This window comes from Somniosus microcephalus, chromosome 3 (assembly GCF_052327205.1).
Source record: "Somniosus microcephalus isolate GS21.2 chromosome 3, FLI_Smic_1.0, whole genome shotgun sequence".
In the NCBI taxonomy this organism is placed as follows: domain Eukaryota; kingdom Metazoa; phylum Chordata; class Chondrichthyes; order Squaliformes; family Somniosidae; genus Somniosus; species Somniosus microcephalus.
The window spans coordinates 303,066,054-303,210,232 of NC_140989.1; the positions used below are offsets into that span (position 1 = coordinate 303,066,054).

General features: G+C 43.6%; 1 protein-coding gene across 3 annotated transcripts; it reads right to left on the reverse strand.

Moving 5' to 3' along the window:
• Window positions 1-22,254: 22,254 nt before the first annotated feature.
• Window positions 22,255-121,021, reverse strand: tm2d1 (TM2 domain containing 1). Of its 3 annotated transcripts, XM_085982865.1 has the most exons (8): window positions 120,862-121,021; window positions 120,046-120,116; window positions 117,934-118,042; window positions 103,960-104,051; window positions 64,321-64,437; window positions 52,704-52,777; window positions 35,761-35,892; window positions 22,255-25,437 (listed from the first exon to the last, which is right to left on the reverse strand). In XM_085982865.1, the coding sequence occupies exons 1-7, from the start codon at window positions 120,978-120,980 to the stop codon at window positions 35,782-35,784; spliced, it is 693 nt and encodes a 230-aa protein (XP_085838991.1). In that variant the 5' UTR covers window positions 120,981-121,021; the 3' UTR covers window positions 22,255-25,437; window positions 35,761-35,781. The 3 variants fall into 3 exon arrangements, with proteins under 3 accessions (XP_085838991.1, XP_085838993.1, XP_085838994.1); XM_085982867.1 differs by lacking the exon at window positions 64,321-64,437 and having other exon boundaries at window positions 120,862-121,013; XM_085982868.1 differs by lacking the exons at window positions 120,046-120,116; window positions 120,862-121,021 and adding an exon at window positions 120,621-120,840.
• Window positions 121,022-144,179: the final 23,158 nt, after the last annotated feature.

The window sequence follows — 144,179 nt, forward strand, 5'->3', positions numbered from 1 at the left end:
GGCAAGGCCAGCATTTATTGCCCATCCCTAATTGCCCTTGAGAAGGTGGTGGTGAGCCACCTTCCTCAACCGCTGCAGTCCGTGTGGTGAAGGTACTCCCACAGTGTTGTTAGGTAGGGAGTTCCTGGATTTGACCCAGCGACAATGAAGGATCGGCGATATACTTCTAAGTCAGGATGGTGTGTGACTTGGAGGGGAACTTGGAGGTGGTGGTGTTCCCATGCACCTGCTGCCCTTGTCCTTCTAAGTGGAAGAGGTCATGTGTTTCGGAGGTGCTGCCGAAGAGGTCTTGGTGAGTTGCTGCAGTGTATCTTGTAGATGGTACACACTGCAGCCACAGTGCGCTGGTGGTGGTGGGAGTGAATGTTTAAGATGGTGGATGGGGGTGCCAATCAAGTGGGCTGCTTTGTCCTGGATGGTGTCGAGCTTTTTGAGTGTTGTTGGAGTTGCACTCACCCAGGCAAGTGGAGAGTATTCCATCACACTCCTTACTTGTGCCTTGTAGATGGTGGAAAGGCTTTGGGGAGTCAGGAGCTGAGACACTCGCCACAGAATACCTAGCCTCTGACCTGCTCTTGTTGTCACAGTATTTATGTGGCTGGTCCAATTAAGTTCCTGGTCAATGGTGACCCTCCAGGATGTTGATAGTGGGGGATTCGGCGATGGTAATGCTGTTGAATGTCAAGGAGTGGTGGCTAGACTCTCATTTGTTGGAGATAGTCATTGCCTGGCACTTCCGTGGTGCGAATGTTACCTGCCACTTATCAGCCCAAGCCTGAACCTCATCCAGGTCTTGTTGCATGTGGGCATGGACTACTTCATTATCTGAGGAGTTGTGAATGGCACTGAACACTGTGCAGTCATCAGCGAACATCCCCATTTCTGACCTTATGTTAGAGGGAAGGTCATTGTCGAAGCAGCTGAAGATGGTTGGGCCTAGAACACTGCCCTTAGGAACTCCTACAGCAATGTCCTGGGGCTGTGATGATTGACCTTCAACCACCACAATCATCTTCCTTTGTGCTAGGTCTGACTCCAGCCAGTGGTGACAGAGTTTGCCCCCCGATTCCCATTGACTTCAGTTTTACTAGGGTTCCTTGGTGCCACACTCGGTCAAATGCTGCCTTGATGTCAAGGGCAGTCACTCTCACCTCACCTCCGAAATTCATCTCCTTTGTCCATGTTTGGACCAAGGCTGTAATGAGGTCGGGAGCCAAGTGGTCTTGGCAGAACCCAAGCTGGACATCAGTGAACACGTTATTGGTGAGTGTGTGCCGCTTGATAGCACTGTTGATGACACCTTCCATCACTTTACTCATGATTGAGAGTAGATTAATGGGGTGGTAATTGGCCGGATTGGATTTGTCTTGCTTTTTGTGGACAGGACATATCTGGGCAGTTTTCCACATTGTCAGAAAACTGCCGAGGTATATCCAGTGTTGCAGCTGTACTGGAACAGCTTGGCTAGAGGCGCGGCTAGTTCTGGAGCAGAAGTCTTCAGCACGATAGCCAGGATGTTGTCAGGGCCCATAGCCTTTGCTGTATCCAGTGCATTCAGCCATTTCTTGATATCACGTGGAGTGAATCGAATTGATTGAAGACTGGCTTCTGTGGTGGTGGTGACCTCAGGTGTATGGATCATCCACTCGGCACTTCTGGCTGAGGATGGTTGCAAATGCTTCAGCCTTGTCTTTTGTACTCATGTGCTGGGCTCCACCATCATTGAGGATGGGGATATTCATGGAGCCTCCTCCTCCCATTAGTTGTTTAATGGTCAACCACCATTCACGGCTGGATGTGCCAGGACTGCAGAGCTTTGATCTGATCCATTGATTGTGGGATTGTGGCATAGTGGCATTGTGGCATAGTGGTTAGCACCGTTGCCTCACAGCGCCAGGGACCCGGGTTCAAATCCGGCCTCAGGCGACTGTCTGTGTGGAGTTTGCACATTCTCCCCGTGTTTGCGTGGGTTTCCTCCGGGTGCTCCGGTTTCCTCCCACAGTCCAAAGATGTGCGGGTTAGGTTGATTTGGCTATGATAAATTGACCCTTAGTGTTAGGGGGATTAAATACGTGGGGATAGGGTGGGATATGTGTTGGTGTAGGGGTTACGGGGATTGGGTGGGATATGTGTCAGTGCAGGCTCGATGGGCCGAAATGGCCTCTATCTGCACTGTGGGGTTTCTGTGATTTCTGTGATAGCATGCTGCTTCCACTTTTTAGCATGCATGTAGTCCTGTGATGCAGCTTCCCCAGGGTAGCACCTCATTTTTAGGTACGCCTGGTTCTGCTCCTGGCATGCTCTTTTACACTCCTTATTGAACCAGGGTTGGTCCCCTGGCTTGATGGTAATGGTAGAGTGAGGGATATGCCGGACCATGAGGTTACAGATTGTGATAGAAGACAATTCTGCTGCTGCTGATTAGCACGGTGGTAGTGCCAAACAACACGATGGAGGGTGTCCTGAGTGTGAAGACGAGACTTTGTCTTCACAATGACTGTGCGATGGTCACTGCTACCAATACTGTCATGGACAGATGCATCTGTGACAGGTAGATTGGTGAGGACGAGGTCAAGTAGGTTTTTCCCTCGTGTTGGTTCTCTCACCACCTGTCGGAGGCCCAGAAAGGCAGCTATGTCCTTCAAGACTCGGCCAGCTCGGTCAGTAGTGGTGCTATTGAGCCACACTTGGTGATGGACATTCTGTGCTCTTGCTGCTCTCAGAGCTTCTTCCAAGTGGTGTTCAACATGGAGGAGTGCTGATTCATCAGCTGAGAGAGGGCGGTAGGTGGTAATCAGCAGGAGGTTTCCTTGCCCATGCTTGACCTGAAGCCATGAGGCTTCATGGGGTCCGGAGTCAATGTTGAGGACTCCCACGGCCACTCTGTCCCGACTGTATACCACTGTGTCACCACTCCTGGTGGGTCTGTCCTGCCAGTAGGACAGGGCATACACAGGGATGGTGATGGAGGAGTTTGGGACATTGGCTGAAAGGTATGATTCTGTGAGAATATAACAACATAAGAAATAGGAGCAGGAATAGGCCATTTGGCCCCTCGAGCCTGTTCTGCCATTCAGTAAGATCATGAATGATCTGATCTTGGCCTCAACTCCACTTTCCTGCCCACTCCCCATAACCCTTGACTCCCCCATAGTTCAAAAATCTGTCTATCTCCACCTTAAATATATTCAATGACGCCGCCTCCACAGCTCTCTGGGTAGAGAATTCCAAAGATTCACGACCCTCTGAACGGAGAAATTCCTCCTCATCCCCGTTTTAAATGGGCGACCCCTTATTCTGAAACTATGCCCCCTTGTTCTAGATTCCCCTATGAGTGGAAACATCCTCTCTTCATCTACCCTGTCAAGCCCCCTCAGAATCTTATATGTTTCAATAAGATCACCTCTCGTTTTTCTAAACTCCAATGAGTATAGGTCCAACCTACTCAACCTTTCTTCATAAGACAACCCACTCATCTCAGGAATCAACCTAGTGAACCTTCTCTGAATTGCCTCCAATGCAAGTATATCCCTCCTTAAATAAGGAGACCAAAGCTGTACGCAGTACTCCAGGTGTGGTCTCACCAGCGCCCTGTACAGTTATAGCAAGACTTCCCTACATTTATACTCCATCCCCCTTGCAATAAAGGCCAACATTCCATTTGCCTTCCTAATTACAGTACTTGCTGTGCCTGCATGCTAACTTTTTGTGTTTCATGTACAAGGACCCCCAGATCCCTCTGTACTGCAGCATTTTGCAGTCTCTCTCCATTTAAATAATAATTTACTTTTTTATTCTTCCTACCAAAGTGGATAACCTCACATTTTCTCACATTATACTCCATCTGCCAAATTTTTGCCCACTCACTTAACCTATCTATATTCTTTTGCAGATTCATTGTGTCCTCCTCACAACTTGCTTCCCCACCTATCTTTGTATCATCAGCAAATTTGGCTACATTACACTCGGCCCCTTGAACCAAGTCATTAATATAGATTGTAAATAGTTGAGGCCCCAGCACTGATCCCTGGGGCACCCCACTAGTTACAGTTTGCCAACCTGTAAATGATCCATTTATCCCGACTCTGTTTTCTGTTCATTAGCCAATCCTCTATCCATGCTAATATATTACCCCCAACCCTGTGAGCTCTTATCTTGTGTAGTAACCTTTTATGTGGCACCTTATCGAATGCCTTCTGGAAATCCAGATACACTACATCTACTGGTTCCCCTTTATACACCCTGATCATTACATCCTCAAAGAAACTCTAGCAAATTTGTCAAATATGATTTCCCTTTCATAAAACCATGCTGACTCTACTTGATTGTATTATGATTTTCTAAGTGTCATGCTACTACTTCCTTAGTAATGGAATCCAGCATTTTCCCAATGACAGATGTTAGGCTAACTGCTCTATCGTTTTCTGCTTTCTGTCTCCCTCCTTTCTTGAATAGGGGCATTACATTTGCAATTTTCCAATTCGCTGGGACCTCTCCAGAATCCAGGGAATTTTGGTAGATTACAACCAATGCATCCATTATCTCTGTAGCCACTTCTTTTAAGACCCTAGGATGCAGGCCATCAGGTCCCTTTAGTTTGCCTAGTATTTTTTCTCTAGTGATTGTGATTGTTTTACATAGAAAACATAGAAACATAGAAGATAGGAGCAGGAGTAGGCCATTCGGCCCCTCGAGCCTGCTCCACCATTCAATGCAATCATGGCTGATCATCCAAGTTCAGTACCTGGTCCCTGCTTTCTCCCCATACACCTTGATCCCTATAGCCTTAAGAAATATATCCAACTCCTTCTTGAATATATTTAATGAATTGGCCTCTACTGCCTGCTGTGGTAAAGAATTCCATAGGTTCACCACTCTCTGGGTGAAGAAATTCCTCCTCATTTCTGTCCTAAAAGGCTTACTCCTTATCCTTAGACTGTGACCCCTGGTTCTGGATTCCCCAACCATCGGGAACATCCTCCCTGCATCTAGTCTGTCCAGTCCTGCCAGAATTTTATAAGTTTCAATGAGATCCCCTCTCATTCTTCTAAACTCCAGCGAGTACAAGCCCAATCGACCCAATCTCTCCTCATACGTCATTCCTGCCATCCCAGGTATCAGCCTGGTGAATCTTCGCTGAACTCCTTGCATGGCAAGAATATCCTTCCTCAGATAAGGCGACCAAAACTGCACACAGTACTCAAGATGTGGTCTCACCAAGGCCCTGTACAACTGCAGCAAGACATCCTTGTTCCTGTACTCAAACCTTCTCGCTATGAAGGCCAACATACCATTTGCCTTCTTAACCACCTGCTGCACCTGCATGCTTACCTTCAGTAACTGGTGCACAAGGACACCCGGTCTCGTTGCACTTCCCCTTCTCCCAATCTATTGCCATTCAGATAATAATCTGCCTTCCTGTTTTTGACACCAAAGTGGATAACCTCACATTTATCCATGTTATATTGCATCTGACATGCTTCTGCCCAATCACCCAACCTGTCCAAATCATCCTGTAGTTTCTTGGCATCCTCCTCACAGCACACACGCCCACCCAGCTTTGTGTTGTCTGCAAATTTGGAGATATTACATCTAGTCCCCTTGTCTAGATCATTAATATATATTGTGAATAGCTGGGGTCCAAGAATTGATCCCTGCGGTACCCCACTAGTCACTGCCTGCCACTCGGAAAAAGACCCGTTTATTCCAACTCTTTGCTTTCTATCTGCCAACCAGTTCTCTATCCAAGTCAATACCTTGCCCCCAATCCCATATGCCTTAACTTTACACTCTAATCTCTTATGTGGGACCTTATCGAAAGCCTTCTGAAAGTCCAAATACACCACATCCACTGGTTCTCCCTTATCTATTTTACTAGTTACATCCTCAAAAAATTCCAGTAGATTAGTCAAGCACGATTTACCTTTTGTAAATCCATGTTGACTTTGTCCGATCCTGTCACTGTTTTCCAAGTGATCTGCTATTACATCTTTTATAATGGACTCCAGCATTTTCCCCACTACCGATGTCAGGCTTAACGGTCTGTAATTCCCTGTTTTCTCTCTACCACCTTTTTTGAATAGTGGGGTAACATTAGCTACCCTCCAATCCATGGATACTGTTCCAGATTCCATCGAATGTTGGAAGATGATCAGCAATGCATCTACTATTTCTAGGGCCACTTCCTTAAGTACCCTAGGATGTAGATTATCAGGCCCTGGGGATTTATTGGCCTTCAATCCCATCAATTTCCCTAACACCATTTCCCTACAAATACTGATTTCTTTCAATTCCTCCCTTTCTTCAGACCCTATGTTCCCTGATATTTCTGGGAGGTTATTTGTGTCCTCCTTTGTGAAGACAGAACCAAAATATGTATTTAATTGGTCTGCCATTTCTTTGTTCCCCATTATAAATTCCCCTGATTCTGACTGCAAGGGACCTATGCTTGACTTCACCAATCTTTTTCTCTTCACATATCTATAAAAGCTTTTACAGTCAGTTTTTATGTTCCCTGCAAGCTTACTCTCATATTCTATTTTCCCTTTCTTAATTAATCCCTTTGTCCTCCTTTCTTGAATCCTAAACTGCTCCCAATCCTCTGGATTACTGCTTTTTCTGGCCAATGTCCTCTCCTTGGATTTTATGCCACGGTTGAGTCACCTTTTTTGTTTTATTTTTATGCCAAACTAGGATGAACAAATTCTGTAGTTCATCCATGCGGTCTTTGAATGTTTGCCATTGCCTATCCTCCATTAACCCTTTGAGTGACATTCCCCAATCAATCCTACCTAATTCGCGCCTCAGACCATCGTAGTTTCCTTTATTTAAATTCAGGACCCTAGTCTCTGAGTCAACTACTTCATTCTCCATCTTAATAAAGAATTCGATCATATTATAATCGCTCCGACCCAAGGGGTCTCATACAACAAGATTGCTAATTAATCCTTTCTCATTACATAATACCCAGTCTAAGATGGCCTGTTCTCTGGTTGGTTCCTTCACATATTGGTCCAGGAAACCATCCCGTAAACACTCCAGGAATTCCACCTCCACAGTATTGTTACTAATTTGGTTAGCCCAATCTATATGTAGATTAAAGTCACCCATGATGACTGCTGTGCCCTTTTTGCACGCTTCTCTAATTTCCCTTTTAATGCCATCCCCAACCTCCGCATTACTGTTTGGAGGTCTATATACCACTCCCACTAACATTTTCTGCCCCTTGGTATTTCTCAGTTCTACCCATACAGATTCCACATCATCAGAGCTAATATCCTTCCTTACAATTGTGTTAATCCCTTCTTTAACCAGTAATGCTACCCCTCCTCCCTTTTCTTTTTGCCTATCTTTCCTGAATATTGAATACCCCTGGATGTTGAGTTCCCAGCCTTGGCCACTCTGGAGCCATGTTTCCGTAATCCCAATCAAATCATATTCGTTTACCTCTATTTGCGCAGCTAATTCATCCACCTTATTACGAATGCTCCTCGCATTAAGACACAAATCCTTCAGGCTTGTTTTTTTAACGCTCTTATACCTATTAGAATTATTATTTACTGTCTCCATGTTTGATTTAAACCGTTGACTTCTCTGACTGCCACTTTTGTTTTTCTCCTTCCTATCTTTTGCTTTTATCCTCGTTTCCCTTTCCTCTGTCCCCCTGCTCAGGTTCCCAAACCCCTGCCATTTTAGTTTAAACCCTCCCCCAGAGCACTAGCAAACACTCCCCCTAGGACATCGGTCCCGGCCCTGCCCAGGTGAAAACCGTCCGGTTTGAACTGGTCCCACCTTCCCATAGAACCGGTTCCAATGTCCCAGGAATTTGAATCCCTCCCCCTGGCACCATTCCTCTAGCCACGTATTCATCTGAAATATTCTTCTATTTCTACTCTGACTAGCACGTGGCACTGGTAGCAATCCTGAGATTACTACCTTTGAGATCCTGTTTTTTCATTTACCTCCTAACTCCCTATACTCAGCTTTTAGGACCTCATCCCATTTTTTACCTATATCGTTGGTACCTATATGCACCACGTCAACTGGCTGTTCACCCTCCCCTTCCAAGATGTTCTGCAGCTGCTCTGAGACATCCTTGACCGTTGCACCAGGGAGGCAACACACCATCCTGGAGTCTCGTTTGCGGCCGCAGAAACGCCTATCTATTCCCCTTACAATAGAATCCCCTATTACTATAGCTCTACCCCTCTTTTTCCTCCTGCCCTGTGCAGCAGAGCCACCCCTGGTGCCAGGAAGTTGGCTGCTGCTGCCTTCCCCTGGTAAGCCATCCCCCCCAAAGCGGTATATCTGTTTGAGAGGGGGATGGCCACAGGGGACCCCTGCACTACCTGCCTGCGCCTACTACTCTGCCTGTTGGTCACCCGTTCCCTTTCTGCCTGTGCCACCTTTACCTGCAGTGTGACCAACTGATTAAATGTGCTATTCACGACGTCCTCAGCATCACAAATGGTCCAGTATGTATCCAATCGCTGCTCCAGCACCGCAATACGGTCTGCCAGTAACTGCAACTGGACACACTTCCTGCACACATGGTTGTCAGGGACACAGGAAGTGTTCCTGAGTTCCCACATAGCGCAGGAGGAGCATACCACGGCACCGGGCTGTCCTGCCATGACTTACCCTTTAATTAATTGCAATTAAATTAAATCAAATCAATCCCACCACTTACACCACAGTTAAATGGTATATTTAAGGGCCCTGGTTTACAAACAGTCCCCGTTATACCACAGAGACTTTAGAAACTATAAACCACAGAGTTAAAGTTTAAAAAAGAGAGAAATGCTCACCAACCAATCACTTACCTGCTTTCTGGTGATGTCAGACTTCGATTACTTTTTACTTCTCTCCTTCCCTCTGAGTTCAGAGATTGGAGATTGGTAAGCCTACCTGGTCTCTTGGAGCCTCTTTTATACTCACTCCGCCGCTCCGAGATTCCCGCTGCCGCTCGCGCCGCTCTGAGGCCTACCTGGTCTCTTGGAGCCTCTTTTATTCTCACTCCGCCGCTCCGAGATTCCCACCGCCGCTCGCGCCGCTCTGAGGCCTACCTGGTCTCTTGGAGCCTCTTTTGTACTCACTCCGCCGCTCCGAGATTCCCGCCACTGCTCGCGCCGCTCTGATGCCTACCTGGTCTCTTGGAGCCTCTTTTATATTTACTCCGCCGCTCTGAGATTCCCGCCGCCGCTCGCGCCGCTCTGAGGCCTACCTGGTCTCTTGGAGCCTCTTTTATACTCACTCCGCCGCTCCGAGATTCCCGCCGCCGCTCACGCCGCTCTGAGGCCTACCTGGTCTCTTGGAGCCTCTTTTATATTCACTCCACCACTCCGAGATTCCCGCCGCCGCTCGCGCCGCTCTGAGGCCTACCTGGTCTCTTGGAGCCTCTTTTACACTCACTCCACTGCTCCGAGATTCCCACCACCGCTCACGCCGCTCTGAGGCCTACCTGGTCTCTTGGAGCCTCTTTCATACTCACTCCGCCGCTCCGAGATTCCCGCCGCCGCTCGCGCCGCTCTCGTTCGTCCCTATAGCCCCTTGATTATCTATTATTATTGGGATGCTTTTAGTGTCTTCCTACCGTGAAGATCGATACAAAATATTTGTTCACAGTCTCTGCCATTTCCCTGTTTCCCATTATTAATTCCCCAGTCTCATCCTCTAAGGGACCAAAGTTTACTTTAGCTTGACTATGACTATGTCAAGCTGTTGCTTGACTAATCTGTGGGACAGCTCCCAATTTTGGCACAAGTCCCCAGATGCTGGTGAGGAAGATTTTGCAGGGTCGACTGGGCGTGCCATTGCCGTGTCCGTAGCCAGTGCCGAGGTCGATGCCGGGTGGTCTGTCTGGTTTCATTCTTATTATTGTGTTTCGTAGCGGTTTGTTACAACTGAGTGGCTTGCTAGGTCATTTCAGAGGGCAGTTAAGAGTCAACCACATTGCTGTGGGTCTGGAGTCACATATAGGCCAGCCCAGGTAAGGATGGCAGATTTCCTTCCCTAAAGGACATTAGTGAACCAGATGGGTTTTTATGACAAAATCTCTTGACAGATGAAATTTCAGTCTGTGACGTCACCTGTTGCCGGGTGGCCCTTAATTGGCCTGCTGAGCCCGCTGGGCGGGCTCAACAAGGTCAATCAAGTTAAAATCGCATGGATTGGCCACATCTCGATGGAGGCGGGACTACAACCCCGAAAGTTGTAGTCCCGCCTCCTACCCGACTCCTGACTGAAAATCCAGCCCATGACTCTATGACTCTATCTATGACTCTATGCTGCAGTCGAAGACAAATTTCACCTCCTATGAGTACAAATTTTTGCCTTGACTGACACTTAAATTCAGTTATCCTACGTGGGCAATTTTTGGGAGGTTTTAGATGAGTGCTTCATAACGGTAGGGCTCTCCAACTCAAAGGAGTGGCTGCCGAGAGATTGGGCAGGATTCCTAACCTGCCTGATGTAGACGCAAACCTTGTTGACAAATGATAGAACAGTCCAGATGGCAGCCATCCCTGGTCTATCCACTCTGCCCTATTTAAAGAATAGCACAGTGTTGTGGACAACTGAAAGTGGGAATGTAAGTCACATGAATAATGAAACAGATTGTGAAAATACAGATTCACAGTTTGCATTTAAGGAAGTTACATTTGAAAACATAGACCATTTCACTATGCATTTTATCATCATTTTTATTACGATTTAAAGGAAAGAATTCACTCTATTCTAATTTGGAATTGATTTAAAAATATTTAAAACATGTACATTACCAACAGGGAATCTCGGGTAGAACCAGAACCAATAAATCAATAGGCATGTCATCAAAAGTAACAAGATAAAAAAATGGTCATGAATGACTTCATGCCCTCAGGCCTCTTCAAGAATTTGGTGAAAGCATATTACAGCCCACATTATTGCACTGAAATATTATAGATTAAACATAAACAGTCATGTATAATAATAATGTTGTTAAAAATAAGTAGAGAATCCTGGTGATATCAAGTTAGTGCCTCTATCAAACCAATGCGCCTGCTTTTTTGGAACTGGATATTATAGCAGTCTGAGCATGTTCATCAATCACAAAGCAGTTTTGGAATGTAGAAGAAAAATAAGTCAATGCGTGTAATTTTACATTGCCACAGTTGGTGCATGTCTGACAATTCAAGTTTCTACAAAGTGGAGATGGTGCAATGATGTCACAAATGTTTAGTTTTTATAGCAATATGGTTGAATGAATACAAAAAGCAAACTGACAATATCAACAAGGTAAGATTTCACTTCTGGTGGTATGCTCTGCATTTTCTGGAAGATTGTAGGAGTAATATGCTAGCTATACCTAATGAAAATTCTCTGGAATTTCAAGTTATCTTCATATTCCAAGCTGTTGAAGTATTATTTCAGGATGGTCTCGGTTGCGATCTTGAATCTTCACCAGCTGTCGGAAAAAGTTTAAAAGTTCCTCATTGTGTCACCAAAGTACAGAAACAGAAATTTCAAATGATCAAACTTTTAAGTTATTTCCCCTTGCTCCTTTTGGAAAATTGCGAACAGCACACATCAGGAGGATGGACTATGCTAATCTTAGATAACTGAGACAGCAAGCAGATCTTAGGCCTTTCTCAATGCTGCCTATTACTGAGAGCTAAGAGTGTATGACTACTACCAATGTACTTCTTTTTCTGATTGAGAAATCTCTCATTGGGAGCTAATCACTGGAGAAAATCACAGGCACAAATCCTGTTTATTTACAGACTATGTGTCCCATACCATTTTTAAAAATGTATAATAAAATCCACAACTAAAAGGCACTCAAGAAAAATAACAAAAATGATAAATTCACATATTTAAGAGGTCATTCAGAACAAGTTAGTTCACAGAGTATATGGGCTCGATTTTACTAATGGAATCGGGTTGAGGGCGGGCTTCCTGGTGGGCGGGTTTCAGACCCTGTTTCATCCACTCCCGGTGTCCCATTTTGCATTAATTGTTTCAATTAGTCCCGTCCTGCGCGCTGCCTGCTGCATTGCCTGGGAGCGGGTCTGTTGGTCTGCACTGATGAGGTCATTGCTGCACTTGTTTTTAAGGGCTCCATGTAGCCTCAGCCTCCGATTTCTCGTTACTGCTGCAGCTTGAATGGGCCAAGGTGACCATGAATGCTGCAAAATATAAGGCTGCTCCCCGATTCACTGAGGAGTCCCTGCAAACTCTTGTGCAGGGAGTAAGATGCAGGGAGATTCTGTTCCCTCCCGATGGCTGGAGGAAGCCTCCTCAGCATACAAAGGCAGCCTGGCTGCAGATTGCTGAGGAGGTCAGTGCAAGGTCGCTATATACACGCACCTGGGTCCAGTGCCGAAAACGCTTCAATGATCTTGTGCGAACATCAAAAGTGAGTAACACATCACACTTACCTTCAAACTGCTTCCCTTCTCTTCTCATCACCAGCACTCTACATTGTCAGCCTGTGCCCCCACATCCCACCTTACCCTTACTTCCCTTGCACCCTTACCTCTCTATCTCTCTCTCTCTACTGAATCACTTCACTATTCTGCTATGCAGCCCTCACACTCGCTCTCACTGTTATGCAATGACAACAACTAACAACGCACAGTGAAGCAGCTTTCTCTTGCCACCTCACTCCATCTTGGTTTCCCTCTAAGCCTCTAGATTTTAGATTCTTCACACTCACTCCATCACTCTCGCTGAAACTCCACTTGTGTTCCTCCTTGCAGGAAAAGCTAGCCCACAATAAGGAGAGAGCAAAGACAGGAGGAGGCACACCATCCCTGGCCACATTAACAAATGCTGAGGAGGCTGCACACAACATTGTGGGAGGTGGCGAGGAGCTGGGAGTGGGGGACGGAGAGATGGGCGCAGTTGAGGAAGCTGGTGACAGAACGCATTTTGATCCCTCGCATTTACAATTTATGATTGACTGCAATGGCATATGATGCTCATAGAGATTGACTTCTGGTCATCTGCACAAAAGGATGTGTCTGCTACCTGAAAATCTGATGTCTAACTCATGCCTTTACTCTCTCACAGGATCATCGAGAGCCCCTCCTCCTCACTGTCCAGGAGGAAGAGCCGGACGACGCCTCAGAGGGAGCAGTGTCACCAGGACTCAGTGCACCCAGCAGCAACGCACACCTCGGTGGGGCCTTCACGACATAGAGTAATGTTGTCACCTGGTGTATCACAGCTCACAAGTGAGCATCAGCAGATGGTGGAGGCAGCGATAGCAGTGGAGAGTCCTCGTCGGAGGTTGTAGGACTCTCCTAGCTCTGCTCAGCTGCATGTGGACGCTGTGCCTCTGGGGCCATCCAGAAAGGGAGCGGTGCTGGAACTCCAGGAACAAGGGCAGGAGTCTCTGACAGGGTTTGTATCCAGGGTAACTGCGAGTGTGCAGACAATGGAGTCCATCTCTAACATGAGCACTGCCTTTGTGGAGGCAATGGCACATGGCCGTTCCACCATGAAGGACATAAATCGCCAGACTAACGAAAACATGGTGACTCTTCAAAATAGATTGTCTGCAATGGAGGAGAGATGGGCATCTATTGCGGAGAGACACCAGAACTTCATGGACGTCCTTATTATGAGGACTGCCAGTACAGAGATGGGTCCTCATGGTCTTCCTGATGTGCAGCAAGGTGCTCTCCAGCCACTTGCTAGCACTGAAATACAGCTGACCCATGAGAGGCATGTTGGTGGCAGGCAACAAGGAAGGGTGGGCTCCTCTCCAAGCGCTCACATGACCATGCCACTGCAGAGCCCTCGGTCAGAGCCCCAGATTCCTCACCCAACTGAGATGGCCATCTCAGCCCCTACACAGCCGCAGGAAGAGAAGACTGTGGAGGAGCCCTCCCAGGCACCCAAACCCAGAGGATGCCCGCCAAAGGTATCTAGGCAGGCGCAGCATCAAAGTGAGCAAGGTGCCTCTACATCTGCTGAAGCCACAGAGGAAGCACCACGTAGAAGCACGCATAAGAGGAGGTTTAAACACAAATAGTCACAAGGGTAGTCACATAGGTGTTTTATTGTGCTGTAAATTATCGAGTGTCCTCCTTTTGTGATGTCATTAAACAAAAGTGATGGCAAGCAGTTGAGGTTCTGGTGTGTTCTGGGACATGGAAGTTGCACAGTGAGGGCTCGGCTAATTCTATTTATAATGACGGTTGTGACAGTGATTGGAAAGCACCGTTTATTGGACAGATGATGTATGGTGTGTTAAGAATCTTGACCTTATCTTCATCTCCATCTGCCAGCCACCTGTGTTTGAAGTGTAAGCTCATGTGAATCTGGCATGGGTGAGTGCATCCCTTGCCTGATGGCCAGCAATGTGGTCGCTTGCTGCTGGATTGGCCACATCTGGCCCCGCAAGGCATCACTCCCCGACCTCCTCCTCATCCTCTTCCTCGTCCTCTTTATCTTCCTTCAAGGAGGCTGTGTGCTGAGCCACTTGTTCATCCAGCAGCACTAAGCCACACTGCTCTTCCTCCGAATCTGACAACCAGGATGAGAGGATGTAAATGGTTCCCATCCCGTTGGTATAGATTTCAGTTGAGGCAAGAAGCTTGCAAGCGCACACTCAAATTGGCCTGAAATTATTCCCAATCAATTCAAATATCAGATGTGTGTCAGCTTGACCAGTCACAAGATCAGTAGATTTGCAAAATCTTATCCCAAACCTCCAACAACAAAGTTGTTGCATTTGAATGTTACAGGAGCGCTTTTAAAGTTTTGCACCAATAATGACTACAGGTCATGTCCTCCACCAACTCGTCTCCTTGCTGCAGGACTCTTTCTGACAAGACGGGAAACAGGAGCCAGAGGCACGAAAATGGGAAACCTCTATCAAAATAGGATTATCAAGGCAGTTAACAGGCTCTTACCTGCCTTAACTACCTGTCCCACCCGATGGAGTCGGGTCAGTTTGGGAGCAGCTGAACAGACACTCACGAAAATCGCGTGGGGGCGGGATTGAGGCGGGTTGGGTGTCTGAAGACATTTTTTCCGATGTTAGCAGCTGACACGCCTCCAAGCCCGCCTCCTCAGGGCTGTTAAAATCGAGCCCTATGAGTATGCAACCAATTGCTTCCTTGATATCTGAAGCTTTGGTTGCCAGTGTCTCTGTATTCCCACCATCATTGCACAGGAGTTGCTATTTTACCTTTTGTGAATGGGGATGTTTGAAGTCTACTGAATGTGACCCTTTTAATGAAAGTCTTTCTGGTGGTCCAGAGGTCACTAAAAAAGCTTTGGCTTTGCGGCAAGGCTGTGAGTAGCCATTATGGCTACTTTATATTCATCCTAATTCTGCAGCTGAGTGTGGAACATGAAGGCAAGGCCTTAGACATGAAGTCAGTGTGCATCAATTTAGAAGCAACAGAACAATATGAACTTGTGATGGAATGATAATGAAGGCTTTGATAGATTTTGGTAGCACACAGGCTAATCTTAGATAACTAAAGCCAGCACAATTTAATTGGCTAGGGCACATTTCTCAGGTAAAATGGTAACGGTAACTCAATTTATTTCACTTCTGAGTTGATTTTGCTTCTAAAATTGTGGGAGGACAAAGACCGATGATGTGAATTGACTTTTCAATTTTTAGTCATATCCACCCAATGCTATAATGGAAGAAAATCACTGTTGGATACTTTTTCATTTTCTTTTCTTTGGAAGTTTGAATAAGTTTCACATGAGGTGAAGATATAAGAATGCATTAAATTAGTATTGGGAAAGGATATTGTGCAGTCATTTCAGGGCTAATTCCAGTCCAAAATTATTAAAGCTGAAAAACAACTATTTCAGAGTTCCAAGATCAAAATATTTGAATGAGAAAGCTTTACTTTAGATGGCAGGTTTCTGTTGTTACAACTCAAAAGCCCCGATATTTATAGGACTGCTTGTTCTGAGCAGGGGGATGTGGGGGGGGGGGGAAGAGCTATGGACAGGAAACCCAGAAGCACGAGTTTCCTGAGTGTTCTGCAGTTTTTAAACTGGTGGGGGCGCTGGGAGAGATCGTTGTCAGGGGGTGGAGATGGTGGTCGGGGGGGGTCCGATTGCGGGGGGCTCGGACAGATCGCAGGGGATCACAGGGTAAGCTTGTTGGGCCTAGAGGAAGCACTCCATAAAAAGTTTGTTAAAATGGAAGCATGCAGCCTCTTTAAAAGGTTTCATCAACTCTCTTAGTGTCTCTTCTTTCATCCCCTCCCCCATTTCCCAGCCCCCAAACTGCCTTTTCTCTCAGTTCTGTGGAAGGGTTTCGACCCGAAACGTTGACTCTGTTTCTCTCTCCACGGATGTTGCCTGGCCTGCTGAGTTTTTCCAGCGTTTTCTGTTGTTATTTCGGATTTCCAGCATCCGCAGTATTTTGCTATCGTATATTAAAGTGTATTGGACTAAATCTTTGAAAACTGTGGTGGTGGTTGGAGTCATTCCCAGTAGCAAAACACCATATTCAGTATTTGCGTAATTCTCTGTGCAATTAAGCTTGCTAAGTCTTCATTAAATAAACCATTAATTTGTATAAGCACATCCAGCTCACCCAGATACTTAGGTCCATATTCAAGACTTGCATCTTTAATCACCTTAGTGGCAAGCCAGTGACCCTCTTATTTACAGTATTAGATAGCAGTCTACTTGATAAGTTAACAAACCTGGGTAATTACACATTAAATTATTTTAATCTTACTGTTCCTTTAGCTCATCATGTTGATCAATTCTCTTCTGATTCTACAGAAATAATTTCTCCATACCCATCCTATTCATTCACTTGTGATGTTGAAAACCTGTTTTATGTTCACTTCTTCCCTACTGTTAGTCTTCTTAATTCGATCAGAACATATTTAGTTCCCTTAACCTCTCCTTATGCCTTATGGATTCAAGATGTGATAACATGCTACTTGCTCTTCTTTGAACTTTTTCCAATGTCTCTGTCTTTTTTTTATTAAATACAGTACTTAAGCATATATGCCACAGCACCTTGCAATGTCAGTATCCTTTCCTTGGGCCTCTACTCTGTGGATCTACTTATAAAGGAAAATTTTACAATTATGCTATACAATGATAATATTTAAACTGAATTCTGAACAAAAAGTAAAAAAAATAGCTTTCTGATGCTAGTTTTCCAGCTGGAACTTATTGTCTGAGTACGCTTTCCAATTTCTAAGTAAAAGCAATAGAGCACCTGACAGTCACTCAGCTCCACAATGCTTAAAGATGTTTTATATACACCTGAAAGATGATGTTTCTCATGTCAAACAGCAGTCATAGGCTCAAGGAGAGATGACATTCGGCTCTGTAGTACAGGGGTACTAAAAAGAGACAGACCAAACAGTCCACATTCTTTTCATGAATATGGCATCCTGTTTCCTCTTCCATTACCAAGCTGCAAGCTTTTGCCATTATAAAAGGTTTGAATCTACTTGATACTATAATGGTGTTGTAAATCAGAACCCTAACAACACACAAGGCAAGAATATATGGTACTGTTTACATGTAACCACACAGTAACTTTAGAATGGGACTCTCTTGATGTAGAAGCATTTTAAATGTAACTCCGTACACAAAAAAAATCCTCATTCTTAGTTAGGCAATCTGTCTCAAAACGTCAAATCTTCGCAAAATGTTTAATGTGTATAATTACAATTTACAAAATTCTCTCTTTAAAATACGTCTTGAGATAGTAATGTTAGATTATGCTGCACTGGTGCCTGGGATAAGAGAGTCAGGACCATAGCAGTCTGATGCCTTTTCTAATATTGCCCATTGTTGAATTATAGATTGGCCTTAAAGAGGATATATGAAAAAAATCTGGGGAAAAAAACTAATACCGATGTAGGTTTGGATCTAGATATAACTGTGTTTATCCTGGTAAATCTCTTTCCTAATGAACCCTTTTTTGTAGTGAAAGTTGCTATGGGAAAATAATCTCTTGGCATTTGTGCTTAACCATAAAGTTAATCAGTACAGACATTGAGAGCTGATTGACTCATTGAAGATTATTTTACTTGGCCTTTCTTTGAACCATTCACAGAATTGCCACGATACATAGTAATGGTGTGATAGAAGGCACCAAACATCATGACATGTGTTATACAGAAACGTTCCTTGCAGTTGAAAAAGCTACAACTTCTTTAAGCAAGTCAAATAATTTTGATAGCGACCCTTCTCAAAAACTTGAACAAGCTACAAAAAAAGTGAAAACATTTCTCTTAAGTTTTCTTGAGTTATAGATGAAGACATTCAGAGAAAAAAAGCATGGCCTCAATAGTGCTCCCTTCTCCTTGCCTGGTACAAACAGAACACAGAGGTATGCCTGAATTTGTTGGACCAGGTCATTAACATAATAGTGCATTAACATTACCCAGTCACATCTGTGGCGCAGGCCCACTCCCTGGCAGCAGCCAGAAAGCCTCCAGGGCCAAAATTCCAATGAATCACTGTACAACTAGTCCGGTTGCCTTTTCAGCCTTTTTCATTTTGGGCCTGGTTCCCTCAGATGTTCCATAGAAAATAGGTGCCCCTGGATGCAAGGACAGGAAATTAAGGTGAGACGCTGGCATCATGGGTCTCTGTCCTCTCTTACTCTATAAAGTGCCTGGGAATGAGCATTCCTAAGGAGAACAAGGTTGGGCCTATGGAAGTAGGCGCACTAGGGCACCAGATAACGATGGGAAGCTCAAATTAATGGCCCAATTATACTAAAAATTTGCAATCATGCAACATAGTTTTCATGCTCCATTGATGCAAAAAAACTGCTTATAACTGGGGATTAAAAGCAATTAAATGATGGCGCATCACATTTCAGTAAGTGGTTTTAATAATTTGCTATATAACGCCTCAAATATAAAACAATGTCACAAGGTGCTTCACAGACACATCATCAGACAAAAATGGATGCTGAGACAAAGAAGATGATATTAGGAGGGTTGATCAAAAGCTTGGACAAAGAGGTGGGTTTTCAGGAAGGTCTTAAAGGAGAGGGCGGTGGAGAGTCAGAGTGGTTTAGGGAGGGAATTCAAGAGCGTGAGGCCTAGATGGCTGAAGACTCAGGCTGGACTTTCCCGGGTCCCACCTGGTCTGGCCTATGTGACTCCAGACCAACAGCAATGTGGTTGACTCTTAACTGCCCCCTATGGTTCAAGAAAGCAGCTCACCACCATCTTCTGAAGGGCAATTCACGATGGGTTCAAGCTTCTGGTTCAAGGTTAAATAGATAACATGACCTATCAGACAAAATAAATGATGGCCTTGCCAGTGACACCCACATCCTATGAATGAATTAAATAAAAGCAACAGGTAAGTTTTGGGCCCAGGACGGGGATATGGGGGGGCGGTGAGTCCATGAGTCTGAGACCCCCTGGGGTGGGGGTCCAATCCCTGACCCCAGGGCGGTCGCGATCCCTGGAGGGGTTGGGGGTCCAAACCCTGACCCCGGCGGAGGAGCTTCGGGGGCCAGGAGGAAGCACTCCTGCTCCTCCCGGCCCACAAGCATTGCTCCCCAAGGCTGAGGCCGCCTCGTCTTTGCAGCCACCGGGAATCCCGAGCCCCAGCCACCTGCAGTAAAACCTGCAAAGCCAGTTAAAGTAGAGGCTTCAGGCCTTACTATAATACGTAAATTGCCAACCCGCCTCCTGGCAGAGGGTTGGCAGCCCACACACCCACCCCCCGTCCCTCCTGAGTTAAAGGTGAAAGTGGGCGTGTCGGGGTCGGGGTTCACATTTTTTCAATTTTCACTTCCCCTCACGCCTCCAACCCACCTGTTCTTACCTCTGAAAATTCCGGCTATAGTCTCTAATGGTGGGGCGAGGAGCAGGGATGCACAAAAGGCCAGAGTCAAACGAACAGAGTGCGTAGAGGATGGCAGATCGCCCAGGAGAGCTTTGGAATAGTCGAGTCTCGAGGTGACAAAGACATGATTAGGGTTTCAGGGACAGGGGCAGAGGTGGGGCAGGCAATATTACAGAGGGAGATGTAGATGGTCTTTGTGATACAATTGTCTTCAATTTTAAAGTTGTCAATACCTCTGATCAGCATCAAGGACTTAAGCTGAAAGAGTCAGTTGCTCACATTAGCTAAACTGCTCTTCACTGATCCTGAGACCCAAACTGATAGATCTAAAGGAAGCTTCTGGTTCAAGGTTAAATAGATAATGTGACCTAACAGGCAAAATAAACTTTACGAATGACATTTTGCCAACATGTAAAACAGAGTAGGAGAGGGAATGCGTTTCTTCTTTAACTATTGCTCCTTGGGTTACAAGAATTGATTTGAAACATAATACAGCTCAATCATCACGACAAAAACTTTTGTTCGACAGTTCATTATTATTGCCCTCAATTGTTATCAATATTTGTGTAATATTTAACATTACTTTTCCATGACCTACACAGGTAATGAAATGATTCACAACATTGAAATATAAAACCAATATAATGTTCCTCAGTACCTTATCCTCTGCTGCTCCCTCTAAAATTAGAAGTTATTAACTGCAATGCTTCAAATTGTTTCCCTCTGGGGCATGGGTGGAACCAGAAACCAAATAGTGATAAATTGTTTGAATGTCAGCTAATAAATCACATTGTAACCACTGTGAATAAGGATCACCATCTTGGAATCATTAATATTTGTTTGATTTCTAAGGCAAATTCAATTTTTCTCAGAACATGTAGTGTGCACAATGAAATACAATTATTCCCTGGTTTTTACTTTGTTTTTCCTAAAACCACTGTACTGAAAAAAAGGTTATAATAATCTAAATTGTTTTTTGGGAACTAATAGCTAATTCTCATTGAGTTCCACAGGAAGTCAAAAATATGGAAGATATTAATATATATTACTGATACCATACATCAAAATATAATTATTTTTGGATAATAATCAACTTTCATATACTGCGAGGCATTTGTGGACAGTTCACTTCATGATCCTTCTTTGATATTTTAATTACGTTCTAAGAATCTGAAACTCAACTGGGAATCAGTGCCTCCAGTGAGTCAGTTAGATCACTGAATTTTGATTAACTATCTATTACTTTCAATGAATTTCAAACCACAAGTGAAACTTGAACATTTACACAGCCGCCTGAACCTTAAGACTGTATTAGTCTTCAGGGAGGAGCCCAATGTTAAAATTGTAATAAAATAACCAGCAAACTATTTAAAATGTCCTGTTCCAAAACATGCAATGTGAAAATTCCAGTGTTAAAAAAAGTCTTTCTCTGATCATCTACATTCTACAATTGAAACATTTATTTGTTCACGGGTGAGTTGGCAAATTAAAATTCACATAGGAACCTATTGGCAGCTCACCAATCACTGCAATGCCCTGTTATATTTGCAAATTTTAGAAAATAAGATACCATGTCAGGGGTAAGAAAATGTCATTGGGGGAGAAATTCAGTTGGTTAGCGGCTCCTGTTCGTGCCTGGCAGGGGCGCTGATGCAGTAGCACAAGGGCAAGGCGAATCCAGCCCCCCCCCCACCCCCCATAGCACTGCCGTTAACAGTTACCGCCAGGGACCTCAGCGCCAGATCGTGACGCCAGCGAGCGTCGCCGGATCTGCCAAATTCATTTTTGCCCCCTGCCTTAGTGCTTCGCCCTAACAGCGACAGGGAGAGGAGGCGTCAAGCAGGCGGATGCCGGCTCCAGGGGCGCTACTTAAAGGGATCATGAGTAATGAGTCACAGCTGTCATGTTAGTGCGGTTTCACTGCTTCCTTGTCAGTTTGAGATTGAATTAAGCTGTTGCACAGTCATTTAAAGGTTCTTTAGTTTCAGGAGTGTTGTGACTACTAAAAATTAGTTACATTTATTCGGACAACATATCAAAGTGCTACACATCATTACATTAATGGGGGCTGTACTGGCAGTCGACCTCGCCCTCCAGGATCTACTGCGGAGGGAGCGGCGGTAACGAGAAAGACTAGAACATGTGGCCAGAGGGAGGAGGGGGGCCATCAGTGCTTTCAACAGGAACCCTTACCCTCCGAGGGTATTCCGACAGCACTTCTCCTATCTTCAATGAAGCGAGGAGCAGAGTATTAGAGGGCTCTGCATCACCAAGGTGGTGGTCACAGAACTCTGCCACCTCCTTCAAACAGACCTCCAGCCCCACAACAGGATGCCTTAAACCCCAGATCCCTTTTGCTCACATGCCCATCATGCCATCCCTCTGTCATGCCATATCACAGCGTCCTCCTGGATGCAAAGTTGAAATGAGAGACCACAAAATATTGCAAACTCTATGAATAAATTTATGCATAAACATATAACACAAATCACAATCACAATTCCAACAACTAATGACCCTTGCACCTGCCATAGCTGAATAGCTGCCATTGTGTGCAAGGCGTGAGATGTGGGTGTGAGTGTTGGCAGGTAGAGATTGTTGGTGTGAGTGCTGGGGGTGTGGTGCTTTGGGCAGCGTGTGAAGCTTGTGGTACAGATGGTGGTATGTAGCATTTGGTGAAGCATTCAATCACCCTGACCACCTGACTGAGGTGGATCTGCCATGAGCACACCTGCTTCAGTCCTCCGGCTCCTTCTCCTTGTTGTGCTTCTCCTTGCTGAGGCAGCTACACAGCCAGCATTGCTGAGAATGAGGTGCTGCAGTATCAATGAACCTCCCCTTTAAGTACTGGGAAAAGCCTATGGCAATGAGGACTTGAGATTAGACTGCACCCGATATTGGTCAGCGCTTTGAGTTTAAAGCCACTGAGCTTAGGCCATTAGTGCTCCAATCCTTTCTTTCAGCAATGAGACTGAATTTTGCGTGCAGTCTGAATTAGCGCCTGGCACTAAATCTCAAGCTTTCTGGGCTATAATGAATTTCTCCCCCATTGAATCTTATACCTCTGCTACCCAAACTCCTCAGAATTTCCAACTATACTTGCCTCTATCACCCTTCCAATTTTTAACTGGAGGAAATTCTAGCTCATCCACAACTGGATGTCAACACAGAGGTAGTTGTGGAGTTGAGTCAACTGGTGGAAAGGTGGAGCTGGCTGTCATCAGAAAACATTGAAACTGACTCCACGCCTACAGCTGATGCTCCCGAGAGGCAAAATGTAAATGAGAAAAAAAAGAGGGGGCTGAGGATGGAACTTTGTAGCACACTGTAGATGTGCATATTGAGCTGGGAGAAAAAAACCATTGCTGAAGAGGTTCTGGTGCTTTGGGACAGGTAGGACTGATGCCATGCAAGGCCACTCTTGTGGTGGCAGACCAGAGGAGAGGTAATGCAGAAGCATGGTGCTGTCAATCATGTGAAAAGAAGAAATAATACACCATGGTTGCAGTCACAGGGGATGCAATTGGTGACTTTTACCAGATGGTTTCTGTGCTGTAAGTATGGTATCTATTATTGTTCTCATATACCTTTCAAAATTTCCTGGTTACTTCAACTGTATTCATTGTATATTTTTGATCTATGAACAAGACTATGGTTTTCCAGTGACTGAATGAGCCAAAGTCTATGTTTATTACATAGAGGTTTGAGGTTTTTACTGGTATTTTGGGGATCATTTCTACAATTTTATCTGCTTATAAATTAGGCCCATAGGTTTCTGGTGATTCGATAAGTCAAATTTTGGTTTTACTACATAGAATTATAGGATTTTTATCAGTGCTTTGGGTATTGCATTCACGGATTCTGTCCATTTTTCTGTGAAAGCTACAATTCAGACCTTGCTTCTGGGGCATACTTTACATTTAGAAGTGTTAAATTTTATGTAGCTATGAGTTGCAAAAATTATCTAAATCATTTTGCAAATATTCAGCTATATTCTGTCTCTATTACTTTCCCTGCAAATCTGACAAGATTATAGTTAGTGTCAATATCCAGTTCATTGATTCCAGGGATCCAAGCATTGACCCCTGCTGGAATCGACATTATGCCTCTCAAGTATTCTTTGTTGCCTAATCAGCATCTTTATCTAATGCAATGTTCTGCCCTGGCTTTTAGTTTAATTAGTAGACTTTCATGTGCAATTTTCTGAAAGTCTAAATAAACAGCATTATACAGAGTACCACTATTTTGAGGAAGCCTTTGCTATCACTACAAATCTTATGCTACTCTACAAAGAAAGACCAGTCCCTCTGGACTGAAAGTCAGTGACCTGTTGAGAATTTCATAGCAAGTAGGTACCGAATCATTTTGGGAGAACCTGTACAAATGAAAAATGTCTAAATGTTCGCTTCAAACGTTTCACAGGGCTGCTAGAATGAAGGAAACTTGCAAAGTTTTGAAAAAGCCCTTGCATAGCTTTTCTTCTTTCAAAAGTGTTGACTAGACATAAAACCATGATACAAAGAGAAACTAAAGCAACACACAATAAACAATGATACATTTTACCAAAAAAGTACTGACAGCTTACTCCTTTTTGAGCCAAATGCCATTAAAAAGACCTTTAGAGATACCAGTACAATCTATCAGCTTTCTATAATTTTGAAGTACGCACAAACATTAATAAGAACAAACTTGCATTTATATATTGCCTTTCACAATGTCCCAAAGCACTTTACAGCCAATGAAATACTTTTGAAATGTAGTCACTGTTATAATGTAGGGAAATATGGCAGCCATTTTGCACACAGCAAGGTCTCAAAAACAGCAATGAGATAATGACCAGATAATCTGCTTTAGTGATGTTGGTTGAGGGATAAATGTTGGCCAGGACACTGGGGAGAACTCCCCTTCTCTTTTTCGAATAGTGGCATGGGATCTTTTATGTCCACCTGAGAGGGCAGACAGTGCCTTGGTTTAATATCGCATCCAAAAGACGGCATTTCCGACAGTGCAGCATTCTCTCAGTACTGCACTGAAGTTTAGATAATGATAGGTCAACCTTCTGGCTCAGTGACGAGAGTGCTACCACTGAGCCAAAGGTGATATCTGTAATCTTAACAATCTAATTCATTTCAGAACATTAATGAGCTACAACACAGAACAATACTGCACGGAGAAGTCATTTCAAGAATGTGTTAAAACTTTGCAGAAATCATAGTGATGATTGGTAGTTATTTGGATGCCTTAAATGTGGCAAAGCAATGAAGTACATCAGTTCACATGTGCAAATAGTGTATAGCCATCATGAGCAGAATCATTTCAAACACATATTTAGTTTTTTTTTAATTACCAAAATTTTAGAAAGATATATGCATGCACATGCATATTGATTTAGTCACAGTGTCGCCAGCTTGATCCAGCTATTTACATGCAGCCATACTGATGGTTGCCAGGTGTTCATCACTGCAGAAAGACAGCTGTTTAATTCCTACATAAAATGCTTCAGAGTCTGTTGTTCGCCATAGCCACAACAGTCATTGTTCTTAAATCTCCACTCGATCAGGTTGTCCAAAGCTGCTGCCAGTTCCATCCTTGCATCGTTCATGTCGTGCCTTTGTTTCCTTGATGGGCTTCCTGTGTGTATAAAAAGATGGACAATGTTTCTCTCTATGCCAGTTTAAAATCAAAGATATCAGATCCAATCCAGTCAACAAAAGTCAAATAGCCAGCAAAATAGAGCTGTGGAACCAGACTCGAACTGGGTAAATAAATATACTAAGTCAATGAGCACCACAATTAAACTCAACAGCTGCACTCCCGTTTGAAAAAAAACAAGAAAGATCAGAGGCAGAGAGGGGGAAATATGAATACACTATGTATGCTTCATTGTCCATTATGAAGTTTTTGGAAATTAACATATCTAAATACACACGTTGGCTGCTTTCCACTCAGTGAATCTAATGAGATACCCAGTGTCATGCACATTAGGGAGAAGAGAAGGTTTAGCACAACGCAGTGTGAGCATTGTAAATACTATGCATCGATTTCCTACACAACCGGTTACAGTAAAGCACTAGTTAGTAAGAGGCTTCGCTCCCCACTGCAGCCCGTTTCCATCTCTAGTGTTGGGCCAGAAATTGCCAGGAAGTCACGTCATTACAATGATGCATTAACTGCGCTTGCCATTATTAATTCGTAAAACAATTGAGGAATTTGCAGAGTAAGAGATATGCCACGAGTTCCAATTCTCATCAAATTGTTAGACAAAATGCACCACTCCGCTGCTAACATCGCCAAAGACGATAAAAGTACCTTCTCACTGAGCGACTCCCCATTTGATTTAATTGTGATCGTGGAATTGCTGGATTTACGACGTTACTATGAATTATTCCTGCCACAGCCATTTAGGGCTGGTAATTAATGTCATAGAGGACCTTGTTAATGACGTGATTTATGGTCCTGACATGACACTCAACTTCGGAGGCCCATAAAGGTACCAATGAAGCTGTGGAGTCTCACTCCAGCAGTTAGTGAATTGTTCCTAGAGGTTTAGAATATTTTTAACTGTCTTGGCAGTATTTTTGTACCAGTCTAGCCATCCACATAACTGTTGGAATGCAATAATTTTCAGGATGTAAAGCTATTTTGACACTCAGCAGAGGGTCACTCATTCAAATGCAAATTAGATAGATTTCTTTCCAAAAATAAAATTTTGGATACAGTATATGAGTAATTTGAGACATGATGTGTGGTAAGTGTCAAATGCTTGAGAGGAAAAAGGTGACTTTGGACCTATAGTTCCCAAAGCTTTCCACTACTGGGGTTTTCCTCATATGTGGGCCTGTTCTAGGCTAATTGATGGAAACTGATTGCCATGATTAGTCAACAATTCCATTATCATTGTATCATGTGATTGCCAGCTTGACAGAAGGCGAACTAGATGGACCTTGGACCTAGCAATTCCTATGTTCATATGAAAGCAGTGCAATGGTGTACCCACTGGGTGTTCCATTGTTCCTGATCATGATGGATGGTTCTTTACTTCATGGGTCAAGAATGTTAACACATTTTGCACACCTACCCTGTCATTCACTCAACTTCTCAAGGACCAATACAGCAATTCCCAAACACAACTCCTCTTCCACTTGTTCGTTTTAATACTTTTCTTAATTTGCCTTTGTCTCATTTTTCTCTCTCTCTCTTTAGCCACTTCTCTTTCTTTCCCTCTTTATTCCTCTTTCTGTCTCTAATTCACCTAGTTACTTCTCCGTCTTGCACTCTGTTTCTTTCTCTATCCTTTTCTTTCATTGGTTAAGGAGATAAACCAATGAGCACAATGTTCACGAAGTCCCAGGTGTGACACTGACATCACTGTACTGTAATCGGATGAACGTTCCAGCAATTTGTGGCGCAAATATAGTCCAATATCAATGGTCAGCACAAAACTTTTGCCACCACACCCGCCATTATGAGTGGGCAATTATGAGCCTCATATATAGAATAAGAATCATAGAATCTTACAGCACAGAAGGAGGCCAATCCACCTGTGCTGGCTCTTTGAAAGAGCTGTTCAATTTAGTTCCACATCCCAGCTTTCTCCCCATAACCCTGCAAATTAGTCTTCTTCAAGTACATATCCAATTGCCTTTTGAAAGTTACTATGGAATCTGATTCCATCCATACTTTCAGGTAGTGCGGTCCAGATCTTAACAACCCTTTGTGTTAAGAAATTTCTCATTTCCCCTCTAGTTCTTCTGCTAATTATTTTAAATCTATGACTTCTGGTTATTGTATACATATTATATATATATATGTAAATTAATATGTGCTTATTAGGAACATTGCTTGAGATTAACCGTGTTCAACTAACATAGGAACCAGCAGTAAAGGGTACTTACATCTAGGTGGTGACAGCAAGCTAACATTTTAAATTATCAAATTCTCCCAAATTTAACTAAATAAAATTTTAAAAAACTAAGAAAACACAAAGTTGTTAAAACATGGGGATCTGCTGCTAGGAAATTCTAAGGCTAAGCATTTCAGTAGCATTCTTATTTTTCTTTAAACTTTAGTAAAACCAAATCAAAGCATATCCTGACTAGTCATTGAAGAGGAACACTAGTTTGGATTTTGAGGTCAGCGGCGAAGGGACAGTGCTCTTCGCTGACCTTGAATAAAGCTGCCCACAAAGATTTAGCGGGCTCTACAGCGTCAAGTAATTACAGGCCAGTCAGCCTAACCTCGGTGGTGGGCAAATTATTGGAAAAAATTCTGAGGGACAGTATTAATCATCATTTAGAAAGGCACGGATTAATCAAGGAAAGTCAGCATGGATTTGTTAAGGGATCTTGTCTGACTAACTTGATTGAATTTTTTGAGGAGGCAACAAGGAGGGTTGATGAGGGAAGCGCGTTTGATGTAGTCTACATGGATTTTAGCAAGACATTTGACAAGGTTCCGCATGGCAGACTGGTCAGAAAAGTAAAAACCCATGAGATCCAAGGAAAGTGTCAATTTGGATCCAAAATTGGCTCAGTGGCAGGAAGCAAAGGGTAATGGTCGACAGGTTTTTTTGTGACTTGAAGGCTGTTTCCACTGGGGTTCTGCAGGGCTCAGTACTAGGTCCCATGGCTTTTTGTGGTATATATCAATGATTTAGACTTCAATGTAGTGGCACGATTAAGAAGTTTGCAGATGATACAAAAATTGGCCATGTGGTTGATAGTAAGAAAGAAAGCTGTAGACTGCAGGAAGATATCAATGGACTGGTCAGGTGGGCAGAAAAGTGGTAAGTGGAATTTGATTTGGAGAAATGTCAGGTAATGCATTGGGAGAGGACTAACAAGGTAAGGGAATACACAATAAATTTGTAGGATTCTATGATTTCCCTTATTCCAACATCAGTTTCAATCTGGCACCATCTACAGGGGATCTGTGGTGTCCAGCAGCAGTGACATCATCAAGCAGGCTCAGTAGCCAATCAGATTGAAGAATTCCCACAGACAGCAAATGAGGAAGTAAAAAGCACGGATTATAATTCAATGTTTAATCATTTTACAGAAAGCGAAATAAAGATTGGGACATACACATGGGATTAAGGTGGAAGCTGAAACATCAAGCTTAAATTTTTTTTATTTTTTTAATTATTTTAAAAATCATGGAATTTATATCATGGAATGGAAGGAATGACACTCAACACTTACAAAATTAGTTTTTCAGGGCCAGAGAGGTTGTTCAGCAGTAATTATGACTTATTACACCATTAAAAACTCAGTTACACCTCATTCAACAAAGGCCCAACATTTTCAATGGTTTTTACAGCAAGAATAGTGCATAAAAAGTTGAAGTTCACATCAAATCACTGATTCTGTTTTGATTGCATCTGTGAAGACTGCAACAGCACACCCTGTGGAGGAGCAGGGTATCAATGACAGCAACTTCCGGATTTCCATGTTTAACTGTGCATGTGCAGACGCCAAAGTTGCTGTCAAGTTTTACACTGTAATGATGGTGAGCACTGACAGTTTCGCCGTCATTACAACTGCAAATTCTGGGCCACTATTGTTTTGACGGGTGGGGGACAGATTTAAAGTACATTTACTACAAAAACCCTGTACCAAAAGAGCATTTTGAAAGAAAAAACGTAAATATATCCCCTTCAAGAGGGAAGATGGGTCCAACTCTGGCTGCAATTGGCTTAATCAAGGATTAGCATCTTTCCTAGTCCTAGACACCAAGGCTGGCACTTGAACAGTCTCAGTACCAATGAGGGTATGAGTCCTGACTGATACTTAGCATGGGTATAAATAAAAACATGAGGCGCGAATGTTACTTGCCAATTATCAGCCCATGCCTGAATGTTATCCAGGTCTTCCTGCATGCGGGCATGGACTGCTTCAATATCTGAGGAATTGCGACTGGAACTAAACACTCTGCAATCACCAGCGAACATCCCCACTTCTGATCTTATGATGGAGGGAAGGTCATTGATGAAGCAGCTGAAGGTGGTTGAGCCGAGGACACTGCCCTGAGGAACTCCTGCAGCGATTTCCTGGGGTTGTGATGATTGGCCTCCAACAACCACAACCATCTTCCTTTGTGCTACATATGACTCCAGCCAGTGGAGAGTTTTCCCCCCCGATTCCCATTGACTTTAATTTTACTAGGGCTTCTTGATGCTGCCTTGTTGGCAAGGGCAGCCACTCTCACCTCCCCTCTGGAATTCAGCTCTTTCATCCATGTTTGGACCAAGGCTGGAGCCGAGTGGTCCTGGCAGAACCCAAACTGACCATCGATAAGCAGGTTATTGGTGAGTATGTGCCGCTTGATAGCACTGTCGACGACACCTTCATCACTTTGCTGATGATTGAGAGCAGACTGATGGGGTGCTAATTGGCCGGATTGTATTTGTCCTGCTTTTTGTGGACAGGACATACCTGGGCAGTTTTCCACATTGTCAGGTAGATGACAGTGTTGTGGCGTAGTGGAACAGCTTGGCTACAGGCACGGCTAGTTCTGGAGCACAAGTTTTCAGCACGTCAGTCGGGATGTTGCCGGGGCCCATAGCTTTTGCTGTATCCAGTGCGCTCAGCCGTTTCTTAATATCACGTGGAGTGAATTGAATTGGCTGAAGACTGGCATCTGTGATGACGAGGACCTCAGGAGGAGGCCAAGATGGATCATCTACTCGGCACTTCTGGCTGAGGATGGTTGCAAATGCTTCAGCCTTGTCTTTTGCACTCATGTGCTGAGCTCCGCCATCATTGAGGATGGGGATGTTCATGGAGCCTTCTCCTCCCGTTAGTTTTTTAAATTGTCCACCACCATTCATGACTGGATGTGGCAGGACTGCAAAGCTCTGATCTGATCCGTTGGTTGTGGGATCGCTTAGCTCTGTCTATAGCATGTTACTTCTGCTAAGAAACCGTGAGATGTCGTACTTTGCAAATCAACTATTATCACATTACTTCACAAGCTGAACATTTTATTAACAATACACAAATATAAAGTTTCAGCATACAGGATGAATCATTCAGTAAAACTGTACTGCAGGAAAACTAGCTGCTCCATTGGTGGTAGCATTATATGGATGAACTGCAGCCAAATTGCAAATGCAGGACTGTATGTATCAGTTACTTTCACTGATGAGTATAGGAGCATTGAAGCCTAAATTTTTCAATGGGTATTGTTTAAAGCTGGTGTTAACCCATTTAAAATAAAAAGGTTAATGGTAGTGTTAAAATAATGTCCATCAGATTATATCTACTGGTGGATGTTAAGATCTGGTTTAAGTCTTGGATAGTTGGAGCACTAAAAGGAAATGTTAGATAAGCAAACTATTAGCTGCTCTGATTTGCATGGATCTTATGTGCAAGGTCGTCGTCGTACGTGTCTTCATACTGTTCCCTTTGGGGAACTGTATGAAGTGGTGGAAGGATTTCTGGCCGCGATTAACGCTCCTTCCGTGACCATAACCATCTTCGTACCAGCCATTAGGGTGGTTAGTCCTATGGCGGGAGGGTTTTACGGGCTCCCACAACCCATACGAGGGGGGGGGGGGCCACCCACACCCACGGACGCAAGTATCCCGCTGGATGTCAACCCAGAATTTAGAGCCGGAGCTCCGACTCCACTTGCCGGGACTGTCTGGAGCGGGGTTTGAAACCCTACGCCTTCTGGCCCAGCGGCGGGGATGCTACCGCTACGCCAAAGGCCCACTCCCATGTGCAAGGTTAAATGTTGTTAATACTCTTTGTACCAAATCACTACAAGTAAATAGTATTCTAGACATCTTCATTTAAATTTTACATTGACAAATTTTCCATAGTTTAATAAAACCATACAGTACAAAAAAAAGAAATGTGTCAGAAATCCAAACATTAGGATTATTAAAACACTCATTTTAATCTGCTGAAATAAGCATTACTAGGTTGGTAATGGCCTCACAATGGGATCAGTAGCTTACCGCCCCGTTAGCCCAGACGATTGGTCTGCTGCGATGTCTACAGGGCCCCACCGCTAAGCAGCCAGAGAGCCTGCCTGTTTCAGGCGGTAGGCTCCTTTAAATATGCAAATTGGAGTCCTATGAGATACATAGGACCCCGATTGCCATTTTAGGATGGAACTGTTTGGAGAGTGTACGGTGCAGACTCCAACCAGTTCCACTCGTCATAGAGCCGAATAAACCCTGGAAAGGAAAGTTTCAAATTATTTTTATGCGGCCAAGTCTCCTCCAAGCCACATAAAAATATTGCGGGCTTCTGCTGGTCTGGTTTTGCCCTTTCGGACTTGCCCTCCCACCTCGGGGCCTATCTGCAGCTGCCACTGTGTTCCATCCAGCTGACATTCCTGTGGCTCAAAACCAGCAAGCTGCTTCAGGACCATCCATTTGGCAGCTCTCAAGACCGATTCAAATCAGGGCTTGGGCCTCAAAAACAGCCATGACCTCTATCTTTGGCTATAAATTTCAGTTCTGATAAAGGTTTAATCTCATCTGTGATCAGAAAGGATGACTTTGTGAAAATTCTCAGCCGAGTACTTGGTTAAGAACCCCACTAGTGTAAAACTAGTCACTGGCATTGTAAGCTAACATTGAGGAAGGAATCTTCACCCTTACAATAAGTCTGGTGAACAGTTTGTGAGTGCCCTCTGCTGCTTCATCTAAGATCTGCTCAGCTGTTGCCTGTGGGAAACCTGGATAGAAAGGTTTTGTAATTTGGGCTGTGGCACATTTCAATATAATGGTACAGGTAGACTATCCTTTATCCGAAAACCTCGGGACCAGCCGAGTTTCGGATAAAGGAGAATTTCGGATTTCGGAAGGTGGGTCGGCGGGGGGGTCGTGCGCACGACTTACGCTGACGCTCAGCGTAAGTCAGTCGGGGTCGGCGGGGGTCGGGGCCGGCGGGGTACGCGGGGGGGGGTCGGCGGTTGTCGGGGTCGGCGGTTGTCGGGGTCCGCGGCGGGGTCGGCGGTTGTCGGGGCCGGCGGGGGGGTCGGCGGTTGTCGGGGCTGGCGGGGTCGGCGGTTGGCGGGGTCGGCGGTTGTCGGGGCTGGCGGGGTCGGCGGTTGTCGGGGCTGGTGGGGTCGGCTGGGGGTCGTGCGCACGACTTACCCTTTATCCGAACTTCCGCAACCGGAACCCTCTAAAAACCGAAGGTTTTTTCGTTCAGCGTAAGTCGTACGCACGACTTACGCTGAACGAAAAAACCTTCGGTTTTTAGAGGGTTTCGGTTTTCGGAAGTCCGGATAAAGGGTAGTCTACCTGTATTAAAAATAATGCATCATAAAAGATCTCTTTGTCTGTAACCGGTTCTGTAAAACTGAGCTAATAATAGCCAGTTTTGTTTTAATTTATAATTCCTCTCTATTAACAAGAACATAAAGAAAAAAAGAAAGACTTGCATTTATATAGTGCATTTCATGACCTTGGGACATCCCAAAGCGCTTTACAACCAACGAAGTACTTTTGAAGTGCAGTCACTGTTGTAAAGCAGGAAACGCAGCAACCAATTTTTGCACAGCAAGGTCCCACAAACAGCAATGTGATAATGACCAGATAAGCTGTTTTGTGATGTTGATTGAGGGATAAATATTGGCTCCCCTGCTCTTCTTCAAAATAGTGCTTCCCACCTGAGAGAGCAGACAGGGCCTTGGTTTAACGTCTCATCCGAAAGATGGCAACTCCAATAGTACAACACTCCTTCAGTACGAAAGTACAGGAAACTTTCTTTTATCCGGCACAGATGGGACCGACGTGGTGCCGGTTCATCAAAAATTCCAGATAACCAAACGCTATAGTAAAAGATACAGAGCTGAGAGCTCCATATAAAGCAACAAACCCTGTTGCCAGCTTCAGAACAATGGGCACAAGTTGCAAGCGTCTCTGTAGCTTAGCAACAGCTGCAGCCACACCCTTGCACAGCAACAAATGGAGTAAAAAAAGTAATAAATGTTACCTGAACCTACTCCTGAATTTTGCCGGTTAACCGAGATTTCCGGTTATTTAGGTGCCGGTAAATCGAAAGTTTCCTGTACTTCAGTACTCTACTGCACCAGAGTGTCAGCCTAGATTTTTTGTGCTCAAGTCTCTGGAGTGGGACTGGAGTAATGAACCCACAACTTTCTGACTCAGAGGCGAGATTGCTATCAACTGAGCCACAGCTGACACTACAAGCTGATGATCTGCTCCTAGCCTCTGTCATTGCTGTTCTGTAACCAGTTTCTAGGAGGTGGACAAACCAAGGGGAGGCAACTCTTCCAACCTTAAGAACCCAGCTCTCAGCCACTAATAGCTCAACTGAGATCAGGAACTTAGCATGTGGAAAAGAGGCATATGCTCACATCCCACTACTTCATGTACTAAATTGCAATGTCATAAATATAGTGTGCTACTAGGCCACTGCTTATATGATTAATTTTAGTATTATGACTTTAGTATAGACTATAGACACAATACATACAATATATATCACAGAAATATATCTGCATAGTATTGCAGACAAAACTGGAATCTCAGAAATCCTACCACATATTGGTTAATTTAAATATAGTATAAAGTTTGAATATCCGTATTAAGGAACAGATAATGGTAAAGTCATATTATAAAAAGGATGCTTTGGTTGAACTTGTGAGCGACAAAGATTGCTAAATACAGTATGTGAATGGTGCATACGAGGTGGGGGGGGGGAACTGATCAGTTTTAATGTGCTATGGACTCTTACTTCCCTTTCATTTTTAAACACAATCCTTCCATTTCAAGGTGCAAACATAATTTACCAATTGCAGGAAAAAATTATATTGAAAAGGTATTAAGGATTTAACCTTCTGTTTCAGAGCTGAACACTGATAACAAACTCTGAACACCACTGAAAGGTTCAATTGTATCTAAGCAAAATTGAATCATTTGTATATGTCTTTTTATGGTGTTATTTTTTCCATTTTCCTAACATTATTAGTTGCTTGCACTGGCAGTTTAACCTTTTAAGCATGCAGGTAGAAGAGAAGGAACTGGATGGCAATTAAGTTAGAACAAAGTTTTTTTTTAATCTCTGGGTAAAGTGCCTGAATCTAGGCCAGATGGATTGGATCAAAGTCTCTCCTCTCTGCTGGCTGCAAGGGTTCCATGTAAAATGAGTTTGAGCAGTCACAACTAATTCCACATTGGGCCACAGCAAAATACTGCCATTAAGTCAGCATAAAGTAGAAATCTCAAAGAGATTACAATGATGGAAAGGAATTCACACTAGTGCAGTAGGGGCTGCCCTTCTGAGGTTGGGTTATGGTAGAGGCAGATGGACGCCTGTTTTATACCTGTGCTTTGTGCTGACACAGAGTGCCATGGTGAAAAAAATATTGAATATCTTAATTCTAATGTGCTTCACTTTGCCTTTTAAAAATATTTATACAGTAACTTGTATTCATGTTAAGTGTATTAGGCTTTCTCAAGCTTCTCTAACCTCAGAGACTCTGTCTCTATGGTTAGGTTATTATTCCCCTTTGGCAACACAAGATGGCACTGGAAATTTCACTGTTGGAATAACCTGTTAATTTCTTCACAGAATTCTACTATATAAAAGTATATATATATATATATTTTTTTTTTTTTTTTAAAGTATTTTATGCAAAACGCAGCAGAGCTTTAATCAGATTTTTGCCAATATTTACCTTTGTTAAAGATGTTTAGTTTACATCTTTTACAAAAAAGGCTTCGCATGAACGCCCCCAAATTCGCCAAGGACATTAACTATGGGCCATTTTCAACACCTTACATAGAACATTTTTCCTTATGTTAGATATCTGAAATAAGGCATAGGACTTAATCATAAGCCAAAATGATCATATCCTACTGTTGTTAAAAGTCTTGCATAGTCTTCAACGAGAAATCAAAAGAGTTTCAACTGGACGTTACCATGTAAAATTACACGTGTAAAGATTACTCCAGTAGTGGAAACCTACCAGAATTTGAAATGTCAGGGCTCACAGATCCATTTGTGTTTTTCTATATGTATCATTGTCTATTGTTAATCTTGTAAGTCTTGCTCCATAGTAATCTATAATGTAACTCGAGCCATCTGCAGGTCCAACAATCTAGAGGGAGTTAAAAAAATAGGAAGACAGTCAATTCCAATAACTTCATACCACTTACAAAAAATGATCACATATATAGAACGCTTAGCCGTTGGCCTCAAACAGCTGTTTTTAATCAAATAGCTAAATTTAATAGCAGGGCATCCATTTTGTGGTGGGTTATTTTGTATGCTTCTTTTTCCAAATATGCATTTGTTTGTACTGGGGATAGCCTTGCTTTATATGGTTCAAATCACCAAATCAGTTATAAGGCGAGACAGAGGGGGGTGTAAAAGGGGAGGGGGTGTTGCAATATTAATTAAGGAGTCAATTACTGCTGTAAGGAGGGATGATATATTAGCGGGTTCCTCTAATGAGGCCATATGGGTAGAACTTAAAAACAAAAAGGGGGCAAGCACTTTGCTGGGAGTGTACTATAGGCCCCCAAACAGTCAGGGGGAGATAGAGGAACAGATATGTAGGCAAATCTCAGAAAAGTGCGAAAATAATAGGGTAATAATAGTGGGGGATTTCAACTTCCCCAATATAAATTGGGATAGTCAGAGTGTGAAAGGCTTAGAGGGTGCAGAATTCTTAAAGTGCATCCAGGAGAGCTTTTTGAGCCAACATGTAGAAAGTCCTACAAGAGAGGGGGCGGTACTGGACCTAATTCTGGGGAATGTAGCCGGGCAAGTGGTGGAAGTGTCAGTAGGAGAGCATTTTGGCGACAGTGACCATAATTCGGTGAGATTTAAGGTGGTCATGGAAAAAGACAAAGACGGCCCGGAAATAAGGGTTCTAAATTGGGGGAGGGCCGATTTTAATATGATAAGGCAGGATCTGGCCAAAGTGGACTGGGAGCAGCTACTTATAGGAAAATCCACATCAAAACAGTGGGAGACTTTCAGAAGGGAAATAGAGAGAGTACAACGCCAACATGTTCCTGTAAAGGTCAAGGGTGGGACCAACAAGCAAAGGGAACCTTGGATGACAAGGGATATACAAAAATGCATTAGAAATAAAAAGGGGGGCTTTTGGCAGTTACAAAAGACTAAAGACGGAAGAAGCCCTAGAGGAGTATAAAAAGTGCAGGGGCATACTTAAAAAAGAAATTAGGAGGGCGAGGAGGGGCCATGAAATAACACTGGTGAGCAAAATAAAGGAAAATCCTAAGATGTTTTATAAGTATATTAAGGGCAAGAGGATAACCAGGGAAAGGGTAGGGCCCATTAGGGACCAAAGTGGCAATCTGTGTGTAGAGCCAGATGATGTAGGCGGGGTTTTAAATGAATTTTTTGCATCTGTGTTTACTATGGAGAAAGACGATGCAGACATAGAAATCGGGCAAGGGGACTGTGACATACTTGAACATATTAGCATCGAGAGGGAGGAGGTGCTAACGGTTTTAGCAGGCCAAAAAGTGGATAAATCCCCAGGCCCGGACGAGATGTATCCCAGGCTGCTGTGGGAGGCAAAGGAGGAGATTGCAGGGGCTCTGACACAAATTTTCAGAACCTCTCTGGCCACAGGGGATGTGCCAGAGGACTGGAGAACAGCTAATGTAGTACCATTATACGAGAAGGGTAGCAGGGATAAACCAGGGAATTACAGGCCAGTGAGCCTAACATCTGTGGTAGGGAAATTATTGGAAAAAATTCTGAGGGACAAAATTAGTCTCCACTTGGAGAGGCAAGGATTAATCGGGGATAGTCAGCATGGCTTTGTCAAGGGTAAATCATGTCTGACAAATCTGATTGAATTTTTCGAGGGGGTGACTAGGGGGGTGGATGAGGGAAATGCTGTGGATGTGGTTTACATGGACTTCAGTAAAGCTTTTGACAAAGTCCCGCATAGGAGACTGGTCAAGAAGGTAAGAGCCCATGGGATCCAGGGTGCCTTGGCGCGTTGGATCCTAAACTGGCTGAGTGGCAGGAGGCAGAGGGTGATGGTCGAAGGTTGCTTTTGTGACTGGAAGCCTGTGTCCAGTGGGGCACCTCAGGGATCGGTGCTGGGTCCCTTGTTGTTTGTGATCTACATAAATGATTTGGATGAGAATGTAAAAGGTATGATCAGTAAGTTCGCAGATGACACAAAAATTGGTGGGGTGGTAAATTGCGAGGAGGAAAGCCTCAGGCTACAGGACGATATAAACGGGTTGGTCAGATGGGCGGAAAAGTGGCAAATGGAATTTAACCCTGAAAAGTGCGAGGTGATGCATTTTGGACGGACAAATAAGGCAAGGGAATACACAATGAGTGGTAGGACCCTAGGAAGTACAGAGGGACCTTGGTGTACATGTACATAGATCCCTGAAGGCAGCGGAACAGGTAGATAAGGTGGTTAAAAAGGCATATGGGATACTTGCCTTCATTAGCCGAGGCATAGAATATAAGAGCAGGGAGGTTATGATGGAGCTGTACAAAACGCTGGTGAGGCCACAGCTGGAGTACTGTGTGCAGTTCTGGTCACCTCACTATAGGAAGGATGTGATTGCTTTGGAGAGGGTGCAGAGAAGATTCACCAGGATGTTACCTGGGATGGAGCGCCTCAGCTATGAAGAAAGACTAAACAGGCTGGGGTTGTTTTCCATGGAGCAAAGAAGGCTGAGGGGGGACCTGATTGAGGTGTACAAAATGATGAGGGGCATAGATAGGGTAGACAAAGAGGAACCTTTCCCCTTAGTAGGGGGGTCAATAACAAGGGGGCATAGATTCAGGGTAAGGGGCAGGAGATCTAGAGGGGATTTGAGGAGGAACTTTTTCACCCAGAGGGTGGTTGGAATGTGGAACTCAATGCCTAAAAGGGTGGTAGAGGCAGGAACCCTCACAACATTCAAGAAGCATTTGGATGAGCACTTGAAATGCCATTGCATACAAGGCTATGGACCAAATGCTGGAAAATGGGATTAGACTGGACAGGGATGGATGGGCGGCGCAGACACGATGGGCCGAAGGGCCTCTTTCTGTGCTGTAAAACTCTATGACTATGAAGGGAGTCATTGGAATCATAAAAATTTACAGCACCAAAGGAAGTTATTTGACCATCGCACCTACGTAGTGCAAGTACTTAACTGGAGTTATCTACTACAAACCCATCTCCCAGGTCAATGGTGATTCATTAAATGGTGAGAAACTATTAAATGTTGGTGATCAGAGAGATTTAGGTGTCCTCGTACAGGAAACACAGAGTTAGCATGCAGGTACAGCAAGCAATGAGGAAGGCAAATAGTATGTTGGCCTTTATTGCAAGGGGGTTGGAGTACAAGAGTAAGAAAGTCTTACTACAATTGTATAGGGCTTTGGTGAGACCACACCTAGAGTACTGTGCACAGTTGAAGTCTCCTTATCTGAGGAAAGACATACAGTAAACTCTTGTTTAAACGGCACCTAATCAACCGGAATTCTTTAATAACCGGCAAAATAGATAGCCAGTAATCTTGCCGAATCCAACCATTTTTTGTTTTTCCGAGTCCGAGTTTGTCACTGGTTTTTATTTTTTGTGTGTTAAAAATTGCCTACCTCTCTGTTATCCGGAATTTTTAATCACCCGGCACCATCCCAGTCCCGTCGGTGCCGGATACGAAAGAGTTTACTGTACTTGCCTTAGAGGTGGGCAAATGAAGGTTCACTAGATTGATCCCTGGGATGAGAGGGTTGTCCTACGAGGAGAGATTGAGCCTATACTCTTTGGAGTTTAGAAGAATGAGAGGTGATCTCATTGAAACATATGATACTGAGGGGGATTGACAGGGGCGACGCGGAAGAGTCTAGAACTAGGAGGTATAGTCTCAGGATAAGGGGCTGGCCATTTAAGGCTGAGATGAGCATGAATTTCTTCACTGAGGGTTGCAAATCTTTGGAATTCTCTACCCCAAAGGACTGTGGATGCTGTGGAGTTTTTGGGGGAGAAATTCGGTATCGCCCCATTAGGGGCGCAATTATCGGCCGGGCGTAAAGTTTAGCGCCTGGCGCTAATTATCGCCTCCGACTGCAAACTTGGCTTCTATTGGAGGTGATTGGAGCGCTAAATCAAGCGCTAACACTGAGGAGCGAGGCACGAACTCAGAGCGCTGGCGAAGCTCATGTGATGTCACTCAGCGATGGAACACAGACACACTGGCGCCGGCCAGTTCTTAAAGGGGAGGGTCGATCTTGCTCTCCATCCACACCCTGCTCATTGCAGCCTTGAATCTCAGCCTGGAGAGACCTGTACATCAATTCTGCTGGAAAGAACAATCGAGAGGCCCAGGGAAAGAGCTTAGAGTGCAGCCCCCATAGTCTCTTCTAAATCGATGCAAGGAAGGACAAATCAAAATGAACCTGCAAAATGCAGCTCAGTACCCAAAACTCCTTCACACAGCGTTGAATCTCTCCAGAAGTCTCTCTCTCTCTCTCAGAATATGTGGTGCAAAAATGTCGCCGACAAAAAAAGTCAGGAAGCGGTTGCCTTTAAATAGCGCTCCCCCAGTCCCTTCCCGACTGCAAAACATTCCCCTCAACCTGTCGTTGCTAGCGGCAGGCGGTAAGGTAGGGGGCGCCACTCAATACCCGGTCCGGGGCGCTATCGGGGCGTTGCACACTCGACTGACGTCATGATCTGCGGGCGCAGGAGATCGTGGCGGTAGTGTTTAGTGCCGCCGCAAAATGTCTGGTCTATTTCGCAAGCGGCGCAAACATCACTGCGCCCGCGCACTAGTTGCTTTGCGACCCATTAGCGCGCTAACAGGAGGTGCAAAGCAACCACATTTTTACCCCTGAGTATATTCAAGGCTGAGACAGATAGACTTTTGGACTCATGGGAAATCAAGGGATATGGAGATCGGGCGGGAAAGTGGAGTTGAGGTCGAAGATCAGCCATGATCTTATTGAATGGCGGAGCAAGCTCGAAGGGCCATATGGCCTACTCCTGCTCCTAATTCTTATGTCAACCATCACTTGAGTTGGATGAAATTCTGTAGTTGGCTTCACTGTTTACTGCCCGGCACCCCCCCAAATTAAGTCAGTGCCTTTTTCGTATTCCAAGTGTCCTTTTAGTAGATATGCACCATCCCAATATCCTTTTACATTCTTTTACAAATATTTATCAAATTCTCTTTTAAATGGCATTCTAGTCTCTAAACTTGTGTAAATGACTCAATGTCCTAATAACCCTTTGTATGACATAATGCAACTAATTTCACATTAAAACAATTTGAATCTCATGGCTTAAAAATAATAAAAGTTGGTATTAAAATACTATATTTGTATAATTCCAACTTTCTATCTAGTAAAGCTTCTTTATTTTTAAAATGTGTTTTGTTGCTTGATAGTCTAAGGAATAAACATCCATATAATAAATGCACCGGTCAATATTAATTCAAAAAACAGTACAGCACAACAAACTGGATCGTGATGTAGATTAGAATACTGTTATTTTCACTCAATGAAGGTGAGATTTGGTTCTAATCATTAAGGTGATTTAATTCTATAGTAAGGTACACATACAAAGTAACAATCATGATCAGATTCCCTCAGTTCAATCAGTAACACTTTCTATAATGGGTGCCCAAAACTGCACACAGTAGTTCGATTGTGGCTTAAGCAGTGTTTTGTACAGATTTATCATCTGTCCTTATATGAAAAACCCAGAATCCCATTTGACCTTTTTATGGGTTTTTCCACCTTTAATTTGACTTTAAAAGATCTATTTCCCTGCACCATTAATAATGTGTTCTTCCACTCCATTGAGAATTTTGCCATTTAGGATATATTTCCATTCTCTTCTCCCCCAAAATGCACCAATTCAAATTTATCTTTGTTGATCTGCGTTTTCAGCAAATTGTGATATTCTCTCTATGCCCATGTCTAAATCATTTAAGTGTATGCAATTCCATGTACCTAAAAAGCCAAATGTGAACTTCTGTAGTGGTTTAATTTCTAAATTTGACAGTATGAATTAACAACAGTGCAGATTTTTACAAACAAATTTCAGAACTCTAAAATCGGCCAGAAATGTGGTCAGCAAAGTAAAATTGCAGTGGCTCACCCAAATTCCTGGTGGTGAACCACAGAACCAGACCCTATTTTTCATGGTTAGTAATAAAAATTACATTAAAGTTGTGTACGGAGGAGAAAAGGACACATTTTGCACAGCTACTTTGGAAGTTGAGTAGTGAATTGCACTGAGATAAAAATTACAAATACTAGAAGTATGAAATAAAAAACAGAAAATGTTGATCAAGGCCTCATCCAAAATGTTTCTCTTTCAGGTGCTGACTGATCTGCTGTGCACTACCAGCATTTTCTATTTTAAAAACATCTCCTTTACTTGAGCTAGTTTTGTTTAATATAAAAACTTGATTTGTAATTTTTTAAAAATTAGAATTCACTGAATGATGCTACTATAGTTGCTGGACAGTAGCTGTTAACTAGACAATGTACTATAATTGTTTCTCATTACATTTAATGTCAGAACTCTGATTCAGAATGGCGATCAGTTTTACACATACAATTCAGTGAAGTAGATTTATTAGCTTTACAAATTACAAATCACAATTTTAGTAAAACTTTACTATGATTGTTTTCTTTTCCTTTACCTTTCCCACACCTCAAAAAAGACCGCTGGGATCAAGAAATAAACAATGCAGTATGTTCCATACACTGACGGGTATCTACAATTTTTACAAATAAACTGGGCCAAGTAATTGGGGTTTTTTCTGATGGGGAATGGAGTGGGGAAGAAAGAGGAGACATTTGTTGCCGAATGCACATTTTGTTTCCAAAAACAGACTAATTGGGCAAAATCTGGGAGTTGTACCCAACCTGTTGTCTAGCCTAACCGCACAAAAATCATCCCTTTAAATGGTCTATTAATGTAAACGCAGGAATGGTCATTGTTCTAGACCTAACTGTCTCGTTCTTAAAAGGAATCAGTGTGTCTTTTCTTGGGGAAATTGTTGTAATCAGTTGAAACTAACCCCAATCCTGCTCCAACCACCACCACCACCCCCCAACCGCAAAATTGCTTGTGACCATTTAAGTACTCTGCAGAGCAATACGTCTTATGACTAGTTCCTGTTCGAAAGGGATGCGGAAAATTTAAATTCATCAAAATGACCACCATCCAGGTGGCTCTTAAAGATCACTATAACATAATTTGGTAAAAAATAGACTAAGATGTAAACTGTGACACCATTTATTTTTACACACAATATGGTGCATGGTGGCAGCAGGTACTTCCAACTCATTGGATGTTTAATATGTTACCTATTACCCACCAGGTTATCTTACTAGATTAGGGACTTCACATCACTGCTTGCTAGAAGAGGAAGCAACTTTTTAAAAATAATATCTACATATATATGTGCACTCTTAAATCATAGTCTGATAATTTAATTTTTAACACCAAATTCCCACTTTAGTCTGTTAGTTACATTGCATAATTTAATTTTTTTAGCGCATGAAACGATTTTGAAGTAGACTCTATAATTGCCATCTGTGTTAGCAGTTGACAACTATTGTGGCAAAATCCCAGCATGCCAGAATTTACAATGCGCAACTTATCGCATTATTGCGTACCTTTCTTATCACAAACGGCCCATATACTACACTGATACTTTAGAATAACATTTACAAAGATAAACAACTTGAAAAACAGTTTATTTTAACTATTGACAAACCAAAGTTTGCAGTTGCTCTGACAGGCTTATGTCGGGTTTTTCTTTTTATTATGAAATATCCGGACACATTATTGCAGTGTGGGAAACTTTCCACAGCAGGTTCACATCGAAAAGCAGTGTTCTTGAGCCATACTGCTCACTTTTATCCATGCAAAAAAAAACTTTAAATGTTGGCTATAACTTTGCTCCACCCAAGCCTTCATGCATTAGTAATTGAGAAGGCAAAGCTAAAAATCCATACCTTTCATCAGATCGGTAGATAAATGTTTGCACAGCTGTGCTTTTCATTCTTCACTTTCTAACTTTACATAAGGAAGGGGTGCATTATTGTACACTGTGCAATAATTCTAACAGTATTTTGCAGATCAGTGAGCCAAGAGGTGGAATTTAAAAAAATACATGTGACCAATCTGAATATTTTTCTTCTGAAGCTCAGGAAAGGACCATTTCAACAACAACAACTTGTATTTATATAGCGCCTTTAATTCACTAAAACGACCCAAGGCGCTTAATGGGAGCATTATCAAAAAAACTCTGACACCTAGTCACATAAGGAAATATTAGGGCAGATGATCTAAAGCTTGGTCAAAGAGATAGGTTTTAAGGAGCGTCTTAAAGGAGGAAAGAGGGGCAGAGAGGTTTAGGGAGGGAATTCCAGAGCTTAGGGCTTCAGCAGCTGACGGCACAGCCACCAATGTAGGAACGATTAAAATTGGGGATGCGCAAGAGGTCAGAATTGGAGGAGCGCAGATATCTCTGAGAGTTGTAGGGCTGGTGGAGGTTACAGAGGTAAGGAGAGGCGAGATCATGGAGGGATTTGAAAACAAGGATGAGAATTTTAAAATAGAGGCTGTAGAAGGGTTTCGACCCGAAACATTGACTCTTATTTCTCTCTCCACGGATGTTGCCTGGCCTGCTGAGTTTTTCCAGCATTTTCTGTTGTTATTTTAAAATAGAGGCGTTGCTTAACCGGGAGCCAATGTAGGTCGACCAGCACAGAGAGTTAGGGCCCAGGCAGAAGAGTTTTGGATGACTTCAAGTTTACGGAGGGTGGAAGTTGGGAGGCTGTCCAGGAGTGTGTTGGAATAGTCAAGTCTAGAGGTAACGAAGGCATGGATGAGGATTTCAGCAGCAGATAGCTGAGGCAGAGTCGGGCAATGTTATGGAGGTGGAAATAGGCAGTCTTAGTGATGGTGTGGCTATGTGGTCGGAAGCTCAACTCAGGGCCAAATACGACACCAAGGTTGCGAACAGTCTGGTTCAGACTCAGACAGTTGCCGGAGAGAGGGATGGAGTCGGTGGCAAGGGAACGGAGTTTGTGGCAGGGACTGAAGACAATGGCTTTGGTCTTCCCAATATTTAGTTGGAGGAAATTTTTGCTCATCCAGTACTGGATGTTGGACAAGAAGTCAGACAATGGAGAGGTTGAGAGAGGTAGTGGTGATCAATGATGCCCGTAACATTTTTTTGGGCTGCACAGCTCCATCAAAAGTCAAATTTAAAAGCTGGCTTACTAGCTGCACGGGACCCCTGGAGCGCTGTGCGGCCATGCAGCTTAAAGGGAACATTGGTGGTGAGGTAGAGCTAGATGTCATCAGCATACATGTGGAAACTGATGCTGTTTTTTCCAATAATGTCACCGAGGGGCAGCGTGTAGATGAGAAATAGGAGGGGGCCAAGGATAGATCCTTGGGGGACACCAGAGTTAACGGTGTGGGAGCAGGAAGAGAAGCTGTTGCAGGTGATTCCTGGCTATAACTGGATAGATAAGAAAGGAGCCAGGCGCGTGTAGTGCAATGTTCCCTTTAATTTTTTTTTTGGGTGCGCAGCCCATTCAAAAGACCGCGCATGGGTGGTTTTTCATATTTAAAAGCCGGTGAGCCGGCTGCGTGGGAGCTGCAGTTCATCCAGCTGGATGACAGAGGAGAGGCATTGGAGGAGGATGGTGTGGTCAACCGTGTCAAAGGCTGCAGACAGGTCGAGAGGGACGAGGCGGGATAGTTTACTACTGTCACAGTCACATATGATGTAATTTGTGACTTTGAGAAGAGCTGTTTCGGCACTGTGCTGGGGCGGAAACCTGATTTCTGTAAACTGGAGTTAATGCAACAACTACTCCACTGATATAACAACAGAAAATGCTGGAAAAACTCAGCAGGTCAGGCAACATCCGTGGAGAGAAATTTGAGTTGACGTTTCGGGTCGAACCCTTCTTCAAAACTGAGTTTTGAAGAAGGGTTCGACCCGAAACGTCAACTCAAATTTCTCTCCACGGATGTTGCCTGACCTGCCGAGTTTTTCCAGCATTTTCTGTTGTTATTTCGGATTTCCAACATCTGCAGTATTTTGCTATCGTACTCCACTGATAGATCAGTTAGCTCAGACAATAAAAAATGTGCATCCAGACCAACACTTTGAGTAAATCCCGATGCTGCACTGGACTTGACTTCTCAATTAGTATGTTATAAAAAAAATTGTGCAAATGCTAATTACAAATAAAATGTATATAAACATCTGCAACATAAAAAATAGCAAGCAGATAAACTGCCTCAAATAACAGACAACCACTATTCTGTTTATTATGTTAGAAAATAATGTTTATAGTATCTGAAAGGCCTGCAATTGCTACATTGCTAACCCAAAACTTATTGTGAATTGGGGAAACAACTACTGCAACTACTAAAAAAAGTGCTGCAAATTATGGCATAAAATCTGCATTTTTTTTTTTACATGTACAAGATATGACACGCTTCACGTGACTTTCTATATATAAGGAATAATTTGTGTGGAAACTTCCCATTCTACCAATTAACGGATATATTGTGATCCATTTTACTGGTTTGCATCTATGAAAAAAAGAGTTTGAAGGCATTAAGTGAAGCAGCTTAATGGCCAGAGTTGACTAACTTTCAGATTGATAAAAATTTATTTTGGATTTTAAAAATGTTTTTAATAACCAGATTGAATTTAAAATGTAACCTATTAATAAAACTAAAAGCAAAAAAATATTCCTGTACAGTGATGTCAATAGTTACTAGTTACCATGTAGCTGGTTTTTAATTTTTTTACACACAGCTTCACCACTACTGTCAGCTGGATGGACTTGATTACTGACTAATTTGTGGCAGATTTCTTCAGTTTAAAAACAGTGAGGTTTTTCCTAACTTTAACATTTTATTCATCTTTTTCCATAAATGCTGTTGAACAGTTCACATTTTACTTAGATTTAATTTGTATTTAGTTATTTTTCAGTCCAAATTTAGCCCTATTCCAATCAGCACTATGGCTTCATACATCCAATGCCAGAGTTTCATTCAAATTTCTACTAAATTGGACATTTTATTCAGCATGCATTTGCATGTTTGTAATATTTTTCAGCCAAAGTTCAGTTCCCCAGACCAGTCCTGCAGCCTTGTGAACCACAGATCCGAATCCAGAAACAAACATAGAAGATAGGAGCAGGAGTAGGCCATTCGGCCCCTCGAGCCTGCTCCGCCATTCAATGCGATCATGGCTGATCATCCAAATTCAGTACCCTGTCCCTGCTTTCTCCTCATATCCCTTGATCCCTTTAGCCTTAAGAAATATATCCAACGCCTTCTTGAATATATTTAATGAATTGGCCTCTACTGCCTTCTGTGGTAGAGAATTCCACAGGTTCACCACTCTCTGGGTGAAGAAATTCCTCCTCATCTCTGTCCTAAATGGCTTACCCCTTATCCTTAGACTGTGACCCCTGGTTCTGGACTCCCCGACCATCGGGAACATCCTTCCTGCATCTAGTCTGTCTAGTCCTGTCAGAATTTTATAAGTTTCAATGAGATCCCCTTTCATTCTTCTAAACTCCAGCGAGTATAAGCCCATTTGACCCAATCTCTCCTCATACGTCATTCCTGCCATCCCAGGTATCAGCCTGGTGAATCTTCACTGAACTCCCTCCATGGCAAGAACATCCTTCCTCAGATAAGGCGACCAAAACTGCACACAATACTCATAATGTGGTCTTACCAAGGCCCTGTACAACTGCAGCAAGACATCCTTGCTCCTGTACTCAAACCCTCTCGCTACGAAGGCCAACATACCATTTGCCTTCTTAACCGCCTGCTGCACCTGCATGCTTACCTTCAGCGACTGGTGCACAAGGACACCCAGGTCTCGTTGCACTTCCTCTTCTCCCAATCTATTGCCATTCAGATAATAACCTGCCTTCCTGTTTTTGATACCAAAGTGGATAACCTCACATTTATCCACGTTATATTACATCTGCCATGCTTCTGCCCAATCACCCAACCTGTCCAAATCATCCTGGAGTTTCTCGGCATCCTCCTCACAGCACACACACCCACCCAGCTTTATGTCATCTGCAAACTTGGAGATATTACATCTAGTTCCCTCGTCTAGATCATTAATATATATTGTGAATAGCTGGGGTCCAAGGACCGATCCCTGCGGTGCCCCACTAGTCACTGCCTGCCACTCGGAAAAAGACCTGTTTATTCCAACTCTTTGCTTTCTGTATGTAACAAAATGTATTTTTAATTTATTGTGCCTGCTTCATCTCCTGACTCCATGCTGTAATGCCCACCTGAATGCGATACTCTCCCACCCAATCTACACTCCACACCTGACTGTTCTGCTCCCTGGTGTCAATATGCCACCCCTAACATTTCCAAATATGGATGTATTAAAAATAGCAGGTGCCCGTGCCTCACAAATAACTGCAGGAATCTTCAAAAATTTGTGGAAGCATTCTAATTGTTCAAACTGTGAGTATAGCTTTATATTTCCGAAGTGTTATACTTCAAAACAAAGTACATTTGCACAGGGCTAAAAAGCCATATACTACAACCACTGAGACAGATGAGGGATTTGATGTGGTGATTAGCCAACTATCTTTGTCCTCTTAACTGGGGACATTGAGCAATTTGTTCTCTCATCTCAGATGGCCTAACAAAACAATCACATCTATTATGATGAGGATAATTCTGTTCATGTGAACCCAGCAGGAGGTGTCTTTGGGAATACACACTTGGGAGAGGAGGTAGTTAGTTAGGGTAATAACAACAGAAAATGCTGGAAAAACTCAGCAGGCCATGCAACATCCATGGAGAGAGAAATAGAGTCAACGTTTCAGTTCTGAAGAAGGGTTTCGACCTGAAACACTGACTCTATTTCTCTCTCCACGGATGTTGCCTGGCCTGCTGAGTTTTTCCAGCATTTTCTGTTGTTATTTCGGATTTCAAGCATCCGCAGTATTTTGCTATCATACTAGTTAGTTTGGGTGACTGACCTATGGTGATTCCCTGAATGGGGAAGTAGTTGAAGACACAGCGGTTCCACTTGCCGAGAGAGAGAAAAGGGGAAAAAAATAAACACTTGGGTAATCACTCAGGTTCTAAACAGGAGACTGAGAGGTACAAGCCTAGACCTGAAGCTAAAAGGCAAGATGGAGAAGGCCACATTTTGCAGTTAGAAGTTGTCTAGAAAGAAAGGTAATGCCAAAAAAGTCAGCCCACAAAAGGGCCAGAGCGCACGGTTTATTATTTTTCAAGGAAAGAAGTGTGATTAAGTGCACACTGAACTTGTTTGCTTTCACTGAAAATATTAACCACTTAACACTAACACTTCCCTCCACACATAAATGATCCACTTGCAAGACCTGCTGGGATGGATGCAGGGGAGGTGGGAATAATGGAGTGCGGAAAATAATTTTTTTTTTTTTTTAAATGTAGGTAACTCTGACTTTCTTCTTCATTCTGCATCCCACATACACTGAGGGAGCATACCAAAGTAGTTCAAATTTGGAAGGGAGAGGGCACTTGTGTAGGTGCTATATCACCACCTGTTAGAACTAAGGGGAGGGGGTGTGTTCAGGGGAGGCGGCACGTGAAGGGGAGGGGGAGGGAGAGTGGACTATTAGAAGCAAGCAGGAAGCAGACTGCATTGTGAACATTTGCAGATTTGTTAACCATTCATTGCCAGTGTGTTAATATCCACAATTCACAGAGCAAATCGGAGATCAGCTTTTTCTCATTGTTCTGCTCCATGAATCAAACATATTAAAATAGTCCCATTTTAATGCTGCTGAGGTAAAAACAGAAAAGTAAGAAAGAAAAAAGGGCAGTAGAAAGAGGGAAGAGAATAGTAATGGACAGGGAAATAATAAGTGAAGAAAAGAACATGGAGAGAAAAGAGAGTAACAGTAGTGATGTAGGAACCAGACCAAAACTCAGAAACAGACAGAGGTGGGCAGTAAAAAGCAGAGAAGGTGATCAAGAATCATGGTATTGTAAGACCTGTAGACTTTTTTTTAAAGAACTGATTTACTGGAACCCAAATAATGAGGTACAAAATGTTATGAACATTTTTCAGTGGGACTCAGTTTGAGGATACTCCATGAAACTCAATATTCCTCCTGTGCCACCAAGACCAAGGAATATATCATCTGAGAAAGAAACGGACCAGTGGAATTTTTGGGGTGCATAGCCATTATGGAATTTCACTTATCATTCAGAGTCAGGGAGAAAATATACAGAACATGAGTGGACAGATTGTTTGTGATTTGTGGAAACAACCCTGCTGGTCCAAATGGTCTTTTCAAGGCTCATGTCTTCTTAATCTATGCCATTTTAGTGAGGTACATAAGGAATTACCTATAGTTTCTGTTTTTGTATCTGTACAAGCAAACAGGATAAACACACATGCAATCATACCCAAGGTAATTCTAGCATTTGGTATAAAACAAAGCATTCAACGTATAATCCAATTAAGAAAATCTCAGCGTAGCAAAACAAAGATTATTTTGCTTAGCCACAGCTGCCACTAACAATAAAGCATGCTTAATAATTAACAAGGTATTATATTATACTGGATCCAGTCCAATCAAAATGAATCAGGTAAAAATAGATACTATACAAGCAAACTGTAAGCAGGTAATGATTCTTTGTGTGTTCTCATATATGGTGCACAACTTTACCTTTTGTACTGGACCATTGACATCACTGCATTAGGAAAGCAGTATGACAATTCAAACATCCAATGACATTTTAAAACATTTTTAAAACTTACAAGTGACTGACTAAATGGTATATTTTCTATGTAATTTAGCAAATATTCTGGCTTCACAGTCTGAAAAATTTAATTTATTTCTTGGCTCCATTGACTCAACACCTAAAAAAGCTGTGGTTTTCTGCATTCTTGAAATCACATCACATTCCTAATTTTAAACATTTATATTGTGTATGCAAATGATCCATAACTGATGTGCTATTCAAATCAAGGAATACATGGCATGTTCCAACAGAATTTATGGTTTGCTGCACATCTTCATTACACCTGGAAGAGGGCTGGGTGGAAATATTATATCTTTAAACCACATTCATTTTAATCGCTTGACAGCAGCTCTTCATCTGAAGCCATGAAATATAAATTGAAAGCAACTGAACACATGCTTATGTGTGTTGGTAGAAGTCTTCATATGTGATCCATATTTTAATACACTTGCATAAAGGTAGACAAATAGGCCAGCAACTGCACTGACAGTACATGTAAGGAAAGAGCATCCAGGTGCACAAAGCCTAAAGCTAAATTAACGCTTACAAGAAGTCAAGCCACATTTTTAAAAAAAATTGATGTTGCAAAGTCAGAAATACAATAGCAGGCATGCTTTAATAGAATAAGCGCATTTAAAAATAAGTTTTACAGCACCTTTATCCAAAAAGGTCGAGGGATCTTTCATTTAGTTATTAGCAACTGAAGACAAATTGTCTTGTCCCTCATTACCATATACTGTCCCACAGAAATGTATTAAGTTTAGATGAGGATGATCTGAATGGAATACAACTGCTTAGTTGATAGTTAGGATTGCTTGTATTCAGTTTATGCACAGAGGAAGAAATTACAATGAACTTGCACCAACTATTTATAATAGTTTGATGTGGGATCTATACCTTTGTTGCACAGGTTGATATTAAAGTCAAATGGTCAGTCCTTACTCCAAGTTATAACTAGATTAAAGAATTTCAACCTATTCATGCCTATTCAATTGTTGCACTTCAGCTGAATTTGTTTTGTAAAATTCCTATGTACCCATTCATAATGGAACCTGCCTATGTACAGGAAACTTTGGTTTATCCGGAGGTTATATGTCCGGAATACTCGATCTAACTGCAAAAATCAGGAGCCGTTTTCTATAAGTTTTTTTAGTTCTCGTTGCTTTTTTTTTCCCCAGTCAGGCACTGCAAGGTCTGTAGCTATAGCAACAGCTTCAGCTAGAGACGCTTGCAGCTGCAGCCGACTGTTTTGAAGCTGGGTTTGTTGATTCAAACGGAGCTTTTCAGTTCCGTATGTTTCAACATTAACGCTGGTAATATCCAGCACTTTTGATGGTACGGCACCAGCTCGGTCCCGTCAGTGCCGGATATCAGAAAGTTTCCTGTACAACTTTTCTTGCTGCAATTACACCCTCTGCCAGTAGTGGCACCACAGAACAATTAATGTGCGTCTCAGCTCCTCAGCTTGTACTGCAGAGAGACTTCTATGCGTCAACCAACTCTACTTCTCGGCTTCCCAAATTACTGTATATTTTTCTATTTATATTATATTTTGCTATTTATAAAACCAAAGTATTACATAAAAATAACAACTTTAAAATGGCAACTGAATTATATCTGCATATCATGACCCAATTATCCTCTTGCCAACTAACCCCGCTTTATCTGAAGACTACACGTGACCTTGATTCTTCATATGCACCTAATGAACTAATATATATCTTTAGCTTTGAGTGCTATACTGCTGCAAAGATGAACACAAATAAGTATAACCGTCCCTGAATTGGCTTTTTGCTCACATATACAAGGTGGGGCCTAGGATGCATGTCATATACCTTTATACCACAGTATGACTATAATATTGACAATTTTAGCATGGAGAGGAGCACAATTCACCATGGTCCCATTTCAGTTTAAGCTGAAATTTTACAGAATTTCCAGTTTAACCATGTATCTATTTAATCATGCTTAAATAACACAACTTAATGCAAACCTGCACAGATTTCTATTGCATTTAGCTATGGCATTTCCACTTAGTCTATAGAAACATAATCCACACATCACTCAACATAAAAGGTTGCAAGCAGGTTGGCAGATCTATTGAGCTGATGGTATCAACTCACCTGCACAGAGATAAGAACAAAGTCAATAAGGCTGCCAATTCCACAAAATCCAACTGTGCAGAACTTCAACAAACCTGGATTAAAAAATGAAAAAAATTAATTAAATCCTTGTTCATTATTCTGTACACAAATCACACATCTGGGGTATTCAGTTGGCTGAACATTTTAGCAAATATTTCACCACATCTCAAAGAGCAGTGATATAACTACCTCAACTTTCAGTTAAAAAAAAATATGCAATCAAAAGGTATAATTAAGTCAATCAGAACATCAGATAAACACAAATTTTATGGCATAGTAACTTTATTTAGCATCTCAAACACAGAAATCACAACTGTCAATCTTCAGATTCGTCATCATGTGCGTTAGTGTAGTGGTTATGATATTGGACCAGCAACCCAAAGGTTCAAATTGTACCATGGTAATTTATTAAACTGAATTAAGTAGATGTAGTAATTTGTGAGCTGGCAGCAGAAAAAATGACCATGAAAGCTGCCAGATAGTCATAAAAACCCAAACGGTCCCTAATGACATTCTGATCTGGCCTACATGTAACCAGTCCTACACTATGTGGTACGATAGCAAAATACTGCAGGTGCTGGAAATCCGAAAATAACAACAGAAAATGCTGGAAAAACTCAGCAGGCCAGGCAACATCCGTGGAGAGAAATTAGAGTCGACGTTTTGGGTGAACCGTTTTGAAAAAGGGTTCACCCAAAACGTCGACTCTAATTTCTCTCCACGGATGTTGCCTGGCCTGCTGAGTTTTTCCAGCATTTTCTGTTGTTACTACACTATGTGGTGATGCTTATGCAGGGTGCAAGAATATTGGGCATAGAAGTAAAATGGACATCTCTTGCTTGGCCATATTAACCATCCTGCATTGCAAATCATTCAAAGTGATAATGTTTAAACCTACAGACAGCTGACGTAAGTCATAGGTTAATAGCATTGTGGGGTCATTGTCCGATAAGGAAATGCTAATATTGGAGATTAGTCAGGACAATGGGAAAGTAGGAACAAGCAGACGAGTCAGCACCTTCTCACACTGTGTGGAAGGCATCCCATGTGAGGTGTGAATATCAGATTGGCCAGAACAATGGAGGAGCAGAAGCTAGTATATAGACTAGCACTGAGATCACATTAACCACCTGGAAGGGCTTAATTTCATCTCATGTTCCTTTGAAGTGCAAGGCGGGATACAACAGGTTAAGTTGATCAGTTGTCAAACAACCAGGATGGCCATTATTTATTGAACAGAGGTGTTTGCTACTGCTTTGATGGTTCAGGAGGAGGGATAGCTGTGTTGCGGGGATGATTGACTCTCCAGGAAGCAAGAACGCAGTCTTTACAGCATCCTTGTTCTCTGGGTTTAAAAGCAGAGCCAAAGTTTGCAGTTTAAGTTGTAGAGTCAACACTAGGAGCCACGCTGGAGAGTTGAATCAAGGTGAGGGAGGAAGGCGCAACTTGACAGGGTGACTGGCAAATGAGACGCTGGATTCTACCCAGAATAGGAGTGGGTAATTTTAATTCTTGCACTGTTCTGTTAACTACCGCTTAAATACTTGCATGTATAAATATTTTACTTGTTGACAATAAAATAGCTACTATAAACCATACTGTTATGTTCATAAATAAATAGATGTTTTCATTATGAACAGCTAGCTTGGAGCTAGTCATTTATTCAGCCATGTGGACTTCTATACAACATCCATCTTGACTACTGCATTGTGGGTAGCCCCACTCTTAAACATACAGCTCCACCTAGTGTACCATTCTAGAATGACATGTTACTGATCATTACATCCCCCTTCCTTAGAGGTTAAACAAAATCAATATCAATCAATCATAACGACATGAACATCTACACAACAGTCAATACATTTTCAAAGCTTTACTTTATGAACTCTAAGCTTTTCATTCTTTTATTGTAGTTTTCTTTGTACTCAAAGATTAAGTCTATCAGGCTTTTTTACTTCACATGTGGATCTTCTCAGCACAGGTAAGTCTGATGTGTTTGCATGAGAGCCTGTATGTGTGTTTGTGTTAGATTGTTCTGGTGGTGATTGACAAGATTCAGTTGCGGCATTGTCATCGATTTGCTCTTGGATAGTTTCTTGTGTTTTCAGGAGGGAACGGCGATTCCTCCTGAGAATCTGTCCTTCCTCAATTCTAACAGTGTATGACCTTGGTCCTACTTCCTCAAGAACTGTAGCTTTCCTGTTCCATGCATCTGGATCCTCAATCCTGACAACATCATCCCTTGTCAATGGTTTCAGAGTTTTGAATGACTTGTCATAGTTTGATTTCTGTTTCAGCTTTAACAGTTGAAGTCTCTGTCTCAGTTCCTTACTCTGCTTTTCTTTTGCACAGCAGGGTAGCGTGGTACGCAACTTGCGACCCATTAGGAGTTCAGCAGGTGAAGAACCAGAGTCTAAAGGGGAGGCTCGGTAGCTCAGCAGGGCGAGATAAGGATCAGACTTGCTTTCTATTGCTTTCTTTAGTAGCTGTTTGAGAACTTGAACACCTTTCTCTACCTTACCATTTGACTGAGCATACAGAGGACTGGATGTGATGTGTTGAAAGTCATAATGTGCTGCAAACTGTTGCCGCTCCTTACAGTTGAAGCACGGACCATTGTCGCTAATGGCAATCCTGGGAATTCCGTGTCTGGCGAAGATGGATTTAACATGCATTATGACACTGCTTGCTGATGTGCTCGAGAGCAGCGCCATCTCAGGATAGTTAGAATAGTAGTTAATCACTATTAGATAGCCTTTACCATTCAAATGAAAGAGGTCCATACCAACCTTTTGCCATGGTGCTGTTGGTATGTCAGCTACTATCATTGGTTCCTTTGCTTGTCTGTTTTGGTGTTTCTGACATGTCTCACATTCGCCTATCATGTTCTCAATGTCCTTATTTATGCCAGGCCAATAAACAGTGTCTCTTGCTCTCCTTCTGCATTTTTCAATTCCGAGGTGTCCATCATGAATCCTTTTGAGCATGTCTTGACATAGAGCCTGTGGAATGACTATTCTGTTCTGTTTTAGTAATAGTCCACTTGCGACACTCAACTCTGACTTGATGTGATAGTACTTTGGACAGGAACCTTTTTGGCCAACCACGATGAATGTTCTCTATTACTGTTTGTAACACTGTATCTTTTACTGTTTCTTCTGCTATTTGCTTTGATTTTGTGTCTGACACGGGCAGCGCAGCAGCGACCATACTCACATGAACATCCACGTCTTCCTCAGTAGAGCTCACATGACTCATTGTGGGTGCTCGGGATAGTGCATCTGCTAACACTATGTGTTTGCCTTGGTGTGTAGATCAGTTCAAAGTCATATCATGAGTCGTTGAATCCTTGGAGACATCTCATTCAGATTTTTTTTTATGATGGCAACCAGTGGGCAGTGGTCTGTCTCAACTGTGAAGGTGGAAAGTCCATATATGTAGCCATGGAACTTTTCTAGTCCAACTACCAAGCCCAGACATTCCTTTCCAATCTGGGCGTATCGATACTCAGAATCAGTCATCGACCTGGAGGCATAGGCAACAGGCTTCCAATCTTCACCCTCTGCTTGTAGCAAGACCGCGCCTAGGCCATCTTTTGATGCATCCGTTGACACTTTGATTCTCTTTGTTGGGTCAAAGAAGGTGAGTACAGGTGTGGTTGTCAGCACTGTTTTGAGGTTTATCCACTCTTGTTCATGTCTTTCTGTCCATGCGAACTCATTTGTTTTATGTAGCAGGTCTCACAGACAGGCTGTCTTGGCTGACAAGTTAGGAATGAACTTTCCAATAAAGTTTATCATCCCCATGATGCGTAGCACTCCTTTTTTGTCAGTGGGTCGGGGCATGTTGAGTATGGCGTTTACATTTTCCATATCTGGCTCTATTCCTTTACCAGATAGATTATCTCCTAGGAAAGTGACTTCCTGGACGCCAAACTGACACTTGGCTTTGTTGAGCTTCAGTCCATTCCGGCATATGCTCTGTAGCACTTTAGTCAGTCTCTCATTGTGTTCTTTCAGTGTGGAGCCCCAGACGATGATGTCATCAACATAGACCCGAACTCCTTCCAGACATTCAATTATGTGTTCCATCGCTCTATGAAAGATTTCGGATGCAGATATTATCCCGAAAGGCATTCTGAGGAAACAATACCTGCCAAATGGTGTGTTGAAGGTACAGTATTTGGTGCTCTCTTCATCCAGTTTTAGTTGCCAAAATCGTTGTGAGGCATCGAGCTTTGTGAAGTATCTGGCACCTGACATTTCACTGGTGATTTCTTCTCGCTTGGGAATCTGGTAGTGTTCACGTTTTATGTTTGCATTCAAGTCCTCTGGATCCATGCATACTCTTAGATCATTGTTCTTTTTCTTTACACATACCATGGAGTTAACCCAGTCTGTTCGCTCTTCGACTTTCCTGATGACTCCTAGAGTGGTTATTCTGTCCAGTTCTTTCTTGAGCCGGTCACGCAGGGGTGCTGGAACTCTCCGTGGAGCATGTACCACTGGCTGAGCATCCTCCTTTAGCTGGATCTTGTAAGTGACTGGTAGAACTCCAAATCCTTTGAACACATCCTGGAAATTATTCACTACAGAATCCACCGAGTCATCTGGTCTGCTTATGGCAGTTTATACGGTAGACTCTCTTGACCAGTTCTAAGTCCTCACAAGCTTTGTCACCTAATAGTGACTCAAGTCCTTCAGCCACAACAGAAAACATGAGATGATGCACTTTGTCTTTGACTGTCACTTTAAGTGTGCATACACCTAAGCTATCTATTTTCTATCCATTATAGTTCTTCATTAGTACTGACTTTTTCTGTATTTTGGGCTTTTCTTTCATATTGTTAATGTCACTCATACTGATTAAGTTTGCTTTTGCCCCAGTGTCTAGTTTCAATGTAACTAATGCTCCATTTACCTGCAGTGGCATCATCCATTTGTCCTCTTTTACTGCATTAACTTTATGTTCAGCATTGTCCATTCCTGAGGGCTGCACATTTTCTGTATCCTTTGATATTATCACATGACACCATTCCTACAAAAAATGTCTCACTTAAATCAGTGTCCTCAATCACATTGACTTGTTGCCCTTTCTTTGTTTTTACTTTTGAAAAGCATTGTTTGGCAAAGTGATTCTTTCCATTACATTTTGTGCACATTTTCCCAAAACGCTGGGCATTGTCTTGACTGGTGCTTATAACCACAGCGTTTACAATTAAAAATTCTTTCCTCCGATTGCTTTTCATTTCTGTTCTGCCCACGTTTCTTCCCCTTGTAGGACACAGCACCGACAGCAGCACAGTCACTCATTACAGTCGCATTATTATTAATTTCACTGAAAGTCTTCGCGTGCTTCGAAGCTAGCTCACTGGCATGGCATATTTTCACAGCATTCTCCAATGTTAGTTCGGTTTCTCTCAACAAATGTTCCCTGACTTTTTTATCATGAATACCAAACACAATCTGGTCACGAATCATGGATGATTTCAGTTCAGAGAAATTACATGTCTGTGCTTTCAGTTTCAGATCGGTCACAAAGCTATCAAAAATCTCATTTTGCTGCTGTGTCCGTGAACGGAACACGTATCTCTCATAGGTCTCATTCTTTTTGGGAGAACAATGTGTATCAAATTTCTTTAGCACATCGTCCAGTTTTTCTCTGTCCTCCTCTTGATCAAATACAAACATATTAAATACCTCTATCGCCTGTGAGCCTGCAACCGTGAGCAGCAACGCTATTTTCCTTGCGTCTGGCTTCGTACCGAACCCGATGGCAGCAATGTAGAGTTCGAATTGTTGTTTGAAAGTCCGCCAATTGCAGTCGACATTCCCCGTGAGTTTCAAACCCTCCAGTGGCTTCAAATTCTCCATGTCGCGTTTCACAATATTCAGCAGTTCTTACCAATCCTGGTACCATGTTATGTTCATAAATAACTAGACGTTTTCATTATGAACAGCTAGCTTGGAGCTAGTCATTTATTCAGCCATGTGGACTTCTATACAACATCCATCTTGACTACTGCATTGTGGGTAGCCCCACTCTTAAACATACAGCTCCACCTAGTGTACCATTCTAGAATGACATGTTACTGATCATTACACATACTGGTATCAATTTTGATTCGAACCATTCGACCTTTCCTCCACCAATTACAAAACTACAAGAGCATTACCTATAACATACATTTAATTCTGACACTGAAAATGGTTGGATCTTATAGACTGTAACGATGAACATTGAGTAAGCATATGCTGGCAAAGGCCAGATAGACAATGCAGTGCCTAAATTGCAATCCAATGCTTGCATACTCAAATCCCAGAATACCCGTTGAACTGTCAATTATATTAATCTAACACAGTCTGAAAGAAGCTTTTCCTCAGGTTTGGGCAGGGAAGTTCAAATGCCTTTAGTAGATCATCAAGCAATGAATCTCATGGTAGAAAGGTTGACAAATCGGTTGGACCCCATCACAAACATAGAAGATAGGAACAGGAGTAGGCCATTCGGCCCCTCGAGCCTGCTCTGCCATTCAATGCGATCATGGCTGATCATCCAAGTTCAGTACCCGGTCCCTGCTTTCTCCCCATACCCCTTGATCCCTTTAGCCTTAAGAAATATATCCAACTCCTTCTTGAATATAGTTAATGTATTGGCCTCTACTGCCTTCTGTGGTAGAGAATTCCACAGGTTCATCACTCTCTGGGTGAAGAAATTCCTCATTTCTGTCCTAAAAGGCTTACCCCTTATCCTTAGGCTGTGACCCCTGGTTCTGGACTCCCCGACCATCAGGAACATCCTCCCTGCATCTAGTCTGTCCAGTCCTGCCAGGATTTTATAAGTTTCAATGAGATCCCTCTCATTCTTCTAAACTCCAGCGAGTACAAGCCCAATCGTCCCAATCTCTCCTCATACGTCATTCCTGCCATCCCAGGTATCAGCCTGGTGAATCTTCGCTGAACTCCTTCCATGGCAAGAATATCCTTCCTCAGATAAGGCGACCAAAACTGCACACAATACTCAAGATGTGGTCTCACCAAGGCCCTGTACAACTGCAGCAAGACATCCTTGTTCCTGTACTCAAACCCTCTCGCTACGAAGGCCAACATACCATTTGCCTTCTTAACCGCCTGCTGCACCTGCATGCTTACCTTCAGCGACTGGTGCACAAGGACACCCAGGTCTCATTGCACTTCCCCTTCTCCCAATCTATTGCTATTCAGATAATAATCTGCTTTCCTGTTTTTGCCACCAAAGTGGATAACCTCACATTTATCCACATTATATTGCATCTGCCATGCTTCTGCCCAATCACCCAACCTGTCCAAATCATCCTGTCGTTTCTCAGCATCCTCCTCACAGCACACATGACCACCCAGCTTTGTGTCGTCTGCAAATTTGGAGATATTACATCTAGTTCCCTTGTCTAGATCATTAATATATATTGTGAATAGCTGGGGTCCAAGAACCGATCCCTGTGGTACCCCACTAGTCACTGCCTGCCACTCGGAAAAAGACCCGTTTATTCCAACTCTTTGCTTTCTATCTGCTAACCAGTTCTCTATCCAAGTCAATACCTTGCCCCCAATCCCATGCGCCTTAACTTTACACGCTAATCTCTTATGCAGGACCTTATCGAAAGCCTTCTGAAAGTCCAAATACACCACATCCACTGGTTTTCCCTTATCTATTTTACTAGTTACATCCTCAAAAAATTCCAGTAGTCAAGCACCATTTACCTTTTGTAAACATTACTGATCATGGTTCTGACGTCTAAAGCCCAGACCACTGCTAGTTGTTCACTAAATGACAGTGGTGGTTTTCTCCCAGTGGAATGAAAAGAATTAAATTATAAAAGTATTTGTGAATCTCATGTATTGGTCAAGGTGAGTCGGAGAATGCTACGTTTTATAACATGTAAGGCTCAACTGAAATGGTCTCTTTTTCCCAAAAAAGCCACAGATAACCACCAAAAACCATGTTCTCTTACTTCTCCCCAATTAAAAGGATCACTCTCTCTTCCCTCTGCTTCAGAAGGGTCTTTATTTCACCCAGTCCCTCCAGCAGGTTGTCGCTCTCTAGCATTTCTCTTCTGGCCCTCGGTTCAACAGTCCCTCCTTCATTCTCATCTTAACAGGTATATTTCTCCCATGAGTTGTTGTTCTTTTCCCTTCTGCCCACTTGAGGATGTTTAACCCTTTCTCTCTTCCTTCTGTTCCCTTCAAGAGACTCTCTAATCTCTCCACTCTGCCCCAAGAATTTCTCTCCCTTCTCCCCTCAAGTTTCTTTGCTTCCCTTCTACCAAGAGTTTATTTTCCTCTCCCTCTTCCCAACCAAAATCAACTGTCCTTCTGGTTTCCACATTCCCCCAGCTGCAATTCTGCTGAAATACAATTGAGAGTTTGCTGATCAGTGATTGACTCCTAACCATATGCAGATTGGGTCTATTAATTAAATGGGGCAGCATGTAAATGATGAAGAGAAGGGAGCCAGGTTTCTATCACTGGCCCTTCTCCTCCATCATTTAAATGCTATTCCTTGGTGACGTTATCTGGAAGCACAGGGTCCCCTTTACACATATGCTGAGAACACCTAGTTCTACCTTGCCACTTCCTCCCATTGACCTAATGGTCATCGTCACTATCTCCAACTACAAATTTGACATTAACAGTTGGATGTGCCAAAACATCCTCCTGCTTAATGTTCGCAAGATCAAAGCCACCATCTTCAGCCCTCACAAACAGAAGCACATTCGCTTCACATGCACTGGAATCCCTGTCACATGGTGACTCCTCAGAATTGTAATCTGTTACATTGGAGTCCAACTCTCAAACATGTCTGTTTATGTCAGGCCTCCAAACATAAGGAGTCAGCTGGCCAAGTACAGACCACACGTATGGGGAATGGAGAGGGTTATTCGGACCCAAAGTTCAGAGAAGAATAGCCAAGATGATTCTATGGCTTGAAGCTTACCTTATGAAGAAAGTTTCACAGAGCTAAATTTGTTTTCAATCAAACAAGGTTGAGAGGGAAGTTAGCCAGATTTTTTAAATGCTGTGCTGCATGTAGATGCAAGGAGGCTATTTAATTTTGTAAGTGTGATAAATCCATGTAGTGAGACAAGGACTTGAAGAGGCGATATTGTAGAATTAGCACGAGTACTTTATTAACAAACAGAGTAACAAACATCATGCCTGCATCCAGGCATTTCACCTTTGCTGACCTTGACAGGAAGCAAACCTCTGACCTTAACAGCAGCATTGGCTTCAGCACCACCTGGTGGATAACCTTAATCATAATATCCCAGATTACTATATCCCTCCCCACTTAAGATTTCAGTATGAATTTCTTAACAAACAACCATTCATGAGGGTCACATAAGGAGTCTCCATTCACCATGTTCCATACTTGACGAATCTAACAGTTCAGTATCAATCTCTCTGGTGGCTTGCGAGGCCTTTGTGAACGTCTAACAGTAAAGTCCCTGCTTGTTTGTGGTGAAGCCACCAGCTGCTCCTGAGCAGCGCTCAGAGTATCTGACTCTGCAACGATGGTTTCCTCTTGAGGAATAGGTTCCTGTGGAATTGGCTCTGTCCCTGGTGGTGGGACCACAGATGCACTTGGATAACTGGGAGCAACCCTGTCTTCAGTCATTGCATCTGGAACCTTCATTTCAATTTCCCCTTGTCTGGGAAGTATCTGATCTACATGTCTGCGTAATACCCTACCATCTCCCAGCATGACCTTGTATGATACTGAACCTGTCACTGAGTCTATGAAGCCAGGAATCCACTTTGGTCCATAACTGAAATTCCTGGTAAGGACCGCATCTCCTTCTCCAAAACTTCAGCTCTTTGTTCATTTGTCATGGTTCTCTTTGTTTGTTTTGTCTGCTTAACATTTTCCTTTTTAGGTCTGGGTGGACAAGGTCAAGAGTGGAGCGTAGTCTACGACCTAATAACATCTCAGCAGGAGAGAGTCCTGTGGTGGATTGAGGTGTTATTCTGTAGCTGAACAGAACCAGTGACACTTTGGCTGCTAAACTCCCTTCTGCACTTTTTTTCATCGTCTCCTTAAATGTTTATACGGCTCTTTCCGCAAGTCCATTCGAGGACGGATGATATGGAGCCGAGGTCACCTGCACTATGCCATTTTTTCTCAAGAACTCTTTGGTCTCTGTACTCACAAAACAAGTGGCATTGTCACTCACCACGATCTCCGGTAGCCCTTGATTACTGAAGCTCCGACGCAGGCAGTCTATAGTAGTAGTGGCAGAAGCAGAATTTACAGGATAAAGATCCATCCATTTGGAATGCGCATCAATGATTATGAGGAACATCTTCCCTATGAATGGACCCGCATAATCTAAGTGCAATCTTCTCCATGGTTTATCCGGCCACTCCCAGGGGTGGAGAGGAGCCGCTGCTGGTGCCTTCCGGTGTTCCTGACAAGTGCTGCATGTCTTGACTAGATTTTCTATCTCATCTAGCTTTGGCCACCACAAGTAACTCCTAGCCAAGGCTTTCATACGCGAGACCCCAGGATGACACTGATGTAGTTGCTCTAGGATAGACTGTCGTGCTGGCTGTGGAATAATCACTCGTGCTCCCCACTACACGCAACCATCCTGCACACTTAGCTCTGTTTTCCTGACACTGTAGGGTGTGAAGTCAGCCCCTTCCGGATGCTGTGGCCATCCCCTCACCACATATTCTCGAACTCTAGACAGTACTGGATCTTTACCTATCCATGTTCTTACTTGCTCTGCAGTCACAAGTGCCGTGTCAGTGTCCTCCAACATCAAAACTCTGTCCTCTGGAGCTGCACGGATAGGTGTGCCTGGCAGTGGAAGACGGCTCAAGGCATCTGCGTTCCCATGGTACTTCCCCACCTTGTAGACGATGACATACTCATATGCACTCAACGTCACTGCCCACCTCTGGATCCGGGGTGACACCATCTGTGGAACTGCTTTCATTTCATTGAAAAGAGAGAGAAGAGGTTTATGATCGGTGCATATGGTGAACTTCCTGCCATATATGTACTTGTGGAACCTCTGTAACCCAAACATTACTGCTAACCCCACTTTGTCTAACTGGGAATAGTTTTTTTCTGCTGGTGTTAGAGTTCGGGACATAAACCCTATTGGTCTTTCAGTTCCATCTTCCATGCAGTGTGAAAGAACTGCCCCCACCCCATAAGGTGAAGCGTCACAAGAGAGGATGGTGTCTTTCTCTGCATTGTAGTAAACCAGCACATCCGACGACAGCATCAGTTTCTTGGACTGTTCAAATGAAACCCCCTGCTCCTCTCCCCACTGCCACTGTGTCTCCTTGCGCAGTAGTTTGTGAAGAGGTGCTAACACAGTTGACAAGTTTGTTAAAAACCTGTTATAATAGTTCAGCAGTCCCAGGTAAGCTTTTAACTCAGCCACATTTGTAGGAGCAGGGGCGTCCTGCAGTGCTTGTACCTTCTCCTTGAGTGGATGGAGCCCGGTGGCGTCCACTCTGTGTCCCAGGAACACTGCCTCATTCCCCAGGAAAGTGCACTTACTCCTCTTGAGCCGGAACCCTGCCCTCTCCAATCTCTGTAGTACCTCTCTGAGTGCTCAGATGCTCCTGGTCGGTTCTTCCCGTCACCAGAATGTCATCCAGATAGATGGAAACATGTGGGATCCCTTGCAGTACACCTTCGATTGTCCTCTGGAAGATAGCTGGACCAGATGAGACACCAAACGGTAAGCGGTTATATGTAAACAAGCCCTTGTGTGTATTTATGGTGACATACTTCTAATTCAACTTTATTGTCATTGCACAAGTACATGAACAACGAAATGTGATCTTGCAAGCTCCCATGACTGGGAGAAGCAAAGCCACTGCGTCGGTGCGCGCCGCCATTCCCCAGTGTAATCTGCACGTAGGCATGACTCATATCCAAGTTTGTGAATTTCTTTCCTCCAGCCAGGTTTACAAAGAGATCCTCTGTTTTGGGAATCGGATACTGCTCCAGTTTGGACACCCGATTGACTGTCAATTTATAGTCTCCACAGAGTCTTACCGAATTATCCTTAGACTATGACCCCTGGTTCTGGACTTCCCGGCCATCAGAAACATCCTTTCTGCATCTAGTCTGTCCAGACCTGACAGAATTTTATAGGTTTCGATGAGATCCCCTCTCAATCTTCTAAACTCCAGTGAGTATAAGCCCAATCGACACAATCTCTCCTTGTACGTCATTCCTGCCATCCCAGGTATCAGCCTGGTGAATCTTCGCTGCACTCCCTCCATGGCAAGAACGTCCTTCCTCAGGTAAGGTGACCAAAACTGCACACAATACTTAAGGTGCGGTCTCACCAAGGCCCTGTACAACTGCAGCAAGACATCCTTGTTCTTGTACTCGAACTCTCTTGCTACGAAGGCCAACATACCATTTGCCTTCTTAACCGCCTGCTGCACCTGCATGCTTACCTTCAGCGACTGGTGCACAAGAACACCCAGGTCTCTTTGCACTTCCCCTTCTCCCAATCTATTGCCATTCAAATAATAATCTGCCTTCCTGTTTTTGCCACCAAAGTGGATAACCTCACATTTATCCACATTATAGTGCATTTGCCATGTTTCTGCCCAATCACCCAACCTGTCCAAATCGTACTGGAGTTTCACGACATCCTCCTCACAGCTTACCCTCCCACCCAGCTTTGTGTCGTCTGCAAATTTGGAGATATTACATCCAATTCCCTCGTCCAGATCATTAATATATATTGTGAACAGCTGGGGTCCTAGGACCGATCCTTGCGGTACCCCACTAGTCACTGCCTGTCACTCGGAAAACGACCCGTTTATTCCAACTCTTTGCTTTCTGTCCACCAACCAGTTCTCTATCCAAGTCAATACCTTGCCCCCAATCCCATGTGCCTTAATTTTGCACGCTAATCTCTTGTGTGGGACCTTATCGAAAGCCTTCTGAAAGTCCAAATACACCACATCCACTGGTTCTCCCTTATCTATTTTACCAGTTACATCCTCAAAAAATTCCAATAGATTAGTCAAGCATGATTTACCTTTTGTAAATCCCTGCTGACTTTGTCCGATCCTGTCACTGCTTTCCAAGTGCTCTGCTATTACATCTTTTATAATAGACTCTAGCATTTTCCCCACTACCGATGTCAGGCTTACCAGTCTATAATTCCCCGCTTTTTCTCTACCACCTTTTTTGAATAGTGGGGTAACATTAGCTACCCTCCAATCCATGGGTACTGTTCCAGAGTCTATCGAGTTCTGGAAGATGACCAGCAATGCATCTACTATCTCTAGGGCCACTTCCTTAAGTACCCTGGGATGTAGACCATCAGGCCCTGGGGATTTATCGGCCTTCAGTCCCATCAATTTCCCTACAAATACTGATTTCTTTCAGTTCCTCCCTCTCATTAGACCCTATGTTCCCTGGCATCTCTGGGAGGTTATTTGTGTCCTCCTTTGTGAAGACAGAACCAAAGTATGTATTTAGTTGGTCTGCCATTTCCTTGTTTCCCATTATAAATTCCCCTGATTCTGACTGTAAGGGACCTACGCTTGACTTCACCAATCTTTTTCTCTTCACATATCTATAAAAGCTTTTACAGTCAGTTTTTATGTTCCCTGCTAGCTTACTCTCATATTCTATTTTCCCTTTCTTAATTAATCCCTTTGTCCTCCTTTGTTGACTCCTAAACTGCTCCCAATCCTCAGGATTATTGCTTTTTCTAGCCAATTTATATGTCCTCTCCTTGGATCTTATGCTATCCCTAATTTCCCTTGTTAGCCACGGTTGAGTCACCTTTTTTGTTTTATTTTTATGCCAAACTGGGATGAACAAATTCTGTAGCTCATCCATTCGGTCTTTGAATGTTTGCCATTGCCTATCCACCGTCAACCCTTTGAGTGCCATTCCCCAATCATTCCTACCCAACTCGCTCCTCAGACCATCGTAGTTTCCTTTATTTAAATTGAGGACCCTTGTCTCTGAGTCAACTACTTCATTCGCCATCTTAATGAAGAATTCGATCATATTATGATCGCTCCGACCCTTCAGGTTGTTCCCATAATTGCAATCTTGTGCTAATTTACGCAACACCGCTACATAGTCCATTACGCTCTCTTCCTCTTCCTTGAATTAAACTTGAACCGCTGTACAATCTCACTAGGCTTAGGGTTGAAATGTTCTTTTAGCAAAGCCACTAATTCAACAAATGATTTGTCTCCAGGCTTTTCAGGACTGAGCAGATTCCTCATCAAACTGTAGGTCTGGCTTCCCACTGAACTAAGCAGCATGGCTTTCTTTTTTCCAGCATCATTTATTTCATTTGCTTCGAAAAAATAACCCAACACTTCACAGTATTCCTCCCAGGTTTGTGCTCGACTATCAAAAGCGGAAACCATTCCTACCGTGGAAGCCATGCTCTCTTCCAACTGGTAGCTAACTTCAGCTCGTGATTTTGTTGTTTAAAAGACCTGGCAGACTTCTCTTTATCCAGGGTCCTTTTTAGCTCGTCGCCAAATGTGATAAATCCATGTAGTGAGACAAGGACTCGAAGAGGCGATATCGTAGAATTAGCACGAGTACTTTATTAACAGAGTAACAAACATCATGCCTGCATCCAGGCATTTCACCTTTGCTGACCTTGACAGGAAGTAAACCTCTGACCTTAACAGGAAGCAAACTTCTGACCTTAACAGCAGCATTGGCTACAGCACCACCTGGTGGATAACCTTAATCATGACATCCCAGATTACTATAGTAAGCATGGAGCTAGAGGATACAAGTAACTTGTTTCACAATTTGTAATCAAATATCCCTGGAATACTTTGCTAGTCTTGTTGATAACTGCTTCATATTTACTTTTCTACCTTCTTTATGATATTTTTTCTCCAAAATGAGGGATGTTAATGATCGGGAATTGAACATCTTCCATTTTGGGTGCCCAGTTACCTATTATCAGTATCTAAGTACTCTAAGGTTTGGTAGTTAGATCATGGATAAAATTCCCTCTACTCTGCCCCAACAATGCAGCTCAGCTCAACTTCAAAAGAGCACCAAAGTGGCATTTACCCATTACTCATAGCACCTCGCCAAGTGAGATTACCAATTTTGTGCCAAATTAAGAGCAGTTTTGTGCTGTGGAATTAGGAACCGGATTGACATTGCCCAGATTCATTCTGCAGCCAGGAGATTGTGAAGATTTTCATCCCATTAGTTTGAAAATGAAAGTGCATTTATATACATATTTACTTTCTGTTCTCATGTGCATTACTGTACATTTACAACAACATTAAACTGCCTTTATATGGAAGATTATGTTAAATATAAAAATAAGAACAAGAAACAAAAAAATGGCAGATGCTGGAACAAAAAACAAAAATGCTGGAAACAAAAAAGACTGGAAACAGTCAGCATCTGTGAAGAGAACAGATGAGTTAAAGATTCAGGTGTAGGCCCTTGGTCAGAACAGAGAAGCGAGTATTAAAATAAAAAATGTTTCAGTCAAATAAATTTACGAAAGATATATGAATATTTCGAGGAAACATTTCCCCATAGGAACATAGGATTGCTAGATGAAAAAAGAATAAGCTCCACCTAGTTCGCCTTCTACCAACCTGGTAGTTGCATGATACAACACTAATGGAGTTGTTGACTAATCATGGCAATTAATCGCCATCAATTACCCTACAACTGATACTGTTCGAACTTGAGATTGCATTTGTTGAAAGCTACGCACTTCACAGCAAACATCCACTTGTGTTTTAGGGATATGTTCAGTGCAGTATGAGCCTTCACTTTTTGAAAAGCATAAAATAAAGGTAGTGGTAACACAAGGATGCCAAAACAAGGGTTAACATTTTGGTAAATTGTGAAATTAAAACGTGTACTATAGCTTTACCATGTAAACACATGAAATAATGTAATTTTAATACTGTGAAGGCTTAAGTCCCAGATGTTTACTGTAACACAGCACTATAAGTCTAAATCAAATATTCATTAGAACTGGTTACCATCCAGCAGTTTTAAGTCCATTATAAATATTGTAATTATGTTGATTATAAAATAGCTGACAGTTCCAAAAAAAACATGGCATTGGTAGTAATGCTGGGGTTAGCCTGATCCAAGAAAAAAAGCAAGTTTGCTGTCTTTTTAAATCTACTATGACAACACATTGGGGTTTTATTCATGAAGCCTTGACTTGCTACAGATGAATTTTGTCTAATATTTTACCATAAAAAGATCCAGTAGTGGTACTGAAATGTGGCCCATCTGCAAATTAGCAGCTGGAAGAGGATTGAGCAATAACTGAAAATTTTCAAGGATAATTTATTCTCCCTTCCCCACCTCCCAACTCTCTTTATTGGCTCGTTCATAAACTGCACCAATTTCACCTTGATCAATGTCCTAAAATTATGCAGATTAATGGTTAGTATGGAAATCTGTAATGGAGTTCTGAATTGGAGTAGTGTCAGAATGCCAATCTTTTAATCCTCATTGATTTGCAGTTCATGAATCCCCCTGCATTTCACACAGACCCAATGATAAGTTACTGTTATATTGGCACTGTTTTAATTCAGAAACTCTGGATTTATGCTGCTCGATCCTGCTCCATGTCCTGGTAGCAGAATTGTGGATGTAATTTTGTTGTTCTTAAGCCAGGTCTTCCCAGCAACTGACCTTTACTGAATTGAACAAGGTTACTTTGGGTTTGATGCGTGCTGCATTGACATGACAATATAACAGCAGACATAATCCCTATGCATTTCACATTTATGCTACATGTGTGAAATTACTGGGAGTTAATGAGTTGCATATCAATGGAGATTAGAAAATTGGTTTCAATACAACTACAATGGGAAAAGTGTTTAGGAAAGGGAAACAATGAAACAAAAAGGCAGGGGAGAAATTCCACAATGAACACAAAATTATGCAGCTGCGGAATGGTGGAATACTGGGGTCCTTACAAAATTTATTTTGTGGCAATGAAGATATGCTTGCCCCCCCACCCCCCCCCCCCCCCCAAGCCACCGTTTGCAAATTTTCTCACGATATTTGTGGTATTTTTACACTGATCTTTTGTTTACTTTGGGCATGCAAGGGTGAAACTTATCTTTACAAGAAATAAATAATCATACAAAAATATCCTCAAGTAGCAGTTTTTCAAGCATCCATAAACTGGCAGAACACATCAAAACACCACTGACAGTGAACAGCAGTTAAACCTGAAACGATGATTCCTCCCTGTAGGGTTGACAGATTATGCCAAACCACAAGAATGCTTTGAACTGTGCATTTACACGTTATGGTAGAAACTTTCTGCTGTATCCATAAAAGACAACTCAAATAACTGTGCAGTTTGCTAAACCAATTCTTTGTTTCTACTAATTTCTTGTGCAATGTGAATAGATTCTTTTTTAAACAAACTTCACTCAATTCTACAATTGCCAATAAATAGCTGCTTTTCAAAAATAAATATTCTATACTTCAGATAAATGTTTACACAGCTTTTGCAGCTAGGAAGATATGAAATGCATCATATATACTTAAATAAGGTACAAATCATATCGCACCAACAGTTGGAAAAAATGGTAATAGTAACTTACGTTTACAATAGCATATTTTTTTGTAGAAAAACACCCCAAGACACTTCATACAGGCATTAGGGGGGAAAAAATGGAGGCAGATCTCCAAAGTCAGAGATTGGATGGGGTAACCAAAAACTTGGTCAAAGAGGTGGACTTTAAAGAATGTCTTAGGAGAGGGAGGTGGAGAGGTGGGGGAGTTTAGGGAGGGAATTCCAGAGCATGCAGCCTAAGCAGATGAAGACATGACCACCAAAGGTGGAGCAAAGACTAGGGGTACATATAAGAAACAGGAGTCAGAGGAATGAAAAGTTCAGGGGCTGGGGGGGGGGGGATCAGAGGAGTTGCAGAGCTTGAGCAGGTTAGATATAAGGAGGTCAAGGACAGATTCAAACACAAAAATTAGATTTCTAATTTAGAGTTGCTGGAGGAGCAGGAGCCAATGTAGGTCTGCAGGACAGGGGTGATGGATGACTGCGATAGGATATGTGCCGCAGCATTTTGGATAAATTTACGGAGGTGGGGGGGTGGGGGAAGAGAAGAGAGGGCTGGCCATTGGAATAGCCAAGTCTGAAGATGACAAGGGCACGGATCGAGGTCTCAGCTGCAAGTAAGCTGAAGTAAAGGCAGAGGTGAGTGACGTTATGAAGGTCCTTATGATGGAGCAAATAGGGGGTCAGAAGCTCAGCTTGGGGTTGAACAGTTTTCCAAGTCTGCCAACAGTCTCGTTCAGCCCAAGATAGTGGCCAGGGAGGGGTATTGAGTCGATGGCAAGGAGATTGTTGCGGTGGAATGATGGCTTCAATTTTCCCAACGAGAGAAAAAAAAAAGTGGCTATGGTGGTGGGGGCGGGGGGACATGGGCGGCAAAGTGTTTGGTTCGGTGGGCAAGAGGAAGGGGGGAAAGTAGCAGAGTCTAGCTGAACAGATGGTCTATATCTTGGTGAGCAAGAAATTCATTAAATCCTTGTACATGTTTGTCGTGTATTGATTGCGAGTTTGACACCAGTCAATACGGTGATGTAATGTGCATTGCATTATGGGAATTACCCGGAAAAACGGCAGTCAGCCATTTTACGCAATAAAGTGAACATCGCAGTTATAAGCCTGTCTGCCTGACTCTGATTTAATTCGACGTATCTACATGCTTGATTGAACGCATTAAATCATAGATACAACATTGGCGACGAGGATAACGAACGGAATCATTTTAGATAGGTAGTTGCCCGAGTTTTAGTTAGCTAGGATGGACAAGACCGGCATTCAAAATTTTGCATGCTTCGCCGAGCCAGCCACGTTGGGTCCAAGATGGACGAGGTGGTTAACGTCTTTTGAGCTTTATGCCGATGGTAAAGGACTCATTAATCGATGATAGCTCTACAGGTGCCACAAAGCAGAGGAGAAGAGCTCTACTTCTACACCTAGCAGGACCAGATGTCCAGGATATCTTTTCGACTCTACCGGACACAGGAGAGCCAGCAGACTACACGGTGGCGGTTAGTGCTTTGAATCACTACTTCGTGCCCCAGGTCAATGCAGCATTTGCTAGACAGACTTTTCATAAGTTGTCCCAGAAGACAGGCGAGACTGTGCAACAATTTGCTACTCGCTTGCGGCAGGCTGCTAAAGACTGCTTTTGGGGGGGATGCGGATAATCAAATAAGATACACTATCCTGAGTAGGTGCACGTCAGCCTATGTGTGGAGGAAGCTGCTAGAGGAAGGGCATGGTCTAACGCTCGCCCGCACGTTACAATTGGCCTCACAATGTGAAAACGTCGAGGAGCAGATGTCAGCCATGTCATGTACAGAGAAGGCGGAGACAGATACTGTTCGTCGTGTTACACAGAAAAGAGGGTATTATGCGAAAAGCTCGACAGAGAAACCAAAGGGAAATGGCGATAGGAACGAAAGGAAATGTTACAGATGTGGACACACAGACCACATGGGCAGAGATCCGAAATGCCCAGCACGTGGACAAACGTGTCATAAGTGCAAGGGAAAGGATCATTTCTCCAAAGTATGCCGCACAAAGGGTACAAAGAAACACAGTGTGAACAATGTAGAGGAACAAAATGACTTTGCATTGTTGTTACTGGAAATAACGTGACAGAGAGACTTACCTTTTGTGTGGGGGAGTAAACCTGAGAATGTTAATTGATTCGGGTGCAACTAGTAATGTGATAGATGAGAATACATGGGAAGGGTTAAAGTCAGAACACATTAAGTGTCAGTCACATGTCCCTAAGACAGAGAGAAAGTTATCCTCTTATGCTTCTAGCTGACCACTGTCAGTTAAAGGTGTATTCACATGTGGGATTACAATAGGTAAGAGAACTGAGCAGGCGGAGTTCATTGTGGTTAAAGGCCATGGAGCGCCGTTGCTAGGAAGGGAGACAGCCATGAAACTGGGTGTTTTAAAAATAGGCGTAGATGTAAGACAGCTACTAGAACAGCGGTATCCAAAGGTGTTCCAGGGAGTAGGAAGGCTGAACACAAAACAGATCAGTTTGTATATCGACCCACAAGTAAAGCCTGTGGCCCAGCCACTCAGGCGTATACCATTCAACTTAAGGGGGGCAGTAGAGGCCAAAATAAAACAATTGAGGGCCATGGACATTATCGAACCTGTAACTGGTCCCACCCCATGGGTAAATCCTGTGGTTATTGTACCTGTAATGAAATCTGTTTGTCTTGATCCTGTATTCGTTTTGCACTCATGTATATTACCCTCCCCCACTGTGTATAGTTTCACTTCCTCTTTCCCGACTAACCTGGGAGGTTCCAGGTCTTGGCTCTTGGCTCCGCCCCTGACTTCTCTTACATAAAGAGCCCAGGATCTGTATGACTCATTCCTGTGAACCAGTCGGCGTGTTGAGATGTTAGCTCTGATCTTAGTGATTAAAAGCCAACTTGTTTAAGTCTATAACTTCTAGTTTTGTGGTTATTGAAGGCCCATCAGTACCAAAAGCGGATATGGGTGTAAGGTTATGCCTAGACATGAGACGAGCAAACCAGGCAATAGTAAGGGAACGATATCCAATCCCCACCGTTGATGAGATACTCCAAGGTATGAACGGCTTTTCGATGGTGTTTAGTAAGCTAGACCTGAAATGGGGTTATCACCAGCTAGAACTGACCCGAGTCACGAGAAATCACAACATTTGCAGTACATAACGGAGTATACAGGTACAAGAGGCTGATATTCGGTGTATCTTCAGCTAGTGAGCAATATCAGCACGAGATAGCTAATGCCTTAGCTGGAATAGAGGGTGTTGAAAACATCTCAGACGACATTATCGTGCATGCACACGACCAGGAAACGCATGACAGACGCCTGCACGCTGTCATGACCAGACTAATGGAAAGTGGACTGACACTAAACTCAGAGAAGTGCCAATTCAACATGGACCGATTGATTTTCATGGGAATCCTGTTGTCTGAAAAGGGCATCGGACCAACAGCAGAGCAAGTGTGAGCAGTGGCCAAAGCTCGGGAACCAGAGAATGCTACAGCGGTGAGGAGTTTCTTGGGATTCGTTGGGTACAGTAGCAGATTCATCCTGCAGTTTGCAACGCTATCAGAGCCACTGCAACGCCTGACAAGAAAAGACACACCATTTAAATTTGGATCACAACAGAGACAGTCATTCAGTGCACTCAAGGAAGAGTTGGCTAGAGCCGGCACTTTAGTATATTTTGATAAGGACACACCAACCAAGGTGATAGCAGATGCCAGTCCTGTAGGTTTAGGCGCAGTACTAGTTCAGGACCAACAGGGACAAGAGGTGCCAATATGCTATGTAAGTCGTAGTTTAACAGACTGAGAGGAAATACTCTCAAACAGAGAGGCCTTAGCTCTTGGATGCAGCCTCTCACAAGCCCATACATGTGTGTATGGCCGAAAATTTAACTTGGTAACTGACCATAAGCCATTACAAGTGATATACGGCCCACACTCTAAACCCTGTGCCCGTATAGAGAGATGGGTACTTAGATTACAGCCATACGATTTTAAGGTGATACACATTCCAGGCAAGCAAAACATTGCAGACCCACGGTCACGATTGCTGGGGGAGACAGCAAAACAGGAGAGACATTCTCATGGCTCAGATGCATATGTGAGATTTGTAGCTGTGAGTGCGACACCAAAAGCACTCACTAGAGAGGTGGAGGAAGCCTCTGCTACCGACTCAGAGCTGATTGAGGTACGGAAGGCAATCACAAACGGACATTTTGAGAACTGTAAAGCTTATGCAGCAATTGCAAACGAGCTGTGCGTAGTGGGGTACCTAGTTCTTCGGGGAACACGCATCGTGCTACCCACAGTGTTACACGCACGAGCCCTGGTGTTAGCACATGAAGGACACTTGGGAATAGTTGGAACAAAGCAACATCTCAGAACCAAGGTTGGGTGGCCTGGCATGGACAAGGCAGCTGATAAACACTGTAAAGCGTGCCACGGTTGTCAGATAGTAGCCAGACCTGACCCACCTGAACCGTTGAGACCAACACCATTACCGGAGGGTCCCTGGCAGGATGTAGCTATAGACTTACTGGGACCCTTGCCATCCAACCACTACATTCTTGTGGTAGTTTATTATAGTCGCTACTATGAATACGACATCATGACCTCCACAACAACAGAGAAGGTTATTGATAGTTTAGAGTCAATCTTCAGCCGTCATGGTTTGCCAATCACCTGCAAATCTGATAATGGTCCCCAATTCAGATCTGAATTATTCAAAGAATACAGGAAACGTTCGATTAACCGGCCCCTAAATAACCGGAAATGTCGGTTAACCAGCAAAATTCAGGAGTTGGTTTCAGCTAACTTTTATTACTTGCACAGCAACAAGTTGAGGAAGGCAAGGGTTTGGCTGCAGCTGTTGCTAAGCTACAGAGACGCTTGCAACTTGTGGACGTTCTTCTGAAGCACAGGGTTTGTTGCTTCATACGGAGCTCTAAGGTCCGTATCTTTCACTATAGCGTTCGGTTATCCGGAATTGTTGCTGAACCGGCACCACGTCGGTCCCGTCCGTGCCAGATACCAGAAAGTTTCCTGTACTGTGAAAACAACGGGATCAAACACCTGAAAACGACAGCAAAATGGGCTCAGGCTAACGGAGAAGTCGAGCGCCAGAATGCATTGTTGATGAAGAGAATCAGAATTGCTCAGTCAGAAGGACTAGATTGGAAATGTGAACTTGGAAAATATGTGACTGTGTACAGGAGCATTGACCATGCCACGACAGGAAAGAGCCCGGCAGAGCTGCTCTTTAAGCGGAAAATGAGAGGAAAGCTGCCAGACATCACAGAGTCGCACGCAGACATGGAAGTACGTGACCGGGACGCAGAACAAAAAGGCAAGTCCAAACTGTACGCAGATGAACAGCGGAGAACACAATACTCAGAGGTGGAAGTTGGCGACACGGTGTTGGTACAGCAGGACAAAGTGGACAAGTTCACCACTCCTTTTAATGCCACACCCCACAAAGTTTTGAGTAAAACAGGGAGTCAAGTAGTAGTAGAATCTCCAGATGGAGCATGCTACTCGAGAAACACTACGTTTGTGAAGAAATACAGAACCAAGGGACCAAAGGAGACACTCCATGAGCAGGAGGAAACACAAGGGACTGACGACAGTATAGTAGACCCTGACACACATACACTGTGACACAGGCAATACCCACTGACACCAACATGTCAGACATACCCAATACAGCCAGACCTCAAAGGGTTAAAAGAAAACCCCAAAGACTGTTTGATTATGTCACAACATAAACTGTGCGAGAACTGCATGGGTGATGTTAAATGTTTAAACCTGGGAATTATTTAGTTGTGTGGTAAGACACAAGTTTGTAAAAAGTTTATAAACCAAATAAGTTATGCAGTGTTATTGTAAGCAACTGTTTGTAAACTGCAAGTTTGTTTCCAAGGAAAAGGGGGATGTCGTGTATTGATTGCGAGTTTGACACCAGTCAATACGGTAATGTAATATGCATTGCATTATGGGAATTACCTGGGAAAACGGCAGTCGGCCATTTTATGCAATAAAGTGAACATCGCAGTTGCGAGGTGAGGCCCGATCAGAGCATCGGACCTGTGGGGGGGCAGTGACCGGCAGAGCTTAAAAGCGGCGGCAGTTTGAAATCGGCGGCAGTTGCGAGGTGAGGCCCGATCAGAGCATCGGACCTGTGAGGGGGCAGTGACCGGCAGAGCTTAAAAGCGGCGGCAGTTTGAAATCGGCGGCAGTTGCGAGGTGAGGCGTACCAATTCAACAGCAGGGGAGAGAGGTAAAAAGTAATCCAAGTGTGACGTAACCAGGAAGCAGGTAAGTGATTGGTTGGTGAGTATCTCTTTTATTACAAGCTTAAATTCTGCGGTTTATATTTTCTTGGGTCTCTGTGGTGTAGTGGGGACAGTTGGTAAATAAGCGCTCCAGAGTATATCTTTAACTGGTGGTATTGAATAAATTTAAATTAATTAAAGGGGTAAGTCATGCCAGGAGAGCCCAGCCCCGTGTTATGCTCCTCTTGCTCTATGTGGGAATTCAGGGACGCTGCCAATGTCCCTGATGACCACGTGTGCCAGAAATGCATCCAGCTGCAGCTACTAACGGGCCGTTTTGAGACGCTGGAGCTGCAGATGGATGGGTTGTGCAGCATTCACGATGCTGAGAGGGTCGTGGATTACACGTTTGATGAGTTGGTCACGCCGCAGGGTAGGGCTGCACAGGCAGGAGGGAAATGGGTGACCACCAGGCGGAGCAGTAGAAGCAGGCAGGTAGTGCAGGAGACCCCTGTGGCCATCCCCCTTTTAAACAGGTATACCAATTTGGATACTGTTGAGGGGGATGACACCAGAGGAAGGCAGCAGCAGCCAACTTCCTGGCGCCGGGGGTGTTGCTGCTGCTCAGGAAGGGAGGAAAAAGAGTGGGAGAGCAATAGTGGTAGGGGATTCTATCGTAAGGGGAACAGATAGACGGTTCTGTGGCCGTAGACGTGACTCCAGGATGGTTTGTTGCCTCCCTGGTGCCAGGGTCAAGGATGCACGGTGGCATAGTGGTTAGCACTGTTGCCTCACAGCGCCAGGGACCCGGGTTCGAATCCGGCCTCGGTGACTGTCTGTGTGGAGTTTGCACATTCTCCCCGTGTTTGCGTGGGTTTCCTCCGGGTGCTCCGGTTTCCTCCCACAGTCCAAAGATGTGCGGGTTAGGTTGATTGGCTATGATAAATTGACCCTTAGTGTTAGGGGGATTAAATACGTGGGGTTACGGGGATAGGGTGGGATATGTGTTGGTGCAGGGGTTACGGGGATCGGGTGGGATATGTGTCGGTGCAGGCTCGATGGGCTGAAATGGCCTCTATCTGCACTGTGGGGTTTCTGTGATTCTGTGATGTCACTGAACGGCTGCAGGGCATTCTGAAGGGGGAGGGGGAACAGGCAGAGGTCGTGGTTCACATTGGGACCAACGACATAGGTAGGAAGACGGATGAGGTCCTGCAACAAGAATTTAGGGAGCTAGGTAGCAGATTGAAGAGCAGGACCTCAAAGGTAGTAATCTCTGGATTACTCCCGGTGCCACGTGCTAGTGAGTATAGGAATAGGAGGATAGAGCAGATGAATGCGTGGCTAAAGAGTTGGTGCAGGAGGGAGGGCTTTAGTTTCCTGGATCACTGGGCCTGCTTCTGGGAAAGGTGGGACTTGTACAAGTCGGACGGGTTGCACCTGAACCAGAGCGGGATAAATATCCTTGCGGGGAGGTTTGCTAGTACTGTTCGGGGGGGGGTTTAAACTAAAATGGCAGGGGGTTGGGAACCTGAGCAGGGAGACAGAGGAAAGGAAAACAGGGATAAAAGCAAAAGATAGGAAGGAGAAAAACAAAAGTGGCAGTCAGAGAAATCAACGGTTTAAATCAAACGTGGCCACAGTAAATAATAATTCTAATAGGTCTAAGAGCGTTAAAAAAACAAGCCTGAAGGCTTTGTGTCTTAATGCGAGGAGCATTTGTAATAAGGTGGATGAATTGGCTGCGCAAATAGAGGTAAACGAATACGATTTGGTTGGGATTACAGAAACGTGGCTCAAGGATGGCCAAGACTGGGAGCTCAACATCCAGGGGTATTCGATATTCAGGAAAGATAGGCAAAAAGGAAAGGGAGGTGGGGTAGCATTACTGGTTAAAGAAGGGATTAATACAATTGTAATGAAGGATATTAGCTCTGATGATGTGGAATCTGTATGGGTAGAATTGAGAAATGCTAAGGGGAAAAAAACATTAGTGGGAGTGGTATATAGACCTCCAAACAGTAAGGTGGAGGTTGGGGATGGCATTAAAAGGGAAATTAAAGAAGCGTGCAATAAGGACACAGCAGTCATCATGGGTGACTTTAACCTACATATAGATTGGGCCAACCAAATTAGTAACAATACTGTGGAGGAGGAATTCCTGGAGTGTTTACGGGATGGTTTCCTGGACCAATATGTCGAGGAGCCAACCAGAGATCAGGCCATCTTAGACTGGGTATTATGCAACGAGAAAGGATTAATTAGCAATCTTGTTGTACGAGGCCCCTTGGGTCGGAGCGATCATAATATCATCGAATTCTTAATTAAGATGGAGAATGAAGTAGTTGACTCAGAGACAAGGGTCCTCAATTTAAATAAATGAAACTACGATGGTCTGAGGAGCGAGTTGGGCAGGATTGAGTGGGGAATGGCGCTCCAAGGGTTGACGGTGGATAGGCAATGGCAAACATTCAAAGACCGAATGGATGAGCTACAGAATTTGTTCATCCCAGTTTGGCGCAAAAATAAAACAAAAAAGGTGACTCAACCGTGGCTAACAAGGGAAATTAGGGATAGCATAAGATCCAAGGAGAGGACATATAAATTGGCTAGAAAAAGCAATAATCCTGAGGATTGGGAGCAGTTTAGGAGTCAACAAAGGAGGACAAAGGGATTAATTAAGAAAGGGAAAATAGAATATGAGAGTAAGCTAGCCGGGAACATAAAAACTGACTGTAAAAACTTTTATAGATATGTGAAGAGAAAAAGATTAGTGAAGTCAAGCGTAGGTCCCTTGCAGTCAGAATCGGGGGAATTTATAATGGGAAACAAGGAAATGGCAGACCAACTAAATGCATACTTTGGTTCTGTCTTCACAAAGGAGGACACAAATAACCTCCCAGAGATGCCGGGGAACATAGGGTCTGATGAAAGTGAGGAACTGAAAGAAATCAGTATTTGTAGGAAAATGGTGTTAGGAAAATTGATGGGACTGAAGGCCAATAAATCCCCAGGGCCTGATGGTCTACATCCCAGGGTACTTAAGGAAGTGGCCCTAGAGATAGTAGATGCACTACTGATCATCTTCCAGAACTCGATAGACTCTGGAACGGTACCCATGGATTGGAGGGTAGCTAATGTTACCCCATTATTCAAAAAAGGTGGTAGAGAAAAAGCGGGGAATTATAGACCGGTAAGCCTGACATCGGTAGTGGGGAAAATGCTAGAGTCTATTATAAAAGATGTAATAGCAGAGCACTTGGAAAGCAGTGACAGGATCGGACAAAGTCAACATGGATTTACAAAAGGTAAATCATGCTTGACTAATCTACTGGAATTTTTTGAGGATGTAACTGGTAAAATAGATAAGGGAGAACCAGTGGATGTGGTGTATTTGGACTTTCAGAAGGCTTTCGATAAGGTCCCACACAAGAGATTAGCGTGCAAAATTAAGGCACATGGGATTGGGGGCAAGGTATTGACTTGGATAGAGAACTGGTTGGCGGACAGAAAGCAAAGAGTTGGAATAAACGGGTCGTTTTCCGAGTGGCAGGCAGTGACTAGTGGGGTACCGCAAGGATCGGTCCTAGGACCCCAGCTGTTCACAATATATATTAATGATCTGGACGAGGGAATTGGATGTAATATCTCCAAATTTGCAGACGACACAAAGCTGGGCGGGAGGGTAAGCTGCGAGGAGGATGTCGGGAAAATCCAGTACGATTTGGACAGGTTGGGTGATTGGGCAGAAACATGGCAAATGCACTATAATGTGGATAAATGTGAGGTTATCCACTTTGGTGGCAAAAACAGGAAGGCAGATTATTATTTGAATGGCAATAGATTGGGAGAAGGGGACGTGCAAAGAGAACTGGGTGTCCTTGTGCACCAGTCGCTGAAGGTAAGCATGCAGGTGCAGCAGGCGGTTAAGGCGGCAAATGGTATGTTGGCCTTCGTAGCAAGAGGGTTCGAGTACAGGAACAAGGATGTCTTGCTACAGTTGTACAGGGCCTTGGTGAGACCGCACCTTGAGTATTGTGTGCAGTTTTGGTCACCATACCTGAGGAAGGACGTTCTTGCCATGGGGGGAGTGCAGCGAAGATTCACCAGGCTGATACCTGGGATGGCAGGAATGACGTATGAGGAGAGATTGTGTCGATTGGGCTTATACTCACTGGAGTTTAGAAGATTGAGAGGGGATCTCATCGAGACCTATAAAATTCTGTCAGGTCTGGACAGACTAGATGCAGGAAGGATGTTTCTGATGGCCGGGGAGTCCAGAACCAGGGGTCATAGTCCAAGGATAAGGGGTAAGCCATTTAGGACGGAAATGAGGAGGAATTTCTTCACCCAGAGAGTGGTGAACCTGTGGAATTCTCTGCCACAGAGGGCGGTGGAGGCCAGTTCATTAAATATATTCAAGAAAGAGTTGGATATGTTTCTTGAGGCTGAAGGGATCAAGGGATATGGGGAAAAGGTGGGGACAGGGTACTGAGTTTGGATGATCAGCCATGATCACATTGAATGGCGGAGCAGGCTCGAAGGGCCGAGTGGCCTACTCCTGCTCCTATCTTCGATGTTTCTATGTTTCTATGTCTGCCTGACTCTGATTTAATTCGACGTATCTACATGCTTGACTGAACGCATTAAAGCATAGATACAACAATGTTAGAGAGAAGTGCAGAGGGGACAAAAGGGAGAGCCTTTAGGAGGTAGTTAGCAGTGGAAAAAAGAAGTCATGGATTAACTTTACCATCCAGGATGAACCTGGCTAGTTTTGCAAAGGATAATGAGGCTCAGTAGAGCTTGAATAGGTCTCATTAGGACTGGTGGTGGATGGTTAAGCCAGTTGTGTGCCACAAACACTCAAGTCTGCACCCCTTGGAATTGAGGGAGCATAGATGAGGGCTGTACTGGGATTGTCCAGCATTGACGACAGTGAAAGTTTTGCTGTGACATTGGCATCAAATGTGGAGGTGCGGATGGAGGCTGTAGCAGTTTGGAGAATACAAGAGTTTTTTTTCTAGGTGTGGATGCAGAAGGAAATAGGATTGGAATGGGGTAGTGGATGGTAAGACATACAAAAAAGTAGTCGGAGATGACCTTGTCAGTGATCGAGACCTTTGGAGTAGAGAGGTCACCAGAGATGGTGACGTCAAAGGGGTGATCATGAATATGACAAAGTGTTTATATGGAGGGAGAGATGGAGGGTGAGATTTATAGAAACATAGAAGATAGGAGCAGGAGTAGGCCATTTGGCCCCTCGAGCCTGCTCCGCCATTCAATGAGATCATGGCTGATCATCCAAACTCAGTACCCTGTCCCAGCCTTCTCCCCATATCCCTTGATCCCTTTAGCCTTAAGAAATATATCTAACTCCTTCTTGAATATATTTAATGAATTGGCCTCAACTGCCTTCTGTGGTAGAGAATTCCACAGGTTCACCACTCTCTGGGTGAAGAAATTCCTCATCTCTGTCCTAAACGGCTTACCCCTTATCTTTAGACTGTGACCCCTGGTTCTGGACTCCCCCGCCATCGGGAACATCCTTCCTGCATCTAGTCTGTCCAGTCCTGTTAGAATTTTATAAATTTCAATGAGATCCCCTCTCATTCTTCTAAACTCCAGTGAGTATAAGCCCAATCGACCCAATCTCTCCTCATACGTCATTCCTGCCATCCCAGGTATCAGTCTGGTGAATCTTTGCTGCACTCCCTCCATGGCAAGAACATCCTTCCTCAGATAAGGTGACCAAAACTGCACACAATACTCAAGGTGTGGTCTCACCAAGGCCCTGTACAACTGCAACAAGATATCCTTGTTCCTGTGCTCGAATCCTCTCGCTACGAAGGCCAACATACCATTTGCCTTCTTCACCTGCATGCTTACCTTCAGCGACTGGTGCACAAGGACACCCAGGTGCTTTAACTTTACATGCTAACCTCTTATGCGGGACCTTATCGAAAGCCTTCTGAAAGTCTCAATACACCACATCCACTGGTTCTCCCTTATCTATTCTACCAGTTACATCCTCAAAAAATTCCAGTAGATTAGTCAAGCACGATTTACCTTTTGTAAATCCATGTTGACTTTGTCCAATCCTGTCACTGTTTTCCAAGTGTTCTGCTATTACATCTTTTATAATGGACTCTAGCATTTTCCCCACTGCCGATATCAGGCTTACCGGTCTATAATTCCCCGTTTTCTCTCTACCACCTTTTTTGAACAGTGGGGTAACATTAGCTACCCTCCAATCCATGGGAACTGTTCCAGAATCTATAGAATTTTGGAAGATGACCAGCAATACATCTACTATTTCTCGGGCCACTTCCTTCAGTACCCTAGGATGTAGATTATCAGGCCCTGGGGATTTATCGGCCTTCAATCCCGTCAATTTCCTGAACACCATTTCCCAACAAATACTGATTTCGTTCAGTTCCTCCCTCCCATTAGACCCTATGTTCCCCGACATCTCTGGGAGGTTATTTGTGTCCTCCTTTGTGAAGCCAGAACCAAAGTATGTAGTTAATTGGTCTACCATTTATTTGTTCCCCATTATAAATTCCTCTGATTCTGACTGCAAGGGACCTATGCTTGACTTCACCAATCTTTTTCTCTTCACATATCTATAGAAGCTTTTACAGTCAGTTTTTATGTTCCCTGCAAGCTTACCAAAGCCCTTTCTGACATCATTAACTCAGCACAGATCACGAATAGAATCTAGGAAGTTCCTGGGCTCAGTAGTACATCATGTGGTGCACAAGGACACCCAGGTCTCGTTGCACTTCCCCTTCTCCCAATCTATTGCCGTTCAGATAATAATATGCCTTCCTGTTTTTGCCACCAAAGTGAATAACCTCGCCTTCTGGGAGGACAGGTGAGTGGTGAATTCAGAGGAGAACAAGGGGGACTGAGATAAAGATTAAAATCACCAAGGACAAGGAGTCACTCAGTGCAGTGGTTGAAGGTGGAAAAGATGAAAGATTTCTTGGAGAGAAACTTAGGATAGAGCTAGGAGGGGGCCATTGACAACCAAGATTTTGAAGAAGAGGTGAGAGTTGTGCAACTGGGTGAGTTGCTCCAAGTAGAAGGTGCCAGAGGAGTATCAGGAGAGAACAAGGTGTGACTTGGTAATAAGGGCCATGCAGCCAGGGGTTTGGACAGGGCAGGTGGTGGAAAGTATCGCCAGGTGGGGAGGCTTTGGTAACGTTCAAAGTGCCGCTAACTGTAAGTCAAGTTTCAGTCAAAGTCAGAATGTCAATACAATCATCCACAATAGGGTGATGGATGGCATGGGCCTTGTTCACATGTGAACCGACATTCTGGAGATAAATCCAGAGAAGGGCAATGATTATTGATCCATGGGCAGAGTCTAAGGTAGCAGTGGCGGGTGGGATGACCATTGGTGAGGTTAGTCCCCAGCGAGTGAGCGAGGCGGAAAGGTCAGTGAGAGAATGGAGTAGCTGGGGTTGCTGTTCCTACATTACAACAGTGACTACACATCAAAAAAAATTACTTCATTGGCTGTAAAGCACTTTGGGACGTCTATAAATGCAAGTCTTTCTTTCTAAGAAGGTAACGATGGACGTCTTGATGGACCCTTTGGAGAATGCAGAATTGAAAAGCTTACTGAAAAGCTGCACATTTGTAATTATTCCTTCTATTAAAGCTATGAATGGGAAAGAGTAAAACTTATTACAGCACCTGCATATATAAAAGATTATAAATTTGAAGCTTTATACACTGAAAATAAATGGTTGCTGTTAGATCCGTGTATCTTAATGTTGTGTCCTTCAATAATCAGACAAAAGACTGCAGGGAACGATCAACAGGTGTTTACTGAATGAGGGTTACTCTAGAACTAACTATACAGATCACTACTCAGGGTTTATATACAGGTGTGGTCACTGCCGGTACTACAGTAGACAGGAGCTGTAAAAAGTAGTTCTCCCCTTAAAGGTACATAAGAACATAAGAAATAGGAGCAGGAGTAGGCCAATCGGCCCCTCGAGCCTGCTCCGCCATTCAATAAGATCATGGCTGATCTGATCCTAACTGCCAATCCACTATCACAGAACCATCTCCTGCATCTAACAGAATTAGACACACGAAATAGGAGCAGGTTCAGGCTACACGGCCCCTGGGCCCGCTCCGCTAACCACAGGGCCATGACCGATCCGAACCTAGACTCATGTCCAAATTCCTGCCCGCTCCCCGTAACCCCTAATTCCCTTTACATTACAATTCCTCCCCTTTTAGATTAACAGTACCATAACACTCATTTAACAATTAAATATCAAACTAATTACAATTAACACTTTTAACATGCAACATTAGCTGAAAATAGTCTATTTATAAATTCAGTCTTTGGGGAGGCTTCCTGATCCTTTCTGGATAGCGCCATTCCCGAGTGTCTTGCTCTTGGTGCGGAGGCGATTCTGGCCCCCTGTTGTCGGTTGGTTCATCAGCTTCCGATGCTACTGTTTCTGAGGTAGATGCGACCTGTACGTCGGGTTCCTCACCAGGTACGTATGGCCGAGACATGGGGTTGACTCGTTCCTGTGGCTCTAGGATCTGGTCAGCATGGCGTCTCACAATGTTCTCCCCAACATCCACTGTGTACATTAGTGGCCCCTGCCGTGTGCATATCATTCCTGGTTGCCATTTCTCTGTTCGGTAGTCGCGGGCCAAGACTGGTTGCCCTACATTGAAGCTCCTTGTCGGCTTCTCATTGATGTGCCGGAATTGCTTACTCTCAACATCTCTTCGTACATTTGGTATGAGCAAATCCAGACAAGATCTCAACCTTTGGTTGAAGAACATCATGGCCGGAGCCTGCTTGGTGACTGCATGTGTCGCATTTCTGTAGGCTAACAGGAAATTGTCCACCTTATGCTGCAGTGGAATGTCGTCATTGCACATGGCCTTTACTGCATTTTTAAAGGTTTGTACGAACCTCTCAGCCAATCCATTTGTGGCTGGATGATACGGGGCGGATGTGTAATGCCTTACCCCGTTCCTTTTCATAAATCTTCAAAACTCTTCGGACACAAACTGTGGTCCGTTATCAGAGCAAATCTGCTCTGGCAAGCCGTTCCTGGCAAAAATGGTCCGTAGGACTGCAATAGTTTTCTCCGTGGTGGTGGAGGACATTTTTATCACCTCAGGCCATTTCGAGTGCGCATCCACGGCTATTAAAAACATTGAGTCCATGAATGGACCAGCAAAATCAATATGCACCCGTTGCCATGGAGATGAGGGCCACTCCCATGGGTGTAGAGGGGCATGTGGTGGTGCATTTTGGACCTTCTGGCATCCTGAGCAGCTCTTCGTCAGGTCCTCAATTTGCTGATCGATCCCCGGCCACCACACATAAGCCCTAGCAAGGCTTTTCATTTTCACCCCTCCCAGATGACCTTCGTGAAGCTCATTGAGCACTCTCTCCCTTAACTTGGGTGGAATTACCACTCGGGATCCACACATCAAGGTCCCCTGGCATACTGACAGCTGTTCTCTTCTGGATGAGAATGCTGGCAACAGTGAGTCGCCATGTGCTGGCCATCCCTTCACCGTCAAATCATATACCCGAGACAGCGTCGGGTCATTTCGGGTCTCCTTCTCTATACCAGCGTTAGTTACTGGCAAGCATTCAATTATAGTCGAATGAAATATTTCGACAGGATCCACTGCTGGTGCTTCCTCCGCAGTAGGCAGTGGCAGGTGTGATAGCCCATCAGCGTTTCCATGCTGTTTCGTGCCCTTATACTCGATTTCATATTGGTGCGCCCCTAGAAAAAGGGACCATCTTTGTAGCCGTTGCGCAGTCATCACCGGAACGCCCTTCTTTGGATTAAAGATGGAGACAAGTGGTTGGTGGTCAGTCAGCAGGGTGAACTTCTGCCCGTGCAGATAGTGATTGAACTTTTTCACTCCCCACACTAGGCTGAGGGCCTCCCTGCCAATCTGGGCGTAGTTACGCTCGGCTGAGGTTAGTGACCGAGATGCAAAGGCTACTGGCCTCTCCGAGCCGTCCGGGAATTTGTGCAACAGCACCGCTCCAATGCCATAGGGTGATGCATCACACGCCAACCGAATTGGTAGTGCTGGGTTGAAATGAGCCAACACCTCTTTTGATGTGATCAATACTTTGCTCTTCTGGAAAGCTCGTTTACATTCATCACTCCACTTCCATGGTACCCCCGTTTACAGTAGGGTGTTCAGTGGGTGTAGTACGGTAGACAAATTCGGCAAGAACTTATGGTAGTAGTTCACCAGCCCGAGGAACGACCTCAGTTGTGACACATTTTCCGGTGCTGGAGCCTTGACTACTGCCTCAATCTTTTCAGGGGACTTATGTAACCCCTCTTCATCAATAACGTGGCCACAATACGAGATCTGCTTCTGGAAAAACTCGCATTTGTGGCGATTAGCTCAGAGCCCATATTCCTTCAATCTAGTGAGCACCTGCTCCAAGTTGGCGAGGTGATCACTGTCATTTTCGCCCGTGACCAGGATGTCGTCCAAATAACACTGGGTCCCTGGAATCCCTTGCAGGACTTGTTCCATTGCCCTTTGCCAAATAGCCGGAGCTGATGCTACCCCGAACACCAGCCGGTTGTATTGGTAGAGACCTTTATGAGTGTTGATCGTGAGGTACTGTTTCGAGGCTTCTTCTACCTCCATTTGCAGGTACGCCTGGGCCAGATCAATCTTAGTGAAGCGTTTCCCTCCAGTTAGCGAGGCGAAAATATCTTCAATCCGCGGAAGCGGATATTGTACCGTGTGAAGGACTGGGTTCACTGTCACCTTAAAGTCCCCACAGATGCGAACCTTCTTTGGTTCCCCAGGCGTATTACTCAACGACCTCTTCATTACAGGAACGATGGGTGTAGCCCACTCGCTCCAGTCCACTTTGGACAGTACTCCTGAACGTTCCAAACCTTCCAGCTCTGCTTCGACGGCTGGGCGGATCGCATAAGGCACCGGTCTGGCCTTAAAAAAAACTTTGGGATTGCATTTTCCTCTATTTTGATCGTCGCTGTTATGCCTTTTAGTGTTCCAAGTCCCTCCTGGAACACTTCTTTTGCGTCAGTTAGCATTTTTGACAGTCGTCCAGGTGTGACGTCGTCATCCTTTTTGGCATCTACAGTCAGTGCCTGTATGGAATGCCAATCTAGCTGTATCTTCCGGATCCATTCACGTCCTAGTAGTGGTGGTCCTCCATCTGGCAATACATATAGGTCCATTTTTGGTGTTTCCTTGCCGTTATATATAACGTTCACCTTTAGTTTTCCTTTGGAGTAGACTTTTTGCCCCGTGTACGTCTTCAAGACAATCTTTGTATCTCTCAAGGGTATATGTGAGAATAGCCGCTTGTAGTCCCTTCGGTTTATGACTGTTAGGGCTGATCCTGTGTCCAATTCCATTTTCACTTGGACTCCTGCTATCTTGAGCGTGACCCAGATAGTTTGGTGATCCTCCGTTTTGATCACATTATGTAGTTTCAGACAACCCAGCTCCTTGCTTCCGGAGTCTGTATCACTTTTCTGTTCGTCTGAACTACTCTCCATCATCCTATGTACCTTCTTGTACTTCTCCTGTGGAGATTTCTTGCTGCTGGTTTTCTTTCCCGACCTGCAAACTCTTGCTATGTGTCCTACTTTTCCACACTGTCTGCACACTTTGTCCTTGAACCAGCAATCATTATGGTCGTGTGTTGTTCTGCCGCAGCGATAGCACTTCACTGTTCCGTATGACATTTCATTTGTGCCATATTCTTGCGGTCTCCGTTGTATCTCTGCAGCGCCCCGTGCGGCTGCTTCGTGTGATACTGCAATGTTGAAAGCCTTGTCCAGCGTAAGGTCCTTTTCAGATAAAAGCCGTTTCTGGGTTCCTTCACTTTGAAGCCCACACACAAACTTGTCCCTTAAAGTATCTGCTAGTCCCGTTCCAAACTGGCAGTGTTTCGATAGCTTGCGCAGTTCCGTTAAATACTCAGCATTACTTTCATCTTTATGCTGGTTCCTTTTGTGAAACTTAAATCTTTCTGCTATCAGCAGCGGTGTGGGGTTCAAGTGGTCCTGTAGGATTGACACTATATTTTCAAAATCCTTTTCTACTGGCTTCTCTGGGGTTACTAGGTTTCGTAGTAAGCCATACGTTTTTGCACCCATTGAATTCAACAATACCAGCGCTTTCTTGTCATCTGGCACTTCATTCACCTTGCAGTATACTTCTATGCGTTCGACATATGTCGTCCAATCTTTGACTTCATTGTCGAACGCTGTGATACTGCCACTCTTCGGCATTTTTGGGTGTGGTTAGACTGGCTTAAAATGGCGTCTCCCGCGCTTTCCTTTCTTCCCCGCTGCGGCTTAAAACGGCATCTCCCGCGCTTTCCTTTCTTCCCCGCTGCGGCTTAAAATGGCATCTCCCGCGCTGCTGCCAACGCTGCTCTCGGCGGTCCTCGTGGCAAATGGCGACGCCTTGTGGGTTTCGTGCACTGCTGCCAATGCCGCTCTTTGCAGTCCTCGTGGCAATGGCAGTACCTCGCGTTTTCCTGCGCGCCTCTCTCCCCTGTTGACACTGCTCGGCCCTTGAACACCGGCTGCGCTCTGCGTTCTCTCTCGCCTCTCTTCCCCCGTTGACGCTGCTCAGCCCTTGAACACCGGCTGCGCTCTGCTCTCTCTCGTCTCTCTCCCCGTTGACGCCGCTCGGTCCTGAACACCGGCTGCGCCCTGTGCGCTCTGCCCTCTCTCTCTCTCCCCCGTCGACGCTGCTCGGCCTTTTTCTGTGCCACTCGGTCGGCTCTAGCCGACGCTGTCCGGGAAGGGTCTGCGCAGTACCTGTTGCCAGCCCGTTTCACTGGACCACCGTGACTGGAAAGCCAAGCCTGGCTCTCGACAGCCTCCCCTGCGATGCTCAAATCTCCGCTGGATGACTGGGCAGTTGCCCGTGGTCGACGCCCGTGCTTCTGGACTCGACCTCCTTCCATGGCCTCGCCCCTCCCTATCTAATCTCCTCTAGCCCTACACCCCTCCAAGATATCTGCGCTACTCCAATTCTGGCCTCCTGAGCATCCCCGATTTTATTTACTCCACCATTGGCAGCAGTGCCTTCAGCTGCCAAGGCCCTAAGCCTGGAATTCCCTCCCTAAACCTCTCGACCAATGTTCCCTCTAATTTTTATTGTAGGTGTGCGGTCCCTTTAAATGCACCATATTTTAAATGCACCATATTTTTTTTTACAGCGTTACAGCTGGCGAGTGGCCTGCGCGGCACAGGTTAGGGGGAACGCTACTCTCTACCTTTAAAGCGCTCCTTAAAACCTACCTTTTTTTATTCATTCACGGGATGTGAGCATCGCTGGCAAGGCCAGTATTTATTGCCCATCCCTAATTGCCCTCGAGAAGGTGGTGGTGAGCCGCCTTCTTGAAGCGCTGCAGTCCATGTGATGAAGGTGCTCTCAGTGCTTAGATAGGGAGTTCCAGCATTTTGACCTAGCAATGAGGAAGGAAGGGTGATATATTTCCAAGTCAGGGTGGTCTGTAACTTGGAGGTGGTGGTGTTCCCATGCACTTGCTGCCCTTGTCCTTTTAGGTGGTAGAGGCCGTGGGTTTGTGAGATGCTGACGAAGACGACTTGGCGCATTGCTGCAGTGCATCTTGTAGATGGTACACACTGCAGCCACGGTACACCGGTGGTGCAGGGAGTGAATGTTTAATGTGGTGGATGGGGTGCCAATCAAGTGGGCTGCTTTGTCCTGGATGGTGTCGAGCTTCTTGAGTGTTGTTGGAGCTGCACTCATCCAGGCAAATATTCCATCTCACTCCTGACTTGTGCCTTGCAGGTGCCTCTTTTACCAAGCTTTTGGTTATCTGCCCTAATATCTCATGTGGCTCGGTGTCAAATTTTGTTTGATAACGCTCCTGTGAAGTGCCTTGGAGCGTTTTACAATGTTAAAGGTACTAAACAAATACAAGTTGTTGTTGCCCTCTTGGCAATAAAGCCAAATTTCCTCTTAGTGTGGAACAATTCTCATTTCTTTTTCCAGTATCTTCTTGACAAAATTGAAACTGCTACATTATTCTCTTAGCTATCATGCTAGGAACGGCATAAAGACTGCTGGTGCTATCTATAGCTGCCAAAAGTGGACTGAAGCGGCGTGCAAAACAACTTGTTTCCTGTAAAAGAAAATGCCAACAGAGTGTTCTGTAATTCTGAAATTAGCCTTTCATCTCTGGGACTGGAGTACAAATCTAGGCTAACATGATGGGATGAAAGTCTCTTCTGCCTACTGGATACAAGGGTCCGAATGTGAAATAAGTTTGGTCTTAATCCAGTTCCTGTGCAACAGCTTTGCTATTTTTGACTTACTACTAAAGTTTTCATCTCTAAATCTGTAAACAGTTGAAACTCTATTTTTGACAGAATGCTGAAAACTGGCAATATGTGCTGTAACATTTTTTTTTACAAATCTAATGTAACAAAAAGTTAAAACTATTCACCTTTGAAATTATGCCACGGGTTACAAGCAACAGAACGCTTAATGCATTTGTCTGAAATTGCTTCATAGCCCATTTATTTTGAATAGATTAATGCCCCTACTAAATAGCGGAGAGAAAATTTCAGATGAACGTGTTTGTGTGTTAGTACCTTATGGAAAAATATCAATGTTTGTAGATTTAAGTACAAGATTGTTGTGGGTAACACCTTGGTTGCCTTGACTGTTAATGTTGGCAGTTCAGATTGTGACTTTGAACAACTGTTAAAGCAAGAGTTCAAATTATACTTAATAAATACCTTTCCTCTATTGTAATATGTAATCATATTACTGTAGTTTGATATTGGTACATAAATTTGGGTGATTGTTTGGAACCTAGCTGAATAAACAATTGGGTGCCCTTTCACTCCGAAGTGTTTTCTTTGTAAAACTGTATGCAAATAGTATATGCACCCCCCCCCCCATATTAATTGTTGGGTGAAAATAATAGTCATGTTATTTTACAAGAAGATCTAGTCTTAAGAGCGTTAACAGATTCCTTTCTGAAAACCTGACAAAAATGGAAAATAAATTTAGCTGGATATATATTAGGAATAGAATAAATTAGAACAGAGTGGCAATATTGGTAAAACATGCTGTCGAGAGGGTTCACGTGGACAAGGACACAGTCAATATAGTTGGAACTCAAGTTAAAACAGAGCTTGTTACATTAGTAAGGGTGCATTACGGACTTCCAAATTTGGGGAAGGAAAGGCAAGAGGAAATCTGCAGTCAGATTAGAGAAATGAGTAGCAATAACAAAATTATTGTTCTGGGAGATTTTCATTATCCACTTATTATAGGAACACAGGAACAGGGATAGGCCAGTCATCCCCTTGGGCCATTGTTTTGCCATTCAATTAAATCATGGCTGATCTATCTTTGCTGAATATCCCTTACCCAACCAAAAATCGATCGATCTCAGTCTTGAAAATTTCAATTAACTAATTATCCACAGGCTTTTGGGGAGCGAGTTTCCTGATTTAACTTCTAAATGGCTTAGATCTAATTTTAAGATTATACCTTCTTGTTCTGGATTCCTCCACCAAAGGAAATAGTTTCTCTGTATCTACCCTACCTAATCCTTTTATCATTTTAAACACCTCAATTAGATCATCTCTCAACCTTCTAAACTCAAAGAAATACAAGCCAATTTTATGCAAACTGTCCTAATTTAATCCTTTAAGCCCTGTTATCATTCTGGTGAATCTTCACTGTACCTCTTCCAAAGCCAATATATCTATCCTGAGATTCAGTGCTCAAAACTGAATGAAGTACTACAGATGGGGTCTGACTACGGCTATATACACTGAAGCATAACTTCCCCACTTTTGAATTCCAACCTCCTTGAGACAAAGGCCTACAAGTCCATTAGCCCTCTTGATTACTTGTACCTATACACTAGCTTTTAGTGATTTCTGTACATGGACACCTAAATCCCATTGCTTATCCATAGCCCCTAGTCTCTTGCCATTAAGAAAATATTCTGATTTGTCTTTCTCACACTTCTCTACATTGAACTCCATCTGCGATAGTTTTACCCACTCACATAATCTGTCTATGTCCCTTCTGCACTTCCTGCACCCAGTCACTGCTGAATATCCCTTACCCAACCAAAAAGGTTGAGAGGGGATCTCATTGAAACTTATAAAATTCTAACAGGACTAGACAGACTAGATGCAGGAAGGCTGTTCCCGATGGCGGGGGAGTCCAGAACCAGGAGTCACAGTCTAAGGATAAGGGGTAAGCCATTTAGGACTGAGATGAGGAGGAATTTCTTCACCCAGAGAGTGGTGAACCTGTGGAATTCTCTACCACAGAAGACAGTTGAGGCCAATTCATTAAATATATTCAAGAAGGGGTTAGATATATTTCTTATGGCTAAGGGGATCAAGGGCTATGGGGAGAAAGCAGGGACAGGGTACTGAATTTGGATGATCAGCCATGATTGCATTGAATGGCGGAGCAGACTCGAGGGGCCGAATGGCCTACTCCTGCTCCTATCTTCTATGTCACACAATTTACTGTGGCTCCTAACTTAATCTCACCTGCAAACTTGGATATACAACTCACTGTTCCTTTATCTAAGTAATTTACATAAGCTGAGGCCCCAGTGCAGAATCCTGGGGAACACCACTTGTCATATCCCGCCAACCAGAGAACAAACCCTTGATCCCTACTCTCTTATCATCCAACAAATTACCAACCCATGTCACAAGGTTACCTCCAATTCTGCATGTCTTCATTTTTGCTAATAATCTCTTATGCTGAACTTTATAGAATGTCTTCTGGAAGTCTGTATAGACATCATCAAAAGACACTCATACAAAAGCAAAATATTCCAGATGCTGGAAATCTGAAATTAAAACAGAAAATGCTGAGTATTTCCAGCATTTTCTGTTTTTTATTCCAAAGATACTCTGCTATTCACCATGCTAGTAACTTCCTCAAAAGAAATCCCAACTAAATTAGTCAGATTTGATTTACCCTTAACGAATCCATGCTGACTCTCTCTGATCAGCTGACATTTGTCCAAGTGCTGAATCACTGTCTCTGATGATAGATTCCAGTAATCACCCCACAACTGATGCTAAACTGACAGCTTTGTGGTTACCTGGTTTCTCTCTCTCTCCTTGGAGTGATATTTCCAATTTCCAATTCAAAAGCACAATTTATGAATCTAGAGAGCTTTGGAAAATGATGACTAATGCATGTTCGTTTAATACCCTTATTACTCTCTCTGTATCTCTGTTGCTTTTCCAATTCAAAGGTACATCCTTCGGATGAGATGTTAAACCGAGGCCCCGTCTGCTCTCAGGTGGACATTGAAGGACCCATGGCACTATTTCGAAGAGGAGCAGGGGAGTTCTCCCCAGTGTCCTGGCCAATATTTATCCCTCAATCTACATCACTAAAAACTGATTATCTGGTCATTATCACATTGCTGTTTGTGAGAACTTGCAGTGCGCAAATTGGCTGCCATGTTTCCTACATTATAAGTGACTATGCTTCAAAAGTAATTAATTGGCTGTAAAGCACTTTGGGACATGCTGAGACCATGTAAGGCACTATGTTAATGCAAGTTATTTCTCTCAGTGCCACAGGTATATCAGATACTTTAATGGAATAAGCTCAGAAGAATGTTTTCAGACTCATCAGAACAGCAATTGGAGACTTTTCTCACAGAGCTTGATTGAGAACTTTATTCAACAAAGCATATTCATCTTCATAAAAGCAAAATTCAAGAAGGTAAAGAAACCTTTGAAGTCTCTGACTTCTGTAACAACGTTTAGTATCTGTGTTTTGTGTTAGCCTAACTTGATACTTCTGTGCATCTTTAATTTTTCAATAAATACTGCATAATTTTAGCCTACTAAAGGTCCAGATCAGTGAGGGCCACTAGACTGATTCCTGGGATAGGGGGTTTGTCCTTTGAGGAGAGATTGAGTAGACTTGGCCGATATTCCCAAGAATTTAGAAGAATGAGAGGTAATCTCATTGAAACGTATAAAATTCTTAAGAGCTTGACAAGTAGATGCTGGGAGGTTGTTTCCCCTGGCTGGGGAGTCTAGAACTAGGGGTCACAGTCTCAGAATAAGGTGGCGGCCATTTAGGACTGAGATGAGGAGGAATTTCTTCACTCAAAGGGTTGTGGATCTTTGGAATTCTCTGCCCCAGAGGACTGTGGATGCTCAGTCATTGAGTATATTCAAGACAGAGATCGATAGATTTTTGGATGCTAAGGGAACCAAGCGATATGGGTATAGTGCGAGAAGGTAGAGTTGAGGTAGAAGATCAGCCATGATCATATTGAATGGCGGAGCAGGGTCTAAGGGATGAGTGGCCTACTCCTGCTCCTATTTCTTATATTCTTATGTAATATTCCATTTACCCAAGAGTGAAGTTAATAGATAGTAGCCCATCTAAAGTCCAGTAAACAATTTATCAAAATTGGATTACTTGCTGGGCCACGGTACATTACAAGAAGTACATTTCCGCATTTTTTTTTTGGGGGGGGGGGGGGGAAAGAGTTGAAAAGGGTCTGCTCACAGGAAACACTGTGACACCATTCAAAGAGAAAACAGTACTTTAATTGTAACAAGTTTATAATTAAACAAGGCAACCAGGTGTTCCAATTATAATTTGGCATGAAACATAAAAAAATAAGCAAAAAAAAAACTATCTCTGCGCTCAGGAAAGCAGGTTTAGTTCTGTCTTTCCCAGTACATTATTTTAGCTTTGTTCTTTAAAAAATTCAATCAATCAAATATTAATGATAGGAGTCAAAGTAAATGTATGACTTAATACACAACAAGCAAGATTGAAAATGGCATTAAATCCAACACTCTGCCTTTTGTGGTTGCTTTATGTATAATACATGTTGGTTCATGTTTGATTTATAATATGTTCATGATTAACTTAAAATATGTTCTTCACATAAACATTCACACATACTTGAGAGCAAGTACATTGTAAATGCACTTGGTATATAAGATAATAAAGCTTACAATTTACGAAGTAGTCCTCTTAATGTAATGTATGCTGGGTTCTTAGAGTGCTCAAGTACAAGTACAAGTATCAAATATTAGTCAACACAAAATAGTCAGATATGTTTTACAAAAACTAATATCTATTAAAATCAGCTAAACATACAAGAGAATAATATGTTGGGTAACTGCTTTCAAATACATAATTGGCAGAACATTAAATACATTAACTGTTGGAATTAAGTTAGCCAAAATGAGCAAAGTACAGTGCTGCAAATTTATTTTGATATAGTTGTTCAGTTTTTGACAGAACATTGACAACATGAACATAAAAGGCCAGGGGCAGATTTTGCTCAGAAATATAACCCAAATAAGGCAGAGCTGAATTTACCTGCACTATTTATCACAGGTTAAATACATTCCCATATTAGATTAATAATTTAACTAAGTTATTTCAGTTTATAGTAAAACATGTCTCGGTGTTCCCACATTTCTTATTTGCCCTGCTGGATTCAACTTGTTCTTTCTACTTTTCTTACTCTCACTTCTTGTATATTTAGCATATTTGTTGTGTTCTGTATCAGCTTGAGCATTCTTCACTTTTACTGACAGTGCCATGGCCTGGCTTTGTTCATGTAATCAACAGGCCTTGTATCACCCGTATAGACATTTTCACAGAGCTGTCTCTTATGAGCTCACGGTAACTGCTGCGCCACATTTAGTAAGCAATATACGTTTAAAAAATCAAGGCCTAGAAATTCATTAAGGCGCTGCCAGCTTTGCGCCCAGTTAACGCCTAAAGGATGATTTTGCGCCAAAAATGAGTTTGCGCAGATATTCAGCGCAGCGGTATTGGCGGCGGTAGCCGTTAGCGCTGCGCCGGCACCGATGACGTCATCGGTGTGCGCAGTGCCCCGGTTCCGCCCCGAAACCGCGCCGATCCCCATATTTAGTTGCGGCCGCCTCCTCCGAAGCAGCCGCAAACAGCGACCAGAAAACGGGGCCGTCCTGCTGCCTTAGTGGGGCGCTTTAAAGCGGAAGGTGCGGCCGGCCGCTTTTGTGGCGGCCGCCTGCCCGCACCTCCTTCCCCGGCCTCCTCCACCACCGCCCCCCCCGCGGCATTGCCGGCTGCTTTCCGCAAGCCCGGCACTTCTCCGTGGTGCCGGGCTCATTTGCCGGCACTATCCAGCGGCGATCTCCCCGTTGCAGGCAGCTCCCCCTTAAGAGGAGGAGGCCTGCAGTACCGCAGCCTGCTGCTGCGCAGCGCCTGGCGCAGCGGCGCCAAGAGCGCTGATATTCAGTGTCAGCGCACCAAGCGGAGGCGGGCACACCCTGGTATAGCGCCCGCTTCCGAATTGGGGCGCTAACAATGAATATCTGACGATCGCTATAGGCTTCCCGCCCAGCACTAATTTTTGGGCGCTAGGCAGCTGGTGGGGCCATAGTGAATTTCTAGGCCCAAATGTTTTAATCACCTCTCTAACCTAACTCTTCTCCAGATACTAGACTGCCAGTTGTAAACTTTAAGCGCAACTTACTATGCGTATCAGTTATTTTGTGTGCCCCATCCTTTACTCACATGTCAAATTATGTGAATGTCCAGGCTCTGGCTGTAATCGTCTGTTATAATCTAGAAGTCTTTTTCTAACAATTCCAAAATACTGTTAGTTAAAAACTAAAAACTGCCAAAAATAATACCAAAGTTATACTTAGCATTACACACACTGAATTAATTTTTTTTAATTATTTATTTATTTGCGTTTTGTGCTTTTAGGGGGTAAAATGGATTGGGTGATTCAGTACTACCCTTTCACCTCTGGGACCTTGGCTCAAATCCAGACAACATTGATGGAATGTAATTTCTTTTCTATGATGGCTTTGAAGGTCCCAAGTGTAGCAAGTTTACACTTCATTTATCTAACTCCAGGACATCAGGAATCAATAGCATAAAATTACCCACATACTAGCAAACCCACTAAAAAGTTCATTAAGGAAACTGGTGTAGCAAAAGGATATATCGTTAATGCAGCAAGACTGCTATTCTGAAGTTGGGAAATAGGGTGCATTGTTGCAGCAGTGCAAAGGAGATTTATTTAATATCTAACCCACCGCAGCAGTGCAAAGGAATTTATTTTACATCTAGTCAACCCAACAACATTGGATGCAAAAGGTGGAAAAATGTTCCATTCTCTAACATCGATAAACCTGTACCTTTATTCTACAAGGTAAAAATATATTTATTTTATCTTTAAATAATTAGTGTCCATTCTTAATCTAGTCTAAAACATCTCTGTCTACCCTGTCTCTGGGCCACTTGAACTGACAGATGCTGTAGTGGCCCGATTGCTCTGTGAGCCTTCGTACAGGGATAACTTTTGAGAAACTGTGCACATTATGAGGAAGAAACATAGAAACATAGAAGAATAGGAGCAGGAGTAGGCCATTCGGCCCCTCGAGCCTGCTCCGCCATTCAATGAGATCATGGCTGATCATCCAAATTCAGTGCCCCATTCCTGCCTTCTCTTTATATCCCTTGATCTCTTTAGCCTTAAGAAATATATCCAACTCCTTCCTGAATATATTTAATGAATTGGTCTCTACTGCCTTCTGTGGTAGAGAATTCCACAGGTTCACCACTCTCTGGGTGAAGAAATTCCTCCTCATCTCTGTCCTAAATGGCTTACCCCTTATCCTTAGACTGTGACCCCTGGTTCTGGATTCCCCAACCATCGGGAACATCCTCCCTGCATCTAGTCTGTCCAGTCCTGCCAGAATTTTATAAGTTTCAATGAGATCCCCTCTCATTCTTCTAAACTCCAGCGAGTATGAGCCCAATCGACCCAATCTCTCCTCATAGGTCATTCCTGCCATCCCAGGTATCAGCCTGGTGAATCTTCGCTGCACTCCCTCCATGGCAAGAACATCCTTCCTCAGATAAGGAGACCAAAACTGCACACAATACTCAAGATGTGGCCTCACCAAGGCCCTGTACAACTGCAGCAAGACATCCTTGTTCCTGTACTCGAGCCCTCTCGCTACAAAGGCCAACATACCATTTGCCTTCTTAACTGCCCGCTGCACCTGCATGCTTACCTTCAGTGACTGGTGCACAAGGACACCCAGGTCTCGTTGCACTTCCCCTTCTCCCAATCTATTGCCATTCAGATAATAATCTGCCTTCCTGTTTTTGACACTAAAGTGGATAATCTCACATTTAGCCACGTTATATTGCATCTGCCATGCTTCTGCCCAATCACCCAACCTGTACAAATCATACTGGAGTTTCTCGGCATCCTCCTCACAGCACACACGCCCACCCAGCTTAGTGTCGTCTGCAAACTTGGAGATATTACATCTAGTTCCCTTGTCTAGATCATTGATATATATTGTGAATAGCTGGGGTCCAAGGCAGACTTGCAGTTTTCTCTGCCTACCTGAAAGCAAAAGTAGCTATTTTGGATTGCTCAGTGCAGACATCACAAAGTGTGTCTGAACTATTAAAATTTATGCTTTGCATAATGCTGACGGAAGGGAAAATGTGCTAAATGCAAAATGCACTTTGTACATACATACATACTGTACAGATGCATGGTGCAAATTAGTCAAATTAGGCAAACAAAAGCAACGGTGTTTAACAGCTCCAGCAACCACTCTATACAAGGCCAAAGGAAGTAACATCGTTAATATGTCGACACCTACTGGAAATCTAACTACACGCAAAAAACGTACTTGAAAAAAATGTTCCAACAGATTTTTAAAGCAATTTTAATATTTCACAATCACAAAAACCCCACAGTGCAGATAGAGGCCATTTCGGCCCATATTATAAAGAACTATTTATAATAATGGTGATGAATTCTGTAGCTTATAGGCTCCGATTACAATAACTTCCCAATTAATTAAAACAAAAGATGATTTTGTGTCCAGTGATATCTGTTTTGACAAACACAATCTTATCCAAAAATCTCATCACAAACCTGCAAATTTAAGAAGGAACACTGGTAGTAGTGCAATTAAACTGAATGCTCCAGTTTTGTTTAAATGCAACATTTCCAACAAAATATGGAAGTTGAAATACACATGGCAGTAACAATGGCCCGGAATTTGCGGTGGATAATAATTATTACCTCTTTGAAACTGACCGCAACTTCAGGATTTAGCGCATGCGCATCCTAACGCAGAAATCCTGAAGTTGCGGTCAGTCATTCAGCTGTACTGTGTCTCCCCCCACCTCCCACCCAGGCCCTCTGAGTGAAGAAATTTCTCCTCATCTCAGTCTTAAAAGGCCGGCCCCTTATCCTGAGACTATGCCCCCTAGTTCTAGACTCTCCAGCCAGGGGAAACAATCTCTCAGCATTTATCCTGGCAATCCCCCTCAGACTCTTATATGTTTCAATGAGATCACCTCTCATTCTTCTAAACTCCAGCGAGTATAGGCCCAATCTACTCAATCTCTCCTCATAGGACAACCCTCTCATCCCAGGAATCAATCTAGTGAACCTTTGTTGCACCGCCTCCAAAGCAAGTATATCCTTCCTTAAATAAGGAGACCAAAACTGTGCACAGTACTCCAGGTGTGGTCTCACCAGAGCCCTGTACAATTGTAGCAAGACTTCCTTACTCTTGTACTCCAACCCTCCAGCAATAAAGGCCAACATGCCATTTGCCTTCCTAATTGCTGCTGTACCTGTAGGCTAACTCTCTGTGTTTCCTGTACGAGGACACCTAAATCTCTCTGAACACCAACATTTAATAGTTTCTCACCATTTAAAAAATACTGTTTTTCTATTCTTCCTACCAAAGTGAATAATCTCACTTTCCCCACATTATACTCAGTAAATGTGAAACAAACAAAAGTTTAATTTTTAGAAAACAGTCAAGACTCCCTCACTCACCCAACTCCAGCACTCTGTTCAAACCGCATTCAGTGTACAATTTTGGTCTCCTTACCTAAGGAAGGATATACTTGCCATAGAGGGAGTGCAACGAAGGTTCATGAGATTGATTCCTGGGATGGCGGGACTGTCGTATGAGAAGAGATTGAGTAAACTAGGCCTGTATTCTCTTGAATTCAGAAGAATGAGAGGGGATCTCACTGAAGCATACAACATTATTACAGGGCTTGACAGGGTGGATGCTGGGAGAATGTTTCCATTGGCTGGGGAGTCTAGAACCAGGGGCCACAGTCTCAGGATAAAGGGTAGGCCATTCAGGACTGAGATGAGAAGAAATTTCTTCACACAGAGGGTGGTGAATCTTTGGAATTCTCTAACCCAGAGGGCTGTGGAGGCTCAGTCATTGGGTATATTCAAAACAGAAGTTGACAGATTTCTGACTAGCAAGGGCATCAAGGGATATGGCGATAGGGCCGGTGAATGGAGTTGAGGCAGAAGATCAGCCATGATCTCATTGAATGGCGGAGCAGGCTTGAAGGGCCGAATGGCCTACTCCTGCTCCTATTTCTTATGTTCTTATGTATTCCATCTGCCACCTTATTGCCCACTCACTTAACCTATCTATATCCCTTTGCAGGCTCTTTGTGTCCTCCTCACATCTTACTTTTCCACCAAGCTTTGTATCGTCAGCAAACTTGGATACATTGCATTCGGTCCCTTCATCCAAGTCATTAATATACATTGTAAATAACTGAGACCCAAGCACTGATCTTTGCCACACCCCACTAGTTATAGCCTGCCAATCTAAAAATGACCCATTTATCCCTACTCTCTGTTTTCTGTCTGTTAACCAATCCTTTATCCATGCTAATACATTACCCCCAACCCCATGTGCCCTTATCTTGCTCAACAACCTTTTATGTGGCACCTTATCAAATGCCTTTTGGAAATCCAAATATACTACATCCACTGGTTCCCCTTTATCTATCCTGCTAGTTACATCCTCAAGAAACGAATACATTTGTCAAACACGATTTACCTTTCATAAAACCATGTTGACTCTGCCTAATCATATTATGATATTCTAAGTACCCTGTTTGTTCTTAGTCTGTCCCACCTGGCACAGCTATAGTGCCATACTACACAATGGAGGGTGCCCTCACTGTAAAAATGAGACTGCTTTGTGACAAGGACTGTGCAGTCACTCTTCTTGTTTTGAAGCAGTTGTTTTACAATGATATGGTTTGCTACTCAGAGGGCATCAAGAGTCACCGCATAATGTGGGACTGGTGCCAGACTGCGTAGGTGAGGTAGATTCCGTTTGCTGATATTAGCCCGTTGGATTTTTACGACAATCCAGCAGCTAGCCCACAAATTAGCGGATTTATTGGGATTTGATCTCACGACTTCTGGGTTTCTTGCCACAACCATAACTACTAGGTGATCATACCCTTTTAGGATACATTCATAAGAACATAAGAAATAGGAGCAGGAATAGGCCACTTGGCCCCTTGAGCCTGCTCCGCCATTCAATAAGATCATGGCTGATCTTGGGCTCAAAGCCACTTCCCCGCCCGCTCCCCATAACCCTTCACTCCCTTATCTTGCAAAAATCTGTCTATCTCCACCTTAAACGTATTTATTAATGATCCAGCCTCCACAGCTTTCTGGGGCAGAGAATTCCTCAGATTTACAACCCTCTGAGAGAAGAAATTCCTCCTCATCTTAGTTCTAAAAGGGTGACCCTTTATTCTAAAACTGTGCCCGAGTTCCAGATTTCCCCACGAGGGGAAACATCCTCTCTGCATCTACCTTGTCGAGCCCCCTCAGTATCTGATATGTTTCAATAAGATCACCTCTCATTCTTCTAAATTCCAAAGAGTATAGGCCCCGCCTGCTCAACCTTTCCTCATAAGTCAACCCCCTCATCTCTGGAATTAACCCAGTGAATCATCTCTGAACTGCCTCCAATGCAAGTATATCCTTCCTTAAATAAGGAGACCAAAACTGTACGCAGTACTCAAGGTGTGGTCTCACCAATACCCTGTACAGTTGTAATCAAAGTACTTATCCCCATAACATTTATTTTAATTACATAATCATATGCAAATATTTTTGGAAGTTTTAAGTCTACTTTGTATTTGAATTATCTGGTCAAAATTAATCCCACATGTTGAAAATCTGCATCAAATAAACAAGACAAAACAGAAAATGATGCGTCTACCAGCCTGTTTGCTTAGCTGACTTGCCTGGCTAATTGCATAACATTTCTAAACCCTACTGCTGTCCAGTGTATAATATGTTTGAATCAGCCATTACGGTGAAACCATCAATATGCTGAAACTTGAAAGAATGCTTTCATAAACCAAATGCACAAGACTACAACATTGGAGGGTTTAAGCATTTACTTTTGCGGTAGCTACTACTTCGCAATGTGTCCACTTTTGACAAGATGCATAACTTAATCTTTTCAATGAATATGAAGATCTTTCTACATTTGTTTTAGGATCTACATATACATTGAGGATATTATTACAAATGTGCATTCAATTCCAGTTCTCCAAGAGCATAGCTATGTCCATCACACCAACATCTAATACTGAATAATATCCCTTTACATTATTTACATGAAACAATCTAAACAAATTACTAAATTTTAAATTATGTTTTATAGCTAGTTATATAATACACTTGAAAACTAAGATGCTCTGAAATTAGTCCAAATTCAATCTCCGTGGTGCAGTATCACCATTACAAGTCTGATCTGTGCTATACCCACTAGCAATGTAGCTGCAAGCTGTTTTCTTTCCTGGATCATGCACCTTGGGATATACAGTAATCCCTCCCCAACCGCGGGGGATACGTCCCTGAAGACCCCCGTGGTTAGTAAAATCGCGGTTGGCAAATACAGTATAAATGTTCAAATAACACAATAAAAGAGAATATAAAAGCAATAAAATCATGTTATTTACCTTAATCCTAAATTTAAAACCGCGTATACACAAAATTCACTGCCGCGATTGGCAAAAGCTGTCGCAGAGAGGAAACCGTGTATACTTGAAATCCTATGGCAAAACCGCGGTTGGGGCGGGATTCCTGTATCTCACAATGGTACAATGTCATGCATTCTGATGCAAACTGTACGTGCTTTGCCATTTATTTTCTCCATTTCTCAAGTTCAATTTTGCCGATTTAGAATCAAAAGGCAGACTAGCCCAGAATTAGAATCCCGGTCCCGGTATAACTGGGGTATATTGTGCAATAATAACAATCTTTGGAATTCTCGTCTTTTCATCAGCATCCTTATGGTCTACATGGAAACGGCTAATTATCCTGCCATCCTGATTATGTGCCTAATATGTTACAAAAGCATTCAACTCCTGGACACACTCATGGGATTTGAAAACATTTAAATTATACTTACCCAATGCTGGATATCCCAAGTAGAATCTGTCTGCTCCTAACCATCCAAGGAATAAGGAAAGAGCCACCGCCACTTTATATGAGTAACCAGTTCTTTAACAAAAGAAAAAAAAATGTCAAAATGAAAATCACCTTGACTGAAGAGACAGTAACCACAGATTAAGTGGAATCTAGAAACATTCTGCTGTACTTAGAACTTTTTAACCTCTGTATTCTTCCAGTTAAAAAAATGTGGTAAGGTAGCACAGTTGTACAGTGCATTAGAGCACCAGTATGCAATACTACAGGCTGGAAGGATACCGATCCAGTCTTCCATATTACTAAATTCATAATTACAGCCCTACTACTATTACAGTTGTGGACACTAAGCATGATTTAAAGGAAATTAGTTGTAGCTGAAACTTAAAATGCCTTTTTATTTTTACAGATGCAGATTGACCTGCTGTGTTTTTCCAGCATTTCTGTTAGTGTTACAGGAATTTGAGTTGGAGTGCAATGTTTGGGGAGGGGGGGGGGGGTAGTAAATCAAAGTCATTTTTTAAGGAGGCTTTTGAAGGCAGTGAGAAAGTAGTAGTACAAAGTGGTTTTGGAAGACAATCCAGGTTAGAGATGGAATCATCAGGGCAGGCTCTTTTTGAGATGTTTGCTTGTTGCAGAATCTCCATGAACATTGACTCAGCTGGATGTGAGTTACAAAGTATTAACAACCAGAACTCCAGGTCCTATGTTATTCTATTTGTTGTCTCTCAAATGTGCTTTGCTCCCCCTCCTCAGTTCTTTTTACTCCACTTGTAGTGTTTCAGTCTCAATTACATTCTAATTTTTCTTTTTTCTCCCCTCCTCGGTGAATTAGCAGAGTTTTCAAACCTCTGGTCTCTTTGCTTAACCCTACACAAATTGTTGGGAGAAAACCTCCCTTCTCTGCCAGCTATTTGTAGACCCAGAAAGTGAAATTAGTTCAGACAGTCTTAATCCACCTTCTAATGAATGAATGAATGCACTACAGCATAAAACTGCGCCACACAACTTGACAATATTAGTCAGAGAGGACACAAAGTGGGAAGTATGGGAATTGTTAATAAGCTGACCTTCTTCCAAGACAGGGTTTTCAACACACTCATGGAGCCGAGTAGATGAAGGTTTATTCTGCATCTTGCCATGCTGTACAAGACCACAAGATACTTACGGATGAGGAAGGCGATTTAACCCATCTTATTTCATCCATCCAGAACTACCCTACACTTCCCCACCCACCCCACCCCTCCCCTCATTGTCACAACTGGTTGTTTCTTAAATGTTTCCAAGATTTTCACCTCCACCCACTCTGCCCAGAAGTATATCTCTGTCACCTCTCATATTGAGAGACAATTGACAATATTGTTTCAACTTTTTTTATTTGTTCGTGGGATGTGGGCATCGCAGGCAAAGCCAGCATTTATTGCCCATCCCTAATTGCCCTTGAGATGACAGAGTATCAAGGGGCACACTCAAGTTATGGAAGGGCAGAACTAGGTTAGATGTTAAGAGCTTCTTCCTTTCCAGAGAACAGTGGACCCCCTGCTTGTGCAGTGAATGCAGATTCACTGATTTCCTTCAAGCGAGAGCTGGACTGGTTTCTGGGCTAGTACAGGAGTCAGGCACCTGGTAACTTTAATCAGGGCCAGTGTGATCTTTTGGACTAGCTCTGATCACCCAAGGGGATCAGAAAGAAATTTTCCAGATTTCCCCCCCCCCTCTAATTGGTCCGAGTTTTTGTCTGGTTTTTTGTCCTTTGTAGGATATTACATGGCTTCTGGGTAGGGAGGGGGGTGTACGTATTGTGATGCACAACTGCTTTGGACAGGCTGGATGGATGAGTAGGTCTCTTCCTGTGTCATTTTTAGTATATGTTCATATATGCCTCCTTGGCAGGCTGAAATGCCCATGTCTCACCAGTCTTCCTTCTTACTCAGAACCCTGACACTAGCAATCAGCCTCATGGTTCTTCTCCACATTGGTTTCAGCATTTGAGTGTCTCCCTTATTTCTCAACGACCAGAACATGACAAAGTAATCAAGGTGTGGTCTGCTACTATTTTGGCTATGTACTGTACCTGACCTTGGAGTGCTCAACACAAACAATGGGTAACAAAGTGAAATAGTGCTCCTTTCCCCAATAATGACATTTCTTGATGAGCAGAACAATTCATCATAAAATTACTATGCATGTGGAAAAAAATGTTTTAATATCCATCTTATGCTTGATCATTTCACGTGTGAATGCAACATACATGGACTATAAAGAGTGTAATATACAGAACTATAAGGAGCATTAGACCTAGACTTTGTTAGCATGTCTCTGAAATGGGATTCTGAACGTTGGGACATCTTTCAGGATGTGAATAGTTGGATTACACTTAGTTTATTTTGAAAATATTGAATTAAAAAGGCAACTCTTGCTTCCATTTAAAATGTGCAATGTTGGCACTTTTTTAATTCTAGGCTCTTTGGTCATATGCTGTGAACCATGTTATCACTATGTTGCAGAGATGGTTTATAATATTTGTATGTATGAACAGTAAAATCAATGGCACAGAAATAATCTTTTATAGATATTACCACAGAATATTAGAACATAATTTTATTGCTTGTATATTTTGAATTATCTTAATATAATTTCAATGTTGATTTGAAACAATTTTCATATTTTGCTAGGAAATAAAATGTTATAAATCACAATGTTGCATATAAGGCCAGTATTTACAAAACCTGCATTTCAATCTAAAATGGAAAATTAGATTCTCAATCAACTGCAACATGTTTTTAAAGTAACATTTTAACCAGCTCTGCAGTCAATTAGAACACCTGAACAGCATAATTTTTCTTTCTCCAAACCTATTTGCCAGGGATAGCAGATTGATACTTCAATGCACTGTGCCATGGACTGATTGGACATGGGACTGTGTCTCCATTTCCTCCACAGTGAGTTACAGATCATGCCAGAAGCAGAAGCTAAGGGCTTCTGTACAACAAGGAAAATAAAAATAAGAGGATCAGTCACCCCAAGTCATAATCATGCACCTCCTAGAATCCAGCCACAAAGCTCTGGAAACAAACCCCAGGTCCCTCCTTTTGGCTGTGGAAGGTATGTGCAGCAGAGACTTAATCAGGGCAAATAATAAAATCAGTTAGAAATGTAAATCTTTGTTTAGGAATTTTCAACAGAGCAAATCAATATTTCTGTAGAGGAGTTAAAACTGTCTGACAGTATTAAGAATATGCTTTTATAAAAACTTCATGCGTATGGTTTCCAAAAATTTTTTTTTTTTTTAAACTGGAAACAATCCTCGATAGATAATTGTGAAGTATTATTTTAATCTCATTTGTGAGGAAGTGTTTTATCATTTGTATGTGACTGCCAGTGACTTAAGTGGTCATATTTCCTTGCATGAAAATGGCAGTCCAGGGTCACAATCTTCATTTGCAACACTGCATTTTTAATTTCATCAATTTTTACTATCTTGAGACTTGCCTCTTGACTTCACTATACCCAGGTTTCCCACCACAAAGTATCCAAAGTATTGAGATACAAGTTGACATCTAACAGATCATGGGTTGTTTCCCCCCCCCCCCCGCCCCAACTTAAGTGTGCTCTCCATGAAACAGGACATGGAAAACTTGCAATAATTTCAATTTTATATCTTTCTAAATCCAGACGATTTGAGAAATGAAACAACTGATTTGGATTTTATTTTTCTGATAAACAACATATTGCGGAAAACAGATTCAACTGCACAACTGGGGAAAGAAGAAAAAATGAATTATTCACCCCAAGTCACTGTCATGCACCTCTTGAATGCCAGCTATACAGTAGCATTGGCAGAGGCCAGAGAACAGATCTCTGGTCCATCCTCGTCGTTATGGAAGACGTGTGGAACAGAAACAAGTGTAGAAAATAGTATCAGTTTAAAAAAAAACTAATTTGGGAATTTTCACCATAGCACATGAGCATTCCTGGAGAGAGTAAACTTACCTCACTGTACTAAGAATTTTAATGTTTTTTTATACATGCTTCATAGCTTATTAGTACCTACATTTCTTTTTTAAACTGGATACAATACTCAATTAAGGAAACATTTAAAGTGGAGTATTTATCAACCCAATTACCTTATGCTTGCAACCCTGTGAGCATGAGTTGGAAAGAAATGTCTCCTACCAGACACATCTGGAAATGGATATAAATTTGCATTTGATTCCATGATGTAATATTACAGCATAATGGCCCGTATTTTCCAATACCTACAGGTGTGCACAAGCTGTGTACACACCCGTAGGGACATCGGAAATGCCGGTTTCAGGCATGCGAAACGCATGCCTGATCTGTCAAAAATGCTCTTGACAGATCAGACGCCTGCCCTGGAGAAGGGCTTCTGCGGGCGGAGAGTTCCGTTTTCTGCAGAACCTCCACCCGCTGAAATCAATTAAAAATCTTACGCCTGGTAAAAGCATGCGTAAGGCCGTAAAAAACTTCAATTATTTTTTTCAAAAAATTAAATTGTTTAAAATATTTAATTTAATGTAATTTTAACTCATTTAAAAAATGATGGTTTTTAAAAAATTGATTTAATGTTTTAGTGTCTTTTTTCAGTGATCCCCATTCATACTTTGACAGGTCTATCTGTCAAAAGTATGAAGGGGGATACCCTTCTTTCATTGGCTCGCCTAGCCCACGTGATCCCAGGGACGTTTGCAAACCGCATGCGCCCCTGCGCATTTCGTCGTGGAGAGGCCCAGGATCGGAAGAGTCTGGACCTCGGGAGCCCCCAGGTAAGGGCGTCGATTTTTTCCCGATAGGAGGCATCCGCACGCAGGAAGCCTCCTATTGGGAATAACGGGCCAATATCTGTGGAGCATCATGGTCTGTTTAATCAGCTAACAGTGGCAAAAGTTACCAGTCAAATCCAATACAATAAATGGTTGAGATGGATTCAAAGAAATTAAGTACTGATGGCACCAGTGGGGGTAATTGACCTGAAGTTATTGAACCAGTCAGCATACTGTAATGGAACCAACATTCACAGCAAATGACAAGACTGGGTTAATGACCATCAGCTGAGATTATTTCAGCTCCCTCATACTGTCAACTTTAATAACTCTTCCAAGACAGCACCCCAAAGAGATCACAAGAATTCATCATTTAAATAAAAGTATTCAAATAATCAACAGAAATGGCCAAGAAGCTACTAAAGTCAATAATATTTGTTCTTTAATTTACTTCTATAAGATTTACAGTGCTAGAAAGAGAGAATGTCCTTGGGGTCAAAGACAGAATCTATTTGGTTGGAGCTGAGAAACAATAAAGGAGCTATTACACTACTTGGTGTATTTCACATGCCACCAAATAATGGGAAGCAGATGGAGGAGCAGATTTGCAAAGACATTACTGAGAGGTACAAGAACTATAGAGTAGTGATAATGGGAGACATTAACTACCCCAATATTGAATGGGGCAGTGATTGTCTTAAGGGCAGAGAAAGGGAGGAATTTCTTAAGTGTGTTTAGGAGAATTTATTGATCAGTATGTTTCCTGCCCAACGAGGAAGGAGGCTTTGCTGGATCTAGTCCTGGGGAATGAAGTGGGTCGTGGAGAATGTCACAGTTGGAGAGCATCTTGGGAATAGTGATCATAGTATCATAAGGTTTAGATTAGTTATGGAGATAGACAAGGAACAATCTAGAATAAAAATACTTAACTGGAGGAGGGCTAATTTCAACGAATTAAGGAGGGATCCGGTCCAGGTAATTTGGAGTCAAAGATGGGCAGGCAAAAATGTAATGGAGCAATGGGCAGCATTTAAAGAAATGGTTTGAATACAGTCTCGGTACATTCCTACAAGGCGGAAAGGTAGGGCAACCAAACCCACAGCTCCCTGGGTGACGAAGGAGTTGGGAGAGTAGGATGAAGCAGAAAAAGGGGGCAATTGACAGATGTCAGCTTGCTGATACAAGGGAGAATCAGGCTGAATATAAAAAGTATAGAGGAGAAGTGAAAAAGGAAATAAGAGGGGCAAAGAGACAGTACAAGAATAGATTGGCGGCTAACAAAGGGGAATCCAAAAGGTTTTCTATTGACATATTAACAGTAAAAGAGTTGTCAGAGGAGCGGTGGGGCCAATTAGGGACCAAAATGGAGAACTATTGGTGGAGGCAGGAGGCATGCATGAAGTATTAAATGAGTACTTTGCACTGGTGTTTACCAAGGAAGGGGACTTTGGCAAAGCTATGGCAAACAAGGAGGTTGCTGAGATACTGGATGAGATAAAAATAGATAAGGAGGAGGTACTAGACAGGCTGGCGGTAATTCAAATGGATAAGTCACCCGGTACGGATGGGTTGCATCCTAGATTACCGAGGAAAGTAAGGGTAGAAATTGCAGAGCTGCTGGCCAATGTTCCCTCTAATATTTTTGTTTGTGCGCACGACCCATTTAAATTTCCGCACATGCGGGGTTTTTCCATTTAAAAGCCATTGAGCGACCTGCATGGGCGCTCAGCTTAACGGGAACACTGATGCTAACTACAATCTTCCAATCCTCCTTAGATACAGGGGTGGTGCCAAAGGACTGGAGGATTGCAAATGTTACACCCTTATTCAAAAAAGGGGAGAATGATAAACCTGGCAAGTATAGGCCAATCAGTTTAATGTCAGTGGTGGGGACGCTTTTATAGAAACAATAATCCGGGAAAAAATTAACAGCACTGGGACAAGAATGGACTAGTAAAGGAGAGCCAGCACGGATTTATTAAGGGCAAATCGTGTTTGACTAACTTTACTGAGTTTTTGATGAGGTAACAGAGAGGGTTAAGGAGGGCAGTGCAATTGATGTGGTGTATATGGACTTCCAAAAGCCGTTTGAAGTACCACATATTAGGCTTGTTAGCAAAATTGAAGCCCATGGGATAAAAGGGGCAGCAGCAGCATGGGTACAAAATTGGCAACGAGATAGAAAACAGAGAGTTGAGGTGAATGGCTGTTTTTCGGAGAGGGGGGAGGGAGGTATGCAGTGGCGTTCCCCAAACTTCAGTACTAGGACCATTGCTCTTTTTGATAAACATTAATGGCTTGGACTTGGATTACAGGGTACAATTTTGAAATTTGCAGATGGCACGAAACGTGGAAGTGTAGTAAACAGTGAGGAAGGTAGTAATAGACTTCAAGAGGACATAGACAGGCTGGTGGAATGGGCAGAGACATGACAGATGAAATTCAACGCAGAGAAGTGTGAGGTGATACATTTTGGTAGGAAGAATGAGGAGAGACCATACACACCAAATGGTACAATTTTAAAGGGGGTGCAAGAACAGAGAGACCTGGGGGTGTTTGTGCACAAATCTTTGAAGGTGGCAGGACAGGTTAACAAAGCAGTTAAAAAAGCATATCGGATCCTGGGCTTTATAAATAGAAGCAGAGAGTACAAAAGCCAGGAGGTTATGCTAAACCTACATAAAACACTAGTTTGGCCCCAGCTGGAGTATTGTGTCCAATTCTGGGCACCACACTTTAGGAAGGACATGAAGGTTTTGGAGAGGCTACAGAAGGAGTTGGATATATTTCTTACGGCTAAAGGGATCAAGGGATATGGGGAGAAGGCAGGGACAGGGTACTGAATTTGGATGATCAGCCATGATCTCACTGAATGGCGGAACAGGCTCGAGGGGCCAAATGGCCTACTCCTATCTTCTATGTTTCTATGTAGAAGAGATTTACTAGAATGGTTCCAGGGGTGAGGGAATACAGTTACGTCGATAGACTAGAGAAGCTGAGGTTGCTCTCCATGGAGCAGAGAAGGCTAAGAGATTTGACAGAGGTGTTTAAAATCATGAAGGATTTAGATAGAGCAAATATAGAGAAACAATTTACAATGGCTGTAGGGTCGATAAAGAGAGGGCACAGAGGTAATTTTACGGTGACTGGCAAAAGAACCAGAGGCAATATGAGGAAGAACTTTTTTTATGCAACGAGTGGTTAGGATTTGGAATACAGTGCCTGATAGGGTGATGGATACAGATTCAATAGTAACCTTCAAAAGGGAATTGGATAAATAGTTGAAGACAAAATTCTAGGGATATGGGGAACAAGCAGGAGTGTGGGACTAACTGGATTGCTCTTCGAAAAGAGCCAGCGCAGACTCGATGGGCCGAATGGCCTCCTTCTGAATGGTACTGTTCTATGATTCTATAGTCACCGTTAACAAGGCTCACTTTAAATTACAAGATGGAAAAGACAGAAATTTTAAAGCTGAACCAGTCTGACTTTACTTGCAAGATGAAATAAATCCATGTTGAGCCAATAGAATTGGGAAACTGGAATTTAAATTATCAAAAAAAATTTACACGTGGAAATAGCTGAATAAAATGCTGGCATCGAATAGGCCCCGTGTTAATTCTTAATCAACGCTGTAAATTTTATTGCCAAAATTATTTTGCTTGCTTCTTTTCCATTAACTTTTCCAATGTTGAAAAATGTTGCAAACTGAACAATGTGAGGAACATGCTGAAATTGAACTTAAATCAGTAGAGCATTGCTCACTGGCCTAAATTAGCTTCTGGTCCTCAAACACCTCCAATTTCAAATTCTCATCTAAGTGTCCAATCCCTTTATTGACCTACTCCTCCATATCTCTGTAACATCCTCTAGCCCTCCAACTCTCCGCTCCTCCAGCTCTAGACTTTTATGCATCACCCACTTCTTTCACTCCAACATTAGCAGCCATGCCTTCAGTTGTCGAGGCCTCAAACTCTGGAATTCCTTCCCTAAACCTCTCTGCCTCTTCCTCCTCAAGTTCCACCTAAAAACCTACCCCTTTGACTAATCTTTTAGTCACCCCTTCTAATATCTCCTTCTTTGGCTTGGTGCCAATTTTTGTCCGATTTACCCTTCTGGGTTTGCTTTCCTATGTTAAAGGATGCCATACACTTTCTTAGTCAGTTCTACTATCAACGCAAGATCTGTATTCAGTCAAGACAGGCGTGACCAATTAACACTTTAATAAAACATAATTATGTTTTATTATTTTTACATCTCAGACATAACATATCTTCAAAACAAAGCCCATTTCTTTGTGATTTCTTTCTCACTTCTCTTTCCAAGCCCTTCATTTTGCAATTGTTCTGAACGAAAGGATGGAAAATGATTGGCTAGCACAGATTTTTTTTTTATTTTAAATGCCTTAATGTATTTTTATCTTTAGTTATAGTGTAAGGTCCTCCAATGGCTAGTCAATTAAATGAAGCATATATTGTGGTACTAAACCATATGGACCAGAAGGTCCCAGGTCTATGATGAAGTCGGCGATCTTTGTAATTGTCCTCAGCACCGTTGGGATAGAGGGGGGAGAAAATAAATTAGCCAGGGTACCAACTCATGATCACTATATTGTGAGCCCTGCTGTAAAGTGTATGCCTGTGGGCACCAGGTGAAAACAGGATCATTCTTGGCTGTGATAGTCTGACAGTGAGCACCAGCCTGCTGATACTCCCAGCCAGCAAATCAGTCAGCACAGTTGATCTCAATCAAGTTGCCAGTTAAAGAGAAATGGCATTTAAATAACACCTTAGCATATCCGCATAACATTCCAAATCATACCATAGCCAATGGTTTACTTTTGAAGCGCAGGCAAACACGACAGCCAATGTATGCACAGCAAGATCCAACAAACAGCATTTGTGGTACTACAATTGACCTAAGTGTCCCTAGACTCAGAATGCGGAAGAAATGGACCAGACATGTTCCCGTTGAATTCGTGGACACGAGAAAAACAATCTACGATCAACTGAATCATGCTGACCTTCACACTTATTGCCTGTGACAGTTCACAAGTGTACTCTCAGAAGTTGAAGCTGTCATCTTGCACAAATTATCAAATGAGCAGACCTTAATAAGCATTACAATCGCAAGTGCATGACTTCTGGTTTTGTGTAGACTGCAACTGAATATTGAGATAGAGTTCCCATGACGTTAAGCGTGTATAACAACAAATAAAAATTGTTCCATTTCAATGCACCAAAATGAATAAATAAATTAACAGAAAATAGCCCTGGTAAGGAATAATTACAAAGCTAGTTTAATATATGCATGGGTTAAGGAACTACTGATGCACATTAATTAATGATTCTGGTGTGGGATAACTAAAAGATTAATTAAGAAAGGGAAGATAGATTATGAAAGCAAACTAGCAAAAAATATAAAAACAGATAGCAAGAGTTTCTACAGCTATATAAAAAGAGAAAGGGTGGCTAAAGTGAACGTTGGTCCCTTAGAGGATGGGACCGGGAAACTAGTGGTGGGGAACATGGAGATGGCAAAGATGCTGAACAAATATTTTGTATCAGTCTTTACAGTAGAGGACACTAAAAATATCCCAACACTGGACAAACAGGGGGCAATGGGGGGGGGGGGGGGGGAGGAGCTAAACACGATTAAAATCACTAGGGAGATGGTACTCAGTAAAATAATGGGACTTAAGGTGGATAAATCCCCCAGACCTGATGGCCCACATCCTAGGGTCTTGAGAGAAGTGGCGGTAGGGATTGTGGATGCATTGGTGATTATTTTCCAGAACTCCCTGGACTCAAGAAAGGTCCCAGCAGATTGGAAAACTGCTAATGTAACACCCTTATTTAAGAAGGGAAGTAGACAAAAAGCTGGAAACGATAGACCAGTTAGCCTAATATCTGTGGTTGGCAAAATGTTGGAGTCCATTATTAAGGAAACAGTAACAGAGCATTTGGATAAACATAATTTAATAGGGCAGAGTCAGCATGGTTTTATGAAGGGGAAGTCATGTTTGACAAATTTGCTCGAATTCTTTGAGGATGTAACATACAGGGTGGATAAAGGGGAACCAGTGGATGTAGTGTATTTGGACTTCCAAAAGGCATTTGACAAGGTTCCACACAAAAGATTACTGATCAAGATAAGAAATCACAGGATTGGGGGTAATATACTGGCATGGGTGGAAGATTGGCTATCTAACAGAAAACAAAGAGTTGGGATAAATGGTTCATTCTCGGGCTGGCAATCAGTAACTTGTGGTGTTCCGCAGGGGTCAGTGCTGGGACCCCAACTCTTTACAATCTATATTAACGATTTGGAGGAAGGGACCGAGTGCAACATATCCAAGTTTGCCGACAATACAAAGATGGGAGGGAAAGCAGTGAGTGGGGAGGACATAAAAAACCAGCAAAAGGACATAGACAGGCTAAGTGAGTGGGCAGAGATTTGGCAGATGCAATATAATGTTGGAAAGTGTGAGGTTATGCACTTTGGCAGAAAAAATCAAAGAGCAAGTTATTATCTAAATGGAGAGAAACTGCAAAGTGCTACAATACAAAGGGATCTGGGGGTCCTTTTACATGAAACACAAAAAGTTAGTATGCAGGTGCAGCAGGTGATCAGGAAGGCCAATGGAATCTTGGCTTTTATTGCAAGGGGGATGGAGTATAAAAACAGGGAAGTCTTGCTGCAGTTATACAGGGTATTGGTGAGGCCACACCTGGAATACTGCGTGCAGTTTTGGTTTCCATATTTAAGAAAAGATATACTTGCTCTCGAGGCGGTTCAGAGAAGGTTCACTCGGTTGATTCCGGAGATGAGGGGGTTGACGTATGAGGAAAGGTTGAGTAGGTTGGGACTCTACTCATTGGAGTTCAGAAGAATGAGAGGCGATCTTATCGAAAAATATAAGATTGTGAGGGGGCTTGATCGGGTGGATGCGGTGAGGATGTTTCCACTGATGGGTGAGACTAGAACTAGGGGGCATAATCTAAGAATAAGGGGCTGCCCTTTCAAAACTGAGATGAGGAGAAACTTCTTCACTCAGAGGGTAGTAAATCTATGGAATTTGCTACCCCAGAGAGCTGCGGAAGCTGCAACATTAAATAAATTTAAAATGGAGATAGACAGTTTCCTAGCAGATAAGGGAATTAGGGGGTTACGGGGAGAGGGCAGGGAAGTGGACGTGAGTCTAGATTCGGATCAGCCATGATCCTATTGAATGGCAGAGCAGGCCCGAGGGGCCGTATGGCCTACTCCTGCTCCTACTTCTTATGTTCTTATGTTCTGCACAATGCCTACCATAAACAATAGGCATAAAGGTGAGAAAAATTTAAGCTTAGTCCAGGAGGTGAGGTAGTTGAGTTTCCAAAAAAAATCTTTTGAAGATGGCAATTCTTTTATAAGCTTTTCACACGCAGGAGATGGCTATATTAACACATGGGGTAGAAATTCTGGTGACATGGAACATGTGTGCAAGGGCAGGGAAATCAGGAAGGGATCCATTTCGCTGCATTCCTGATCAACTTGTGCTATGTAGCAATTTACAGGTGGCCCGTTTGGCTGTTGTAAACTGCATCATTTTAATATTTAATTTGATGTTAGTCAATCAGATACAACTGAGGTAAGGTGCAAAATCCTATTCTTTGCAGCAGGATAAATCCCGCCCCTGGTGAACACCAAGGTCAGAGTTGTTAAAGCCTGGTCCAGGAAGTGGTATCTTAAATAGGAATTGAAGTAGTCTTGCTTGCTAAAAAAAACCCTGATAAAGTGGAGATTGCAATTAGAGTTTCTCTGAGTTTTTTTGGCATTGGAAGAAGAGAATGCGAGAAGCTGCATGTGCTCAGATAGTAACTTTATTTTATAATCCAGTCAAAAGTAATGAGAAGGAAATGTCTCCTCTGTCTGCTGGCTGTAAGGGTCCTATGTGGAATGAGTTTGGGCAGTCTCAATCCAGTTCCTGGGGCAGATAGAATATCAGTAGTAAAGTTTCAGACATCAGTCCTCCTGCCTTTGAAACTCCCAATTGCTTTCACACAGAGTTTTAGGTGTATATTTAACTATCACTTGTTGAACCACACGTTAGGACACAGGAATTCTAACTTTTCTGTTATTAACCCAGTAATGGCAAGGGTGAACGTTGTGAACGGTCTCTCTTCATTAAAGTGGTCTCCGTGGCGGCAACATTTTGCTACCTTTCTTTAAAAAAAAGCAGCTAATGGCAAGGTTAGCACTGCAGCTTTTGCATTTGCAAGCTCATCTCTGGCTTGTCCAACATAGTCACTCTAGGCCCAGACCAAAATTCTATACATTTACTTCAAATCTGTCTCTAGGTGCGTTTTACATAATTTTATTGATTGGGCTGATAGGGTTAACACAATTTGCTGCTCTAGTGCATTCTGAAGAAGCAAAAGAAAGCAAAAAGATCCAAATCAAGTTAAAAAAAAAGTACCTTCAGAACCACATCATTCAAAAAATTAGAGAGCACAACAAACAACAGGTTGCTAAATGAATGTTACATTATAGAACTTATTTTATCTTTTTGTAAAAGTTACTGCTAGGGAACAATAGGATAAATAGTAACTAACATTTTAGTGTTATACAAAAGAAATGTCATTAAATACGGCAGATAACAGATGGGGTAAAATTAGTAATTCGGAGTAAATTAGTAATTTTCAGGAAATCCCTAGTTACTGTGTTTGAGGTTCCATTTAATGGTGTAAATAAATGGACATAAAAGAGCACAAAGATATGAATAGCAAGGAGTTCTCAGCGCCCCAACCAACATTCCTTGTTCAACAGACTAACTGATCATTCTAAATACTGTTGTTTGTGGGATCTTGCTATGTGCAAAATGCCACCATGTTTACCTACATAGTAGTTCAAAGTAATTTATAGAATGTTACAGCACGGAAACAGGCCATTTGGCTGACAAATGGTATTTTTCTCCACTGGAACAAAGTTTAACCCTATAAACTTTAACATTCCTCTTTCAAGCAACTATCGACTGACTTTTAAAAATAAACAACTATGGACTCTGCTTCAATAATGGTTATGACATAATTAGACATTACGTAAATGCAATGTTTTAAAACTAAACTGATAGTATACAGAGCTAAAATATTTTTACGGTATGGCACAATAGAGCGAGCTGAAATACTTACACATTACGGCATGAAAAGGGCTGATAGAAACCTACTTCCTTTCCACTGAAAGTGTTTACAATCCCACTATCATTTTTGCAGGTGATATTAGGAGCCGGCATACAAGGAACTAGAAATAAAACCAAAAGAAACCAGAGATATTAACTAAATTATGGAGAATTTCACTTTATATTCATGAACAGAGCCTACACGTTAAGTTCAGTAATTTAGTTTTTCATCGTTTAGCTATTATGCACACAGTAATGTCTCTGAAAACTGATACACTTTAAATATTGTATTTCTACACCTAAATGTCACATGACCTGGTGAATGATCAGCAAAGTGATTGACAATGGAGACTGACAAAATTCATGCTGTAATATCTCAATGTACAACCTGTTCATTTTATCTAACTTCAAACCCAGCAATAATATTTCTTGGCCAATTAGTTCTGTACTTATCAATCTTCAACTGCAATAGCTACAATTTGCACAAAAAAGTAAATATGAACAAGGAAATTTAATGGACAATTTAGCAAAATCATTAGATCAGTTTCTCACTGACAACGTTGCACGAGTTACTGAGGATACAGTTCGTGTTAATATCCCTTCCATATCAGGAACATTTCCCTACTGACAATGTTTTATGATGAGAGGCTATAGGTACAAGATTGAATGCAAGAGATTTAGAACAGAGGGCAATAGAAACTTCTTTACAAAGAGAGTTGCGAGGCCGAAGATTCACTTCCAGGGTTAGTGGTGGCGGTAGAAACTATATCAACATTCAAGACTAGATTGGATAGATGTATGAAAGAAGAGAGGTTGAAGGAATATGGGAACAGGATTGGTAAATGGGATTAAACTATTTGCTTGCGTGGAGAGTATACTCCAATGCAGACTAGTTGGGCCCATTTCTGTGTTGCAAGTTCTATGTACTTCTATGTACACAAGTTACTGAAGGGGCACTTAATGTTAATATCATGAACCACACAGGACACAAACGTAGCATTAGGAAAGCATACAATTTATTGGAAATGCAAGGTAATGTGCTCCTATGAGAAGATCAAAAGATTGTTTACAACAAAGCTATGGTTCAGTAAAAGCAATGACAGGAAGCAACATAAGAAGTATGGTGTGAAAAGGAATGGGGCCTCATCTCCGTTTTGCAATCTGTTTGAGCAACTGGTTGCTCATAAAGCATTAGATAGGGTTGTATCCAACAGGAAGAGAACCATAAAAGAAAATCATATAAAATAAAGATTGTTTTTACTTAGTTAGACGGAAAGACTGTTGCTGCCTTCGAGACCCTGTGGCGTGAACAGGCTTGGAGAAGCCATCTTCTCGGGTCCTCATTAAATCAACGCATAAAGAAAGACTTGCATTTATATAGCACCGTTCACGACCACCAGACGTCCCAAAGTACTTTACAGCCAATGAAGTACTTTTTTTTTTTGAAGTGTATTCACTGTTGTAATGTAGGAAAAGCGGCAGCCAATTTGCGCACAGCAAGCTCCCACAAACAGCAATGTGAAAATGACCAGCTAACCTGTTTTAGTGATATTGATTGAGGGATAAATATTGGCCAAGACACTAGGGATAACTCCCCTACTCTTCTTTGAAATAGTGCCAGGAATCTTTTACATCCACCTGAGAGAGCAGAAAGGTTTAATGACTCATCCGAAAGACGGCACCTCCGACAATGCCAGATTTTTGTGCTTAAGTCTGGAATGGGACTTGAATCCACAACCTTCTGACTTAGTTCGAAGTGGCAAGAGTGCTACCCACTGAGCCACAGCTGACACTGATACATAGCAAGTTTTGGATGCAGGACATTATAATGTGTGCTACTCTTTGTTTAGGGTGTTTAAGATTAATGTTTTGTCAATAATAAATTAAGTGAATCAAACATATTACTGTTTCTATTTGTACAAATCTGTTTAATGGGTAAAGGATTTATCCAACAGAAGGTACACAAAGAATCCCAGGTGCTCTCCCACGGGAGGGAGGCCAAACCCAAGCTGTTCGGACACATTGCAGGAGGTAGGCCAGTGATATAAATAAGAGCAAGGGAACAAGTCACCTGACCTTGAACTCAGAACCTTCATATTATAATTGGTAAGAAATTAAAATGTACCAAAAGCTGTATCATTGGTGCAATTTTCTGGTTCTTGTGTTACATCATTTATCTTGGGAGCATCACAGATGTATGTACAGAATCAAACATTAAGGAAACATTTCTAAAATTATATATATGTTTGTATATTTAGTGTTTATCATTAAAATTGAAAGTAAATAATAGTATCAATACAAAGTTAGCAGTGTACAGGAAATTGTTAATGTACTGCAATATAAACAAGTAAATCTCAAGAAATAAACCTAAATATATCCCCACTGAATCACGTAGTTCAGTTCATCACCGAAACTGACGCATTAGCAAAATTGGGCATATACAGCCCAAATGTGTATTATGATGAGTACGAAAAAACTTAAGACCACTATTACTCTCTCCAACACTCGTTGGCTGTGCAGTTAGTAATGAAAGGGTGCAAAGCTTGTTATCCACATACGTTCACAGCCATCGCGTCAATACAATCAACAGCCTCACACGAATGTACTGCAATGATCACAAAGACAAATCAGACCAGTACAATCCCCTTGTTTACAGTGAGTTACTCATGTTGGTTTAAAAAGTGTGACCTATTTACTTACGGATCACAGAAAAATAAACTGAGTTTATGAATTGTCACTTTTTTTTAAAAACATGCATCAATCTCCCTCCTGCCGTTTCTCCGGTGTTGGCCGTGAGCTCTGATTCCTAATCATTGGAAGAATGAGACTCTTGTCCTCAACCATCCCTGTAACTAAAACACTGGTGCAGCTGTTGTATTACTCATGGTTGCCTCGGCAACCAAATTATTTAATAACACACAAATAACCACAGAATAAAGGATATTGCCCGAGTCGTAGTTCGTCGCATTTATCGATATCATCAGAAACAGCGTTTAAGAAACAACAACACAAAAACCAGACGACCAGCCGCAGCAACAAACTCTCCCTGGGCGGCGCCATCTTGGGCTCTGATCACGTGCCAGTGAGACTACCGTTTACAGCTCGAGAGGAAGCACAGCACCAGAGGCGGTCCGACACCTGTCACTGCACACAGAGCCGGCACTGGAGCACAACTGTGCACAACACTGGAACACAACCACAACACTGAAACACAACCGTGCACAAACACAACACTGGAACACAACCGTGCACAAACACAACACTGGAACGCAACCGTGAACAACACTGGAACACAACCGTGCACAACCACAACACTGAAACACAACCGTGAACAAACACAACACTGAAACATAACCGTGCACAAACACAACACTGAAACACAACCGTGCACAAACACAACACTGGAACACAACCGTGAACAAACACAACACTGAAACATAACCGTGCACGAACACAACACTGAAACATAACCGTGCGCAAACACAACACTGGAACACAACCGTGAACAAACAACACTGGAACACAACCGTGCGCAAACACAACACTGAAACATAACCGTGCACAAACACAACACTGGAACACAACCGTGCGCAAACACAACACTGAAACGCAACCGTGAACAAACAACACTGGAACACAACGGAGCACAAACACAACACTGAAACACAACTGTGCACAAACACAACACTGAAACACAACTGTGCACAAACACAATACTGAAACACAACTGTGCACAAACACAATACTGAAACACAACTGTTGAAGAGATCGCAAAGTCTCTGAAGAATGGACTCAGTCGAGAATATTTTTGTGTACTTTATGGGATTTTCTGAGGGCATTTTCCCTCTGGTGGGATCGCCCTGTGCAAATGCGTGGGGGACTGGTTTGTTAAAACTCCAGAGAACGCATGGCAGTTGGCTGTGACAAAAGAACTGTCAGTCATCCAGAATGTATGGGTTCGTCCGACAGTCTTGGAAAAAGGAAGGGGGCCATTGAACTTGAATCCATTAGAAGGCCACTCCAATATGCAAAAGCACTTCTCACCTCCATCTCAGAAGAGAAGCAGAACAATGAACCCACTGGCCTCAACCAGCCGAAAAGGAGCCAGTTTTGTTCCCAACACAAAGACCGAAAGATATGTCCCAGACTTAGGGCCATTAATCCAATACGCATAGGTCCGATGATGACCCATCACTGAGTAAGCACTGGAGTGCTCAGAAGAAAAAGGATTTTAAAGATTGGCGGGAAAAGATAGGGGTAGCCAGACTATTATAAAGATAGATTCTTTTCCACCATTCTCTCTCGCTCCCTGCTCCAACAAGATTGAATTAACAAGAAGTACCAGAGAAGCCGACGAGCGGAGCGATCGAAACCGACCGCGTGTGGGGCTAAGCATAGTCTCTCAGAAGTGAAGCTTTTGGGCTATTCCGAGGGTGGGAGCTTTGTTTGGTTCAGCCAGGCGAAGGGGCTTATGCGACTGGGTAATTCGTTGGTAGGGGTGGAATTAAAGTCCACCACAGCAACAAGGGAATTACTGCTTGTTATAGTCCCCAGTTTTGTACTGTATGTATGTTGTTTGTAATCTGGATTTTATTCTCCACAGAAACAGTGATTTCGTTTAGTAGTGTATGTTAGACCAAATAAATATAAGTTTGATTTTTCACCGAAGCATTCCTGTCCTTGACTTATTTCATTTACACTCTGAATAATAATTCCCTGGTATAGAACTTTCGTAAGGCGGGGCGATTCTAACCGACCAGCAATTGGGCTAGGATCAAAAACTGCTTACATCTCTTGGCGACCGCGGCAGGACCTGGGTCATGGACAGTGCTTCTGGCGAAAGATCCCAAATGGAGGAAAGGATTTCTTCATATGTGTTTAAGAAGGTTAACGTCACTAAGAAGTGGGTGCTAGGCTTGTTGCGTGCTGAGCGTCCGGTGGACGCAGCGGCAGAATGGATGGAGGGCAAGGAGCATAGGCGCAGCATTGAAAAGGCGATATGGCTCGTCTGTCTACAAAGACAAGTGCAACTGCTAGATAAGCAAGTTGCTAAGTTAGAGGCAGAGCTCAGGGAGTCGGAGGCACAGTCAGACACAAGGGCTGTAGTAGGGAGCAGGTTATGCATGGAGCTAAGGGATGAGAAGCAGGGAAGAATAAGCCAGGAGGAAACCTTCCATAACCATATGGAGTTCCTGCAATGTCAGTTAACTGAGGCAAAGGGGAACGAGAGGGTGGTTAGGGAGGAGAACGCTGGGAGAGCAGCTGAAGGATATTCAGGTGGTATACAGTGTCGCCAGCACTGGAGGGTAATCATGGTCCTTGCCAGGATCAGATCCGGAATTTGTCCGATGCTCTATCTAAGGCCAAAGGGATGGTCTGCTTGGTATCTCCGGGTGTGGCCCAGGTAGATGAGGAAGAGCAGGAGGGAGATAAGGAGGACTGTGAGGCAGAGGAGAAAGCTCGACCACCGCCTGAAGTGCCGGGACCAGGACCCATGTGCCCTGTCCGGCAGCAGAAATACGGTGCGCCCATAGACGGTCAAGAGCAAGGACCACTGCAGAGTGACTTTGTGGTCCCATATACGACCCCCCAGCTGCAGACAATGGTTTCTAACCTGACCAAACTGACCAGCACAGGGGACCCATCTGTCCATTTTACGGATGTAGAGCAGGTGGGAGGGATCAATAATTATAATGAAGCTGAGACAGCCAAATTACTTTTATTTTCCCTGGATAGTAGGTTTTACCAGTCGCTCTCAGCGGGTAGCAAGAGGGGGCAGGGTACGTTAGAGGGGATAAAGGATGACATCCTAGAGGCTATGGGCCTCAATGATGGAAGTCCCTTCTCCCGAGTGGAAAGGACACTGCAGTCAGCTGGGGAGGCACCGCAGGCTTTCACGGACAGGCTTTGGCCCGTCTACTGGAGTGCCTGTGCGGGGGTGCCCGACCGGGCGCAACTGCACGGGGAGCCTAGGGCTCATTGGCTGAGGACCCTGGTGGCGAACAGCCTGCCCAAGATCAAGGCCAAAGCAGAGGGGTGGTTCGATTCCAGGGATCCCCAGACTACAGAAGAGAGTGTGATCCAGCAGTTAACTCTCTCTTTTAAGAATGGTAGGGGCGAGGATGACAAATCAAAGGGCAGAGTACACGAGTTAAAGCCTAGTGGAGACAACATTAGAAGAGAATGGTGCCAGGAAGGGGGTAGCTCAGAGAAGAAGCAGGGTTGTTATAGGTGCGGGAGTAAAGGGCATTGGAGGAAAGACTGCCTCATCTCTGACAAAAGGAGCGGGAAAGGGGATCCTCCAGCGCCAGTGCAGAAAGCCGCAGCTGTGGCAGGAAGCAGCACTGAACCGTTTGCGGTATTAGTGGCTGCTCTCCGCGCAGTCTTTCCGGCAGGGCAGCGTACTCCCATCTGCCCCGAACAATCCCGACCCATGACTAGGGGCTTCTCAGCCCGTTTACCTGTGCCCACTAAGTTATGATGCTTGGAAGAGACCGTGCGTGAAAAATGGGGGTGGAGAAAGTGCAAGGGACCTGCTGGACACTCGAGCTTCAAGCACCATTGTCTATGCGGATAACCCGACCACATCACCCCTATCGAGCGGGGTCCCATATAACTTAGTAGGGTTCACCGGGAATGAACAGGCTGGGTCTTTCTCCATCCCGCTAGCCATCGATCTGGGTACACTCCATACGGAGTGGAAATGTGTCCTGATGCGATGGGAGCGGGAGGGAATAGGCATTTTGGGAGCAGACTTCATACTGGCCCACAAGATATTGGTGGATTTCCGGAATCACTGTCTTTGGGGGGCAGTATGCACGGGAAAGGAGAAGGAGGTGGTAGTTATACCAGGGAAGCAAGGCAAGGGAACTGTATGTACGATGAAGCCCAAGGGTAGTTATGACCTTGAACTTTTTGGTCACTTCTACCCCGGTGGAGTACATTGCGGATGTGCGAGCCAACCTCACGGCATTTGCTACACACAAGCACGACTGTGGGAGGGTAATAGGGGTGGAAGTCAGAGTAGAAGGGGACACCATGGCCCAACCACAGAAACAGTACAACTTCCCCAGAGAGGCAGAGGCGGATTTAGAGATGGCAGTGGGATCGCTGGTTGAGCAGGGTGTGTTGAGACACATAGCGACCCATGTGAACTCTCTGATTTGGCCGGTTAGGAAACCGGACAATTCATGGAGAGCCACTGTGGAATATCGGGTTCTTAACAAGAACATCCCAACCTGTGCCCCCACTGTCGCAGCCATAGGTGCTGGACATTTCGAACGGATTCTGGTCTACCCTCTCAAAAGGGAGGACCAGTATAAGTTCGCATTCACGTTCAAGGGTCAGCAGTACACATGGACCTGCCTTCCCCAAGGGTTTCATAACAGTCCTTCTATTTTCCACCAATGTATGGCAACTGTTTAAAAGGGTTCAGCAGACCACAGCAGCTTGTGCAGTATGTGGACGACCTGCTTTTGTTCTCCAACGAGGGGGAGGAGCATGGCCCACTGCTGGCTGAACTGCTGAGTCTGTTAAAGGAAGCTGGGTTCAAGGTTAATCCCAAGAAAGCACAGATCGGCCAGCAGGAAGTAAAATTCCTCGGGCTGACCATGCGTGCTGGGGAGAGGGCCATCGATGAGGCGAGGAGGGAGGCGGTACAGGAGCTACCTGCACTGACCACGGTAACGGGGGTAAGATCCTTCCTGGGTCTCACAGGGTACTGCAGGGATTTCATTGAGGACTATGCCACTACGGCAGCTCCTCCACAAGGGAGTGGGCTGGGAGTGGGATGGCAGCTTTTAGTCGTCTGAAGAGAGATCTGCAGATTGCACCGGCTTTAGGAGCGATTGATGGGGGAAGGGAGTTCTTTTTGGAGGTAGCTGCCACAGGGGAACAGTATGAGCACAGCGCTGCTCCAGGAGCGGCATGGCCAGCTGAGGCCTGTGGTATACTCATCAAGAATCCTCACAGATGTAGCAAGGGGGTACTCCAATTGTGAGAGGCACCTGCTTGCTACACATTGGGCCATGAGGAGATCACAAATCTTCACGGGGGCATCCCCGATAACTCTCTTAACCCATCATAAGCCCACTCAGATGCTTCTGGATGGGAGGATAAAGGACAGCACGGTGAGCAGTGCACGCATTGCTCGCTGGGCTTTATTGCTCTCTCAGATGAATTTGAGTGTGAAAGGCCCCTGTGAGCCCAAGCTCGCCGCAAATTTGATCTAGTTAGAAACTTCGCCAGGGTAGGGACTTTTGAACCGCTATACATGGGACCGTACAGTATCGTGGATAGGGCAAGTCCAATGGTATATGCGGTCAAAATGCCCCGACGCACTAAGTGGTTCCATATCAATCAGTGCAAGCTTTTTAACCCTGGGGAAAGAGCTGATAAGAGGAGGAAACAGCAGGGAGTTGTGAGCTGCGCTACAGGTGTGGGTCTCCAGCCCCTAATCTGGGACTGTGAGGAGCCCACAGAGGGACCAGTCGTTCCGCCTGTGGGGGCAGGCGAGAGGAGGAGTGCCAGGATCCCACGGCCGAGGCTGCCGTGGACGCCTCCTTACACACCGGTGAACGAAGGACGCCGGAGTCGTAAGAGGCCCAGGGTCAAGGAGACCTAGTGTGGCCACCCGGAGACGGGTGGCGCTGTACATAACTTCTTTCTCTCCTGTCTGTTGCCTTAGCTTGTCTGTATAGTTTGGATTTTAATCGTGTGTAGCTGCGTCTGGAAAGGTGAGGCATCACCCAAGGACAACGTTGCATTCTGTGTGTTTTCAGGGAACGCCTAAGCCAGCACGAGTCACAGGGGGGACACCGAGGAATTGGTTGTCTTCGGCTGCACCGGCGGAGACGGACCGACCGTGACCACTGGAGGTGGCTCGAAGGAAGGGGCAAGCTTCTATCTCCACGAGGGAAGATGGCCTGGATGGCTGGGGTCGAATTCCACCCGGTATTCCAGCCATGACGAGTTCACCTATGGTGAAGCGCCATCGCATGCCCGAGAATAGGGGTTACCACCTCCCGGGTTAGGGTAACTGAGGGTAAACGGGTGTGCCTTAGCTGTAGGGGACACATTCCACTGGGAAGGTGGTGGTGGCTCAGGAAACTGAGCGCAGATACAGGGGACCAGACAGCTGACTGGGAAAAACTAAGTAATGACACGTACTGGACGATCATGGGTTCTCAGGGAGGAGTGAATGTGTGTTGGGATAAGTGGTGGAAATCCGAGGAAGGGATTTATGTGTGTATGTGGGGGTCGGAAAAGATCTGCCCAGCGGATGTGTCGATCGCGTTTAGCAGGCGATGGCAGGACGCCGGGGGTGGGATCGGTTGGGATCGGAGTGTGGACTCCTGTGTAATCCCCAAACCCCCGAACACCATTAACACCACAGAGCTCATCTCATACACCAGGAAGCCCCTGCCCAGAGCCCTGACGGTACAGACGAATGTAGCTGGGTGTCCCACCACCACCAGTGGTCCAGGGAATGGGTTGGTGTTAATCCCTACTGACAAAGTGTTGTTTCAGAACAAGCACTACGCCGTGGCATCCGTGATCCTGAACCTGACTGAAGTCCATCTGCCTGTGTGGTGTCCAAGGAAAATGGAGAAGCTTTATGAAGCTCTGTTAAAAGTGACGTTTCAGGACTTTTATGAACTGGACTATGGAAATATAGAGAAAGAGCAACTTTATAATCTGAATGTTGGGGGTTGTGTGGGGTCCGGGAGGCAGAGAAGAGGGACCTGGAACGATGTAGCCACAGCGTTCAGTACAGGAATGGGTATTGTTAATACAGTAGTATGGATGATGCACAACTCCAGATGCAGATCACTGCGTTAAAGAACCAACGGCGTAAGATTCTAGGGGAAGAGAATACAGTGGTGGGTTCAGAGCTTCATGAGGACCAGGCAATGACCATTCATTTAAAGGAGGTCATTACGGAGCTGGAGAGGCATGCAAAAACTGTTAATGATTTGATACGGGCGGACAAGAACGCCTCGGAGCAGGCTGCACGGAATGAGGTGTGTGTGTTGTATGGAGCATGGTTGCTGGGCGAGGGCTGCAGTAACCTGGAGGACCTGAGGCAAGGTCGCGTCCCTTCATGGTTAAGCAACAAGCATTTCGCCGCGCTGCACCCGTATAACAATTCGTTGAGCTCGTGCCAGCTTCATTTACCCTCTGAAGCCTACCCTGTCCCTGTAGATCGCGGGCGGTCCAACCATACTATGTGGAGCATTTCGGGTACCCGATTCCTTTTCTGCTGGAACACCTCACTGAGTTAATAAAGACCGTTAAGCTCTCCCAGAAACATTTTTACAATTTAGAGCAAAAGACAAAAGAAGTGGGGGAGGAGATCAAGGGGATTGTCTCGCCATCATGGTGGGACATTGGTCTGAGTATAGAGATTCCTCCCTGGATTAGCATCTGCTCCCATGTATTAGTTATCATACAATTGTTGCTTGTAACCTACTTGTTTTACACCAGCTGCAGGCGACGGAGCCAGATGCTACAAGCGCGGTGGCAAGGGGTGTTAGATCAATCCGGAAAGGTGTAATTGATTTGTATTGATGATGGTTTCCCCTGCAAAATTTGTAATGTACCAAAGTTCTGCAAGCAAGTGTATTGTATTCTGGTTATAGTTTTGCACTCTGTATTGCGCGATGTGCGCTGTTGCATTTTTGTAATGTGTTACCACCTGTCAATGCTGTACTGTGTGATGTGCGCGGTGACTTCTTCGTAACGTCCTGTGGATCTTATTAATGTTCTGTATTTTGACTTGAAGTTTGTCAGTGGGAGTTGGAACCCAACCGTTTGAATGTGTTAAGAAGCCGTTTCACTGATGTTTTGACTCGGTAGAAGGGAACTATGACATGCAGTAAGGGGTACACTTCTGGGGTTTTAAAACGTAAAATCAGGGAAACAGCTTCACTTGTGGGAGGCTTTGGCCTTTGCTCTCTCGTCGAGTGATGCTTTGTGGAAAGAAAAGCATCAAACGGGGGACTGAAGAGATCGCAAAGTCTCTGTTTGAAGAATGGACTCAGTCGAGAATATTTTTGTGTACTTTATGGGATTTTCTGAGGGCATTTTCCCTCTGGTGGGATCGCCCTGTGCAAATGTGTGGGGGACTGGTTTGTTAAAACTCCAGAGAACGCATGGCAGTTGGCTGTGACAAAAGAACTGTCAGTCATCCAGAATGTATGGGTTCGTCCGACAGTCTTGGAAAAAGGAAGGGGGCCATTGAACTTGAATCCATTAGAAGGCCACTCCAATATGCAAAAGCACTTCTCACCTCCATCTCAGAAGAGAAGCAGAACAATGAACCCACTGGCCTCAACCAGCCGAAAAGGAGCCAGTTTTGTTCCCAACACAAAGACCGAAAGATATGTCCCAGACTTAGGGCCATTAATCCAATACGCATAGGTCCGATGATGACCCATCACTGAGTAAGCACCGGAGTGCTCAGAAGAAAAAGGGATTTTAAAGATTGGCGGGAAAAGATAGGGGTAGTCAGACTACTATAAAGATAGATTCTTTTCCACCATTCTCTCTCGCTCCCTGCTCCAACAAGATTGAACTATCAAGAAGTACCAGAGAAGCCGACGAGCAGAGCGATCGAAACCGACCGTGTGTGGGGCTAAGCATAGTCTCTCAGAAGTGATGCTTTTGGGCTATTCCGAGGGTGGGAGCTTTGTTTGGTTCAGCCAGGCGAAGGGGCTTATGCGACTGGGTAATTCGTTGGTAGGGGTGGAATTAGAGTCCACCACAGCAACAAGGGAATTACTGCTTGTTATAGTCCCCAGTTTTGTACTGTATGTATGTTGTTTGTAATCTGGATTTTATTCTCCACAGAAACAGTGATTTCGTTTAGTAGTGCATGTTTTAGCCAGTGTAAGACCAAATAAATATAAGTTTGATTTTTCACCGAAGCATTCCTGTCCGTGACTTATTTCATTTACACACTGAATAATAATTCCCGGGTATAGAATATTCATGAGGCGGGGGCAATTCGAATCGTCCATCTAGCAATTGGGCTAGGATCCAAAACCGCTTACACCATGCACAAACACAACACTGAAACACAACTGCGCACAAACACAATACTGAAACACAACTGTGCACAAACACAATACTGAAACACAACTGTGCACAAACACAATACTGAAACACAACACAACCTTGCACAAACAACACTGAAAGACAACCGTGCACAAACACAACACTGAAACACAACGGAGCACAAAAATAACACTGAAACACAACGGAGCACAAACACAACACTGAAACACAACGGAGCACAAACACAACACTGAAACACAACTGTGCACAAACACAACACTGAAACACAACGGAGCAGAAACACAACACTGAAACACAACGGAGCAGAAACACAACACTGAAACACAACGGAGCACAAACACAACACTGAAACACAACGGAGCACAAACACAACACTGAAACACAACTGTGCACAAACACAACACTGAAACACAACGGAGCACAAACACAACACTGAAACACAACGGAGCAGAAACACAACACTGAAACACAACGGAGCACAAACACAACACTGAAACACAACGGAGCACAAACACAACACTGAAACACAACGGAGCACAAACACAACACTGAAACACAACTGTGCACAAACACAACACTGAAACACAACGGAGCACAAACACAACACTGAAACACAATGGAGCACAAACACAACACTGAAACACAACGGAGCAGAAACACAACACTGAAACACAACGGAGCACAAACACAACACTGAAACACAACGGAGCACAAACACAACACTGAAACACAACGGAGCACAAACACAACACTGAAACACAACGGAGCACAAACACAACACTGAAACACAACGGAGCACAAACACAACACTGAAACACAACGGAGCACAAACACAACACTGAAACACAACGGAGCAGAAACACAACACTGAAACACAACGGAGCACAAACACAACACTGAAACACAACGGAGCACAAACACAACACTGAAACACAACTGTGCACAAACACAACACTGAAACACAACGGAGCAGAAACACAACACTGAAACACAACGGAGCACAAACACAACACTGAAACACAACGGAGCACAAACACAACACTGAAACACAACGGAGCACAAACACAACACTGAAACACAACGGAGCACAAACACAACACTGAAACACAACGGAGCACAAACACAACACTGAAACACAACGGAGCACAAACACAACACTGAAACACAACGGAGCAGAAACACAACACTGAAACACAACGGAGCACAAACACAACACTGAAACACAACGGAGCACAAACACAACACTGAAACACAACTGTGCACAAACACAACACTGAAACACAACGGAGCACAAACACAACACTGAAACACAACGGAGCACAAACACAACACTGAAACACAACGGAGCACAAACACAACACTGAAACACAACGGAGCACAAACACAACACTGAAACACAACGGAGCAGAAACACAACACTGAAACACAACGGAGCACAAACACAACACTGAAACACAACGGAGCACAAACACAACACTGAAACACAACGGAGCACAAACACAACATTGAAACACAACGGAGCCGAAACACAACACTGAAACACAACGGAGCACAAACAAAACACAAACAAAAAAGTGCACAAACACAATACTGAAGCACAACTGTGGACAAATACAATACTGAAGCACAACTGTGGACAAATACAATACTGAAGCACAACTGTGGACAAATACAATACTGAAGCACAACTGTGGACAAATACTGACGTAATAAAACTCACTACGCACTTGGTTTGAGTATAAAGCAAGGCTTTAATCAACTTGTTTCAGAACATGGCGGTCTAATTGTACTTCACTAGTTCCTGTCTTACAAAATGTCCCTGGCAAGCTGGGCCCACGCCTGAGTATTTATACTCCTTGGATGGCACCACCAGCTGGCCATCCAGTGTTATTTCATGAGTAGTTTCTTGATGATGATGAGATATATAACAAGCACCATACTGAAACACAACTGTGGACAAATACAATACTGAAACACAACTGTGTTCGAATACAATACTGAAACACAACTGTGTACGAATACAATACTGAAACACAACTGTGTACGAATACAATACTGAAACACAACTGTGTACGAATACAATACTGAAACACAACTGTGTACGAATACAATACTGAAACACAAATGTGCACAAACAAAATACTGAAACACAGTATGTATTCTGGGTGGGGGACTTCAATGTCCATCACCAAGAGTGGCTCGGTAGCTGCACCACTGACCGAGCTGGCTGAGTCCTGAAGGACATAACTGCCAGTCTGTGCCTGCGACAGGTGGTGAGTGAACCAACACAAGGGAAAACCCTACTTGACCTCGTCCTCACCAATCTACCTGTCGCAGATGCATCTGTCCATGACAGCATTGGCAGCAGTGACCACCGCACAGTCATTGTGGAGACGAAGTCCCGTCTTCACACTGAGAGCACCCTCCATCGTGTTGTGTGGCACTACCACCGTGCTAAATGGGATAGATTCAGAACAGATCTAGCAGCTCAAAATTGGGCATCCATGAGGCACCTTGGGCCATCAGCAGCTGCAGAATTGTATTCCACCACAATCTGTAACCTCATGGCCTGGCATATCCCTCACTCTACCATTACCACCAAGCCAGGGGACCAACCCTGGTTCAATGCGGAGTGTAGAAGAGCATGCCAGAAGCAGCACCAGGCATACCTAAAAATAGTGTGCCAACCTGGGGAAGCTGCAACACAGGACTACATGCATCCTAAAAAGTGGAAGCAGCATGCTATAGACAGGGCTAAGCGATCCCACAATCAACGGATCAGATCAAAGCTCTGCAGTCCTGCAACCTACTTCAGCCAGAAGTGCCGAGTGGATGATCCATACCAACCTACTCCTGAGGTCCCTACCATCACAGAAGCCAGTCTTCAGCCAATTCGATTCACTGCACATGATATCAAGAAACGGCTGAGCGCACTGGATACAGCAAAGGCGGTGGGCCCCGACAACATCCCGGCTATCGTGCTGAAGACTTGTGCTCCAGAACTAGCCGCGCCTCTAGCCAAGCTGTTCCAGTACAGCTACAACACTGGCATCTATCTGACAATGTGGAAAACTGCCCAGGTATGTCCTGTCCATAAAAAGCAGGACAAATCCAACCCGGTCAATTACCGCCCCATCAGTCTACTCTCAATCATCAGCAAAGTGATGGAAGGTGTCATCGACAGTGCTATCAAGCAGCACTTACTCACTGAAATAAAGAATAGATTTGCCTTTCTAATCTAGGCTTTATTAACTTTAAAAATCCAGTAGCACATCTTTCAACACCAGTCTCCAACCATAACTGGAAAGAACTGAATTTAAGATGGCCACCACAAATCACCTGACATCCACTACCAATGAGTTTACAACATATATCTCAAGGTAGAAACAAACAACCAATTACAATACTTCTTACTAACACAGAGAACAACCACCCCATTCACCAATCACAATACTTCTTATTAAACATAGGAAATAATCACCACATTCACCCCTCCTTTTAAAACATGCTCCAACCTAAAACAACCTTTACAATTTATAATTAATTTATTTACAACTAAAATACAAATATAATATTTCAACAATTTTAAAACATTACTATCAATTTAAAAGTCCATTTTCAATCGGTCGACCGGATATCTTGTTCATGTCGACCTTCTTAACCTTGGTGAAATTCCTTGCCCTCCCACACCCGGAGACACCGAAGTATCTTCTGCAGGAAGGCTATCCATATCCCGATTATCAACGGTTTCCGGATTGGAAATCCCATCAGGAAGTAAACTAGGACGGTCATGAACATCCATCAAAGGCTGACTAATAGAAGTATAATTATCTGCAGTAGGGTTGGAAATATTCGTAGTATCTATAACAACATCCACATTATCTGAATCGTGACTATTATTAGTATCCTCAGAAGAGGGCTGGCCACCACAAGGAGCCAAATCTTTAATTGAAACAGTACTTTCTTTCCCATCTTGGAATCGAATATGAGCATATTGGGAATTTGCCTCCAACAGCTCCACCTCCTCCACTAAAGGATCATATTTTGACAATCTAACATGGCGTTGAAGCAGCACAGGTCCCTGCATAGTAAGCCATGAAGGTACCGAATATCCCGTAGTAGATCTCCGCGGGTAATTAAAGAGCCTTTCATGGGGGGTCACATTAGTAGTCGTTGAAAGCAATGATCTAATGGAATGCAGGGCATCAGGCAGTACCATTTCCCACTGTGTATTCTTAAGGTTCCGGGATGTCAAAGCCAACATAACTGCCTTCCAGATCACCCCATTGTATCGTTCGCACTGTCCATTACCCTGGGGGTTATACGGGGTAGTTCTACTAGTAGAAATTCCCCGACTCTGAAGGTATTCCTTCAACTGGGAAGACATAAAAGAACTTCCCTGATCCAAATGGATATACGCAGGCATCCCAAAGATGACAAAAAGTTGAGTCAGACATTTGATAACTGTAGCAGCTGATACATCTGCGCAAGGAAAAGCAAAAGGAAACCTTGAAAACTCATCCACAACAGTAAATATGTATCGATTTTGAGTCGTTGAAGGAAGAGGCCCCTTAAAATCAATGCTCAGACATTCAAAAGGAGAAGTAGCCTTTATAAGATGAGCTCGTTGAGGCTTAAAGAAATTCGGTTTATACCGAGCACAGATAGAACATAATGAAGTCATCCGCTTGACGTCTTCAACTGAAAAGGGCAAATTCTTACTGCGTACGAAGTGTATCATCCTCGTAACCCCAGGATGACATAAGGCATTGTGAAGATTAATAAGCGTATCTCCGTGAATCACAGAACAATAAGCCCTCGACAGTGCATCAGCAGCAACATTATCCTTCCCCGGACGATAAACTATATCAAAATGGTAACATGCCAACTCAATCCTCCATCTCATTATTTTATCATTTTTGATCTTTCCAAAATGTTTAACATCAAACATAAAGGACACAGATTTTTGATCGGTTACCAACGTGAAATGTCGCCCTGATAAATAATGTCTCCATTTACGCAGTGCTTCTACTATTGCATATGCCTCTTTTTCTATTGAAGAATGTCTTTTTTCACTATTGTTCAAGGTACGTGAGAAAAAGGCCACAGGTCTTCCATTCTGGTTCAGAGTAGCCCCAATTGCAAAATCAGAAGCATCCGTCTCAATCACAAAGGGAACCTGCTCATCAATAGAATGCACAACTGCTCCTAAGATATCCTTTTTAAAATTATCAAAACATGTCCTGGCCTCCCATGATAGAGGATATGTCGTAACCCGAATAAGGGGCCGGATCTTCTGTGAAAAGTTTGCAATCCAATTAGAATAGTAAGAAAACAGTCGAACAACTCGTTGCAAAGCCTTAGAATTAGTAGGATAAGGTAAATCGATCAATGGTCGCAAACGTTCTGGATCTGGTTTAATCTTATTTCCCGAGATAATATACCCCAGTAGATTTACCTCAGTAGTCGAAAAGATACACTTCTCTTTATTAAAAGTTAAACCAACTTTTTCCGCAGCTTGAAGGAATCTTTCTAAATTAGTATCATGCTCCACCCTTGATTTACCACACACCGTGATATCATCTAAATATGAAAAGGTGTCAGAGAGAGAGTTATCACTTATAAAAGCATCCATTGCCCGTTGAAAACAAGCAACACCATTAGTAACACCAAATGGTATTCGGCAAAACTGATACAGCTTTCCACCAGCCTCAAAGGCTGTATATGGTTGATCCCTCTTAACAATAGGAATCTGATGATAAGCACTCTTTAAATCAATAGTGCTAAAAAACTTATACTGAGATACTTTGTTGATAAGCTCATCAATCTTAGGCAAAGGGTACGCATCTAATTGAGTATACCTATTAATAGTTTGAGAGTAGTCTATCACCATTCGTTTCTTATGTCTCTCGTTAGTGGTGACAACTACCTGAGCCCGCCAAGGCGAACAACTAGGTTCAATGATTCCTTCCAATAAAAGACGTTGGACTTCAGAATTAATAAATTCTCTATCCTGACTGCTATACCTTCTTGACTTGGTAGCAATTGGCTTACAATCCGGCATCAAATTGGAAAAAAGTGATAATGGAGAAATGGATAAAGAAGTTAATCCACAAATGGATAAGGGTGGCTTAGTCCCTCCAAACGAAAGACTGAGAGACTCGTGTAATTTAAGCACATCATGACCAATCAAAATATCCGCACAAAGATTAGGCAAAACAGATAGGCGTATATCAGTATACGTATTACCTAGACGAATCATTTTCACAAGGCAACAACCAGCTACTTGTGAAGTAAGGGTCGTCTGAGCCATACACACCTGATAAGTAACAAGCAAGATTTTCAAACACTTTTCCTTCGCAAACTGAAGACTTATAAAACTCTCGGTACTGCCCGTATCTATGAGAGCCTTCACTTCTAACCCATTAACTTGGGCCATAACTATAGCTTTGTTTAGGCCATGAGCAAATGCAGCAGAAATTGATGCAATAAACGCCCTCTCTACAGGTTGAATAGTCGCAGAAGAGGAGGTAATTGAACCTAATGATTTACAAACACGCGCATAATGACCTCTCTTTCCACATTTACTACACACAGCCTCCCGGGCAGGACACTTCAAACGAGGATGCCGGACGTTCCCACAAAAATAACACTTCTGAATCCTAGAGGCAACAGCCACCGAAGTAGAAACTGTTTCAGAATCTAGTAAACCACTCCCATTAAGTCCACCTAATTCTTTTTTGTCCGGAACTGCCGAAACCACAGTCGCAGGTCGATTAGAAAGAGCATAAGAATCTGAACTTCTCTGAGCCATATCCAATGTAGAAGCTTGCTCAAAAGCACTCTTGAGATCCAAAGTCTTATTTTCTACCAACCGCTGACGAATTGATCTAGACAGTAGTCCATTAATAAAAGCATCCCATACCGATTCTTCCTTATATTCTTCGGCCGTCACAGCTTTATAATTACAGTTAGCACGAAGGTGCCGAAGTGCTTGTAAATAAGTATCCAAAGATTCTCCCACCTGCTGCCTACGGGCAGATAGAAGATAACGTGCAAATACCTCATTCTTTGGTTTAACAAAAATCTTCTCCAATGTAGAAATAGCCAATTCGTAAGTTTTACAGTCCAAAATATACTTATACACATCCGGAGCAATGTAGTTGATCAGCATATTCAGCTTATTCAGAGACTCTTGTTCCAACACACCCAAAAAGTTTGTAAATGTACAATACCAATGTTTCCATTTATCATCCACTCCTGCAGAATTAGGGTCAGCATTGAATCGTTCTGGTTGAAGATATCGCTCCATTCTGATAAAAAGTTAATAAATTGAAATAAAGAATAGATTTGCCTTTCTAATCTAGGCTTTATTAACTTTAAAAATCCAGTAGCACATCTTTCAACACCAGTCTCCAACCATGACTGGAGAGAACTGAATTTAAGATGGCCACCACAAATCACCTGACATCCACTACCAATGAGTTTACAACATATATCTCAAGGTAGAAACAAACAACCAATTACAATACTTCTTACTAACACAGAGAACAACCACCCCATTCACCAATCACAATACTTCTTATTAAACATAGGAAATAATCACCACACTCACCAATAACCTGCTCACTGATGCCCAGTTTGGGTTCCACCAAGAGCACTCGGCTCCCGATCTCATTACAGCCCTGGTCCAAACATGGACAAAGGAGCTGAATTCCAGAGGTGAGTTGAGAGTGACTGCCCTTGACATTAAGGCAGCATTTGACCAAGTCTGGCATCAAGGAGCCCTAGTAAAACTGAAGTCAATGGGAATCAGGGGGAAAATGCTCCACTGGCTGGAGTCATACCTAGCACAAAGGGAAGTGGTTGTGGTGGTTGAAGGTCAATCATCACAGCCCCTGGACATTGCTGCAGGAGTTCCTCAGGGAAGTGTTCTAGGCCCAACCATCTTCAACTGCTTCATCAATGACCTGCTCTCCAACATAAGGTCAGAAATGGGGATGTTTGCTGATTATTGCACAGTGTTCAGCGCCATTCACAATTCCACAGATAATGAAGCAGTCCATGCCCGCATGCAACAAGACCTGGACGATGTTCAGGCTTGGGCTGATAAGTGGCAGGTAACATTCACGCCACAGAAGTGCCAGGCAATGACTATATACAACAAGCGAGAGTCTAACTATTATGTCCGTGTGTAATTGAGACACGGACTGCAGGAGTTGGTTACAACAGGTGTTTACTGAGTGGAGACAAAACTGGAACTACTTATGCAAAGTTACTACACAGGCTTATATACAGGGGTGGTCACTACTGGTACTGCAGTATACAGGGGCTGCAGAATATAGTTCCTTCTGCAAAGTACATACACTACAATTCTTCCCCTTTTAGCTAAACAGTACATAACATTCGATTAATAATTAAATAACATATTTACAATTACAGTTGCTAGATACATTAGCTGAAGTTAAGCAATTATAAGTTCAGTCTTTGAGGAGACTTCCTGATTCTGTCTGGATAACGCCTCTTTGGGGTATCAGGTTCTTCTGGCAAAGTTGATTCGGGATCAACGTCGTTGTTTGGTTCGTCTGCTTCCAATATCACCGATTCTGAGGTAGATGCAATTGGTACTTTGGTTTCATCACCAGGTGTATCGGATCGTGGTGTGGAATTAACGTTTTCCAGTGACTCTAGAATCTGGTCAGCATGGCGTCTTACAATGCTCTCTCCAACATCCACGGTATACATTAGAGGTCCATGCCGTGTGCAGATCGTTCCTGGCTGCCATTTCTCTGTGCGGTAGTCCCGGGCCAAAACTGGTTGACCAATCTTAAAACTCCTGGTTCGCCTTTCATTCATATTCTGAAACTGCCTGTTCTCCACATCTCTTCTGATGTTTGGCTTAACCAAATCCAAGCGGCATCGTAGTCTTCGATTGAAGAACATCATGGCTGGAGTTTGGTTGGTAACCGCATGTGTCGCATTCCGGTAGGCAAACAAGAAGTTATCCACCTTGTGTTGTAGGGGTATGTCTTCATTACACATTGCCTTGATAGCCTTCTTGAATGTTTGAACGAACCTCTCAGCCAATCCATTGGTGGCTGGATGATATGGGGCGGATGTGTAATGCTTAACACCATTGTTCTTTAAGAACCTCCAGAACTCTTCAGACACAAACTGTGGTCCATTGTCGGAGCAAATCTGTTCAGGCAGCCCATTTCTGGCGAATATGGTTCGTAAGACTGTGATAGTTTTTTCTGTGGTGGTTGAGGACATTTTTATTACCTCTGGCCACTTTGAATGTGCATCCACCGCAATTAAAAACATCGAGTCCATAAATGGACCAGCAAAATCAATGTGCACCCTTTGCCATGGAGATGAGGGCCACTCCCATGGATGTAGAGGGGCTTGTGGTGGGGCGTTTTGGACCTTCTGGCATCCTGTACAGCTCTTGGTCATCTCTTCGATTTCTCTATCGATTCCCGGCCACCACACAAACGCTCTGGCTAAGTTCTTCATTTTTACCCCTCCCAGATGACCCTCATGAAGCTCATTGAGCACTCTATCCTTCAATTTGGGTGGAATTACTACTCAAGATCCACACATCAAGGTTCCTCTGCACACTGACAGCTGTTCTCTTCTCGGCGAGAATGCTGGCAACAGTGGTTCGCCATGAGCTGGCCATCCCTTCACCGTTAAATCATAGACCCTGGAGAGTGTCGGGTCATTTCGTGTTTCCTTTTCTATGTTTGCATTCGTCACAGGTAGACATTCGACTATGGTCGAGTGGAATATCTCCACAGGATCCACTGCAGGTGCTTCTTCCACCGTCGGCAACGGTAGGCGCGACAATCCATCAGCATTCCCATGCTGTTTAGTTCCTTTGTACTCGATGTCATATTGGTGTGCCCCTAGGAAAAGGGACCACCTCTGCAGCCGTTGTGCTGTCATTATCGGGACGCCCTTCTGAGGGTTGAAAATGGAGACAAGAGGTTGATGATCAGTTAGTAGAGTAAATTTCTGACCGTGCAGGTAGTGATTGAACTTCTTCACCCCCCACACCAGGCTGAGGGCCTCTCTGTCAATCTGGGCGTAGTTACGCTCGGCTGAAGTTAACGAGCGTGACGCAAAAGCTATCGGCCTCTCTGAACCATCAAGGAGTTTATGTGACAGTACCGCTCCAATGCTGTAGGGAGACGCATCACATGCCAGTCTTATCGGTAGTGATGGGTTGTAGTGAGCCAATACTTCTCTTGAAGTTATTAGGTCTTTACTCTTCTGAAAAGCCCGCTTACATTCATCGCTCCATTTCCACGCTACTCAGTTTGTAGTAGAGCGTTCAGTGGGTGCAGAATTGTGGACAAATTCAGCAAAAACTTATGGTAGTAATTCACCAATCCGAGGAATGACCTCAGTTGCAACACATTTTCAGGTGCTGGAGCCTTAACTACCGCTTCAATTTTGTCAGGGGACTTATGTAACCCCTCTTCGTCAATCACGTGGCCACAATACGATATCTGTTTCTTAAAAAACTCGCACTTGGGGCGATTGGCTCGTAGCCCGTGTTCTCTTAGTCTAGTGAGCACCTGCTCTAGGTTGGCAAGGTGTTCACTGTCATTTTCACCTGTCACTCGGATGTCGTCCAAGTAACACTGAGTCCCCGGAATCCCTTGCAGGACTTGTTCCATCGCTCTTTGCCATATCGCCGGAGCTGATGCTACTCCGAATACCAGTCGATTATACTGGTAAAGACCTTTATGAGTGTTTATCGTGAGATACTTCCTAGAGGATTCTTCAACCTCCATCTGCAAATATGCTTGTGCTAGGTCAATTTTTGTAAAACGCTTCCCTCCAGATAGTGAGGCGAAAATATCTTCTATCCTCGGAAGAGGATAATGGGCAGCACTGTGGCATAGTGGTTAGCACTGTTGCCTCACAGCGCCAGGGACCCGGGTTCGAATCTGCCCTCGGGTGACTGTCTTTGTGGAGTTTGCACATTCTCCCCGTGTTTGCGTGGGTTTCCTCCGGGTGCTCCGGTTTCCTCCCAAAATCCAAACATGTGCAGGTTAGGTTGATTGGCTATGATAAATTGACCCTTAGTGTTAGGGGGATTAAATACGTGGGGTTACGGGGATAGAGTGGGATATGTGTTGGTGTAGGGGTTACGGGGATCGGGTGGGATATGTGTCGGTGCAGGCTCGATGGGCCGAAATGGCCTCTATCTGCACTGTGGGGTTTCTGTGTACTGTGTGAAGGACTGGGTTCACCGTCACCTTGAAGTCCCCACAAATGCGAACCTTCCTTGGCTCCTCAGACTTATTGTTTAACGTTTTTTTCATGACAGGAACGCCCACTCGCTCCAGTCTACCTTAGATAACACGCCTGCATTCTCCAGATTCTCCAGCTCTGCCTCGATGGCTGGGCGAATTGCATACGGTACCGGTCTTGCTTTGAAAAACTTGGGAATTGCAATCTCTTCTATTTTTATCGAGGCGGTTACGCCTTTAAGAGTTCCCAGTTCTTGTTGAAATACCTCTTTAGCGTTAGCTAAGATTTTTGACAATCGTCCAGGTGTGACGTCGTCATCCTTTTTACCAGCCACAGTCAGTGCCTGAATGGAGTGCCAGTCTAAACTTATCTTTCTGATCCATTCACGTCCCAATAACGGTGGTCCACCATCTTGCAGTATGTACAGATACAATTTCTGTATTTCTTTGCCGTTGTATTCGACAGGCACCCTTATTTTCCCACTGGGGTATACTTTCTGCCCCGTATACGTCTTCAAGACAATGGATGTCTCTTTCAAGGGTATGTGTGAGAATAGCCGCTCATAGTCTCGTCGATTCATGACGGTCAGGGCTGATCCTGTATCCAATTCCATTTTGACTTGGGACCCTGCTATCGTGAGGGTGGCCCAAATGGATCGGTGATCCTCTTTTGTGATTACGTTGTGAAGTTTGAGACAGCTTAGTCTCTTGTTCCCGGATTCACTATCGCTCTTCTGGTCTTCGGAACTACTATCCGTCATCTTTTGTACTTTCCTGTACTGTTCCTTAGTAGCATTTTTGTTGTCGTTAGTCTTCTTTCCAGACCTGCAAACTCGTGCAATGTGTCCCATCTTTCCGCAGTGCCTGCATATTTTGTCCTTGGACCAGCAGTCCTTCTGGTCATGGGTTGTTCTGCCGCAGCGATAACATTTTTCAAATCCCCGTGTCATTTCATGGGTGCCGTATTCCTGTGGCTTTTGCTGTATTTCCGCAGCTCCCCTTGCTGCTGCTTCGTATGATACTGCCAAGCTGAAAGCCTTATCCAACGTCAGCTCTTTCTCTGAGAGTAACCTCTTCTGGGTTCCTTCACTCAGGAGTCCACAGACAAATTTGTCCCGTAGAGTATCTGTCAGTCCTGCTCCGAACTGGCAGTGCTTTGATAGCTTGCGTAGTTCCGTAAGGTAATCAGCATTGCTCTCATCTTTATGCTGATTTCTCCTGTGGAATTTAAATCTTTCTGCTATCAGCAGCAGTGTAGGATTTAGGTGTTCCTGTAGGATATCAACAATTTCGTTAAAACTCTTCGCCATCGGTTTGGCTGGAGTGATCAGGTTCCGCAATAGGCCGTACGTTCTTGCGCCCATTAAGTTTAGTAGTACCGATGCCTTTTTCTCATCGGCTACTTCGTTTGCTTTGCAATATACTTCGACTCTTTCCACACACGTGGTCCAGTCTTCTATTGCATTATCGAAGGCAGTGATATTGCCAGTCTTCGGCATCTTGGAAATCTAAGATGGCACCTCCCGCGCTTTGCCTTCTTCCCCGATTGAACAAAATGGCACCTCCCGCGTTTGCCTTCTTCCCCGCTGGATTAAGATGGCGCCTCCCGCGCTTTCTGTCTTCTCCGCTGCTGCTAGCGCTGTTGCTGGCGTTTTTATGCCTTGACGGCGACGCCCTATGGTCTTCGCGCACTTCCCCCCGCGCTGCTGCTAACGCCGCTCTCCGCGGTCCCTGTGGCAAACTGCAGCTCCTCGCGGCTTTCTGCGCTTCTAATTTCTTTTATTTTCCCATCGTCAGAGCAAACCCTTCGGGACACTTTCCTTCCTCTTCTCGGGTCTGTACGCTGCCCGGCTTCGTAGCACCGGCCGCGCCCTGTGTGCTCCACCCTCTTTCTCTCTCTCCTCTTCCCGACAACACTGCTCGGCCCCGTTGAAAAGCCACCCGATCGAGCTCTAGCCCGCCGCAGCCCAGGAAGGATCAGTGTACTACCTGCCACCAGCCCGATTAGCTGGAACACCATAGACAGGATAACCAAGCCCCGCTCTCGACAGCCTCTCCTGCAAATCTTCAAATCCGATGAATCAGAGGCGGTTGCCCACGGTCGACGCCCGTTTCTTCTGTTTGTTTTTTTTTTCTTTCTTCCTTCTGGCCTCGACCTCTGACAACTTCGCTTCAGGGATGGATCCCCATGAGGTGGTGCAGACTGTAGGTAAGTTCGGATCTGCTCGTCGCCAGTATTATGTCCGTGTGTAATTGAGACACGGACTGCAGGAGTTGGTTACAACAGGTGTTTACTGAGTGGAGACAAAACTGGAACTACTATGCAAAGTTACTACACAGGCTTATATACAGGGGTGGTCACTACTGGTACTGCAGTATACAGGGGCTGCAGAATATAGTTCCTTCTGCAAAGTACATACACAACACTAACCACCTCCCCTTGACATTCAATGGCATTACCATCACCGAATCCCCCACTATCACCATGCTGGGGGTCACCATTATCCAGAAACTTAATTGGACCAGCCACATAAATACTGTGGCAACAAGAGCAGGTCAGAGGCTAGGTATTCCGTGGCGAGTGTCTCACCTCCTGACTCCCCAAAGCCTTTCCATCATCTACAAGGCACAACTAAGGTGTGTGATGGAATACTCTCCACTTGCCTGGAGAAGTGCAGCTCCAATAACACTCAAGTTGCTCGATACCATCCAGGACATAGCAGCCCGCTTGATTGGCACCCCATCCACCACCTTAAACATTCACTCCCTCCACCACCGGTGTGCCGTGGCTGCAGTGTGTACCATCTACAAGATGCACTGCAGCAACTCACCAAGGCTTCTTCGGCAGCACCTCCCAAACCCGCGAACCCTTCCACCTAGAAGCACAAAGGTAGCAGACGCATGGGAACTCCACCAC

What these genes read in the sequence shown, in the direction of transcription:
- tm2d1 (XM_085982865.1), bottom strand. Translation starts at nt 120,980, where the DNA reads ATGGCGCCGCCCAGGGAGAGTTTGTTGCTGCGGCTGGTCGTCTGGTTT. An exon ending in CCCTTTTCATGCCGTAATGT is followed by an intron (nt 104,052 to 117,933) that starts GTAAGTATTTCA and finishes CTTTTGTTAAAG; the next exon opens with AACTGGTTACTCATATAAAG. An exon ending in GCATCTGAGCACTCAGAGAG is followed by an intron (nt 52,778 to 64,320) that starts GTACTACAGAGA and finishes TTTTTAATCCAG; the next exon opens with GTTTGTTGAAGTTCTGCACA.